Source organism: Ciconia boyciana, chromosome 2 (assembly GCF_034638445.1).
Source record: "Ciconia boyciana chromosome 2, ASM3463844v1, whole genome shotgun sequence".
NCBI lineage: Eukaryota > Metazoa > Chordata > Aves > Ciconiiformes > Ciconiidae > Ciconia > Ciconia boyciana.
This window is the reverse complement of record NC_132935.1, coordinates 164,274,344-164,418,522: the sequence shown is the minus strand read 5'-3', so window position 1 is coordinate 164,418,522 and position 144,179 is coordinate 164,274,344. Positions and strand designations below refer to the sequence as shown.

At 39.5% G+C, this 144,179-nt stretch overlaps 1 protein-coding gene across 5 annotated transcripts; it reads right to left on the bottom strand.

Moving 5' to 3' along the window:
- Positions 1–41,988: 41,988 nt before the first annotated feature.
- MINDY4 (MINDY lysine 48 deubiquitinase 4) lies at positions 41,989–126,434 on the bottom strand. 5 transcript variants are annotated; one of them, XM_072854823.1, is made up of 18 exons: positions 126,199–126,434; positions 124,028–124,147; positions 122,620–122,828; positions 119,024–119,282; positions 117,560–117,978; positions 100,049–100,107; positions 99,588–99,697; positions 98,328–98,444; positions 94,740–94,828; positions 89,331–89,432; positions 88,270–88,333; positions 86,812–86,877; positions 86,482–86,549; positions 69,209–69,272; positions 67,130–67,291; positions 55,282–55,462; positions 49,942–50,014; positions 41,989–45,518 (listed from the first exon to the last, which is right to left on the bottom strand). In XM_072854823.1, the coding sequence occupies exons 1-18, from the start codon at positions 126,259–126,261 to the stop codon at positions 45,470–45,472; spliced, it is 2,274 nt and encodes a 757-aa protein (XP_072710924.1). In that variant the 5' UTR covers positions 126,262–126,434; the 3' UTR covers positions 41,989–45,469. The 5 variants fall into 5 exon arrangements, with proteins under 5 accessions (XP_072710924.1, XP_072710925.1, XP_072710927.1 ...); XM_072854824.1 differs by having other exon boundaries at positions 126,223–126,434; XM_072854826.1 differs by lacking the exon at positions 126,199–126,434 and adding an exon at positions 126,054–126,077.
- Positions 126,435–144,179: the final 17,745 nt, after the last annotated feature.

The following is a 144,179-nucleotide window of genomic DNA, read 5'->3' as shown; positions in this document are numbered from 1 at the left end:
ACTGAGAAAGATGTATGTCCTGGAAGGATGTGTCTCTGCTCAGCTGGTCATTTTCAACACAGGTGAGCAACAGAGGATAAATTCCATAAATTAAGTCTGCCCCAGTAATTAATTCACTTTCTTACAATGACTGGATCAATGGTGGGAGGAAAAGAAGAGTGAGACTGAATGATTTTCTGTGTTCTGAAAGATGACATAACTGAATTTGGCAGGGTTGAGTAAGCACATAGCTTGGACTAGTGGGTTAACAGCATCAATGTAAATAGTAACTATGGGGGCTTCTTATATCGACTGTTCTGGAATTCAAAGCCTTTCGAGCTTCTTAAGGCACAGCTGGACTCCTTAAAAGTTAGGGACAGTTGCCACTGCCACAGACCAGTGGCATTTCTATTAGCAAAGCAGCTGCAGATCTGGATTAGGGTGTGATCCTGTTTTCTTTGGTTTTCCACCACCATAGATCCAGATAAGTGAAGAGCTAGGAAGGAAAAGCTAATAATCAAGCAAATGATCATCGCAAAGCTTGGCTCAGCTGTGTATGTTTCATATTAGAATTATTCTAGGATTGAATATGGTGGAAGGAAAAATGTCAGTTTATCTGAGAGAAGGAACCTCAATGGAAATAAAAAAGGAACAGATGGACTTTGTTGCTTGCATATGCAGGTAGTTTTGGCTGGTAACATTGTTGCACAAATTGTCTGAGATGCAAACATTATCTGAAGCTCAGGAGGTCTTGCTAAATATCTGCTCCCAAAATCGAGAGCACACTGGTCCTCTGGGAGTACCAAATACGTCTTTCAGACTATAGTCCTCTTAGTGCCCTATAGATAGAAGACCAACCATGGCTTGGATCTCCATCATTCTGTAATCATGTAGAGGTCATCAAATTGTTATAATCATTTTGGCTTTTATGGACAATGAATTGCAATGGTTGAAAAGAGCATTTCTCCCTTGCCCAGCTGACACACCATGACAGGGACTGGGACAGACACAGGCTGTGATTCAAGTTATTTAAAATAATAGTTATGCCAAATGTAGCCCTCACTCTTTCTTCCTCTCTCTCTGTGCAATGTAAGGAGCCTGAAATGGGACTGAGATGGGCACTAAATACTCAAACTGAACAAATTCACACCAATTAAATGCACGTTCTTCAATAATGTTTCGGATGCTAAGTTTTCCAAAGGATTGGCAGTTTGCATTATTTTGTTTACATTTGTTGTCTTCTAAAAAGCAAGGAATGCTAGGGGTGTATTGTGGGCACAGAAAGAAGTAAAGTAGATGGTTATCTCTAGGATATCTCCTGCCATCTGGACAGCCTGAACATCCAATAAGATGTAAGATTTGGATAGAAATTTCTGGTGCCTCATCCTATCCCAAAACATAGTTGAACTCAAATACTTCAATGTGTTAGCATGCTAGTGTTTATTTTCATTTTTTGTTTTCACCTACTTGCGAGCCACATATGAAGCCTGCTACAAGATTGCAACGGCCTTCTCAAAGAGATGGAGATGATAGCTCCAGGTAGAGCCATTGGGTCAGCTTAAGGTTGTGAACCAGGAGTTGTTTTCATCAGATGGCATTGTGCCTCAGCCTTCCTTGCAACAAGCTGAAAAAATTAAGCTTCTGAGGCTTCATAGTGAAAGATTTGTTTTCTTGCCCTGGACTGTATTTGCAGTTCTCCTTTGAACGCTCTCTTGTTTAGATGTCCTTTCTGAAATGTGTACTCCAGAGATGGATACATCATTCAACAAATGTTTTAAATGGTGTATTTTATAGAGGTGAGGTCACTTCCTGTCTTCTACTGAATGTTCTCCATGTACATCCAAAAGTTGCACTGGTCTTTTTTTTTTAATAGTTCACACTGAAACAGTTCTCGATGCTTCCTTTGCCACTTGCCAGAGAAATTTCTCCTCTCCCACACATAGAACCCGCAGTTTTGTCTCACAGACATTTTACCCTCAGTTTGACTTCATAAAAACAAAGTTGATTGGACTGTGAATAATTAGTCATTCCTGTACTATTGCTTATTTACTAATCTACCCTTGTTGTGATACCAGAAAACTGAACTAACAAAGATATTATATTCTCATGGCGGGGTCCCTAAGCATTAGATAGCATTGGACCAAGATTATCTTTAGCTTTTCCTCTCTTAGGTGCTTTCCTGAAGCCCTGAGAGCTTGAAAGATCTCTGGAAAACTGGATGATGTAAAGTCATTGGTTGACATGATAAATCACTTTCAAAAGGGTCTCTTCTGCTGACCACATGATCTTGTTTATTCTTGATGCAGGGTCCTTCATTTTCTTATCAGGGGAACAGATAACTGTACTGCCGTTGGCTCATTGAACAAAATTCTGTCTAGTATTTCCATTTTTTAATACATAATCTTTATTATTTTAGTACAAAGATAATCTGTCTTTCCTACCTACTTCTGGAGGCCTTTTTAGGTCTGTCTGATGTCTAATGAGTTTAAGCTAAACAATTTCTAATTTCCCTCCTTTGTATCCATGTCTGTAACTTTTCCTGTGGCAGATTCTTGCAGACTGTTCTCTTCAAATGTTTTATTTATTGTTTTTGGTTTTGAAAATACACTTTTGTTTTTCCAACTCTCAAATTCCTAATGTTTGTATGTTCCATAGTCTCCCCTTATCTCTTGACTCTTTTGCACTCATGTGCAATCTGCAGCAGTACTGGGAAAATCCAAAAAACTCTACATCATCCCTTCATAGTCTTTGCAAGGTGGCCAGCAGTTCATGGACACCTGGACTCTTTGGTTCCTTCAGGATTATCAACATGAAGAGAAACACTTTGACTCACACAGAGGTTTCCAAAATTTTCTTTATTAATCTTTATGCCAAAAGCTATAGTTACAAATCAGACTTGCAGAACAAGTAACAGGTGATATTACTTCTCTGGCTCACTGCACTGTGTCCACATAGTCTGGAGAGAGGGTGAGGAATGGGGTTCAAGGCTCACACTCCTGTCCTTCCATGTGCTCACCAGTACTCCAAAACTCTCCAGTGTTACTGGTTTCACTCATGGTAAGGACAGGAATCAGGGCACTTGAGAGGTGGGGGCTCAGGCTCTCACAATGTAGTTGAGGCCCAGCTGAAACTGTTGATCTTCTAAACATTCGTTTGCATTGACTTTTCCAGGATAAATGCTCAGAGTGGCTTACTCTAACCATAAAATCTATGAAAGAAGGGGAGAATAACACATAATGCAGAGTCCGAAATGATAAAGATCTTTTATACTCATAGGAACTTTTGCTTGCACAGTGGTGGGTACTGAATTGCCCAGAGAGTACACACACTGCCAATTACCTAAAGTCTTGATATCTTTGGCAGGATTGCATAAATAATGTTTCTTCTAGAATAACATGTTCTTGAACTGTTTCTCCAGCGTATTTTCTGCACATATGTTTCCCATCAGTAGCAGATGGGGAAGTCTTACCCAAGAGCACTTGTATATCCAGTTTACAGATGTGAAAAGGAGAAAACGAAAAGATTTCTAACACTGTCTTTGATTCTGATTTGAAAACTTTCTGATCTGCCTCATACTTCTTTACAGTTGTGTATGTGTTAAAGGACACAAAGCCTGTGCAAGACTTTTGATGCTTTAGGACCACTTCCCACACTCATGATCTCTGAGAATTAGATAATTCTGTAGGTTAGGAGTGAAGCAAAATATTAAACACAATTATCATTGCAATATTATTATAAAATAAAAAAAAGAACCCCTCTACATCAGTCACTGTGAGGTAATCCCAGCTTAAGTGGACATGGGGGTAAAAAAAATGCTGGTGGATTAGCAGGTTTATATCAGCAGCATACTGCATGGAAACTTCATGTTTCCCAATGAATTTAGACAGCACAGTCAGTAGCATGTGGGGAGTTAGTCAGCAGACCAGTACATGGTGCAATTCTGCCTAAACATAAGTATCTGGCACCATTTTATGCACTGCAGTCTCTTGCCTGCCCTCTGGCAGCTATGCCAGAAATATGGGGTCTCTTGTGCTGTCTGTCTGTCATATCTGCCAGCCTTATGTGGATATCTCAGCTACCCAATGGTAAAGAGTTTCCTAGCTTAAATGGCTAACTAATGATGTGTGGGAATTTAAAATCAATGCCCATCTGTATGAAAGTTGTGTGGGCCCCCTTTATTGACAATAGATAAAGACCAAAGTGGTCAGATGGTAATGCACGCTGTCCCAGTACAGTGTCCAAAAGAGGTGATGCGAACCATTTCCTGGAAGTACCAGCTTCTCGCTAGGTAGGAACCTGTTCCTTCATTTTCAGATGGCTAAAGGTGAGGTGGTTCCTGATCTTTACATCACACTCAGTGAGCATTTGTCCAATACTGTTTCTCTTACCAAGAGAGGATGAAATGTAACTCAGTCATAAGGAATCACTTCAGCCTCACCTAATTCCCTTTGGAAGCCTTTCTGACACATATGCAGGCTTGTGCTAGCACTTTCCACCTTCACAAACATACAGAACTGACACAATCTCATTCCAGAGTTGGAAACATAATTAATGGTGTTTCAGAATGACTCACATCACCACTTACCTCATGTTTCCCCTTCTACATCTTAACTCTGCAGAGTCTCATTTTCCAGCTGCCACCCCTGTGCAGGTGGCACACAGACCTGTCCACTCTGAATTCTCATCCTGTCAAGCGTGTCTTCTTCTCTTCACCTCCCTTTGAGGAACTAGAGATAAGCTGCAAAGTTTAATAGTCTTCAAATTTTCCATGTTATTGGGAAAGACTGTCATCTCATTAGCCATCCCACCTTACTCCGGTTAATGTATTATTGGAAATTACTTTTTCCATCCATCCACAGAAGGGCAGATCTCATTTGGGCTCTTATCATCTTGTATCTTTTGCCTCAGATCTTAACCTACACAGCCTGACCTTGCTACTACACATCCTGTATTATCCTCCACCTTTCCTTAACTGGGAGTTATTGATATGTCATCTTTCTCCTCTGATCCCTCGCCTGACTCCTTTTCTATCATATGAAACAAACTGCTTGTTTTCAATTTCAGAGCCTTTCATGGAGGATATTTGTCTTATTTTCATTCAATATTAACGATTCAATACAAATCTCTAAGCGGGCAGTGAGGACAAACCTCTATTTGTTTCATTTTCAAGTGATCTCATCTTAGACTTTTTTCCAGGTTATGTTTTACACACCAAAAAATTATTTGTATGTACATTCAAAATATATTTGTTGTTCTTTACTCACCTCTTCACAGAGTCTCAGAATGGCTGAGGTTGGAAGGGACCTCTGGAGGTCATCTGGTCTCCAACCCCCCCATCTCAAGCAGGGCCACTTAGAGCTGGTTGCTCAGGACCATGTCCACACAGCTTTTGAATATCTCCAAGGATGGAGAGGCCACAACCTCTGTCTTTAAAACCAGCTTTCACTGTGAAGGCTGCAAAGCGCATGAGAACAGACAGTTTGTGCTGAGTTGTGAGACGACCATCCGGTGCAGCTCTGTAAGAGAGAAGCCATCTTGTCATTTTCACAGCTATAACCTGCTCCATGAGGGCTGATGGCTCAAATCTCTGAGGGATGGTTCAAATCTCTGTGATAGTAACATCAACAACATGCATCTCTATTTTATTTGGCTACACATTTCAAAGGGTCAGTAACTGCCAGAAGCCCAGGTAATATGATCTCTCACAATCTCATTTCATGGGATATACCCCTCAGATACCACACAAGCTAGGATTTTGGGGAAAGACCTAACAGTGCAGTATTGTGATTGAAATATGTCTCCATGGATTCTCTTTTTTTCCTCTAGGAATACATTGTTCTGTTATTGGTAGCCCTATAATCTCCCTTCCAAGACCAGCTAAGAAATCATGAGATGTTTGCATCTTAAACTGAACACCCCAAAAATTCTGCCACAAGAAACAAACGTATACGTTCAAAAACATTATCTATGTCAAAATCTATGCACTTGTTATGAACACCATGATTTTTATCTTTATGTTTTTATTAATGGCAGTTTCTGGTGGCATTCAGCTCAAAAATCAGAAATCTCAGTGTTCATGTCTACATGTAAACTAAGTGCCATGATCCCCTTATATTTAGTTGAGATCTGGGATTCAATTCAGTTACCTTAATATAGGCATCAGGGTGGCATATTTTTGTGCCAAGGGCATTTGAGATTCCTTCTCCCATCTGATAACCAGTTGCTAGTCCATACATTCATAGAACCTCTGTAATGGCCACCAGTTCTGTGTAGATTCATCCCAAATGGCACTAGACTCTATCTTTAGGCAACTGAATCAATTAGTAAAACCAATGGAGCTGTCCTGGTTTCAGCTGAGATAGAGTTACTTTTCTTTATAGTGGCTGGGAATTGGGAGTGAGCGAGCGGCTGCATGGTGCTTAGTTGCCGGCTGGGCAACCACGACAGGAGCCTAGGGACTTTTGAAGCTTATGTTGTAGAAAATGCATACATTTGATGAGTTGAATTATTCTCTAGACTCCACTGATTATACTGATTGGACATCCAAAAATTGCAATGGGAGATGGGACACAGTTCCATGTAGACATCTAGATGTAAACATCTAAATATAAGTGTCTCAATCTCTGAGGTGAAACCCAGCACATATTCCTAGACAACCTGCTCCATAGTATGCTGTCTGCGTCCCATTATATTTCTTGAGAAGGCACAATTTCAAGTAACAGCTGGAAAAAACACATGTAGAAGAAAAATACCAAATATTTGTCACATATTCTTTTGGAGGGTTTTGTTTTGGTTTTTTTTTTTTTGAGCAGAAAGTTTAGAGACCTTCCACGGAAAGTGTAATCAGTATATATTAGGTTTTGTTCAACAGCCAAATGTTACGGACGATTCCAATTATATATGAAACTGAAAGAGTCATATTGAAAGGGTCAGTTTATTTCTTGTTCCAAGAAACTTCTCAAAAATAATACCTGGATGCAAACATTGAGAAAGTAAATACATTCACTTCAGACCATTATGAGTTTCTTTTAATTGTAATGTTTATATATCGATTATATGCTTGCTTACTACAGCATGTTTATACTCCTCTATCCAACCTGAATTTAGATCTCTTAATTGTGAAGAGTTATTTACTAGCCTTGGAAAACTATTCCAGGACCTGACAGATCTCACTATTATAAAGTTGTTTATTGCATTACATTGAAATTACTTTTTTTCTTCCATTTTGTTCCATCCTGCTGGTTATATTCCACTGCATTAATAGCACTGAGTCCCTTTTTCTCTGTTGCACTTATCCCTCTCATTACTTTAAGATTGCTCTTGGGCCCCTCAGCCATTGTTGGATTAGGTTATTTATAAAACTTCTTTTTTTTCATAAATCTTAGCCCTTTCATAGCCTTTGCTGTTTCTCTTAATTCATTCCAGTCTGTCTCCATCTAGATGTTTTACATTTAGAATAATGTAGTTCACAACAGCTTTTCCAGCCACAATATGTCATATGTAAGTATTAAGTATTAAGTACTAAAAAAAATTTTTCTGTGAATTGTCTGTCTGTATTTTAGGATTATGATGTTGCTATTTCCTGAACTCTTAGCATCTTTCATTATTTGACAAACATGATAAGTTTAAGTGCCTAAGTTCTGGGTTGCATCAGTTTTAAATCAAGTGTTCTCTTCCATAAGAAGCTGTATCTATTCTGAAGAGAAATGAGAGGTTCTGCATAACGTTTTCCATCATGGATTTACAGTGCCGTTTGGCAAAGTAATATGCCAGTTATTCATAAGAACAAAAACACAGTGAACTCAAAATATCCAGTCTATTTTTTTTTCTTACCACAGGTTAAAATTAGAATAAAATAATCGGCTAGATATAAACTTGGTGAACTTACAGTTTCCAGCTGCATTTTTCCTTTACCACCTGAAAATGTGAAGCTAACTGCCCTGGGTCCAGTTTTGAATCTGTTTACCCAAATGTAAATAAGCAATAGCTCCATTGAAACTGAGAACATATAGAATGTAAGAATAGTAAGTTGGGACCCCTAGGTGATATTATTTGCCAACACAGATTTTTCCAGTACAATAAATGGAAATGAGCCAAGAGAATAAAACAATGAAGCTATCTGTGGTGGTGTACTGCGAAAGAATAACAGAGAAAAAGCATTGTTGTTGGAGAAAGCAGCTGGCGTTCTAAGGCCACCCTTCTTGCAATGTATTTGTGGTGCTGTAATCAATTCTCTACAAACCAGAGCATTAATGAATGGGCTATTATACAGCAACTTACTCCAAGGCCTGGTTCTTTTCCAAGTGATTGTCAGCTTCACCCTGCCTACGGTGTGAATACGTTGGCCCTGGGCCTTTGATTCAAGCCTAAAAGTACTCTTCAAAGATGCTCCTTCCCAGTGCAATTCTCCCATACACTACAAATTGCAGATTTATGGTTAGTTATTTTGCCACTGACCGCAGCAGGTCATGGTCTACAGCAAAGCCTATATTCAGAGAGATTAAATAACATATAAGCTTTCTTTAGGGCAACACCATACCATGCAAATAATACAGTAAGGCCTTCCTTGCTATGTGGCAAGCTCACCCTCTGGTTTATGTATCCTAGCATAGCAGAACTCCTTTTGTGTAGGGTCACAAGAAAATGGGCATAGGAAGACAACCTTTGATTTTCAGGGGCCACACAATTTTTTAAAATTATTACTATAACAACTGTCACATGTTGAAAAACACTCTGATTTTGCTGCACTTCTTACGAAGTACCCATAAAAAGTGAAGTTACAGCAAAATAGTCTCAATAGCAATTTCTATGATGACAATGAATAGAAATAGAATATGAGAAAAGAGGCAAAAAAGAGTCCTAGAAAATGAGAAACAGAAATTAATCAATGATGGCCTTGTTGAGGATACAGAGTGAAAGCAAAATATATGGCCTTGTTGAGGATACAGAGTGAAAGCAGATTTCTTGCATTGTTTTGAAGGTTTCAAAGAAGGAAAAAATAGTGTATTTCAGGCTGGGGTTTAACTGGTATTTGGAAGACTTCCAGTGGTCACTGACTGATTGAGCCTTGTGCTTTAAAATAAAATACAAATGGCTTGACAAACCACTGGGAATTTGTGTAGCCAAGGAAAAGGGGGGCGGAGGGGGGGGAGGGTAGAGGCACATTCCTAACTCTCATCTGGATGGGATGTTAGAGTGCACCAGTCTTCATCTTGTGTCAAGGATTTCTTGTAAAAGCAAGTCTGGGAATGTAAAGGACACAGAAGCCACAGAGCTCTTAGAGCATTTCCTGGGTGATCCAACAGCCAGGACCTCAGCGCCCGCTGCTCTGCACACCCACTTTTTCTGTAAAAGCATTCAGAAATTCTGTTTACATTTTGAGCATGCTAAGTAACAAATGCACAAGACAGATGTGCTTAAATGAATAAGAATTCAAACACTGTTTCTAGGATTTATAAATACATTTATTCAGTATAGAGAATTAAAGCCTGAAAATTGTTCTTAAAAAGAAAATCACTTAAAGTAATTTAAAAAAAAAAAAAAGGACATGAAGGTAGATGATGCAGATATTGATCTTGGTTGAGTTATCAGTGCCAAGGAACAGATGGCATGCACTGACGCACATTAATATCATACAGATCAGCTTTTAATACCCTAATCGTCTACATGAAAAGAAAAACATGATAGGTAATCTATTGTTATTTTCTATTATTTTCATTCAGTGCTGTTGAGAAACATGTATTATTGGGGCTGTATTATACATCAGTAGTAGTGAGTGTTCAACTGAGCATGACCCCACGTCATGACAGAAAGTATATTTTTAACTTTCTGCTGCATACTTTTCTGCATTCTCCTCCATATTCAGAAGCGACTTTGAGACTATAGGGCCACACTAAAATCAAGTGCCTATACGAGTGTCTACAGCACTTGAACAGCATGTGCTGTTCAAGAGAGTAACCCATGTAACACAACCACATAGGCTCAACTTCTCTATACATTCAGTGGGGAAACCAAGACCAAGTTATCATTAGAAATTTAGCTACGTGCCTTCCACCAACACAGGTAAGAAACCAGTGAACTACAGCATCACATTCTCACAACTATGGGTAGGGCCTGCGACAATGAGGTGCTCAACTTCAGTGTTTCAGCCAAGAAGTTCAGTGTGTTGAAATCGTTCTCTGGTGTTTCTGAAGAGTTGTTAGCCTACCTCTCCCAGCAGAAAGTCTGGGGAGGCAGCCACACCATGCTAGAGATGATGGCAGCGACTTACTGATATAAATGGTTGTCCACTGGAGACATACCCCTGGCCCTGGACCCATTCAGTGCAAACAAACACAAGCAATTTCAGTCACCTGGATCCACAAGGTACTGTTACAGGAGATGAGGTGGTGTGATCTGTAGCTGGCACTCCTCTGTGGACTTTCAGCAGGACTGCTTTTAGTTCACCCGGGTAGCATTAGGATGACATGAAATATTCCCCATTCTAGCATTTGTGCCACAGGGAGAAGACCAAGATGGCATCAGCAGCAAAAGAAATGATGGATGGACATCTTCAGGGCAGAGATTTGATTTGGAGGATTCTTGTTACTTCTGCAGTTCAGGAATAGATTATATGGTTCCTGCCCCAAAGGCTTGGTCCTAACTACTCTAGGGAAGAAGCTATGCTATACTGCACTGTAATAATCTCTCATCTTTCCTAGTAGGCTGATGTCTTTGTCCATTTCCGTTAGTTGGCTTGGCCACAGGGGTTCTGCATTTTTTTGTTTACTTCTATGCAACAAGAATATCAGGTAGTAAGATCAGCGGCTTGATGTCTGGCTGATTCATCACTTAGGTTTATTAACTAAGATAGTCAGTGTGGAGCATTAGAGGGAGATGGGTAGAGAGAGGATGGGATGGACATGAGATATTATTTCCAGATTCTTTATCTTCCTATTGTGTTCACTGTTCAAAAGCAACAAACACCAGGGTCTCTCCACACTGTAAAATGCAGACAAAATTTCTCTACTTTTGACTTTTCTCAAATATTGGATTAATATAGCAGTAGTAGTATACTAGCAGTATACTAGTAGTAGCCTACTAGTAAACAGTAGAAATATAATCAGCAACCACTAGAAAAATTCCCATGATGACAGCAAAGGGTTTGTACAGTACAGGAGACACAAATAAACAATCTTAGAGTCTTTTCTGGCCTTGAAAGCCAGTGAAGTCCAATGCAGCTTGAAATCCCTCAGGCACACCAAACAAAGGCCCTAAGAGGAACAGCTGTGTTAAATTGGACTTAAAAGCCACCATCTTTGGCACTGGTCAGTAGTCTCTAGCACGGAGATGAATAGTGTGATTTTCCAATGGGATAAATTACAACCTGCTTCCAGTTTTGACTCCACTGTTTCAAATTCATGAGGTGATTGAAAAAAGGGCTCTGATATTGCTGAGTGTAATAAATTGGGCCATGAAGGAATAGTCTTAGGTATGCATCCCCATAAATTAGACTGAGATAGGTACATCATTTTATTAAACATAAAACAGCCTCTTCATTTGCTAAGAACTACAGCCTGATTTCAAAAGCTGTCCTCTGCTGAAATCTTCCATATCCTGTCCCTAATCTCCTAAGCCATCTCAACCCTGGAGCACAAATATTAGAGAAAAACAGGGAGATACATTTTCATTCCATGTGCTTCCTCTGCTTGGATGTGAACGATGTTCACAATATCTTAGCTAGTCCGTGTGCAAAGAGGACATGTGGTTTTGTCAGCATCTGTTTCTTGGAAGTGAAGTCAGATGCATGATCTCTTCCATCATCAAATTCAATTCACCACTGTTAAAAAGAATCCATACCATATTCTTGCTTCACTAAATATATAAAGCTCCATCTTACAAACAGTTAGCTCCTTCTCTCTTTCCTCCCATTACATGTTTCTCCCATTACAACGCTGTTCCCGAACTTCAGTGGAAGCATGGCTAGGAACATCTCGTTTCATATTACTTTTCAGAGAATCCCCACTATTCTTGTGCCTTGCTTTACCTTAAACAATTCTTCTCTTTCTCTCCTTCATCTTCCCTCAAAGTAATTACAAAGAACAGCCCATGCCTTCCTCAGTCATTGCTTTTAGCCAAGTTCATATACTCTCTGCTCTGAAGCCAAGATGACCAATTTAAAACAGTCATAGAAACACTCCAGAGAGGAGTCTTCTAAATTTGCAAGATTTTAAAAGTTTATAAAGGTGATCTTTGACTCAAATTAAATTGTATTTCTATTAATGTTCATCCTGCCTGCTCACATATCCATTCAAACTGTCTATAATTTATAGAAGTCCTATGGTTATCAAGTATTCCAGCACTGAACTTCAGCAGCCAGCCTGGTTTCTCAGGCTAATCTAGACTGCTTCCAATACAGGGCATCCTTTGGTATCATGTGAAGACCCTGACAATGTCCTTATGCAGTCTGGATTACACTTTATATGAAATAAAATTATGCTTGGGAAAAAAAGAATCTTGGTTAATATGCTTATCAAGAAGCACTTTCTTCCTTTTTTCCTTCAGGTGCCCATATTCCTGGTTATATTAGGGGGTCTCTGTGTCCAGCCAAGCCCCTCTCTGCTGGCAGATTAAAGAGGTACTTCTATCTCTTGTTTTTTAGGCAGTTCAACTAAATTATCACCAATGTCTTTTCTGGCCCCAAACTAAGAAAATTAGGTGGCCTCTATCAGGCCTAGCCTTGTACTGCTTATTGAGAAGAATAATTCAATTTCCTTCCATGCGTCTAATATGAATGAGACAGGGGGATGCAGGAGCAGATTCCCCCTGGCTGGTTTAAGCCAGCTGCTGGATTTGGGACCTGCACAGTCCAGGCATACTGGGCAGGATAAAGTGGAAGGTGATGACCCATTAATGCTCCCCTGATTAAAATATCCCCATTTACATGTGGTTTAGATAGCTTAATAATGGAAATGCAAAGCTTACTTCTGCAGTTACAGCTTTCAGACCTTTTTTCTCCTTGGCTTTCAGATGTAGAATATAATTTTTAGATACGCTCTGGGCATTGTACTTGGATGCTAACCAAGACTGTCGAGCACTTTGCTGCTCTCAGAGACTTTTAGCTGTTCACTTGGAGCAAGTGTTTTCCACTGAGCAGAGAAGCAGGATATTGGAGTCAAGATTAAGTCCCCCCATCTCCCAGCACTGAATCTTCCACCCACACATTGCTATCTCAGCTTAACAACAAAAACAACCTGCCAATCTCTCCCCACACAGAAACCTTCAGAATTTTCATCAAAAGTAAAGGAAAGGTACTGCAAAATTTCTCAAGCACACCAGGCAGAAATTGCCATCATTCCTTTCAAATCATCTGCTGTTTTCTTTGAAACCACTGGATGAATCAGATGAGGAGCAAAGGACTGGGGTATTTCCTGAACCAAAAACATGCTACAAATAAAGACAAGAAAGTTATGCTCCCCTCTAGAGGAGCACTTGTTGGCCAGAACTGTCAATGTTTGCTGGGCAAAAACTTTAGTCCAGAAAGTCAGAGAGGCAAAAGCAAATGGGAGCCTTTAAATGCAGTTGTAGGTATGGGGGACACTAATCTGGGAAAGGCTACCAACACAAACAAAGCAAATTCAAGAAGGACCTACTCTAAACAGGGACAAGAAAAGAGACAGGAAAATAATACAGTGAGATTCAATGTTGATAAAGCTGAGACAGCTAGGGAAAAGAAAAGCAGCTGAAACATTTGCACTGACAAGGAACAAAAGAGAACTAAAGATGAATAGTCAGAGTCTGATGGAAAGAATATCCATCAGAGAAAGAAGCTGAATTTAGGTCTTCCCAGACCTGGTTATTACTGTAGCCATGGGGCTGTGGTGACTTACTAGAAGCAAGCTGGAGAAATTAATGACTATTAATGAGGGACTCTTATGAGTCAGTTGTTTATCCAAGCTGTAGGCTATGCAGGGCTTTGGGGTATCATATCACTTAATGATGTGTAAATAAACACAATCAGGAACTTATTTGAATCATTCACATTATTTTAAACCTTTCTCAGTATGCCCCTCTACTCTGCAGACATGGACTCAGCCTATGAATTTATCTGGATCACAGTGTCCTGCAAGTCTTCATTGGCTACATCCACGCTAGTGAATAAGAGAGGTTAGAGACCATTCTCAGGACAAGATATGGCCAAACGCTTAAGCCAGCCAGCTAAAACCTTCATTGCCGTTCTGCTCCCCGGGTGGCCTTATCCATACCACCCATTGTGAACCTGTGGTCTGTGTTACCCACCCAAAGCATATCTAGGCCCTTTCTGGGAAGGTGCTGCTCATCCCAGACCAAAAAACAATTAGGGATTGTGCTGGCAAATTACAAAGCGTGGACAACTCTGAGCAGGTTATTGAGTCCCTCTCCTCGCCCTCTGCAGCTTAATGGTGTAGGTGTAGCTTATGGGGTACACATCCATTTGTGCCAAACTGAAGGCCACCAGCATATACATGGATAAAGGTGACACTTAAGTAAGTCATCATAAGCAGCAGTACTCCTTATGAGCATGTCTTTTGCTGAACAGACAAGGTATGAGGACCACGCTGAATGAATAGAGGATGTTGGAAGATGTACAAGCTTGAACACAACTTGTGAGTCACTTACCAAGTTTTGGTTTTTTTCATGGCCTTCACCACTGCTATGAGACAAGATTAATTACAAGCTGTATAGGATTATTCTTTGAAACCATTTTTTCAGTTAATCTTATTTTTCAGCTCTGCGCACAGTCCTGTGCCACAAGATGGACAAAATGGAGCCTTTAAGCCCATTTAACTCATTTCTTCTTTGGGTGGTTTTGATGCCATATGAGAGTGTGTATACATTTCTGTACATGTGTTTTTGTTCATGTAAACAGACCTTGGCTGATTTCAACCAAATTTAAAAGAAGGGTGGAAAACTCAGAGATGGTAAATTTCTAAAACACTTATTAAAATAGGCAGCTGAGTAGAAAAGTCCTCTTAGTGAACTTTAACTACCTTTCTAGACATCACAAAACCTATTCATTGGGGAAAATAAATAAGAGAGGGAAAATATACACAAACACGACCAGTGAAAATCAGTCTTCATTTATTCCACTGCATCTTTAGCCTTTTGGTATTTCATGCAAATCGTCACACAGGAAACTACATTAATCTAAGATTCCCAGCCATGACACAGTTTCTGACACTTATATTGAACTGAAATCTGTGAGGAATATGAAGCCAATTTCTAACTGTGTTATATACATGAGAAATAAACTGTGTCTTTAGCATTCAGGGTGGTTTAGACCCCCTTTTCTGCTATTGCCATAATTTTATAGAATTTATTTGTAATTTGCTGACAGCTTTCTACTATTCAAACTTAGAAACTGGAAAACAGTATTTCATTTATCCATCTTGGGCATTTTCTATCAATACTGCCACTGAAACATAGACCTGCACTTAAAAAAACCCAACAAACACAGCAACAGAACTAGTAAAATGTAAATACTCATGTATATAAATACAAATATATACATACACACCTTTAGGAAGAGAAAATCTAGAATAAATTATCCAAGTGGAGGGGAAACCTTCCCAACAAAAAGACCTATTATGTAATAACTCCCCTGGGGATGTGATGAGCACATAATTTCTTGAAATACTGAACATGAGCCTTTTTAAAACCAACAAGTGTGCACTGGAGAGAAAACCTCTACTGGCAAGTAATTGGACCATTTAATAGTCCTTTCGTATCTCTACAGTTTGTGATTCTGTGAAGATCTCTAGGGGCTAAATGAGCCACAGAGATTATGACAATGTTTTCCAGTAGTTTGTTGTCAGTCACAATTGAGAAAACAGCTGGGGAGTTACTAGAGCAGTTCATGCAATTTCCCAAACAAGGTCAGACTAAGCAACCTGTCACCTTGGTACATGATAGATCCAAGAGTGGAACTGATTAATACCATGTAATATCTGACTATGCTACCCATACTGGTCTGCTGTAAAGACCTATGCCCTGTCATTAACAAAGACATTGTTCATTAATTCCTTATTAATTTCATGAGGAAAAGTGAGAAAAACAAGGATGAAGACAATCAAAATTGATGAGGCGGGGGAACAACATTTTTCTTTTTTTCCAAGTTTTCTTTGAGTGCACCCCTGTTGACCCACCTATCTCCAGGCCCTGGTCTGCAACCAGATAGCCAAGGGTAGTGGCTTTGCTCAAAAAATAAGCTTGTGTACCCACTGCATGTGGGTTTTGCCTGTGAATTACCTTCTGATGTTGTTCCAGTTCTTTTCTGTGCATTTATTAAAAAACATTCCAAGAGTGGGATGGACATCAGACAAAAGATGGCTCAGTAGAAGAAGCTGTAATTTCATATGGAATTGCTTCAGGACTTATCAGTCTGAGGAAACTGCACAGATGTTGTCTTTCTAAGCATTAACTTATCATTGAATAGGCACTGTTTCAACATAATTTATATTTCAGTCTTGGGATTTCCCTGACAACCTCCTCCAAACCATTTCTAGCTGTTAATGTCCTGTCAGATTTAATGATTCTGCCTTCTCTGACAGTTTAATCCTTAATGTGAAATAAATGCCTTCCTGATGCTTCACTTTGTGTTGCTAATGGGGTGGTAGCTTAGCATTTTGATTCATGTTTGTCTTTTGGTCATCAGAGGCTAATCAAAGCTGGCTGCTGAAGGCCATGAAATAGATCCTGATGGCTTCACCAAAAGTTACACAAGTCTCCTGGCCAGGTCAGACTGCAATGGTCACTGAGGCAGATGTGGAGGGGGATAAATCTCAAAGGAAGCCACTCCTACTGCATAACTAAAGACAGATGAGGTACTTGAGACACAAAATATTTTTGCCAGAAGAAGTAGAAAGAAGGGAAAGTATTGGGGCTCTTAGGACATCATCACAGGCACAGGATCAGCTTCATTAAGCATAGGCCAGAGGAAGGAAAGTTTTTGCTTACTAAAACTTCTTTCATTCTATACAACCAAATATCCAGGCTTCACAGTGTACACAATCTAGTCACAGCACCACAACCTGAATAACCAGCCCTCGTGTATCAACCACAAGGATTTACACCAGACACAGAGAGGTCTGGCATTTCTCTACTCAGTCCTAAGAAGTAACATCCTTGACTTAGGTCAGAAATACTCCACAAGACTGTAGTGATTCCCTCTGTTCTTGTAATATAGGAGAAAACCTGTTCAAAAGCATCTTTGAGCTGCAATTCCCTGATCTATCAAATGCTTGATTCAGTGATACTGGGTCCAGTCCAATGCCAGCAGGATAAATGGTCCTCTCTGGGAAGTTATCATCTTTGCAAAGACTATATTCCTTCCTCGGGATTTGCATTTGCTGGGCTGCAAATCTCTATAACATAGTCCCTAGGGACTGATTATTATGGGAAGAGGATAATAGTTATGTGAATTGTCTCCTAGACGGTCGGTGTAAAGACAGGCTCCACCAGAGGCTGTCACCAAACACTCATCCCTCTCCTTTGAATAGGGAGAAGTATATGGAGCCTAAACTCCTGACTTTTGTGTCAAACTTTGATGCTTAAAATTAGGTGACATGAATATCTCCCTCCCCACAGTGTCTCTGCTACAATCAACTTTCATAGGATCCAGGAAATTTGAGGTCCTTAGCCACAGAGGTGGAAGAGTGTGTTTCCATCAAGAAAATGGTGATCCAGGTGACACAGCTCTATGGAATACTTGAAACATTGGCAGCATGTTCTAATACTGATAGAAGATAGAAATTTCCAACCCAGACTTCAAGGAGTACAAATTCTCTTCCCCTGTATTATGCAGGTCACTGAGGGATGCACATAGTTCTACAAACACGATGACAGAAAAGCAAGACACTCAAAGAAGCATTTTCCCCATGGCAAGACTTGATTCTGCCTTATTTGGGTGATTTTTCTGTGCCTGCTTAACGTGACCAAAACAGCTTCAGAAGAAGACAATGCAAGAAAACAAGCTGGCCCAGAAGCACAAAATGTGAGGTGGAGAAGGGACTCTTGTCTCTAACACAGCAAATATTTCAGAGAACCTCATTTTTCATACTCACTGTTTCCTTCTCTGATTTTTTAATCTCTTTTTTTCCACAGAATAAGCCAGACCAAAAAAACCTCACAAAACCCCCTAAAACTTTCTCAAAAGGTCAGAATGAAGAATAACATTTCATACCACAGGTTGTGGAGCCATTGCATTCCTTTTCAGCAACACCAGAACCACATGAGAAGGTTTGCAAATACCATTTAAGATAGCAGGGAATGAGTCGCCTTACATAGGACCTCACTGTCCTATTTAGGTAATACTTGTAATAACTGGTACCAGCTATCACTATTAGTAACAAATACTCTATAGGCAAGTTACCCCTTAATCTGCCAGTACCACTGCCAACATTTAATTAACCTGCCCAAAGGCCTGGTGCTGCCTCAGTGGGGTAAAGGAATGTTTTTTCATTTATTTAGAGCTAAAACATAACCCAATTGCCATTTTTAGGCACTCGAACATTGATTTTCCAGATGTGCAACAACATTTATTTCAACAGCATAACCAGCTAGCTGGTTTCTAAACAGATTTAGAAGCCTAATTTCTGAGCCGACAACATTTTTTGTAACTCTGATGATCCTTGGTCGTCATTATTTTTCTTCATTCTGTAAATTAATATTCATGAAATAATTAACTCCCAGGGCACAATGAGGGGATAAAGCACTTGTGTTTCACATGCAGTTTTTGTATGTGAGAAACTCCAGGTTTACAACTTTTCCTTCCACTTCTTTTCCAATTCAATCAACCTACTGAAAGGGCCATTTGTTCCAGAAACCAGTCTGGTATGAAACCTATTCGACCCATAGGCTGTGAATGGAAAATGCTGGTATCTGTATGAAGTGCTCACATGGTGTGTCCTTATGTTGGCCCATTTAATATTCAAATATAAAAGACACCACTACATGTGTAGTTACTGTTTTGTGACAGAAATAGTCTTTTTTTTTTGTGGTATCAGCAGCATTTTCAGCGATCACTATAGCAGAGTGAAGTAATTTATGCCCACTAGGCCTCAATTTTGTACAAATCCTTTCTCAAACTGATTTCTGAATTTGAATAATTTATTTCAACAACAACAACAACAAAAGTAAAGTTATTATATTCTTGGGATTCTCCAACAATCAGTAATGCAGAAACACAGGAAATAATAACAAAATTACTTTTAAAAAAGCGCATACATTTGCAAACTCCCCCCTTTTGGCCAATGAGCACACCCAGCACAACCTGGAGTTCATCCTGTATCCAGTTGTTTAAACAACTAAAGAACAATGAAACATTTCTACACATTCCTGCAATTGCCTTCTATCCATCAGCTCTGGCAGCTGCTTGGCAACTCTTTACTTGGCCTCCAAAGTAAACCCACTCTCTGAAGAAAACACTGCAAACCTCTAAAGCCAGCCTGTTTGCCTGCAAAGTGATTAATTCTGAGCGTCTTGAAACCAAAGCCAGTGTGCTGATAACATGAAGCAAACAGAGGGAACAGTGTGTTGAACAGCTCGGAACAAACTGTTCCTGCTTTGCAAGCCAGGCTGATATTCTCACCACATATTAGGTTTTCCAAGGGATGGAAAATGAGCACCCTGGGCAAGTTTGAAAGGCTTGAGAGGAGATCTTCCTTGTTATCTACCTCCTCATCTCTATGATTGTGGAGACGCCCTTTGATAAATACACATTAAAGCTCTTCATCTTGCTCAAGTCTGAGATCAATCTCTCTGCTGAAATTCAGGGACTTCCCTCTTTGAGACATCTCAGAAAATTCCTTCCATTATTCTATTGATAAAACAGGAATATTTCATATAATAATATATACTGATAAGACATGAAGGCTGAGATGAAGAGGCCTCTTATGAAACTCAGTTAAGAAACATTTGGGTTATCTTAACCAGTTGTTATTAAACTCACCACAGGAATTACGGGCTTAGATATGCTGGCCTCTGTTAGGAAGCATTCAAGCCACATGGTTAAAACAGTCTCTTTTAGCTTTAAAATCCACATATCCCTGCAGCTATTGAACTTGCTAACTCCTTCTCTGGAATTCATGTGACAATATCAGTTTATACCATCTTTTCGGAAAAGTGTTTGCAAAGAAAAGTTTAAAAGCATCAAGACAACAAAAGATTCCCCTTTCCTTTAATAATTTTCAAGTCAATATTACAATCTGCAGGGATCTGCCTCAGGATTTATGAGTCATATGAAAAGTTAGCCTACTTAGCTCCCATGTATGTTTTTATCTCATTCTCATCCCATAGTTTCTGGACATGCCCAGTTGTAGCCAAGGAAAACTTAATTGATCTTGACTTAAGTCAAGGTAAACAATTTAAAGCATTTTAAAATGCTCTCTGGGGCTCAAAAAAATCAAACAAGCTTCACTAATGGAATACATCATTTCATTCCACAAGCTATTGCTGAGGTTTCTTCAATTTGGTTGAACATCTGTAATGATTTTCCAAAAAGAAAGGAATAACTATTCTTTGTAGCTAGAGGGCTTGCTTTCATGTCCCATCTGATTTTTCCTGACAGTCCTCAAGATGCTCCTGGGAATGCCCTAGTCTTTTTTTCTTTTTTTTTCGCCCCACCCCTTCCTTCATGTATAGCAAAGTGCCCTAAGGAATCATGACACACAAGGATTGGAGGTGTCACCTGCTTGTTCACTTTAACAAAAACAGTGTGCTCACAGCATGTTTGTACATAACATCAGAGGCATGCATAGGGATGGTATATCTAGGGTCCCTCTAAAACACTGAGTTCCTCTTGCCTAAGTGTTTTTGGAAGGAGACCAAGATGATGTATTGTTGCAACCAGCTTCCAGCATGCACCTGTGTTTACTTAACTTCAAAATTAAGTCTGTGCTGGACATTGCTGGATAAGGTGTTATCCTCTAAAATCTGGTTAAACTCTTTATCCTCCTTAGAAAAATACCAAAATTAAGTTGTTAAAGACAAGTCCTGAGTACATTTCAGAGCATACTGAAGGTAATCTAAGTGGGTGGCTTACAGTTCATTGAACTATCACACATTCAGTGCTCCCATAGCCTGGAAAGATTTCCAAGAGATACAAACCAGTGAGGCAGGACCAAGCAAGAAGGTGTCAGAGAGCTCAACGGGACTGCTTACATTGCTGTCAAGACCCAGGCATGACCAAAGGCAAGAGAATGACCTGAGAAAGGTGCTCACATTGAGATCGGCGAGCTAGGGCCAGAGACCCACTATGAACAGCAACTTTAAAAGCCTCCAAGGGCTTTTGCCAACGTTTGGTGATGCCATTGGGAGTCCAGTCATGGTTCACAACTTCATCTTTCCTACGTAGATAACAACAGCAACCTGTGTGTGTTTTGTCTTGAACCTCAAAAGCACAATGTTCATCACATTAAATTACCCAATAGAGGGCCATGACTCCTAGAGAGACAAAAATACAGCTTCTAAGGGACTTCAAGGAGAAAGTATTATCTGCTGGTCTGTCTTGGGCCTTGGCATGCTGAAAGGAAAAGGTTGTGGAAACTGTACCCTAAGAAAAATGTGAAAGGGGGGGAAAGCTGGTTTTTGTTTGCTTGTTTATTTGTTTCCAAATATAAAATGAAGGGAATTCCCTGTTGCCTTATACAAGGCTGTACAGTTCTGGGCAGCAAAAGCTAGTGACACTGAATTTCAGTGCTCAGGAAACCATATCTTTAGAAAGCTGAGAAAACTTCCCTTTAAAATTCCTAAACAGTCTTAACATTTACCATGCACAATATCAAGATCATCAGAATAACAGCTGCAAACCACTCTTCCATGTAAAATCTTTTGAGGGAAAAGAAACACCGAGATATTACTTGTCTTCTTGCCACCAGATATGGGAAGGAGAAGGAGAATTATTTTAGGGCAGAGTTAAATTTTTCTTTTGGATAAAAGTCCACGTTCTGTTAGTCATCACTATGGAAATATGGTGTAGATCAGCCATAGTCATCTGAGTTCTGCATTTCTTTACTCTGCTTGAATTTGAGTCCTTTGTTGTTCACATAAATATAGAGTCTATAAAGGTCACTCTAAACCAAGCAAGAGTGATATATTACTATATCCTCATCACTGCAAGGTCTCAGCCTATGAAGCCTTTTGGTTTTCTTCTTTATGTTCATTCACCTGTTTGGTTACTTTATAGCGACAATGCACTGTCCTTTATTTCTTCATTATTCTTTCATTTCAGGCATGGTTTTCTATTCATTCCTCTTCTTCATATTTGATTGATGTTCTGAAATGTTAAAGTTGCAAAATTTATTTTATAATGAAAAATTCTTTAGAAATGAAGGATTAAAAAAATCAGAAAATACTATCCTGGTGCTCCACTTCCAAGTGGAGAAGTGGTACACATGCTCCACTTCTGAGCACTGTTATTTATTCATTTTGATAAAATCTTTGACTTGAAAAGACTGTTTATCATTATAATTCTGACAGGTGAGGGCTGCCTTTTTTTTGTTTTGGGTTTGTTTTTTTTTTAAATGAACTTATGGATGCTTTAAAAATGTAAATTTAAGAGATGTCTATGAAAAGATAAAAATGTAACATGAAATGTCCTGGCTATGTGCCATTGCCCTATTCTGGATGAAACATCAGACCTACCATTGATTTTGTGTTTCTTTTGCTTCATGATAACTGTGTCCAGGCCATAAAAACACACAATTCTAAAACATCAAGAAAATATCCAACCTTAGCTGAAGAAAAGTTTTCTGTTTGGTGGGGTAGGGGGGGAGCAGAATACATCTATCTGTTTCCACCATGAGCTGTAAACTTCAAGTGTCACAGTAATGAGCACTTGCTCAGAAACAGTCCACACATTTATTACAGCCTATAAAAGGAATGTCCTGTTCCCGTCCCTTGTTTGCTGTGATGAGCAGTGAATGCCAGCGCAGTAGCGTTGGTGGCTGATGTACCAGATCAAAACATCCCTTGGCAGAATAATTACCCTGTGCTGAGATCTGTGCTACCGTGGCTGCTTCGCCTCCAGAATGAGAGCTGGCTTGGTTGAAGGTACAAGCTACGCTGGGTCTATAGGGTGTAAATATGTTCCGTGACACCAGATGTGTCTCATTTACAGTGCACAGCAAAACTTCAGAATTAAATTTCAATTTACCCATTGCAAACAGGGGTTTACTAATGTAAGAAAACTGTTTGTTTGGAAGAAGATTTAAGCAATCAGCATTTCACAGCAAGCACTGAAGATTTACATGACTATGGCATTAGAAAGGTGAGGTTTGGGATTCCTAAAACCTGAATTTTGATCTATGTATAGTGGAAAGTGGAAAAAGAAAGAGAATGAGAAAGAAGTTTATCTTCCAAGCTGCCCACATATCACCCCTGACTTAAATATATTTGTCCTCCCTGTTCATGGGTGCATAGACTTTTCCCTCTGTCCTCAAAGAGATAGCAGGAGCTCCTATAAACCTTCCATCTAGCAAAGCCCCTGAAACAGGCTCCTATCATGTGTCATCCTCCTCCTCCTGCAAAACAAACCCTTCATCCATGTGTTCCACTCTACATCAACAAAACAGATAATAAGGATGCCAAGGAAGGCGATTTTTTGTATTTTTTTTTCTTCCTGTTTCACATAGTTTCTGTGAAAAAACATGACAGGTGGTTTGAATAAAACATCCTACGTGCTTTCTTTTTTTTCACCAAAAGGCTGATAAAGAATGGCTTGTCTGTTGCATCCCTCTTGCAATGTCTTTACTGGGACAGGATGAGACAGAGGCATTTTTGGAAGCAACTGTGGTCCCAAGCATTTCTGGGTGGCTGGCCTGATCAGCATGTGTGTGCAGATAGATATATCAGACTGTTCTGATGCACTGCAAGCCAATACCTTCTCTACAAGCCAACCAGGGCTACCAGGGATTTATTACAATTGAGCCTTGGCCAGTGGGTGTCACTAAAAATTAGCTGTAAGGGAAATTAAAAAAAAAAAAAAAAAAAAAAGAAAAAAGCATGGGGGCAAGAGAACCTGAATATTAAAAAAGCATTTCAGAACTTATTTTTGGCCCCAAGCCTTGTTTTGAATCCTTCTTTTGGTCAAACAATGGCAATGAGATCAGAGCCAGGCATCTAGTGCCCACTAATTACTATCTGGACTGACGCTTGCAGTGAATAGCTGATAGGCGGCCCAGATAGGATGGGAAATGATTTTGCTGAAGTATCCCACATGGATTCCCTGGTGGTGGTGGCATGTTTCTTTATGGGCTTCCTACCCTGCTCTCCCTCACGCAGTGGGGGAACACCAGCCAGGTGACTCACTGAGATTCTGCCCCGTGTTTACTGCAACAACCCTCTCCACAGGGACTTGCTCACTGTGTGGAGCCTGATTTTCCCAAGAACATCTCAAAGGGCTAATTTTAAATTAACAAAAGCTTTGGAAGGCAGAGAGAAGGGAAGGGGGAGGGGGATTTCTTGCAGGAGGAAAGAGATGGCAGAAATAGACTCCTTCCTTTTTCCTTTCTCTTGTCCAAGATAAGGAAACATCACACGCTAAAGGCAATTTAAAAACAACTTAAAAGGCAGACAAATTTAGTCACAAGTATTCCACTGGGTGGACAATTGAGATATAGAACAAGTCTTCAGCCAGAAGGTTTTTAGGAAAAACTACCAGTGGTCAAGGCAAAAGGGCAAAAATCAAAGAAATACTGTTTGTATTAAACCTACCATAGGACCCGGTCAAAAACCCCTTTAGAGGAAAGATGGTTCAGCAGTTACCACAACGGACTTTAATTTATGCATTCCACCCAGGTCCCCTGGTCCAGTCTAGGCTTCGTCTCTAACTTCGACAGAGTCACTGCAGCTTTTCTGTGTCTCAGTTCTCCACTCATAACATAATAATATTAATATGAAGATGGCTAGGACCAACTTATGAATGGCTATGAGCTTTGCTGAAATTATCATTATATTAATGAGAAGTTGCACCCAGCTCTAAAGAGGCCTGTTGGACCCTGCAAAAAACAAGGCTGGAGGATTTCATTGGGGAGCTCAGATACTCCTGTTACTTTCCAGTTCATGGTCCAAGTTTCTAAATAATTGATAAAGACTAAAACATGTAAGCACTGCAAAGTGGTCCTGTAGATTATGAGATTTGCTTCCTGAGCATATGAAGCCAACGGCATACTTTCATTGTGTGTCTCCTGGAAAGCTGGAAGTCAATTCATCCACCCACAGAAAAGGGAAGCTGAATTGGGATGCCTGGATATACTTGGATTGGAGGTGTCCTTCTGTAGAAGGGGTGGATTGGCACACGATGAGCATAAATGTGTAATCTTCAGAAAGCCTAAGAGATGTCCTCTATCATATTAAAGAATTCATGTTCCAGTTCTATCAAGACTCAAACTCTTTCAAATCTCTAAAAAGGTGAAGAAACTCGAAATTCTAGGCGATAAAAACTGAAAGTGATGAATGAATCTCGCAGGCACTGCTACAGTCTGATGATCCTTCTGTGAAAAATTGAAGGAACTTGTAGCTCTGAGGCAGGGAGATGCCATCAGAAAATGGCAGTGGCAATTACTCAGTAGAAGTAGAGGTTTTGCATAGAACCAAACCTCACATAGTCACACTCCAGATTTAATACAAGGATTATAGTAAAGCCCCCTCCTTTTATGTTTCTTGTCAACTGTCTTTTTGCTACTCTTATTGACTGTTTTCTCAGTGATCTTTGGTTTATATGGAATTTGAGCCAACTTCTAAAGTTTGATGGGCCAAAAAAGATATTCTATCCATTATTTTGGCGAACATGTGTCAACCACAGGTCAGCACTAGCTTGGGGATGTCTGCATAATGCTCCATTGCACTAAGTAAACATGTCTTTAATCTCTCTGTACCATCTGGAAAATAATAATATTTCTTTGATTTTTCCCTTTTGATTTCCTTTTCTGTTGAGATTAGAAGTATTAAAAGGCAAGCCCTTTCTCATATTACAAAAGAATACATGAACACAAGTATGGCAAACCTATTCCTTGGCCCTGAAGGCAAGTGATGTGAGTCATCTCATGGCCATATGGCTAAACCTTCTTCCATGTGAAAAAAAGCTAGGCCTCACCCATACCGCCTACTGGGAACAGTCTCTGACCTGTGATATTACTTGAACCATCTCTGAGCATTGTCTGGGAAAGATAAAAATGACATGGAGCAAAACTGTTTCAGGGAGAGTGCTAACAGTTGATCACTATGGAAGATCACATGTCCAGCCCTGGTCGTCTTTAATTTAACAGCATAGACCCAGTTTAAGTGTACAATGCCCAAGATAAAGGGCCACAAGGTTGATTGGGGCCTGCAGGTATTACCATAAGACAAAAAAACCCCGTATTTTTCCAATTCACTTTTTGATTTGGTTTCTGTTAATTCAGATCACTAGTCATGAGCACCTCCCTGAAGGAAAATACCAACTCGAAGACAGCATGCAGTCTCTACACAATCACTCCTCCAGCAGATGCTCTTGTGCACTCCCAGGCATTCTCTGCCGGTTTTCCAGCTCTGGAAAATCAGCACAATATGTTACACCAGTGCGTGAGAGGAAAATGCCATTAAAGTACATGACTCTCTTGACAGAGCGGTAGAGGTGTGTATTGCTTGGTTTGGCTATGGTGCACTCCGTTGGAGTCTTTGAAACACACGACAGTGAAAGCAACATTGCTCACATAGTCCTTCCCAAGTGTAGTAAGAAGAAACTGCTGGTGCCACACTGCAAAAAAGATTTCCAAAGCTTGATTCTAATTTCCTGATTTTCAAAAAGAAATTGCTCATCTGCAGCTAATCATGTTTGTGCCTTTCGTTGTCTCCAAGAGCAACATTTTCCAAGGTGCTTTTAATGAACCGAACAGCCTCTTAAAGGCTCATGAGAGACAGAGTGACTGTTAGAGACAAATCGCTTTATTTGATTATGCTTCACAAGATCTTAGTACATTCTTAATGGAAAATAACACAACAAAGATTGATCCTCCTCCCACTTAAATCAGTTGGACTTCTTCTCTAAGGTGGGATCAAATCCAGAACATATTAATTAGAAATGTGTTTTGATGAAATGCTGTTATGTAGTGTGAGGCGTGTAACCAGAAAAGCAGATTAGGTTACAAGAGAGACATAGCTGGAAGTGACTTCCAAAGGGAAAAGACCAGGAGAGGTCAAGGTGGTAAGTTTGAAAATGGAGGGCTCACCAAGGGACAAGAAGGGGCATCCACACAACCTCAGCCTCACCTCTCATGGGGGCTTGGACCCTTCTGACTTGTAGGACATAGTGCCATAACCCCACCTACATTCTCAATAGCTTTGCCAATAGATAAAGGCATTTATTTATAATGAACTATTTCATGTGCCTTGGCAGAAAAGCACATAGTTGCTGAACAGTTGGGAAAGTGTTTTGTCAGAGACAGTCTGGCTGAAGGCTTGCCTATAATACTGTTTGCTAGAGTTCTGTTGGGTTACATTTCTCATTTACAATCTGCTCTGCTTTTGCTGTTTTGCTTCTTTAATTATTATTTTTAATCTGTCTAAAAGAGCACTCTTCCCAAAACCCAGATGAAATTTTCAACATTCTTAATTTAGTCATTCAACAGCAAATTCTTGCAATTACCCACAGGTAACATGGTCTTGATAGCAGGAAATTTCATAAACTCTTTTGACAGAAGTCACAAGAAGAAACTGCACTTCTAGGTGCAGTCTGTGGTTTGTCTGTCAACATATCTCCCACTTTCACTCTCTCCCTCTTTCTGGAAGCCAAATATTGCATAGAATTTGAGCATAGAATTTGAATCATGTTAACATAAACTGAAACATTGTCAAAAGTTTATTCACAAGGTATAGATTCAGTCCCAGGGAAAAACAGACTTTCTTTGCTGCTCTATCCTTTTGATGATAAACTGCTTTTGAACAAATGAAAAACCACTTAAGTTTCCATCTGTACCTTTCCTGACCAGTGAAAAATCAACGGACTCCATGAAATAATGTTTTCTCTTACATGTTTTCTTTCTTTGGTACAACTGAGATTTGGCTAGGACAGAACATCAATCTGCCAGAATTATGCGGAAGGCGTAGGATTCGTGGTATTTCAGACCCAGTCAACATAATTAAGCAAGCTTTGTTCTATTTTAAATTCAGAGAACACGTCCATCACCTTAGAAGTAACTTCCAGAAAGTTTTGTTTTGTTTTGTTTTGTTCTTAAACCGTGCAAGTTCCAGGCCGATTTCCAGAACATTTAAGTTTCAAACCCAAATAAGAACTTCTGAGGAATCATCTGAGCTGAACCTCCAGGTTTTTGACAAGATTTACCTGTTGAGAATAGACAGATGTTCTCTGCACACAGAGTTCTGTTAGCTTCAGGCCTCCCTGTAAGATCTTCTGTCACTGCAAAATTAATATTTTCAGCAGAATCTAGACTCTCTACAAGAAAAATAGAGGAAAAAGCTTCAACTGTGATAAAGCTTGTTAGGCAAATGAAAACTAAAATAATCTCAAAAGCCCTCCAGTGTTCCAACAGTGCTGATCTATGCTGATGTAAAAAAATCTCAGATACCTACATTAAAAAATATGAGCCATTTCTCTATCTTTCTTTTTCTATTCGATTGTAAACTGATTCAAACAATATCAGGTTAAATCTAACTCAGCCTTTTCAGAGCTATAATAACCCCAAAGCAAATTACATCTTCAGTTTGCTGACAGGAGTCTTAAGGGTCAGAACTCTAAATTCCGTCACTTTGGTGTAGTGCCAGGGATTTCTGAAAAGAAAAAAAATAAAAATCAAGTGAGCTTCATATGCGTCTTAACAGATGCAAATAATTTAATAAAACTAAACGGTTGCCTAGGCCTGTGTGCACCCTAGAGTCTCATTCATGTTTTATTCTGACATGTAAAATAAAACCTAATGAGAAGTTACCATAGATTTATGAGAAGAGAAAGGAGAATATTATTTTTATTTCATTTCCAAACTGTTGTGGAGCCAGTAATGGATAAGAATGATTTGTGCCAGATACTGTGATGTACAGTTTAGACTGTGGTTACTCAATATTGGTTATTATATAATATCAACAGAAAGACATGGAAAAGGAATAATTACAAGGCATCTTCTGGGATTGCTGTATCCTGAGTTTCCAGAAGATTTTTTGTAACCATTACAAATTTAACCATTATTTACCTATTAACCCTCAATGCTTCAAAATTACAAAGCAGAGTTCCATATTTTCATTACCATGTACCTCAAGTGAGATGCTTATATATAGGGGTAGGTAAATGTTCAGGAAATCTTCTGAAAATCAGATCACTTTTCTTAAGATTTTTGAGTTTGGACAAAAGCATCAAACTCAAGAAGCCCAATTCTGGTAGTGTTTTTTTTTTCCTGCTGGTGATTTAACACTGGCCTGAACTCTTTTCTGATATTTGTCATGCAGCAGAAACATGTTTTCCCTTACAGTTTCCAATTTAATGTTTACAATTTATCTTGTGGGATTTCCTCAGATATTAGTGTGCTTTAAGAAAATTGTTCAGACAGCAGTGGCACAATTTGCTGTAGGTGGCAGAAATAATTGAATTCTGTGAAACATTTTGGTCACCTAGATTGTTAGTAGAGGAAAACCCAGGACATCATTGGGATTCAAAGCATGAAAGCCAATCACTTGGTCTCCATTATCTGGCAACAAGCTCTTATTGCTTAGATGACCCAATCATTAGAGGAGAATGAAATGTGAATAATTTTTTGGAAATAATATCTCTCTGGATATTATTGGAAGCATAAGGCAACTATACCATAACTTAGACATCTCAATCAGATGTTTAAATGTAAATGGGATGAACCTGGTCCATTGCTTCCAAGCGCGAAGGTAGAAAGGGAGGGAGTCCTGTCATTATAACAACAGTCCCTATAGCTCTCATTATCTTGACAGCTCTAAAATTGTGAAAACCATTTAAAAATGTCATTAATTTTCCTGAAATGTCTTTAAAAAGAGGGGAGCTGGGATGTCTTGGGGATTCTGTTATTAAAGTGAACTGTGTACGAGAGATTTCTGTTCTCTTCTTATTCTTACAGAATAAGCCCAGGGAGAGGTTGATTAAATGCACCACATACAGAATAATGATTCTTTTTGCTCCTTGGCATGAGAAGGCTCCAGGATTATCCACTCCACACAGCTTCCCTAAAAGGAGAGGAGGAGAGCATGCGGTACTCTCTATAAATTGCTTCCCAGGGAATGTTAAGTGAGTGTTTAGGCAGTAATGATTCTCTTGTGCCTCGTTGGGCAGGGAAAGGTCCTGTTTGCTCTGGCCCAGACTAATTTTTCAGCACGTTTGCCTTGGTAGCAGCACTGCTTTTTTCACATCCCTATTTTCTGTTGAATCAGTGATTTGGTTGTTTCAGTTCCAAGTTTTCTTAATGTTTTCTTTTCTTTTTTTCCTACAAACCTTGGTAAACAGTCCTTCATTTGTCAGGTCCTGACTGATTACTTTCACCTGGCTGATGACCCCGCATTTTTCCTTCTTTGGTAAAAACTGCAAGGATGTAGCAATATATTCCCTGTTGCAAAAGTTTTCACTCTAATTGATTAACTGATAAAAAGAGTATCTTCGTGTAGCTTATTCTTTAGTCAAATGGCCATAGTTTTTTTTACATCAGATGAACAGAATTTTTCTGTTTAAATCAAGGCTATATTTTGTCTAGGAATCTGTAACTACTCGCCCAATTAATCCATCTGAAAGTGGTCATATGATAATTTGTGTGGGGAACCATACATCATTGACCATGGTCCTCAACTTAGCACTGACAGTGTACCGTGGCTATAAAACCGAATGCAGCTGAACTAGGCTAGCCCAATGGACTAACACACAGATCTTTGACTTCAGTTGGCTTACACATTATTTTATTTATTTTATGCTTTGGGAGCTACCAAATTAAGAACCCATTCTCAGTTATGGAGTTTTATTTTATTCCATAGACCCCAAAGCTGATTTTTTCTTTTTTTAGTGAAATCCTATTCATTTTGAAATCAAATCATATTGATTTCAACAGGAATGGAATTTCACCTTTAAAGCCTTTTAATGGGATACTGACCTTTTAAATTGAGTTAGTTTCCTTCATTCCTTGCATAACTGTTTTTTTCTCAAAGAAGCATACGGGTAGAGATGCAGTCAGCTCATTAGTTGGTCACTAGAAATGTGTAGGCCTGTAAGGCTCCACTATGAATTACTCTGCACATCTTATGCCAATATTGACAGGAGGTATTTAGGACATCATGATACTGATGAATACTGAGAAGTATTTAAAAGCAAGTCAGAAGTTCTCTGATTAATTCTCACAGAAATGTTCAATTTCTAATTTTACAATATCCACTTAAATTCACATGGGAAATGTTTTTGATTTTTCAATGAGATCCTTCATGTTAGAGTACAAAGGTGTCAGTTTTATTATTAAACTCCATGTTGCTAAGAAATAGGAAAGGAAAAATAAAACTCAGTCAACAAAGGTTTTCCCTTAAGTATATCAGGACAGAAATAAACATAAGACATAAGGCTCGATGAATAAAATGACTAATTTTGTGTGCTGTGACTCTATCCTAGTAGAACTGCTTACTGTTATCTACTTACATCTTTATATTGGGACTCTATTAATTTCAGATGCCTTTTCTCTTGCTTGCTTCCCCAAGCTTCATAAACTGGGCCTTTTCATCAAATATGAACAAGTTAATAATAAATTGTAGTGTCATTTACAACATGGGTGCATTCAAAAAGACATGCACAATCGTAAGTGGGGATGCCACATGCTGTTAATTTTGGATAAAGCAGCAGTTTTATACTTCAGCTCTGGAGAATGTTAGGGGCATTCACACATTTACACAAAGTGCAACTGCAGCATGGCTTAGTTTATTTGTTATAGTAGGAATCATTTTGGCACATGCTGGCACTGAAAGCAGAATAATGTCACCAGAGGCCGTTTCCTACACACTGCACTGGAATTGCTCAAAAATCTCAGCTGGAACACAGCCTGCCGAGGCCTGAGATCATAAAGGGCTTCTCGTGAGTAAATAACACTGATCCTGATGCTGGAACAAGTAGTTAAACCCTCTGCAAGCTCAGGAAGAGCATGGAGAAAAAAAACCAGAAAAATCACACTTGATTTTATAATTGTATTTCTTTTTTTTTCCACCAGCCTATGGTCTGTGCACAGATGCCACTGGCTATGATCCATATATAGAAAGAGGGAGGTTAAAAAAAAATCTGTACTGTTACAGTCGTAAGCAGAGGGTCCCTTGAAGCATCCTCTGAAGTCACAATTCATCCTGTATGCTGTGTTCCACTTTCAGAAGTGCATCTGTGTTTTCCTAAAGCAGGTGTAAAAGGCAGGTCAGCAGGAGGCATCTGTTCATCTGACCCTAAAAGATGTGTAGGGTGATGAGTTCAGACATAACATTTCAAGAATAAAATTAAAATTGACAGCTTACACCTCAAGAGGAAAACAGCATTTAACAAAATTATGTTATTCAGGTATCGGTCTGTGTTAGGGGTGCTCCAGACCAGACCAGCACTTCACAGACACACTCACAGCCCAAGATAACCATGTGTCTTTCATGAGGGGATGAAACAGCAAAGCTCTTTCCCTCATTTTGCTCCGGTTTTGGTATACAATGGAAAACAGACTAGTGCTGCAGTAAACAAAATGCAATTTTACTTTAACCTGAAGGGACACTTGTTTTAAACATAGCAGTGATTACAAGAAACATGATAGCCATGGGTTTGGCACAGAAACTGATAAAATCTTCTGGATACCTATCACTTTCCCTATCTGCATGGTTTGTTTCTCCAGTTGTTCTCTGTTTTCACACTTAAAATTTTTGTATGATTTGCAGATTTCTATAGCGCAACAAATGGCCATGAGCATAAGAGCCTTCCTAGGAAACCATGATCAAGATGTGTTTATTAGCTCATTCATTCAAAAAAAGTCCTTTATTTTCAAAATCCTTAGCAATAAGCTAAAAAGCACAAACCACATATGAAAATAAAGGTCATGCACTGGTAAAGAGCAGGTAAGCACATATAAGCACAAAATATTTCTGAACGTGAAGAACAGAAGAAGAGAGTAGATGTGCATTTACTGTAAGACCACAGGCAGTGGCTTCACTTTGGATTTTGATCACAGACTAAAGTTATCCATTATATAAATTCTCTTTGCTTGGATATGTCTAGATGTTGAATGTTTTCCGGTAAGGAGAACCTTTTTATATTACATGCCATTAAAAAGCACAGCAAAGCAGAACCTGGTATGAGTCAGAGTTTCACTGGGGTGACATGGAGTTAAGAATCAATAATAAAATTCTACTTCAGGCACCTGACATTTAATTTTGGATTTGTGATTAATATTGGATGTGAGGCACAACATACTGGTATGGCATTTCATAACTGTTCACCTTTATTATAAAAAAGATGCTAGGAAATATTAAATCAGAAACCCATTGGTCCATTGCACAGAAGTCAGACTGCAGAGAACCTGGAGAAAAAAATCATCCGAATTGTTTAGTAAGCAAGAAGTCAGAGAGATGACCTCATGGAGGGGGAAATTTGAAACCTCCTCAGACCAAGAGCGGTGGTGACGCGACTTTCACATGTGCCTACAGTGGAATGAAGGACGAGAGGAGATTTCCCCGAGTTGCTGAACTCAACACACTATGTCCTACAACCACTTTCAGGAACTTTTGTTGATGGAGGAACAAGTTCCCATCCCACAGGTTCAGAGCACAGAAAGGCCTCAGGGGGTTGCAGTTGTCCAGTAGTGCTGTTTTGTAGTAGTTGTCCAGTAGTGCTGTTGTCCAGTAGTGCTGTAAAACCCCAAAAGTATTAATGTCAAATTTACTTCCTTTTTTTAATAGCTTAAAATATGTATCCAAAAGCTTCGTCTCTCCCCTAGTGGCTTACATCATGTTATGTGATTAAAAACTAACCACCATAAACACCAAGGTTCAGTGAGGATCGGGCGGACAATGACTGGGGAGACCACAGGTCAAGGTGACGGATGTTAGAGGCCCTTGGATCCAAGAGCCCAGTGGCTGCAAGGCTGCCACAGCTCCATGTCCCTAGGCTCAGCGAGCTGTGAGGTTCAGCATGTATTCCCAACAGGCATGCACACACTCACAGTCTCTCTAGTAGCTGCTTCGGACCTACAGACCCTTCAGTAGCCAACTTGCTGACCCTCTGGTCCCTCCAGTATTTGGCCCCAGGGCCATGGTGTCTCCCATGCCCAGCTCCCAGACCTCCTACCCTTCTCGCCAGATAGTCTGGTTTGAAGTTCGCTAACAAATTAGGTATACCCACATGCACACACACAGAGGACTGCAGTTCCTTAGGGAAATGCTCACACACCCTGGTTTCTCCAGTTCCTGGCCCCACAGACACACAGAGTCCTGCGAGCCACGGCCCCTTCTCCTACTGCTGGCACTCAGACCCCATACACACATGTGCATGCAGCATAGGGAGCGCCTCGCCCAGGAAAATGTTTGGAAATGGGCTTTAATAAGAAGACAGAACAGACTGAGCTGAGCAAGCGCAGACCATGTCCAGCCCTGGTTTATACATATTCGACTGCTTTCATCCCCTTATCCCTCTGTTTTCCCACACTTGCTCCTCCCCAAGTCACATTGATTGGTCCTTCCCCCAAACATCCTATAATAAGTCTCACACACTCTCACAATACCCGTAAAAACATCCCACAACAAGTTTTACACAATCCTCAAATGCTCCTCCCTTGCATCCCACTATGAGTCCTGTTCCTGTGAATGCAGTAAACCCCACAGCTTTCAAGGCCTCCTGGGAAGAATTTCTTTGGGTCTCTCTGATGAAGAGAGATGAAGCCATCTCAGTGGGTCTCAGCCCGACCGTGGGCTGATCACCCTCCCTGGGTGGCCCCAGGAGCAACTGAGTCAGAGTATTCCATTGGCACTAATTACGTTATTGGGGTTCCTCCACCTATTGTAGTTCCTCAGCTCCCTGATGAGCCTTTGTGGTTATGGTGATTAGAAATTAATCTCATATGCTAACAGATTAGGGAAACATCCTGCCTGCTGCCTAGTTTATTGCTCTTCTGATCAGCCCTTGCATGACACCTAGCATGATTTGCCCACTTGCTGATTTGAAAATATCATGCTCTGCTGCTTCCAATTGCCCAGGCTGCATTAAGCTTGCCAAGGTCTGGGGAATCCTGTCTGGCCAACATCTCACTGTGCTCTCTTCCTTTCAGCCACCCTATATTAATCACCAGCTTCTTCACACTCACATCTGTGAAGGTTTTGAGATCCTATAAAACTCTTCCTGATATACAACTTCTGTCTCATTTGTTATTGTGTGCCTTTCCCTTTGGCTCCTTCCCTCCAATTAAGACACTAGTCTTTCCTCCGGGTTTTCTTCTCATTCACTCTGAGTCAAAGATGTGTGATGCCTGCAACTCTCCCTCATTCATGTCCCTACGCAAAGCTCCTTTTCCCTGGAAGACTCACCAAATCATCTGGTGAAACATCTTCTCCACCCCACTGTGACATATAAGGGCAAGAATGAAGAGATCAGAGAAAAACAGCAATAACTCTGCTTTATCAAGCAGATATTCTAGATTTTGCAGATTGGTTTTAAAGCAAAGAAATCGATTTTGAAGCAGGGTCCACATGAAACTTTTTCCCTTTCCTAACCCTGATAACACACATAAGGGTACATAATCTCTTCCTTCCAGACTCATTCCAGCAGCCACAGAATCTGCCCAACCCTTCTGCTGCCCCCAGGACCGATCACAATCAGGGCAAGGCAAAGAAAAATCTCCGCCTCCCAGAGTTGTGCATCATAAAATTTAGCAGCACCCCAACATACATTCTTCAAAGCTAATACTTTGAAGACCCCAATAAGAACAGATTGTTCAGTTTCTCTCTTTATTTTACAAGCCATTGTAGGGCATACTTTTCCCATACTCTTCGATGCTTTACTAGAGTAGGGACTGTGCTCTGAAGGTGTGGCAATGTTACAACTCAACTGAAGTCAGAGGATTTACGCAGTCTGAAGACCTGGCCCTACATTTCACCTTGGCCTTTCTAGCATACTCATTTAATTTAACCCAAGGCCAGGAATTAAAATAAAAAACAACAATTCATGCCTGGTTACATTTGTGCTTGTGACCTATGCCTGTCTGAACAGGAGTTGGACAGGACAAAGCACAATGCACTTCCTTACTTTTATTGCTTTCATTCACTTCATGTCATGCCAAAGAAGGTTGATTTAGGAAGTTCTAGTAATTAACTGCTGATGTTTTTGACTGCTGTTCCCAAGGGACTTACAATGACTTGTAATGGTTGTTCTGTAGGAAACTCTTTCTGGAACGATGGTAGATAACATATATTCTCCGTACGGCTTTACTTTTACTTGATTATTTTTTTTAAGCAAGGAACATAATTTTTCCTTTATGCAAAAGTCACCTGTTCCCTGCATCCCAGAAACCTCATAAATCACCATTCTCCTCTCAGACCATACTGACATTTTCCTGTCAGGGTCCACAAAAGAAAGAGGCTTCTTAATTCAGTTACACAGTAGACATAGGATATTTAAAATGGACAAAACAAGCAAGGAGAGAGTGAAAATTAATGCTGTCTTTATCCTTAGCAGTTGAGAAAACTCAAAAGGAAGAAGCACAGGAGCAATGTGTATTTGGAGAGCACAAGTCGTTAGAAGAATTTAAATCTAGGCTGGTGCAACTAGAGGAGACTAACAGCTCCTAACATGGCCTCGTGGCTGTTTAGTCTATCACTCTTCAGGATGCTTCCTTGTATTTTTAACTCACTGTTCTGTTAAAAATTAGTGGATGCCTTAGCACTGTTGCATAAAACCTAACAAATTCCACCCAAAATTAAAAGAAATATAATAATTATCATTCTAATTCCTCTTTCTGTGCCCTCTGCTAATCATGCACACGTGTACTTCTCAAAGCTTATGGCATGCAGCCATTAGACACCTATTTTCTCTCTCAGATGGCTAGAAGTTGGGTATGCATAGATATATTTCATACTGTAAAAAAAAAGAGCCAGATTTTCAGATTTTCACCTACTGTGTTAATCTACTACTGACATTGAAAACTCCTGAAAAATAATACCAATAAAAGCAGAGCAGGTTCTAATGTCTATGCTGTATTTGTCAGGTTTGCAAACTGGAATCATAACTTTAATAAAACTGGATTGTTTCTTACAGAACTGACTTGACGAAGAGTGACTCAGGAAGGATATTGTGCGTGATAGGAATTAGCCCTGAGAAGGATGTCAGTCATAATAAAACTGTTCTGTATTGAAGTGCTCGTAAAAGACCGGCTTTTTTCGCATGCCATTGCACAGCTTTACTCATTTGTCACAACTATCTAGGACTGACATTTACCAGCCGCAATTTGCTATTGTGATATTTTTTCTCTTTTACTTCTTAAACTCTTTTATTTTACTTAACCAAACGCAAACAACATCTGACAGCAGATTTGAAATCATATCAACAATGTATTACAGCCACTTAAAAACAGGAATACGGAGATGTATCATAGACAATAAGACATAAAGACACAAACCGTGAACCTTTTTCTCAGCCAAAATGTAATAGTGTGCAAGATGGTTATCTTCCGTGTGAGATAAATAAAAATACGGAGCACACTGAAAACAGTATATAGCTGATTTGCACTTGGCATGAGTTTGGCCCTTAGTATGTTTTTCTCCTGAATTTAATGGTCTATAATGTAAATGAAGTGTAGGCCTAAAATCGCACCACAAAGAAGAAAAAAACTGAGTAACACAAAAATCAGTGATTCATTATGTCCTATGCCTTTAGAGTAAAATGCCTTGTAGCCTCTTCCATGTTCAATGTTTAAGATGGATTTTTTCTTTTTACTTGGGTTACTAAAATTAATTCACTGTTGCACCTTCCACCCCCACTTATAATGATGCCTTTTTAATGTTTAGGATTTAATCCCTATAAAAACTTCATTCATGTGACCCATGTCATATGCACAGTGGCTACTTGATAACTGTGATCTTCAGTTGGGGTTTTAATTTCTCTTTGGAAATAACCTTGCAGAAACCCGGACGTCCTCAGGGGAACTGTGCCACACAGATCTGCACAGGTGGAGACCGTGGACCACTCCCTTCCCTTAGCCAGAAGTTATATTTTTCCATGCTCCCTGCAGCAATGATCCAGAATTCAAGGTCTGCAGACCTTGGCTTATATCCACAACACTTACCAAACCAAGTACATCTCAGCAAAAGGTATGTTTGCGGAATGTAACTTTTAACCTCATATTCTTTGTGTATTGTACAGAGAGGAGCTGAACAGTTTTATTCTTTTTTTGGTTACACATTCTTTGCTAGTGTTTTGTCAATTAATAAATATTTGCAGAATTCCAGTGCACGGAGTATTTTTACAAATGCCCAGAATATTTGTTAGATTAATTTGGAAGTCCTTGCCAAATGATAAGATAATGATAAGAAAATAAGCAGAACACACACACAAGGTACAGATATCTCGGGTGTTTTATCAGGATTTAGGATTGTGACACAGTCCTAGTGCTGTTATACAAGAAATCTATACTTACAAAATCTCATGTCCAGGACACCTTCCAGGTCTTAACTCTGATATGCCTCCTGTGTGCCCACGTGAGCAACCAAACGTTATCAGCAGCTCCTTCTCCAAACGCTGGCAAATTCCTGCTGCTCAGTCCTGTGATTTCTTTCACAATGAGATATTTCTCTATCTCACAGCTGAAAGGTGTGAAGTGGAAGACTGAGGTAAGAATGGTGCAGGAGCCAGGAGGAATCTCTAACCCATCGTCTCATTCCCTTCTTTTGTCAAGTATATGGGTTTATAAACACATTTGTCTTCTTTTCTGACTTTATCAGTCACACACAGTGGGATCCATCTGAACCAGTCATTCTACCCTCCTGATAGTCAGCATAATCAGTGGAGATCCAGCCAGCAGCTGCCTGGGAAGTGAAAAATGCAATTCACTTAGTAGGCACCTAAAACAGGCCAGGTGACTCATGCCCATATTGTGCCTGTTTCTCCCCAGTGGCTGTAAAGATAGTCCTGGGTCACTGGTTTACTTGGAGATATCTACCCTGTAGACACCTCTTACTAGATTAGATGGACCCTGCCTGAGATTCACAGATGAGACTAAACTTCCTACAGCAGGAAGCTGCCTAAATATAATAACTATTGACAAGACCAGTTGACAATGTTAGGAGATTTTGGGTTGGGATGACCACTTTCAGACACATGAAAGACCTTCATTTTGAGATTGTGGATGCCCACTACTTTTCACTGCCTTTATAGGCATTGGTACATCAAGCAAACAGACTGTGTTACAAACAACTCCCAGTAAGCAATGCGTGGACCAGCTGTGAAAATTAAATCAGGGTTGCATCTAAACCCATTAGCCTTGCTGTATGTCAGCCAATTAGCCTCCATAAAAGAATGAGGGTTTATAAGTTCACCTTCAGAGCCATATTAATGTCACACTGCTGCTTCCAGATTTACTGAGTATCTGAATCTAGTCTCTGCACAGAACCACCTCATCTCAAGCTGCCTACAGCCAACTCAGTATACTTTATTTTTTCATATATCATCTCAGGTTTCTCAAATAGGCCTTGAAAATTGAGGCACCCAGACCCATGAGTTGCTATAAGACATTTTAATCTGTGCAGACCAAGGATGTGTTATGCAAAGCATGCTGTGAATAGCACGTAATGTGTACAGTGCCGTGGAAACCACACACTAGCTGAAACACACCTTTATGCCAAGAGCTAGACATCAAAGAAATAGTGCTCTAGTTCGAGGGTCCAGCAAAAGTCTCAATGCTATCATTCTTCTGAATAGCTAAGAGTTGTGCCTTTAAGCACAACTTCTATGAAGTGTCAACTGTTGCAGTTTAACATAATTCTTTCAAGCAAAAGAAAAAAAACCCAAAACACAGCAGATGAAGCTTGAAATCTTGGTCTGCTGATAAATATTTATCTTTGAAAAAAGTCACTTTGCATACTTGAGAGGGTTTTTCTTTTTGAAATCAGTGCTTGTTTCCATGTTGATATAGTCAATAACTATTGTTAATGAGGGACATCACAAAAATATGTTGCTTTCTGCTGTAACAACAATCCCTCCCCACCCTGGTTAAAATGACAAATAAAATATCTGATTAAAAATGCCCTTTTTCCTTCTCTAGTTTTATAAACAAAGCTGCTAAGGAGAAACTGCTTCTTTATTTTAGAGCTAATGTTGGATTTATTATCTTTTAGCCAATGAAAACAAATAAATGAAGAATGCTAGTATATACAAAGTGTTCTTAATGGGATGAGTTTTCCTTAGGTTATGCAGCAGACTGGGCCCTGGATCATATGGACATGCAGGAACAATCCTTTTCTTTCTATGAAGAAACCTCTCTGTTTCCTATATGATCTTATTGATGAACAGAAAAATAAAATAATGCACAACAGTCATAAAGGTTTTGGTGTGTGATTCTTAAGATTTAGGTTTCTACAAGCATGAACTGAAGGAACAAATTATTAAAAGACAAACTTTGGTGTGGGTTTACTTTTTATCACCTACTCCACAATAACTGTTCATATACTGAGTCTGGTCAATGTGAAATAATTCAAGACAGTTTCGTCCATAGCAAACTTACCCTGGGACAGGAAAATGAAACAGAGTTACAAACATAATGCAAATCTATATTTTGTGTCACATTACATTTTTGTAATCATACCCTAAATCATGTAGGCACTCTGAATAACTTACTAGTTTACCCCTTCAAAAACTGATACCAGCATTTTCAGAAACAACCAGTGATTTGAGGTCCTCATGGTTTAATGGAGCTCCCAACCACCACCACAAAATCGTGCCTTCCTCAAGCACTTCAGTTTCAGCAATTGAATCTTTAGAGCCCCTAAACCAATCACTTCTGAAAAACCTGGCTTATGGCTGTGTCATTTTTGCAAGCTCTTCAGCTTTCCTCTGATTTCTAAAATGACCATTTCCTGTCATTTCAAATTAGCCCATTAGATATACTAGGAACAAAACCAAAAAGAAATCTGCCTCAGAAGAGCGAAGACTTAAAAACAACAGACTCAAGTTGTCACTTTTGCTCTTACCTTAGAACAAAACACATAGTGACAGCAGAGATTCATTCATGATAGTCATCATATCTCAAAATTTTCCCATATTTGACCAGCTTAATAAGGGCAGATATGTAAAAAACCAAACACCAGCAGGTTCATCAAATGAAGTCTGAATTTTACCCACAAGGATTATTTTTTCACAAGTGGTTGCTGCTGCAGTAATAAAACTTTTTTCTGCTGCAGAGTAGGCCTGCAGATGGATAAGAAACCTCCCCAGTGTGTGCACATACCCCTCCTGCCCAGACTCCCAATAAAGCTCTGCAACATGACTGCCTCTTCCCTGATTTTGGTCAGGATGATGCGACTCATCTCAGACTAAACAACGACAAGAAATGAGATCTTTGCAGATTTCACTATCGCTTGGGTAGGCTTCAAACAGAACATGGCGGATGTGTGTACATGGAGTCAGATAGAACCTTCTGCTTTAAACTAGCTTCAGATTCGTTGGTTTAAATACCTGTAGCTGCATCGGTGTAACACCACCGAGGTCAGCGTGGGCTACTTTATCCCACTCCGACTGCACTACAGTTCTGCTTGCAGAAGAGGAGGCTTAACTTTTCGTTATTATTCCCCTGACCTGATGAGGCCCATGAAACATTTATAATCTAATCTCCCAGATTAATTTCCATTAGCAAATGAATTATTAAAAAAATGAGGCGGAAATCTGGGCTGTTACTATTACCATTGCTTTAAATGTTTTATTTGTATGGGACATTCTGTACAAGACAAAGTTAAATATGCATTTTGTACAAAGGTGACATATATGACACCTTACCAAAATAGTACCTCTGCTTAGATATTCATCTACATACACAATATGCCATGTCTGTTTTTAGCTAAGGGGTCAATTTTCAGCAGAGGGTATATTTTTTTATGCCACAGAAGAAAAGAGAATGAAATCAAGACATCATGCAGACCAAGCGCCAATGTAACTGGTGTCTTTTAATGCTGAATTATCAAATGGTTGCTGCTTTGTTCATTTCAGGAAGTCACATTCATTGGGCAATGAAAAAGAAAATGAGAAACAATGAAGAGGAAAACACAATAAAAACCAAATAGATGCATGCTGCTGGAACAGGATATAATTCTACACAGATCTGTGCAAAGGTTTTTGCATTGCTGTATCACATTTTGCATTGCTTGTCTGATTGACTCAAAAAGCCCTGTATTGTCTTAAGGGAAATAACCTCCAGTGCTTTATATCAAATAAAAACATGCAAGTCATCTTCTTGATGCAGGCAGCGATCGAGGTAATACTCTGGCATTTTTCTGCAGAAGAACTAGATCTAAATGAATGTTCTGGTTGCACATTTCCTCCTCATGGAAGAATGCCCTAGCAAATCTCAAGAGCCATCTCTCTTGCCTAGTAAGGACACTGCCGTTGAACCCTGGAGAAGGAAAATACTGCTTTTAGGCTCCAGGAGCAAGGATGGTGAAAGGAGCTTAGCAATGCTGAGGTTCCCAGTGCTCTGGTTTGCTGGAATTACCCTACACAGGTGGTGGTTTGGTGAAGTGGTCCCAGTGCTTTATTTCTGCCTTTGTGAGTGAAGGCACAGGTGAATCTGGAGTTAGTTCATCTTAAACAGATGACAGGTGGACAGTGGGCTTTGCAGAACAAATATATGTGGACATAATGACAGATAATGGGTAAGAAAGAGCTGTCTCACTGAGGTTCTGTTGTAATAGAGATTAAGTTTCAACAAAAATACTCTCCATAACCAGTGATGAAGGAGCCTCAAAGGTCTTTGCAGCTTGTTTTAGAAAGAGGGTCAAAGTTCAGGGCCTCTCCTAATCTTCATTTATCCTCCAAGATAAACCATAAAACACAATCTATTTCCAAGCTCTATTCAATAATTTATACTTTTTCTTATACCCTGAAAATCCTTATGTTTTCATGGGTGAAATCCATCTGAGGCAATCCCTTTATATCCCTTGGGCTCCCTTTATACTCATCATCCTACAGTCTGGAGCACAGTCCTTCTCATCCTAAAGCAATGATACACCACACCCTGATACCTCCCCTCCTCTGAACAGAGAAGAACAGACCTTCTAAACACATCTGCACTGGAGACATCCATATTTTAGTCAGATGAAATCTGGCCTGTCACAAAGCATCTCCCTCCTTCCCCAGATGAACTCTTATCTTTGCTGCTCTTCTATCAGGGAGTGGAAGGTTATCTCCACACTGACATACTTTAAAGCAGTGCTTTAAAGTAAATAGTGTAGGTTTACTAAATTGGAAAATCCAGAAAGGAATTTTTTTGTTAAACCTGGTTCCAAAAATCTTCCACCAGTTTTCACCTCCACACTGTTTTCTGTCCAAATGCACTATGCAAAAAATCTTACTTTACATTATACAGTCCCTGTGAGGTAGGTGGGAAAATCAGACTGTACTTGCTTCATGAAACAAAGCGTGGACTACAGTTCATAGAAATTTCAAGAGAAGCAAGGGCTTTGGATCTGGGATCTTTGACTGTTTGGGATCTCCCACTCCCAGAAATGCTACAGCTCACGCTGAGGCAATCTCTTACTGGGGAACGGGAGTGCTTGAAGTTTGGATGATGAGTGCATCTTAAAGACAGTATTGCGTCCACCTATACCTGACAGTACAAACATATCCCTATATACACAAAGATGAAAGGGTTTGCCAAAGGCCATGTAACATCCCCGTAGCAGAGTCAGGAACGAGCTTAAATCTGATGCTGCCTTTGCCTCTGAGGCTGAATGGGAGATTGTAATCTCACAAAGTTTAAAGAAGTTTGCCTATCTGATCTAAACCAAACAAATTACATTACACTGAATTAAATAAAATTAAAATGACTGAAACTTTGAGATGCTTTACTGCATATAGATAGTTTGATGTGAATGGGAAGCAAAGAGGGAGACGTTCATTCAAAGACTATCCAAACCTTTCTGGTACTTTATGGCTTATATTCAGGTTGGTTTCAAAATCTAGCTCAAGTGCTAATTCCCCGAGATTTGTATTTGCATAGTCAGTTTGGTATCTCTACACTACACACAGTAGGAGATTGAATTTTTGTTGGAAATTGATTCTGGAAATAGCAACTAGTTTATCAGCACTCAGAGGAGTCTGCATACTGACTAGGAAGAAGGTGCTATGATAAATATCAGAAAGTAAAAGTTCTTTATTAAACTCTTATGAAGTAACCACTCTCAAGAGAGAGGAATAATTCTAGAAACACCATTTATCTGCCTTTTTTCCAAGACATTTTTCCCAATCTTCAGTTCAGCAACTTGTTCCAGTTTTGGTAAAGTGTTGCCAAAATATGTCACTTAAATAATTCATTTCAGAGTACAAACTGCTGTTTCGGTACCTCGTGATACATCTCCACAGTACATCATTTCAGTACATGCACTTTATTTAATCATGAAAAACGGTATCTGTCACAGATAGGCACCATATAAATTTCAAACCTAACAGCTCTTCTGTTTTCTTGTAATTATGAAGAAGCAATCCGCAGATCTTATCTATCACTTTGGTGTAAATAAACCCTAGTGTATAAGTAGTTACAATGGTATAAATGTAGAGATACTGATACAGCTTTCTCTCATCCAGAAAGAAAAAATGAGCTACATCAGTGTCAGGCACTGTTACACACCAATTGCACCCAGTATAAGGAATGTGCTAGTATTATAATTCTGGTAACACAAAACCACAATCCTTACTACAAATATTATGACACAACAAGAACTTTGTATACGTCAGGCTTTATCTGAAAAGCCCATATGGTTACCAATCTGTTCAGTGCAAAATGAGATTTACTAATATCAGGTAAAGAAGTGAATATATATTTCTTGGATGATATTTTTTACTTGCACTGGAGTTTTGTAGGTGAAGAACTAGGCAGTACAGAGAAGGCATGTATAGTGACAGAAATCTGGGTTCAGCATCTTTCATCAGATGTTTTGAAACAATTGCAGGATACAGAGTGGATCCAGAAACACACCTCAAGGGGACGTTGATAAATTCACTGCTTCATCTGTAACCTTGATTTGGTGGTGGAAACTCAGTCTACTCTCAGAAGCTGTATGTTAAAAGCAGTGACGAGGAATTTACGTAAGTGTTGTTTATATTATAAGCAAAATATCTGAAGCACAAGGCGATTGAGGTGAAACTCTTCCAGCCTGCACATCAGGTCATTTTTCCTCACTGTAAACTGCACAACTCTTGTTCTATTTCCTGTATTGGTGGGAATACGAATGTGCTAATTCAGTCATTTCCTTTTTGTCTTTACAAATAAAGTGCAGGTCAGGTCAGTCACAAGATTGGTTCTGTGCCATTCCAGTCAATAACAGCTCCTTGCCACCTAGAAATGAAAGCAATCGTTTTACATCCATCAGCTAATCAGGTCATTGGAAAGGTAACCCAACACCCCTCAACCACCCAACGAACCTTAGAGAGTTTAGGATGGACTCATTTGGGGTAACTAATCACATCTCCTCAAAGGGAAAGGAAGGGAAGTGAGGTACTTGTGCCCCCTAATTTTAGGTGCCCAAGTTGGGAGGTCAGTCTCCTTACCCTTCCTCCAGTCTCTTCTATGCAACAGAGAGTCCTCATCAGCAGCTGATTCAGAACACGTACCTTGGTTTTGCAAAGACTGTAGGGAATCTCCAGTCTCAGTCTGACAATGACCTGAACCAAGACTCAATGAAATCAGGATGATGCTTTCCAGTGACCTCACTGGATTGAAGTGAGTCAGCTTACTGTACAGAGTCATTCATTGCACCCTTGTCCGTGGCATTTCTCATGTTTGCAAGATCATGGTCCAGATCTCCTGAGAACTAAACTACTGCATTCCCAGTGTCAGGTATTTAGATCTGGTTTGAAAATCTGTCTCAGAGTGCATGTGCACAGTAGTAAGACATTGGTGAGGGGGTGGAGACAACAGTGAGTTGCCAGAGTGCCACATTCTTTCTGTCACCGAGGAAAGGATGTGTCAGCAGGGGTATGGCAGCTCAGTCCTGAGCAAGTCAATTAAGTGTAAAACAAAACCAAAAGCTGAATTCATGCAGTATTCAGCGCAAAGTCTCACAGGAAGTGCCCATCTGAGGGCTGTTGTGAAATTTCTCCTTCTTCTTTCATTTTACTAAGAAAATAAAAATTAAAAAATTGCAGAAAGACTGTCCTCATCCCAGGGCTTAGTAGGAATACACAACAGTGATGCTTCACATCTTAAGCTAAAAGCGGGATATGTTCTAGCTGGGGATATTCGACCTAGTCTGACATTTGCCAGCGTGGAGAGCTGTCTCTGACAGAGGTTCAGAATATCACCTTACCCCCAGAACAACCAAATGCAAGTGGGAAGTGCAGTCACCACCTTCTGTCCCCATTGGATTTTTCTGGTAATGTCATCAAATCATCCTTTATCTTTGTGTACAATCCTCCCAAGGCACCACCTTCTACCTCACCAGGGTGATTAAAGCTTTGAGAGGGATCCACAAAGACCCCGCAGAGGCCAAAAGACACTGAATGAAATCTGCTCTGACACTACACTGTACTCTATGAAAATACTAACATGTGCTGATACCATTTTTGCTGTTATGGCTTAAGATGTTCCTAATTGCTATGCAGTGAGGAACTGGCCTTTTTTAAAACAGGCTTTCAATAAAGAGCTTAAACAGAAGATGATATTCTGAAGCAGGACTCAAGGTAACGTTCATAACAAGGCTTATTTCCTGTGTTTATTTTCAAACCATTTTTCTTGAGCTGTTTGTAGATTGAAAATCAATCCTTGGCTTTTTTCTCCTATGTGGACAGCTTCAAAACTTTTTTTCACATATTGAATCTGCACAAGAAAAGGTGTCAAATAGTGAGGAACCTCACTCACAGGTGCTGAACAAGTCTTTTCTTTACAGACAGAAAAAAAACTGTCTGGACAATGCAGTGTGATCATTTCCCCAAACTACCCTGCCACAATGTTATTCAAATGGAACCCAGATTCTAGCTGCTGATTCAATTATAATTTATCAGATTAGGAACATGAAAACTATATTTGACCCATCTGCTTCAACTACAACCTCACCCAAGGGTCATGGAGTTAATGGGATTCCAAGAGGAACTGGTTCAGGCCCTGAACAATGCTCAGTCTGGAATAACATTCAGAATATCTCCTGTACTAATCATTTGGTATTGTTTTAGAGCACACCAATAATTCAGGATGAAATGCCCATGCTTTCCTCTCCTCTTATCCACTAAATTTCCACTGTATGTCTCACCTTAAAGCCAAACAGATGAACTAATGTATCATACAGCCCCACTACCACAGAGGACAGCCGATGTTAGAGAGTTAACAAAATATACCGCTGAATTCCAATTATAATATCAGATCAAAGTTTTATTCCCCTCAGGCAGAGCTAACAGATGTTATTTCCATCAGTGCAGAGAGATGCTGAGGATCATGACTGTGATATAAGAGTATTCTTCAGGGAAGAATGTGATAAGACGTCTGCACGGCATCTCCCAAACAACCCAGGGATGCACATTCCAGACATCTCTGGGTCAGAATCTGACTGCTTCTACAGACGTACACAATAAAAGTATATGTACTTGCACTGACTCTTTGGTTGGGAGCCCACAGGCTAAAGCAATACCTGTTGGTGACTAGTCATTCTAGCCATCAGAAGTGTTACCTGCTTTAAACTCAAATCTCGCTCTTCTGACATTTTATAGAATAGGGACTAAAAACATGAGCCGCCTCCTCCTGCAGAAGCAAAACAACCCTTCTCCTCTGATAATAATAATAATGAAAAAAACCTAAATACAGAAACAGTCTATTACATATGCAGTTTTCCCTTTGGGAGAGGATAGGAGAACAAACAGCAGACAGATGTTAGGCATAATGCACTACAGGACAATAGTGTTCAGCTATTGGGGTAAACAGTGGGTAAGGCTTTTCATGGATTAAAACTGAGTCATGTGAATGAAAGGAAAAACCCCAATCAACATTTGGAAACAACAGTTAATCTTCTCAGTTCTGATTGTTCAGACTGTAAAATTCTCCACACTGCCTGAGAAATTATCCTGGATTTTTTTATGAGAAAGGTTTGATAAGGAGCTTCATCATGAATGCTTGGTCAAAATAAGTAACAGCTCTTTGCTTGCTTGCCTGCTTTACTAAAAACGATTTTAGGACTGTTTGCCATGGTTGTATGATAGAAAACATTTCTTTTTTATCTCCAAAATTGTTAAAATATTGGTTTGTTTGGTTTGTTTTTACTTTTCCTTATATATTGTTTCATAGCTGGAAGAAAAAGTTCTTAAAACAAAAAGGAAAAATATAATATGAATAACCTTTACCAGCAAAGCCATGCTTAAATAAATACACTCAAAGCAAATGGATAATACTGAAAACAAGAAGCCAGAGTGATCAGGGTAAATCAGATGGTCCTGAGAATGGTACAAACAAAATAAATTGACACTGGAATTTGCTGGTAATTTACTTCTCCAGTAGATTAAAGCAGGGAATTTAAAATAAACAAACATCACCATTACAAAAACTGTATAACTTTGATACAATGCCAGGAACGGAAGATGTTCTAAGAGCAACTTTAAGTAGTTGCATGCATTATTCACCCTCACTGTGTGGGTTTCTGAGGCTATATATTATTTATTTTAGTTTGTAGTCATGCTTATGTGTCACTGGAACAGAGGAATCAATGCAATCTATATGTGCAGGGAGCCCAGACTAATGTCACTGCTGTCATGTTACAGGATGCCTCTTCTACTTTTCTGTAACTTTATAATGGCAGCTCTGCATGAACACACTGTTTGGCAACCATTGTCCTTTTTTTTTTTTTTGGTGTTTTTTTACAGGACAAATTGTGGCAAGGAGAGGAGGGAAATTACAAGAGAAATCTGAAGCTGCTTGGCTTGCTGATTTAACAAATGTTACGGTCTTTGACAATGAGGCTTTTACTTCTTGCTCCAAAGATATTCAGATAGCAGCTTTCAAAGTCATGCTGATGGAGTTGATATAAAGCTCCTTTTTCTACCCAGTTAAATTTCTCCATTTTGCTTCTTTAATGTCTCACTAAACTGAAAATGTTCTCATTAACTTCATGACTTGGATAAATTGCTTAAAAGTCCATCATTTAACATCATATAGACCTCAAAATGGCCATGAAAATCCTAACATGACAGGAATTAGCCTTATATTTAAGGAGAGAATATAACCTAAGAACTGTCAAGAATGACTTCGCAAAACATGGTGTTTTGTGATCTTGAGAAACTCTGTGCTTCCCATAGACACATGGAAAGTTTGAGAAAACAGACCGTTGAGCACAGGGCTTCATGCATAGAGAATGGTACCCAAGTCCCCCAGTGTGATTATATTTTTTAGAAAAGACTGATGAACATGGAAGACATTTTCTCCTTTTCTCATTATACCTCTACAATAGGAATCGATCACTTTTGGGAATCTAAATTTAGATCTATTGAATAAAGTTGTACTCTCAAACTGAATTTGTCTCAGTCAGTTCTTGGTGATGTAATGAAGGTTCCTCTAAGAATGAAGTGAACGTCTTAGCCAGTTTGATGTTAACTACAATAACACACAATCAAATGTGTAATACATATTACCACAGCCTGGCCTATTCAGATCTTTTCTGACTTTTAAGCAGTAATTTTGCAAGATTACTTGCTGCAATATTTTTTACCACATTCCAGCCTTACATATATTATTTATATCAATAACTAAATATGTCTGTATGAAAAACTGTAGTTTTACTTACTTTGTCCTAATACAGTGCTCAAGTGGAGGAGTAAGATCATTTTCTTTATCTTCAGCACACATCTGAGTTGTGTCTGCAGAGACGTATCAGATATTATTAGTGACTGGAGTATATCTCTATTCATATAGAATACTGCAGTACTTTCTAGGAACTCCACCCATGGAAGTGATGGACTACCACTCACACTGTAAATCTCCTAGCCCACAAAAGGCACGTATCTACTTTGGATTTAAATACCCTGGAAGGTGAGCACTGCTGGCACTTTACCATCGCATGCCCTCATTCACACCATCTGAACAGAGTGGCCGCAGGCAGGGCCAGGAATGCTCGGAGTAGATACCACGACTATGGCTCTTTGCAAATAGCATGGGCTTTATAGCTGATCTTACAGTGGACAGTCTGGCACTCACTGCTTTGTCACCTCTTGAACCCTTTCAGCTAGTGGTAAACTGCCTGTTCATGTGATGGCAGGCTAAAGGCTGAAAGGGGGTGACTGAATGCAAACACTGTTGCGAATGATCCCCAGATTGTGCCCAGTATTAGTTGTTCTGGGCCAGAAACTTCCCCAGAATTGTGCTGACTACTCTAACAGTGAGGATGATCGTGGGACAGTGTTCAGACTCATGCCCTGACCCAGGCTGGTTTACAAACCAAATAAAGATGGTTTCAAGGCAAAACGTGGATTAGAAGGTGAAAGAATATGCTGGAGGGCTGTCATGAGTTTTTTATTTTGCAATTGATGTCATAATTACTAAGAAAGCAATTTTCATTACTCAGATACTAAGGACAGTGGTAGTCCTACAATTGAATAGAAAACCCCAAGTCCAGTACAAACCAGGTTAAGATTGTTTCACCCTGGAAAAGAAGACTGCCCTTTGACTGTTGAGAAAGCAACGCACAGACAGGAGAAGATGATGTTGTGTTGGATACAAGAGAGCTACCACAGGCTGTGAGCATTCCTTCGGGACAGAGAGGCAATTGCACTGTTCTGGGGAAAACAGAGAGGTCAGTGTCTCAGACACTGGATCTGTCAACAGTGAAAGTAGTCGCTGAACTTCCCAGAGAGCAAACATCCTGCAGCCAGCTTGGATGTCAGTCTGCTCAGCTGTTTCCTGTTTTGGAGTAAAACATTTTAAACTGCAGCAGATTAGGGTTTTTTCTTTTTCTTCTTTTCTGTCCATCATCCAGCCAATGGGTAGGTTGCGAGCAACAAACGATGCCAAGACCGAGTGTAGGATATGGGTCTGCTTCAGCGAGACTGATGTAGACAGGATGGGAGGCAACTGCTTTTACATTCACAGCTGCCAGTCCCAGATATATCTGGCTTCCTCATGTCATCGAGAGAACCGGTGTCTCCCTTGCCTGTTGTCTTGTTAGTATAAATACATGCAGAAAACTCTGACTGTAAGGGCTGGAGTAGTAGGAAATAGACAATATTTAAAAGTACATAAATTACTGGCAGTTTTCTCCTAGATCCTCAGGAACCTAGAGGTACGCAGGAATCTTTTATGTTTCAAAGGGCCCCTTTTATCCTAATATTGAAGAGTTTATAACGGTTTGTTAGAGGTCTCCAATAGTATTTAGATCCCTCTAAGAATTCTTAATTCCTGATATTGATGTTCTGGATCTTCTCATAGTAAGAAGCAACAACCACTGTCCTGACCATAGTACTGGTAGCAGGATAAGCACATGGCACAGATGCCTTTCCCAGTCATTGCCAACTTGCTGAATTTTGTCATTTTTAGACTTGAGTTCTTCCAACCAGGAGGTTTGAATGGAGGTTTTTCATACAAAAGAATAGGAAAAAAAAGTGTCACTAAAGGTGTATCTTACAGGAGCAGGCAAGGAACATTTAGCTAAGTTAATTAACTAACAAATTGTGTTAAAATGTTTCATATAACTCATTTGGAGCAAGGCACATTGACATTACACTCTTCCATTGAGGGCCACAAAAACGATCAGAGGGCTGGAACACCTCTCCTATGAGGAAAGGCTGAGAGAGTTGGGGTTGTTCAGCCTGGAGAAGAGAAGTCTCTGGAGAGACCTTATTGTGGCCTTTCAGTCCTTAAAGGGGGCTTATAAGAAAGATGGGGACAAACTTTTTGGCAGGGCCTGTTGCAATAGGACAAGGGGTAATGGTTTGAAACTAAAAGAGGGGAGATTCAGATTAGATACAAGGAAGAAATTTTTTTACGCTGAGGGTGGTGAAACACTGGCACAGGTTGCCCAGAGAGGTGGAAGATGCCCCATTCCTGGAAACATTCAAGGTCTGGTTGGACTTGGCTCTGAGCAACCTCATCTAGTTGAAGATGTCCCTGCTCATTGCAGGGGGGGTTGGACTATATGACCTGTAAAGGTCCCTTGCAACCCAAACCATTCTATGATCTCTTATATCTTCACTTATATTTTAAGCTAAGGGTAGTGAGAAACTGAGTGCCAGCACAGTTACAGACAAACTTGCTGTTCAGGAGGTATGATGAGTACAGATTCAGAAGAGTGAAATCTAAACAGACAATCACTGGAAAAAGAAATACTGCTCATAATTTAAATGGCAACCTTAGGAAGTGATGTTTTATTAATCACCTTTCCAGAAGGCTTTTGCACATTGGAACAATCTCATCTTAACTGGGGGAAAAAACTGTTCCGAAGGAAAGTGTCATAATCAATATACCAGCTTTCCCTAGAAGCTGTCTCCAGTATCTGAACTTCTAATTTCACTGTTTGTGCTATCTTCTGTAGGATCTGCAAAGGGGCTGAGGATGGTGTCTATGGCTCTGGAAGAATCTTCTGAGAAATTCAGTAATAGTCTTCTTAGCAATTATTCAGCTGCTTTTTGAAAACACCTTTAAAAGGTTACTGAGTGGAAGGTATGCACCAATGAGATATAAGAATGATTTATTAAGGCAGATTGTACAAAAATTCCCTGTATCTTCACTTGGAGACAACATACTGTAAATGTTAACATAGGTAGGCGTTAACTGTATATACTAGAAAGGAGGAGCAGGATCTCTCTGAGCAGTACAACACACTCTTTCATACAAGTACTCTCTGTGACACATAACAGGAGTCCCAGAATCTCCACTCAGTCCCTAAACAGCTGAAAAAAGATGAGCAAAATGCAGAGGGTTATTAATTTAGATGCACTGGCTTGTTTTCCTTCTCTGCCTGTCAGAAATTTCTACCCCAATGGAAAGGATTAAAGAACATTTATCTATTTAGGACAGTATGTTGAACTCACTAGCAGGCATTGCCTGCTTTTAGGAAGGAACTTCATATTCCTTGTCTACATTTTGGCAAATGGTTATGAGTAGGAGAAGCAGGGTAAATTCTCAATATAAAGTGGCAATTGCCATTACCCCCAACATGTAATTCTACTTTTTCTTTCTGGCTTTTTTGCTTTCCTTTCCCAGTATAATTTCTTCCAAGATTTCCTGAAATGCGACCTTGATTGTAATCTTCCTAATTATAAACAAGATTCCCATTTCAAGGAATTCACCTTCTTGCTAGTGAAAAACAAACAACTTTGCTAACCAGCACCAGTGAGATGTGGCTGCACAGCACCCAGGACCTCATGTTGTATCTCTAGGCAACACTGCCTAACCATCATAGTTTGCTGATATTTCCACAATGGAAATACCAGTAATACTTAACATTCTGATATTTCCATCTGGTATCATATTCACGGTTTAGATGTATGATCAATGTTACCTTTTGGATGTAAAGTAATTTCAGTTTTTCTCCAGACCTAACAAAGGATTACTGTACAGCCAGAACTAGGATAGTGTTTCCCTGGAAAGATGAAATTATTTGCATTTTACAACCTTTTGCAGAATTTCACAGATAACAAAATATTTACTAGGACACATCCCTAGAAGAGGCTATAGCCACAACAAAAAGATATCTCCTTCTCAATGCAAGTTTAGTCTTTGAGGAGAAATATACAGATATGCCATGACAGGTTGAACAGTATAGAGAAAAATTTATACAAGCTCTGAGCACTTTGTCATCCAGGGATCTCAGAGTGCTTGGTAGCTCTGGATTTTGGAAATGTTCCTGATTTATTAATGATGAAAAGACAGATAAGGACACCTGTTTTGGACCATATGTTACATGGTACAACACGATAGAAAAAATGTGTCTCATTCTCTCTAGTCTTACGCTGAAGTATATCATCTGTGTCACTTACAAAGAATCTTTTATCTGGGACAGACTGTGGGAACCAGTTGGCAACTATAGTCCAGTAAAGGTTAAGCATTTTTTTGAGATAATATATAATGTGATCACTACAATAGAATGAAAGGGATTTTAATTAAAATAAGAGGATAAATAGCAGGCAGAAAGACGACAGAATTCACTACTAAATCTTGTGAGATGCTAAAGCCCGCAGCACTCCCATACAGCTTTGCCACATGGACTCAATTAGAACATACAACACCCACGTATAACTCATCCTGTCCAAAGGCCAGACTATAGGTGCAAACAAGGAATATAGATAGCTTATTTTAAAGTGTGGACTACAATAGAGTGGCTCCTTAAGATTGAGAAGGAATTTGATTAGATTGTATAAATATATTGAAGGAAAGAAAACAAAAGATAAGTAGGATATTATTAGCAGATAGGAATTCAGTGGTCAAGAATATCTTAATATGGCAATAAGTAAGAGCTTTCTAAGCATCAGGATACTTCTTGTCCAAATGCTTTCCAGTTGGAGAAATATGTAATTACTATAAAAGCAGCTGCATAATTTGGCATGGTTTCCTGAAAGAATGAGCGTAACAAGTTGGAAGATCTTTTGCATGCTTGTGTTTCCAGGTATGCTTACAAGCAGGTAAGAGACTAGACTTTGTTACAAATTACTGCCATCTTCTGAAGTAGCTGGTTTTGGAGGCAAGGATTTTATCCTTCCTCACCCTCTCTGTTCATTTTACTACAGGCATGTAGGGTTGAAGAACAGGAGATTTGAACTTTCTGCCTGTAGAAATGATGTGAGAAGATGTGAAGGAGAATGGGAGTAGTTAAATAAGGTTTATAGTCCTGGGAGTATGAATAGGCCAGATCACGGTCTGTTCCTTGGAAATCAGTGTCACTGGAAGATTTACCAGTCTGTATAAAGTAGCACATGCTCACTTTTAACCCTTTCAAGAGCTTATCCTCAAAATTTTCTTGTGAAATCTAATTTCCAATTAATCACCAAAACTAATTATGGAAATTAGGAAACAGGCACACAAATAATCTTTAATGCCTGAGACCATCATTCTATGTATTATTGTTTTCTTCTTTCTGATGCGATGCTGTTGCCAACACCAGAGATGAAATGCAGAGTTACTGAGTTGTACATACCAACTGTTAACCGTATTTCTTCTTCCTGGTTGGCCAAGCCATCATAATAATATAGATCAAATCTCCGTTCTGTTTTCCAGTCACCTAGTAAATCTTTTTCCAAACAAAAAAGCACACTGAAGTGGCTTTCACTGCATACCAACCAAATCGGGTATTTAGGGGTCTTCAAGTAACCACCAACCTAAAAGAAAGATACAGAACATTAGAACATCACAGGGGGCAGGGGAAGAAACAATTCATTGTGGAAAATATGAGATGTATAAGATCACTTATTTATTATAGTCTACAAACATTAATGAAGGCTCATTATATACTGCTGATGAAGCAGACCAGGATAGCTCTGGTAAATCATGGAACATATAAAGCAAGTATGTGGCCTGGAGCTACAGGCAGGTAATGAAATCCAGCTGTAATATCCTTACAGCAAAAAGATCATATCCCAGATGATCAGAACCAAAAGGAACCCTGTCCTCTGCAATAGCTATAAAACCACAGTGAGTTTAGGTCAGGAATACTACACAAGACTATGGGAGACCGTGCTTTTATGCAACGGTAGCTGGAAGCCAGGCAAAAGACTTCATTGGATCTCAGATGACATGAGACGCCCCTGCGTGGGCAACTAAACTGAGCCCAAAATCTTTTCTTGGATTAAGAGTATAAAATATTCCCTTCATTTTAGCATCTTCTTCTAGCTTCACAGACCAGATATGTAAAATAATTTCAGGTACTAGAAGAACACAATAACAAAAGCAGTTGTTTTGATTCATTATTCTTATAAATGAAATATTCTCAGCTGAAAAAAAATCAATTATTTCTTTACCAGACGCCTTTTTTAAGCCTTTACCTTCCTTTTGAAAGTTTGAAAGTATACTTATTTATCAATATCCTAAATATTCTGTATGAAATTGGATATAATTGATTTTCATACTCATTACTGATTTGAAGCATTATTCTTAAATCTACCAGCTATTTAAAATGTGGGCTACTACAGCACTTCTTTGGATTTGTGAGTAATTGCTTTTATCTATATATGTATCCATTTATCAGTTTAATCATTTTTTTCTGCTGCTTTACTCCATAGTCTTTAAGGTTCAAGTCCAGCAAAGGACTGAGGCTAGTTTTATGTATATTTAGGTTCATATCTATTATTTCTCATGGAATTTATGTTTTAAGGCAGAAATGTATATGCTTTAATACCAGGGGGAGTGTATCTATGGATTTGAAACTCAATATATGCTGATATAAAATGAATCATGGAAGTTTCCTGCATGCCCTGAGGTCAGTGAATATCTTGTAGTATTTTCTTCACCTCACACTAATGTGTTCTGAGACAGATATCATCCTCCTATTGCATGCTGCTGCTTTAGAGCAGCAGTATCAGTTAATGATTTTAGCCCCTTCAGTAGTAAATAATAGAGTAAAAATAGTGATTAGATTGCTTAATGTAGCAAAGAAACCTTATTTCTTCCAGCTGGGATCTTAATATTCAGCTACAGCAGATATCTGTTATTAGCTATACTTCTGTCATTGAAAGCTGTATTCTAAGTTCAAAATGATACTGGTTTTTCCCCCACTGAATTGTTGTTTTTTCTATCTTTGATAAATTGCTCAGGGAAACTAAAAACAAAAATAAAACTTATTGCTTTCAGTGGAATGTTTCTAACTACTTCTCTGCTTATTATTCTTACAGTAGACAGATTCACTACTGTGCAGGATGCTGTGTGTTATATTATAAATAACTATAACAATCTTTATTTTACACCCAAGTTTATGTATGCTTTGCTAAACAAATGTTGCACTGCTGGTATACTACCAATCTGCAAAACAAGGAATAGCAGGCAAGCGTGCAAATATACATGCACAGAAATATAAGATCAGTTTCTGTCTCCGTAATACAGACACACAGATGAAAGAAACTTTGCTAGTTCAGAGGCTCAGGAAGTTTTGAAGAAGTTTGCATAGTAATATGGAAAATGATATAATCTACAGAAATCATCTCTGTTGCTACCTTTACTGGTATGGGATTTAAATCATGCTTGAGCATATGCAGTGCGTGCTAGTGGAAACTGGAAGACTTTTAACATAAAAATTCTCATACATGTTTTCTAGATATAGATTCATAGATACAGCTTCTACAGTACAGCCCTCAGTTCTTCACCTTGGGCACGCAGGTGCAAATGTCGTCCAATATACTGCTAAAAGGCAGAAGCCAACATATATGCTGTTGTAATTAAAAGTCTAAACAGCATCCTAAGTGATAAGGAGTGTGTGGGGTTTTTATTATTGAGATTTAGAATTTATATCTGAAGTGCAAAATTTATATATGAGTGCAAAATCAATTATCTTCCCCAATGAGAATTTCTTCAGATGTTAGATAACAAGTCTCTAGCTAATTAAGTAACTGTTCCCTGACTCATTACTTTGCCAATATTTATTTAAAACAGCCTTTTATACAACAGTTTTTCTTTTTATGTAAATTCTTGGCTAAAAAGTACAGAAATTTTTTACAAGCTTACAAAAATACTCATAACAGGAGTTATCAAGAAGGGAAATATGCAGATGCAACAAAAGATGGCAAATTAGATGGATACAGATGAGAAGATTCAGTCTCACAAACATGCATATTTTAGTATGCAGATAAATCAAAGCCAAAAAGAAACAGCTAGTCTCCTAAAAATGTGTTCTTCCTACATATGTCTGTTAAACTAATTTCCAAGCTTCATCAAACAACATTTGACAAAACAAGATCAGAGAGACATAGAACTGTTTCAAAGCACACATCCACTCCAATTCTTACTCACATGAATAGTCCTATTGAAGTCAGGACAAATTGCTCAGATGAGTAAGGTCTGTAGGAACATTTTCCAAATATGTATAGTTTTCAGTTACAATGCTTGTAGAAGAAGGCGAGGGCATGAACAATAAGGAGAGTGTAAAAACATTGCAGGTCAAATCTTCATCTCCCATAAAAAGGGAGATGTCTTAATTTCAGTTACATCAATTATACTAGTTGAGGATCAGCTGCTGCCTTTAACATCAAATTAAGTTCCACATGTTGGCTGGTACCTACAGGTGTGCTTCTCCCCAAAACTACTGGCCACTCTATCCCACTATCATCACCTTCCAAGGGCTTCTGGCTCTCCAGATAGCTCACATTCTTCCTACACTAGTTGATCAAACAGGCCCAGGATTTGTTTCCCAGCTTTAAGGTCAAGTGGCATGGAATGGTTTTTATCCATAAGGCTAAAATTTCTTCCTCTCCCCAATGGTCTAGACCTCCTATAAGGAATATCCCTCTTCCATAACATTCCCCAAATCATGTCCAGATTTTTTCTACAAAATATAATATGGAACCCTGTTACTGACAAAGTAAGGACAATCCTCATTGTGAGGATTCCTTTGCCCACTTCCTCAAGTGTCAGTTGTTGAGTGGACTAAAAGTATGCCCTCATTTCACTGGTCCAGCTGGTGAGTGGTGATTGCTTTTTCAATTGCCTGGCTAGGTTGGTCAGTGATAGTGATCGTGGAATATAACAGGACCTTGAAGCAGGACAGAGAAGAACAAACATGAACACCCAATGCTCTGACTCTGGAAAACTGCCCTCAGGGACAAGGGAGCAGAACAGAGCTGGCAGATCTTTAAGGACACTTTCCATAGAGCGTAAGAACTCTTGATCCCCAGGTGTAAGAAATCAGGAAAGGATGGCAAGGGACTGGCATGGCTGAGACAAGACCTGCTGGTCAAACTAAAGGGCAAGAAGGAAATGCACAGGCAGTGGAAGCAGGGACAGGTATCCTGGGAAAAGTATACAGATGCTGCCCGGTTGTGTAGGGATGGGGTCAGGAAGGCCAAGGCACGGCTGGAGCTGAACTTGGCAAGGGATGCAAAGAATAATAAGAAGGGCTTCTACAGGTATGTCAGCCAGAAAAGGAAGGTCAAAGAAAGCATACCCCCCGTGATGACCAAGACTGGCAAACTGATAACAATGGACGAGGAGAAGGCTGAGGTACTCAGCAACTTCCTTGCCTCAGTCTTCACTGGCAACCTCTCTTCCCACACCTCTGGAGTGGATGTGCCACAAGACAGGGACTGGGAGAGCAAAGTCCCTCCCACTGTAAGAGAAGCTCAGGTTTGTGACCACCTGAGGAACCTGAACATACATAAGCCTATGGGACCTGACGAGATGCATCCCAGAGTCCTGAGGGAATTGGCTGATGTGGTTGCCAAGCCACTCTCCATGATATTTGAAAAGTCATGGCAGTCAGGTGAAGTCCCTGGTGACTGGAAGAAGGGAAACATCGCACCCATCTTTAAAAAGGGTAGAAAGACCCTGGGAACTACCGACCTGTCAGCCTCACCTCTGTGCCTGGGAAGATCATGGAACAGATCCTCCTAGAAGCTATGCTAAGGCACATGGAGGACAGGGAGGTGACTCAAGACGGCCAGCATGGCTTCACCAAGGGCAAGTCCTGCCTGACCAACCTAGTGGCCTTCCATGATGGAGTGACTACATCAATGTATAAGGGAAGAGCTATGGATGTTGTCTCTCTGGACTTCTGTAAGGTCCCCCAAAACATTCTCCTCTCTCGATTGGACAGATACGGATTTGATGGGTAGACTGTTCGGTGGATGAGGAATTGGTTGGATGGTCGCATCCAGAAGGTAGTGGTCAACGGCTCAATGTCCAGATGGAGATCGGTGACAAGTGGTGTCCCTCAGGGGTCTGTATTGGGACCAGTACTGTTTAGTATCTTCATCAATGACATAGGCAGTGGGATCGAGCGCACCCTCAGCAAGTTTGCAGATGACACCAAGATGAGTGATGCGGTTGACATGCCTGAGGGATGGGATGCCATGCAGGGGGACCTGGACAAGCTGGAGAAGTGGGCCCATGTGAACTTCATGAGGTTCAACAAGGCCAAGTGCAAGGTCCTGCACCTGGGTCAGGGCAACCCCCCAGCATCAATACAGGCTGGGGGATGAAGGGATTGAGAGCAGCCCTGCCAAGAAGGACCAGGGGGTACTGGTGGATGAAAAGCTGGGCATGAGCCGACAATGTGTGCTCGCAGCCCAGAAGGCCAACCATATCGTGGGCTGCATCAAAAGAAGTGTGGCCAGCAGGTCGGGTATGGGATTCTGCCCCTCTGCTCTGCTCTGGTGAGATCCCACCTGCAGTACTGCATCCAGATCTGGGGCCCTCAGCACAGGAAAAACATGGACCTGTTGGAGCAGATCCAGAGGAGGGCCACAAAAATGATCAGAGGGCTGGAACACCTCTCCTATGAGGAAAGGCTGAGAGAGTTGGGGTTGTTCAGCCTGGAGAAGAGAAGCCCCTCGGGAGACCTTATTGCAGCCTTTCAGTCCTTAAAGGGGGCTTATAAGAAAGGTGGGGACAAACTTTTTATAGCAGGGCCTGTAGCGATAGGACAAGGGGTAATGGTTTTAAAGTAAAAGAGGGGAGATTCAGACTGGATATAAGGAAGAAATTTTTTATGATGAGGGTGGTGAAACACTGGCACAGGTTGCCTGGAGAGGTGGTAGATGCCCCATCCCTGGAAACATTCAAGGTCAGGTTGGATGGGGGTCTGAGCAACCTGATCTGGTTGAAGATGTCCCTGCTCATTGCAGGGGGGGTTGGACCAGATGACCTTTAAAGGTCCCTTCCAACCCAAACTATTCTATGATTCTATGACTTTATGATATTTGCATATAGTTAAGGGACACTGTGAGGGTAAAGTTATTGCCATTAATATGTATTTGATTTCAATCAGATTAAGAAAAATAAAATAAATGTTCACAATATCTGACATTCAGAGCAAGCATAATTTAATGACTATGCCAGGTTAGGCAGAAATTGAAGAGTTTTTAGCCCGATATTTATAAATTGTAGTAGAAAACACTACCGCTACGTGGGAACCCTAGATAATTTCTCTGCAGCTTTGAATTGTTTTTGTTGTAGGAAAGGAAATCTTTCTGATGATGAATTGGGGGGAAAAAAGGGCAACATTAATGAAGAAGAATAGAAAGAGATGTCTGTTCAATCCCAGGACTACCAAGCAAAAGAAAAGAGTCCTGGAAAGCACTGGCTTTTGACTAAAGTTCTCTTATGCTGCCACAACATAAAAGAAGATAGCAGTTGTGGCAAGGCAAATAGACCTCAGGGCACCAGGTGGCCTCAGGATCTTTTCTTTATCCTTGTTCTGTTCTGCTGCTTTTCTGGTATGTCCCATCAAGTGAAGAAATGTTGAGGGAGATTCAGACCCTCATTCAGACTTCAGCACTCTGCCATACCCTCAATACACAGGAAGGAGTTTACAATTTATTTCAATACGTTACTTCACTGAAATGACAAAGATAGGTCAAGATTTAGTCCACTTAACTCTTCAGCATCTATTTCTAGGCCCTCTAACTTAAGTTGGTCCCTAGCTTAGGTTGGCTTTGGCTGTCTATAAAATCAAACAAGGAAGAGAAGGGTATTGTCAGAAATTTGGACCCCCCTGTTCATCAGCTATAAAGGGACTTGGCTGAACTCTTATCTGAAGCAGTTTCAGCCTATAAAGGACCTAAACTTAGATGGGGTAAATTCAGATCCAAATGCAGGTATTTATAATCTAGAGAGACATGTGGAAAACATCTGACTTATCATTTTCTTTTTTGTCTGTTTGCAAAGCATGCAGAACTCTTTTAAATGTGTGGGGTTTGTTATTCTTATTGTTAAAACAGAAATTCTGTGATTCTTTTATTTGGAAGGACATTGACAAGAAATCAATGCCAATATACCAGCAACAGTGACTAGCCTTTGGGAAAATAACTGTCCATGGATAAGTAGGAGGACAATAGGACTGCATTAAAGAAAATTTCAGTTTCAGGCTAGAAAGGGAGATGTAAAAACAAGGAATGAAGAACAGACTTTTTAAATGGCCAATGCCTTGTCAGCCTTGTTTCAGTCAAACTTCTATGTATCACATGTTTTTGCCCACAGTGGCACTCACAAATGTCTTACATAAATAGCAGGGTCCCTTGCTGAATGTATCTATGCGGCACAATATCTACCGCATACCCATTACTGAAAAATAAGTGGAAAATTAAAACCAACCATCAGTTTCCATTTTGCAGACACATATTTTTGTTGTTGGTTTCTTAAACGAGATGGTTAAAACCCTCTTTCTAAACCTCCCCCTCCGCAACCCCACCAGTGACCTGGCTTGAATCCAGACCATCTGACTGAGAAAAATGCCTGTTTAGCAGACATATTTCCTAGCAAAGAAGGTTGTAGGAAGGTCGTTCCACAGGGCAAATAAACAGGTGAGGTGCCAGAAGACAGAGCATGTGTGCCGAATTTAATAATTCAAGCAGGTCTTGTTATAGCACAGAGTGTGCTGCTTTCATCAAAAAGACCAAAGATAATATGTCCCATCTGTGGAATGTTAATGAATAAATTCTGTTTATTTATGTTTCCCTCTCTTTTTGAAAAGAAATAGGAAAACGGAGCATGTAACTTCTTTATCAATGCCACATTCTCTCTTCATTTTCAGAAGTACAAAAACTAAAAAGCATTAGTCTCGAAATGCTGACAGCTGAGGCAGAGACTTGGACATTGTCAAGAATCAGAGTAGGGTGAGTTTGGGAGGTCAGATGATAGGAGCTTTAACTACTACAGCAGGACAGGTTAAAAGCAGGAAAGAATCAGTGAAGACAAAGAAGAATCAGATTCAGGGTTCAAAAGGGACAAGTAACCTTGAATACCTCCATTACTTCATGCGCAACAGCACATACCTAAAGTGGTTTCAAAAAGCATTTCAGAAGGATGGCCAAATTCATCAGCCAATACCATACTAACTTTAGAATGAGAGATTCAGAAGGCCGGTACTCTCTTCCCAGTTCAGCCACTAGCTTACTGGATGACTTACTGGGATAAGCACTTTGACTTTTGTTCATCTGTTACCCCCCATGTAAAATGGTAATGATACTTGCCTCTTCTGCAAAGCACAGATCTGTTCATAGGAAATGACACATAAATGCTAGATATTGTTTATTATTATTATTATTAATAATAACAACAATAATAATAATAGTAGTATCTTTTAAATTCTTCAGATGAGAATGCAGATGATTTTTCTCTTCTGTTGCTGCTAGTCTCTTAAATGATCTGGTATAAATACAAGGAGCATCTGTTTCCATCTGTTTCGACTTTTAACATGACAATAAGTTTTGAAAAGAGCATTTCTTCATTCAAAGTTTTCTCACCTACAATTTTAGTATGGTATTTAGGCCAGAATCTGACTGAAAAGCGGGGACTTTCTCACTCACGACTGCTTTGATTGGTCCTGCCCACTTCTGTGCCTCACCCCTTTCTCTGAGGTCTTGTCCCTCCTGCAGAAATGACTCAGCTTCCATGAGACTACTGCTGAACCACTGCACGCTGCAGCCCAGCAAACAGAGGAAAACCTGCACCAATTTTATGTAGGCTAACCAGCTTTTGGAAATGTTTCTATTGCTTTAAAAGATCTAAAGAAATCCCACGAAACCTAAAATCTCAATTTAGGCCTCTTAGTTAAATGTGTAAGATCAGGCAGAATTAATATAGCTTAAATATGGGCTTAGCACAAAGAAATCCAAAGATGTGTAACTTGCCTATGGAAAAGTAAAAGAATTGGACTTTTATCTTTTTTGCATTAAAATACGGAATCTCACCATGAAACTAAATGTTTGCATATGAATTAGATTGAATTAATCCATCTGTCATTGTGAAACAATTTGCAACAAGTAATTACATTACAAAAACTATACTGAGTATGGCGATATGTTAGGACTAAGAGTGATGATTAGACATTAGCAATTCCAGACAAATTACATGAAGCACACATTTTTCCAATCAGCAAAGATAACACATTCCACATGATCCACAGAGAAAGATTATTGGATCAGCAACAGAGGGATTCTTCAGGCAATCACTGGGGAAAAAAGGGACTGATCATTTTGTTTTGATTTGCTACTGATGAAGATTGACAGAAGGATTAATTCAGTTCTCATGCCCTCATGATATTTTCAACTCAGAAGACATGCCAAGGAAATTGTGGATTATATACTAATACTCTGCATATTAGACAAAGGAGATTAAATGGTATAGAAATCTTTCTCTATGTGGATTTACTGCATTTAGCCTGGAATCTTGCATATCTCTTCCTAAATGTGTTGGTAAACTGGAAGAAGTCTAGAGTAGAGCAATAAAAATAAGCCTTAGACAGGATGTACTGATGAAAAAGGGAGGAACTGTTACATCAGCTTGCAAATGTCTAGCGGATGGGGATGAATTGTTTAGGGGGCAGGTTGGATTAGACATAAGAATGATAATCAGAGGAAACTAAGTACATGAACAGTCAGATTTAATATTAATACATCCAAAGCACAAGCTGTGTAGTAGATATTAAAATCTCGACATTCAAAGGTACCTGCAAATCTGTATTTGTACTTCCTCGTATTTTAAAGTAGAGACATAGGAGAAAAAAGGTAAGATCACAGTTATATGCACTACAGTCAACTAATAAATGGCCATCTGAACAGAAAGGCAGGAACTCCATGGATACAGATTTTTAAAAGAAAGCCTACTACCTAACAGGACATAAAAATATCCTGAATTATCCCCTGAGAGTTTGGCTGGATATGACCTAAAGGGAGTTTTCCAACTCTAATGTCTATGATTCACCATATATCACGCTCAGGATTTTCTTACTCCTGGAAACAAAAAAACCCAACCAAAAATGACATCCAAAAAAGTCCTTTTCCATTACTGGTTTCAGTTACCATCCTCATAGCCACAATGTAATTGGATGCTGAATCTACTTACCGAAACACTGACAGGAAGAAAAGAGTCAGTTTGAAAGACTTACAGGCAAATTCTATTCTCAGTTCCACTACTGCAAACTATCAGTGACATTTATTTTTTCTAAATTGTTCTAAACTTTTATCTTTGTAACACAAAGCAGAATCCAGCCCCTCATGCTGAAGCCACGATGGAGAGTCCCCAGACTTGAGGCCAAAGTCCACCAGAATCTGACTTTTGTCCTAGTCTAAGGCAGGCATTGCAGCATGCACTCAGACGTACGAACTGAAATGTGGAGCAGTCGCAGATGTTCTTAATAAAAAGCAAGACAATTTGCATCAGATGCCTAACTAGTGTAGACTGAAAAAAAAGGAAACTACATCTACTGGAGTTTCTGTAACTGATTAAGAGTCATTGGCTTAGAAAACAGATACTGCTCATGAGTCCAGCTCCCATGCAAGAGCACAGTAGTAGAAGAAACAGACCCCCTCCACCGTATAATCTGCAGAATAAGTGGAAGACACTGTCTGATTCTCTGGGTAACTTTTTATTTTATTTTTAGAGGGCAGATGGGAAAGAAATAGCTCTTACCTGCACTGACCTCACTTACCATTTTGCTACTTGGAAGTCATTTTCCTCACTAGAGAATGGAAAAAATGCTACAGTGGTGCATGACCATTTTTTGAGGTTTCAAATGTTACATTGTTTATAGAAAAGGACAAGGAGCTTGAACTAGGCACAGCAGCTAATTTATTTTTAGTCCAGTTTGTTCTGAATTAATCTGATTTGGATACACTGATATGCTGTCTTGACTGAATTTAAGCCTTATTATAATCTTGTGAATAATGTAAGGATTGTGTTATTTAAAAATAACAAAAATTATAATTTGTCAGTAGTAGGAAACTGTAACTGACTTCAGCCATATGGGAAATAGTTAAAATCAAACTTTGTTTTCAGTCACACATTTATGTTAGATCAGTACAAACAAATTCTTTGCTAATCACTTTCAAATTTTTATAGAGGCACTGACTGCAAATCCAGATAGGACCATTACAATTATCTAATCTAGCATCTAACACAAGCAAGAGAATTTCAAATCATATCCTTGCATCAAACACAAGATTGTCTGTTTAAGATAGAACATGTCTTTAGGAAAGATGTCCATCTTGACGACAATGTCTGTTGATGGAGAACCAGTGAAATCCTTATACAAGTTTTTCCAGAGGTAAATTAATGGCTCTCACTTCTTTGAAATTTTTAATCTATCTTTTAATTTTCATTATGACTACAATTAAAATACTAATTTCAAAGACATGTTAAAGGGAACATTCCCATTATATTGACAGGTATTTTAATTGTCTATGATTTTCTCTACTGCTGATACAATATGACCACCTTTACAGAATGGAGTAGAGGATTCAATCAATCTGGCTCCCCATCACATAGGAACTTATGAAAAACTGAATACTTAGAGCGAGTTTCAGCTCCAGATTAAGTTGCTTATATATACATGACTAAGATATAGGTGTCCACATGTGAGCTGGGTGTCTCAACTCCAGTATAATCAGTGGAGATCTACTGAATACAGTCAGGGGAACTTGTTCAGCTCAGCCTAGACTACACATTTATGTTTAGTCAGCTGAACAGCTTTCAACTCCATAGACTGCACTGAGCAGGTCCTAGTTCACATATACAGATCTATATGGTAGCCACTTAAATAGAAGTGTGTTAGTCTGTGAGCTGACTCCCACTTCAGGAGATCGGTTAGAAAATGACACAGGCATGTAAGATTTGAGATGCTGTAGACTACCCAAGTCATTTACCAAGGGGTGGCAGTTGTGACGCAGAACCTGCATCCAGAAGGGAGACCACGCTCTGCCTTGGGGTGTCTAAAACAGCGCTACATGCCTCTGAGTGAGCAACTGAATCAACACCATAATTTCTTTGCTGCTATACTCACTCCAAGCAAATTTTAAATTTAATTGTTTACTTTTTAGTTAAAATCAGAAGAATGGAAAGCATACCTGACAAACATCATAGTGCTCGAAGAGAGACAGCAAACCAATATCACTGCGGCTTGTGATACCTTTTAAAATTGTGATATTGCCATTTCCAGAGTCCAGCTCTATCACATTGTTGAAAACATTGGACACAGCTTTGCCAGTCAAAAGCAAGTTCACCAATTCCTGTTTGTGACATGTTTAAAAAAAAAAAACAAAAAACAAAAACCAGTAGTTAAACGTCTTGTCTCTACCAGACATCAGAACAAGATTGATTCAGGACTGATAAAGTTACACATGTACCAGACCCTTAATTTATGTGGTGGCTTTAAATTTAGGGTTAGGATTAGGATTGCTTATAAAATTTTTTCCAGATATTTTGGGGAAAGTCTACTCCCAAAGTAAAATGAGGAAATATTAGCAGTTTTCAATGTTTGTCTTTCCAGAGGCAAACTTCTGATAATCAATTTACTCTTACATCCAACTCTCAACCTTCTCATTTTATTGTTGGTTTTTTTTTAAATTAAAACATTTTTGTGTCCCTTTTTCTCTACAATGAAAGCTATAGCATGAATGATATAAATTAAAAGCCTGCACAGTACTATCTGATATTTCTGCATGTGCTTAGTGATGCATTTTGTATGTTGGACAAGATTCATTACAAGAATTTTTTTTCTCACCAATTATTTCTGAATGAACTTAAGTCTCATTCAGTAAGACATTCACCCATACAGCTTCACATCTGGTCCATATCACTAATATACTCATAGTTTCTATAGCAGATTGTTGATTATTTCCTCTCCAATTGAACTAGAAGTACGGGTGTGTCAGAGGCTAAATACATGTGAGAGGGTGTGTGTGTGCATGTGTGCACGCGAGTGTGTGTAAAGTTCAAGGACCAGAGACACTAGACATTTTGCTTAGCATAAGATCCCACAAGGACCAGCTAGGATGTAGCAGCACATAACAATATCTAGCAGCAGACTGTGCTACAGCAATGAACCAGCTATTAATAAATAACATATGTCAAGAAATATGAGGGGAAATAATAAGAAAAAAGTTTCCAGAAAAGCTACTCCAAATTACTATGCCCAAAGACATGAATAACACTGGTATTGCCAGTTTGGACTTGATGTATGATTTTAAAAATACTGCATGCATTTATAGCCCCATGTTTCTCCTGAAGGAATCCCCAAAGTTTATAGGTCCTTACTGATGTTTTTAGGACTTCTAATCCACCAGTGATGTTGCACCACCTTTTTGAGGAATCACTGCGTAACCACAGTATAAGTCTTCTAGCAACAGTACAAGAGAAGAACATGAAGCTTGCCTTTTGCAGCCAAAATGGCAGTACATTTAATAGCTGTGGACCATATTCAGACCACACAACTGCCCATGTCCCAGCTGTGGGGTAATCCACGTCCCAGAGTTTTGGGATCTACATTCTATGTATGTGTCCAAGGCAAAGCATTTCCAACTGGGTGGATGCCTCCACAGGCCTAGAGCCGGTGGGAGACATTTGGTACAGGACACGAGCTGGAACTTAGACTACATAAAGTTGTGGTCCTAAGTGTCAGATAGCAATTCAGACTGCTCATTTTCAAGCACCACATGTCTTTTAGACACTCCTATAAGAAGTCAGTGTCTCCAGTTTGAAGTACCAGTTAGCTTCAGTCAGCATCAGCTCAGTTAGCTGGGCAGTGACTGTTTACAGAGGAGCTGTACAATCAGACATGCAACCTCAGTCACCTTTCTGAAATAGCATGGAGGAAACACTGTTTGCAGTCTCAGCGGTATCTCAGCACTAAAATCAACTAAGGAGTTCAAAAGAGGCAGATGAGAGGATAATGAGCACATGCACACACAGGTACAGACACACGCGGACCAGAAAACCAGGCCAAAAAGCAGAGGCTCTGAAAGCAAAGACAGCAATATGGCAAAACACAAGGAATAAAGAATAAAGGATGCAGGTGCTTGACATTATGGGGAAAGAGGAAAAACATAAGGAACTTAAAATAATACATGCCGTCTCTTCCCAGAGGTCAGTTCACAGCTCTGCATGCAGAGGTGTATGACATCCCCAAGACCGCACGCTTAACTTACCTGAGTACAATAGCCATGGCTGCCAATCAGTCGGTTTGTAAGCACATCAAAATCATTGCGCACCCTGAAAAGGAGTGGAGAATACAATTAAATTAGGAGTGGAGAATACAATTAAATACAACTGCTTCTTTTCATTAGACTTAATGTCTCTAAATCTTGGGGAAAAAAATCCCAAACTGTTTCCCAACCATAAATATAGTTCTATGTTTTCAAATCCTTTCAAGGTGATTTTTTGCATGGCAAAAAAAAGTGTATATATCAACTAAACCTGTAGCAAGCAAAAGTTTGTTAGAGCTAGACTAAAGAAAATAGCTGTAGAGGAGAAAAGAAGCCATTGTTACCACTAGTTAGAACTTTAGAAATTAGAACTACTAGACTACTTGTCTTACAGAATTACAGAATCACAAAATGGTTGAGGTTGGAAGGGACCTCTGGAGATCACCTTGTCCAACCCCCCTGCTCAAGCAGTGCCACCTAGACCTAGTTGCCCAGGACCACGTCTAGGTGGTTTTTGAATATCTCTAAGGAGGTAGACTCCACAATCTACCTGGGCAAGCTATTCCAGTACTCAGATAAGATTTTCTCACAAATGCATGTGTTTGTTATTCCTATCATCAATACTTGCAATATAACCACAAACTGAAGAGTTTTCCATACATCTGGCCTTCTCATTCTCATTTGACTTGTAAAATCTTCTATGGACCCAATTATTCATGTTTCCTGGCAATTAGCACAATTATTCAAAAAAACCAGAAGATTTTGTTTGTGATAAAATAAGAGTTGAATTGGTGTGGTTAGAGTAGAGCTAGCTAGAAATTTCCCTTCAACACTGCTATACATGCTTTGCTAAAATATTGATTTCTTAAGTAAAAAGCTGGGACATTCCCAAACTTTACATAATTATTTTATCATGGGATTTCTCTGAATGCCAAAATCAGAATGTAATATATAATTTATAAGATTTCCAGCCCTAATGATACTTAAAATCATTCAAATCAAGTCATAGCCATTGAATCACAATTCCCGTTTTTAAAAATTTATTTTAAAGGTAATGTACAAGTTAGTCTCAATCATAACAAAGTGCCACAATAACATCTCTTGCTAGTGTGAAATCAAAGAAAAGACCACGGAAAGTGTGCCTGTGATAAGGAAAATTCTCTCATGCAACATTTCAAGGAATGGATGAGGTGATAATAATCTTTGGATTTCGGCCATTTTTTAGTTTTAGAAACAGTTTCATCTTGAAAACGCCATAGCCTTGTTTGAAATGAGTAGACTATACAATATGCGTCAGTTAGGGACGATGGGACATGCGACAAAGACAATAGGAGGAAGTTCTAATTTCATCTGTAGGTACAAACAATATGGGAGTTTTGAGGTGTATCGCAGATTTTCAAGAAGAAGAACATCTGCCTTTCAAATCATCTCTGCTAATGAGGAAACAAACATCAGGCATATAGCTATGAGATTTACACCTATTCTAAATGGGTCTAAGATTATTATTCATACCTGCCAAAGACTTACCAGCTTCTGTGCAGGTGTATTTATTGTGTTATCATAAAAGGTGTCAGCTTTTAAGTGCAAGTACACTTCATGCATTGTAAAAATACCAGATAACAATAACAATGTGTTTTGTTTTCTACCAGCCTGTGAAGACATTCATTGATGACAAGCAAATCTGAAATTTGTTCATTATGGTGTCTTGGCTCTCGGATGTCAAAACAGACGTAATGAATAAATCATGACTACTAATACTACTTCGTCCCTGCATGGAATTTTCCATTTGTAATTTTTAAATCACTTTAAAACAAAAACCCTCATTAATTTCAATAGACTTTTAAGTATCCTGGTCATCATCAGACAATGAGTTAAAGGCTTGACTCTACTGAATCCCTCCTCCTTAATTTATAACTCAACGTTCTGCATGCTGCTTTGACAGAATCACAGGTCAGTAAAAAGACACTACCAAAGAGAACGGTGTTAATGGTAAACATTTCTTCCTCATGCTATCTTATCAGTATTTTTCAATGTCATGGTAAGTACGTAATTCTAACTGGAGAGTGAGCTGGGAGTATGTTGACTGTTGGTGCAGAATGGTGGTGTTTGCCTCACCTGGTAATACTGTGAAGTCTGTGAAAAAAAATATTCGATCAGAGAGCAAGATACTGATTTTTAAAATCTCCTGGACAATTACTTAAAACTAAGCATGTGTTCAAGTATATTTAAGCACAATTTTCAGCAGGAATCATTTCCTGAGTTGATACATAATCAAAAAGTTGACAATGAGATCTGCTAAATTTCAGATCACTCTGTAAGATCTCCCAGCTTGATATTTATTTTTAGTTGTACTGTGTGTAAAGTAATGTGGCTTATATCTGTACTGAAACCAGGGAGGAGAGAGTTTGAATGGAGCGAGTGAAGCTGTGGCTTCTGCTAAGGCAGAAGTAGCCTGTTGAGATGAGAGGTAGACAGCAGCAAATACACTCAGATTAACATACTTCCTAATGCGCGTAAAGTCATAGCTTCAACTTTGGCTGTGTTTCAGTTTTTGCCCTGGGACCCTCAAATTGCTGAATTCTCCATTCAGCAGTGCTGGAATAGCTTAGTTCAGCTTTTCTGATATCTTGACAAAATGTGGATGTATTTTTATATGCTCACAGAACCTAAATGACATGGCAAAACTCATCTCCACATAGTTTATTAATTTTGTACTGTTCTTTTAAAAAATGTTTCTATTTAAATCTTTTTTTTTTTCCCTTAACAGGGTAATCGGGGTGAGGTGCCTATATCCTGGGGCTTAACTGTCTTTTCATTCAGCATGCAACCAAACATTTTTATCTCACATTATTATTGCATAAAACGAACATCATTATGTGGCAAAACCAAAAGATGTGTAAGGTGGCTTCAGAGCAAATATCTACTTTATAGCACCCGGAGAAATCTCGTCATGACAGAAATCAACAAAATACATCTGGTGTGAATTATACATATTTTTTCATGTTTTCTAACACTGCTGGTTTTAGGGCAGAAATGCCTGAAATAGCCTTTCCAAAAAATATCATTACATATTATAAATCTTATTTTCTCTCCATGCTCCTGTTGGTGATTCTGTGTTAATCTTCAGCCTTGTTGAAACTGTTAGTTTCAAGTTATAAATAATGTGTTTATTAAGGATGCAAAGTACTGAAAATGTATAGATGTTCTGAGTCAAACCTTTGACTGCTCTGAATTGTCACAGCCATACCGACATAACTTGCTGACTTCAAGGTAGCCATGACAGTTCTTATTAGGAATCAGCCTCATGTTTTCAATTCGTTCATCCATTCTGGCATATACAAAGTATAAAAAAAAAATTCTAAGAGTTTAAAACAGATGGACAAAAATACCAGAGTTAGAAGAAACTGTAATGGCAGTATAAACCTTAGCACTGATGGTGCATTGATAAAATAAATTACAGTGATCTGTATGGACTCTATTAAAGTTTTAAAAGTGCATAAATACAAATCCAAAATATAAATATTTTAGCACTGGATGCTACAATATAACATAATCTGTAATCAGATGAACTTTTTCTTAGCAAACAACACTGAGTTAGATAAATAAGACATTTTAAAAATGCTTCATACACATTAATTCTCATTTTACTTCCAGGAAAATTCTTGCCAACTCTTAAATGGAGAACATTTGAGCATTGAATATTAAATACAAATGTCACATACAAACTGTAACTAGGAATAACTCCAGACTATCAAAATATGAGTTATTTCATGTCCGTTATTTACCCTAGATATTGTTTAGATTGATAGCAGAACAAAATAAAACAATATAAAACAAAAAATGGTGCATTCAAGTAAGTGCTAGCTGGTTTACAGTCCTTAACTCTGTGGCAAAGCTGTAATAGAAAATTGGTGACCTCACTTTGTTCATGGCAACAGACAGCTATATTAACAAACACACAATTACAAGTCTACTCCGAAAATAGAATTTGGGTTGGGAGGGAGAAAAACTCGTCTTCAAGCATAAGGATTTCAAATAATTACAATGGGGATGTGGAAAATGACAGGATGGGTGACTGGCTTATTGTGTAAATGTTCCATAATATTTTTTTTTTATACTGGCACACTGCAAAGGTTTCAAATGAACATTTAAAAAAGAAGGGAAGAGCCCCTCTGAAGAAAAAAAAAAGCCTGCTCTATGGGATTCAAATGAGTAAAAGCAAGGAAGTGGCTTCGTTCATGATCACTTTTTTCACGTACCTGCTAATTTCACGAAGTTCTTAAAATGTACAAGTACTCAGATAATTATACACATTTAATTCATCAACTCGGCTGCTACAGGGTGCTAACATACTATAGGAAGTATTTACATTTCAGAGGGATAGATCAGATTTGAAAAGTGATTAATCTATTGGCACATTCAACCCACTATTTCATTTTTTTAAATAAATTATCTTTCTTATTGAATGTAATATGTCTTCCTAAGCACAACACATTAAGCAAAGATACAAAACCCAGATCTGCTTAACCATTTGACCTTACGTTTAGCAAACAGAGCTGAATAGTACACAGTATGACAGTACACTGGCTGAAATTTGGTAAAAATATGACAGTGTTTTTGTTACTGCTCTATTTTGTAGTAGAGTAACACTTACTCTTTCACATATTTGGAGTCTTTTTTAAAAATATACTTTATGCCACTAAAATAAAAATAGTTAAATTCTGAAATGCTTTGATTTCCTGAATGAAAGGGAAAAAAGAAGATTGGGAAGATGACAAAGGTAATCAATTACTTAGAGACGGGCTTCATATCACTAATTGGTTTTTATATAAAGATGGACACATAAACATCAGCTAATTACTCTGGGATTCTTTACATTTTTGTACATGGAGAGAAACTGGTACATCCTCAAGGTAATTTATGTGACCTTGCTTAGATAATTTGCAGAATAGAGGAAGAAACTCTACTGGAAAATGCCTTTTCTCCATCTGATGAACTTAAAGTAAAGGGAGCCAGCCATGACTCGGGCATGGCCATCTAATTGCTATACACCAGGGATTGGACAGATAAATCATACTCACAAATATGCTGGCATTGCAGAGAGGCTGAGTATTTTTTTTTTCCGATTACAATCTGAGAAATAAGGTTGCTATGGAAATGACAACACCATGTAGCCAGTCTTGAAAAAAGACTCCTCAAGTGGACAAATGAATTAAAAGCAATGCTTGAACACTCAGTTTCAAATAGTCACTTTGTTATAAATTTTTGCTCAACAGTAACAGAATTTGAGCATTTAGATATCATAGAATCAAAGGAAGTTCAGATGCTCAGAAGAAACCACTGTCAAGATATGGAGCAGCTTTCCTATGAGAAGAGACTACACAGACGAGGACCTTTTCACTACAAAAGGACACAACTGGTGGACTGCAACAGAAGTTCAAAAACTCCTCAATGGTAAGGAGATGATTAAGGAACATTTACTCACTACTTTTCATAACATGAACTAGGCAACACTCTGTAGACTTATTGGGCAACCAGTTCAAGCAAACAAAAGGAAAAACTCTTTCACAAAGCACATAACTATATTGCGGAACTCATTGCCACCGGATGTTGCGAAGGCCAAAAGAATTAAAGGGTTCAAAAAGGTTTTAGAAAAATTCATGGAGGATAGGTTCATCACAGGCTAATAAACTCAATGGTCCGGATACAACTGCCAGCTTAGGAAGTCTCTCAATTACTGACTATCGGAAACATGGGGAATATACCACCAGAATAATTGCTCTATATTCACCCCATTTCTTACGCAGTTTCCTTCAGCAGTCACAGCTTTCCACTATCAAAGACCGGCTACCAGGCTAGATGGACCTTTCCTTTGATCCTATATGGACAGTCTTATGGAACTGAGGGGCAATTAAATCCACATATCTCAGATACTTCTCAGAACAGTACTCTGTGTTTATATTAGCCATGGTGTGGACTACAGCCATATCCCATATTGGGACAAAGCACAGTTGCAGAGAGGGGGAAGAAAGGAAGATGATGTTCTCTGCATCTGGCAGGTAAAATCCAGCCATCCCAGTTACTCTTCTTCACAGAAAACCACATTTCTTATTTGCTTTCTTGGCTTCCCATACTTTTCTCACTGGTAGCTTAGGAACCTGAAATCAAGTCACACTTTGATTGGGTTCATTGAGTCACAGGCTAAGTTTACTGATACACTTTCATTTTGTACTAATATTGTTCGTTAAATTAAATAACTCTTCTCAGTCCTTCTTGTTTACTTACAACTGCTGCTCTCTCATTTTTTAGAAAATAGTTATGTCCCCTCTCAAAATTTGTTTTTTAGGCTAGAAAAGATAAAAAGTTTTGTTCTTCTTTTATAAGACAGGTTTCTCATTCCCCTCGTCCTCCCTTTCCCTACACTTCTCCCAGTTTTAATGGGTGAACCCAATTTGACATGGTATTTCAATGAGGACACATCAGTACCTTGCACAATATATTAATATTTCTTCACCTCCTAAAACTATTTATGCTGATACACCCTAAGAATAGATCCAGTGCTATTTTATAATGCTGGCTCAAAGTCACTGTGTACTCCACTACTCTTCTCAACTCCTCATTCTGACATTTACAGCTTATGAACCCCCACAGTACAGTAGTGAGTAGTCTCTGTTTGCATGACCTTGTAGTCTCTGTAGTTAAAATAAATTCCTTTTTTATTACCCTCATCATGAAGCTGAGCCAACTCTTTTTGTACAACACAATTTGTTCTCTGTATTGACAGTGCCTTTCAACTTTTGAGTCATCAGTACATTTCATTAGCACATCACTCCCTTTTTCCAACATTACTGTAGGGAATAAAAACTAAGTTTAATCCCAGACTGATCATTGAGCAACTCTATCAGTAACCTTCTCCATGCTGATAACTCTTTTCTGATTCCCTTTCCTTTATCAACTTTACAATTCTTAAAAGACCTCTTATTTTCACATTACGAAATGACTTCTCATTTGGCATGATATCAAATACAAAAAACTCTTATTACCTCTCCATTAACTAATTTGATTCTAATTTTTTTTTTTCAGTTTAACTAACAATTCTCCATTTGGTACTATAATTGCATGCTTTACCAATGTTCAGATAGAATTAATCTATTTCATTTCCCACTTCAAAAAAGCAGCTCTTTTATCAAAGTAGAGTATTAGTTCAGTCTTGTATAACTTATCTTCTGTAAAATCAGGCTGCATTTCCTGCCATTTTCCATTTATCTCTGTAGTTAGTTACTCTCTTTTCAGAATTTTGCCTACAGCTTTTCAACCTGCTGAGATAAAGGCTAAGTTGCTTGGTCTGCTTTTCCATCTTTCTTAAATGTAAGCATTGTTTGCTATTACACAGTTACTGGTGAGCTCTATTGTGAAAAGGTATTAAGCATCATTGTAATTGTATCTGTGATTTTAGATGCTAGTTATTTCAGTATTTGGAGATGGAGAGCATCCACTTCTCCAGACTTACTGCACCAGAGATGCAAGGTTACTGTATGTTTTAATAGGGAAAGTGGTATAGTATGACAAAAAGTGTAAGCTTTTAGGATCAAATCCATTCATAAAGTCTGACAAAGCAAGAGAGAGCTCAGAAAGTCTTGCATAAGTTTAGGAATGAGATATAGGCAAAAAGATACCTGGTTTATTTTTTCCTTCATGTTGTGTAGCCATCACTTTTTCGGGTTCAGTTCTACCTCCCTCAAAATTAATTCAATTTCTATGCATGGATTCCAATTATCCATCCTGACTTTACACCATGTTGTTCTCCTTAGTGAAATGTAAGGAGAATATTAATTTAGATTTGGAGCATTCTTTACATTATTCCTAACATCAGCCACATCCACTCTACACAGAAACTTCACATCTTTTCCTGATATCTTTTCATTGATATGATAAGGAAATTGCTTGTTGTTTAATTTCCATGACTCAAGGTCTGGGTCTGACCTCGTCTGAATCACATTATTTCTGTATTTTCCAACACCAAGACTCAGACCACTAGTGCTAGAGCTATTTGTTGCTCACCACACTTTTTTCGTTCCTTTGCACTCTTTCTTTAGAGATCAGAAAATTCTCCAGAGAATGCGCTAATAAGCTTCACTCTCTTGAGGCATGTTCCTCAGCTTTATGATCCATCCTGATCTGTTCTAGAAGGAACTGGATGTGTCCGGGGAACAACCTGGATTTTTTCCCCTGTTGCCATAAGAAATCTTTCTGTTGCATATCCACACCAAATTTGCTGTCACCCAGTATACAGTCCACTTCTCTGTTCTGTGGACCCATGCTGGTGACAGGCTTCCTGAATTTTCTGAACAGGGAGACAGTGTCACATGTCTCTCTCCATTATTTCTGCAAATCTCAGTTTTTTTTTTTTTTTTTTTTTTGCATTGTTTTCCAATATACCAGTCCCTTACCTAGCAAGATGTCAAACAGAATCAGTATAACAACCTCTTTGTCTTCTTAATTCTTCCCTTTTTTGCCAAGTTTGGTTTCATTTTTTTGGTTTTCTTTACCACTAACCTTTGTTCCTTGTTCTTCAGTGCAGCAAACTTCTTCAAACCTAATACAGGTCTTCCTCTTCTTTGCCTTTGTGGTCATATTTCCACCTGGGTCACATTCCTTATATAGCAGGCTATACAGCTTCCTTATCTTCAGATCTTATTTGACAGATGCCTACATATTTGTGTTGTGTCAGACCCTACCCTCCTTTCCTGTATCTTATCTTCAAAATCCCATTCTACCATCATCTCTAGCTTTATTCTTTTGCCCTGGGTCCCCTTTTTCTCAAGTGTTACAAGGTGACATTTCATACATCAATACATTCCATTGCATATCCACTTCTGAAAGAATATAAATCTCATAGCTTCAAATCTTGGTGTTACATCCTCCTTTGAATATTGCTAAGGCTGTCTCACTTATTATCCCTGTCTTCTTGTCTTTCTTTGAAGGAAAAACATTAACTTCTTTCAAGCAAACTCCCTTCTTTATTGCCTCTTAGCACTGAAGCTGCAATATGTGCTTCATTAAGGTTCTACATTTATTAATATATTTATTAATGTAGCAAGCAATTCTTGCCCAGTGAACACTCCAGCTAGAAGGGCCTCTGTCTAATTCACACAACAGAGCCTCAAAGACAAGGAAGATCCTGAAGATTATGAATTGCATGCAACCTATCAAGCAGGAGGCACAGAAGTTCACTTACCCAAACAAAAAAGGACTCAGTTCTTCCCTACCAAGGACTGGATCCCACACAAACTCTCTTATTTGCTCTCCTCCCACTGTTCTTGGTAAATCTAATCTCACGCTTCCTCCATGTTGTAAAATCACAAATGGGTCTTGGAGAGGTCTGAGACTTTCAAATATGGATTTTTCAGTTAGGTCAAGCTGCTTGTTTTTTTGCACTGTAACGTAATTGACAGCTGTTTCCCTTTAAAAATAGCTGCTTCCCTATCTTTTACAAACACCAAAAGACTAAGCTGTAAAATACATGATGACATGTATTTATATTACATAACTGTAAACACTGAGTGAAAACTGCTCACACACGTAATTTCCCCTTGCTGTTGGTCTCCCAGGTGTTCTCAAGTGGAGGGGAACTATCTCTGAAAAAGTTTTCCCAGAAAACTGGCTCATAGAAAAATATATTTCCAACAAGAACTGACTATGCCCCATGTGACTGGATCTTTTATGTGAAGTTGTAATTGCTTTCACCATTGGACAAGCCAAATGGTCATTTCACAGAAAGCCTTTCTTCACCAGCCAAACAGCATGAGGAGAGTAGGTGCATTTTAGGGTAACTCTAAATTAGAGATTGGCTCTGAGACAGGAAAAGGTGTCAGTTAAGGAAAGTGGACTGAGGGTGGAGGACCCATTGTTCAACCCGCAATTCATGCGCCAACAGAGCATCACTTTCTTTTTTAATGTCCTACGTGACTGAAAGAGTTTAAAATGTCAGAATCAGGGTTATTTCACAGTAAATTATACAGAAAAGGATACAGTAAAAAATGCTTGATACAGATTACTACCATGATTATTATCTTCTTTTACACAACTCTCAATAAAAAGTTGTCTTATTAAGTAAAGATAGTCTTCCCAGAGCTTGGCTTTAAATATGGTTTAATTGCACTAATATTTTACAATTTTAATAAGGTTATTTAAGATTATTTAAGATTTTTTATCGTAATGAAGTGCATGGTTAATTAAAAGTGCTTATTCTGTCTCTGCAGCAATATGAAATAATCCAGATGAAAATGCACCAGCAAATCACATCCGAAAGGCAGGTAACATCATGGCTAGAAATGCCAAAGTTCAGTAGTCAATTTACAGTTTCTTCTCTGATTTGTGGCACCTCTTTCTGGCCACAGTAAAACAATGTGCTCACATGCTTATAGCACATGCCCAACAAATTATGTATATCTGGAAGCTCTTTAACGAATCAGTTCCCACAGTCTCCTGCTTCCCATTTGTCACATGTCCCTCCTATTCTATGAAAACTCTGTAGAGCAGGAATTGTGTGGATATGGGCAAACAACTCATCATGAGGCCAGGCAGAGTCTGACATGTAGTAACCGTACATACAAATGCTCTTACCCTGCAGCAAATATGAGGTAAACTTCTCCTGTGTGAACTAGGATGAACGCATCTGTTTGCCCTATAAGTTAGTGTATATATGGCCAGAGCTACTGGGGAATGAAGGGTGGCATGCTGAGGTGACTCTGGATGTGGCTTTACTCTTTCTGACTCTTTGGAAAGGAGAGCTCCTGATCTTTATTACAGCCCATAGGTATTACTGTACCATAAATATATAAGTACATCTCACAGTGAAATGCTGTTCTATGGAGATGAGTAAAGACAGAACTGTTACATTTTTTAAAAACTGATAAAAATACTTTGCCAATGGACCAAAGCAGAAAGATTCTTGGAATATGGCTCGCAACCAGAGAAATAATTACAGAAGTAAAACCAAGTTGACAAACAGATATATTTGACCATAGTACGGGGCATAATAATGATAACAATGCATAGTTTGTCCAACATCCTCAGAGCACTTAAAAATCAGATTCCACAGATGAGCAAGTTATTCATTCAGGAAGAGATCCTAGTTCTGCAAATGCTGAAGCTAGACACTCTGCTTAGCCAGAGAGGGATTGTAGCCACTGGTTCTTTAGCCTGGCTGATCAGGCTTTCCTCTCACATGAAGTTCAAACAAGTCAAAACTTCTCTCCCCTATAACATGGCAAGTGCAGCTCGGCTTCATTTATTATGGGAAGGATATTTTTTGAGATGGAATAGACATACTGGAGAGCTATTGACATGATTTGTTGCTTGTGTTTATTTCAAGGAAGGATGAGAATGAAAGATGAAGGAAATTTAACTTCCCTAGTTCAGAAAAATGGTACCACAGGAATGAAGAATAAATGCTCAAGGGCACAGAACAACATAGCTTTTAGTAAAAAAATTGTTAATTGATAGAAGATTTCAGAGAACTAGATAAATTACTAATAACTAAGGGCAGACTTACTTGGTGTGAGAAGTCCTAGACTGATAAGGGATCAAAATATGAATTAATCCATTTAATAAAAAGGCATTGGCTTTAAAAAAAAAAAAAAAAAGAAAGAAAAAAAACCCCAAACAACCAAAACTCCTAAACTCAGAAATGGAAACAGCACAAATAATTTTGAAACAGGGCTGTACACATTTCTGGAGCAGTAAAGACTACATAAGGAAAGTTATTAGAGTTGTGGGATCACAATAAGGAAAAAAGTGTTGACGCGTATTTTCCTAGGTTAATAAGTGGCTAACCTTAATGAAGTACACAGCCTCCTCCTGACTTGCAAAATCACTCTCCTTTTTTTTTCTCCACAGATAAAGCCATTGTTTTCTTTATTCTCACTCAAAAACTTCAGAGAAAAAAAATGAAAAGATACCCAAATGACTAATGATGACTGCAGAATTACATTTGTGATCTGCTATCAGTAAGTGATAAAGTATCCCAAAGTCGACAAAAGAGATTGCAAACACTGGTGTTTTGATTCTGTCAGCAAATTTGTGAGTAACACAATGAGTCTGTGTTTCAGATGAGGCTCTATTTATTTTCTCCACGTAGCTTGAAAATGGCAATACACTGCTTTTCCACAAAGGAATTTGACCTAAGGAATTTTCTTATTCAGTGTTCTTTGCTATAATAGGTTCTAGTTAGTAATGATGGTTTTATGCAATACTGTTATTGCACAAATTAAGAAAAATATGGCAATGAAAACAGACAGTGTGACTGGTTGGTAAGAAGCCGAAATTTAAAGAAGGCTTTTCAATGAATGGATAAGAATCAGCCACATCCCAATATAGAAATTGTTTTGCATGAGTAAGAACAGTGAGGAAGATGTCAAGTGTTAGAAGTGATGAGACAGCATCTAGTAGAGAAAGCCTGTGCTGCAGTTCCAGTACATGTTGTATCTTCAGCAAGACTGTGGGGTTTACTGAAACTGCCAACACTGGGTGAGTGTAAACCACTCCTGAGTATTCATAACTTTCCTACATGCAATGTGCCATTCTCAGATGCAATGGTGAGGCCCACATGGGGGCTTGCAGCCCACCTTTAAGCTCAGTCTCTCCCAGGTACACAGAAAATACCTTGTAGCTCTTAACAACATGAAGATTTTAGTACACAGTTTGCACATTCAGGAAGATTAGTCCCCTGAGCTAGTACAATACGCCCACTATTTTTTAATTTTTCACTGGCTGTAAGAAAAAAAGAGGTTACAATTGTTAGTGACTAGCATTCCTTCCTGTACCAGAAGCAACAACACGTTCTCAGCAACTTCCTCAGGAATTCTCACTCCTCTTTGGTCATTTGTTATCAGTTCTACCAGTGATGATCATTAGTGCATGGAGTATGATAAACTCATTACCAAAATCTACAAAGCAGTGCAAAACCCTGCATTTCCTGGCATGCGTTCCCATTAAATAAAAATACTTAGATTGTCAGTGATTTAGAACAACTGCCTGATAGACCTAGCTGAAATCTGGAATTTCCATTTACAAGAAAAATCAGTAACAATGTAAAAATTATGGAGCCAGACCAAAAGTCAGCCTATCCCAGCATCCAGTCAGCAGCAGCAGTAGCAAACATCAAGACACAACACAAAAATGGGGATGGAGATTACATCTAGACGGGTGGGTTTAAAGGTACTGAAGCATGTATGTTCCAGTAATTTGTCTAAATTTATTTGAACCTCTTCAGACGTCTGGCCTCCTCATCTCCCAGTACTGAAAATTACTTATGCTGTGGAAAAAAAGTACTGTGGTTTGTTTTAAAATCGAAGCCCGAGCATTTCCATGACAGCCCCCAAGTTTCTGGACTCTGAGAAATAATGTGTAATCACTCCTTATTCAACCTTATCATGGATGTCTAAATTTTTATCACATCCAAGTTAGTCCTCTTCAATGCTGAAGAGGAAAGATTTCATCTGCCCTCACGCAGAAGCTAGTCCAGCGAAACTTTGTTTTTGTCTTCCAGCATGTTCTAGTTCTAATGTGTCTGTACTAACCTGGGGACACAAGACTACATGAAAGATAAAGACATGAGAAGATCATATATTTATACAAAGACATTACCAAGTTTTTATTCTGTTCTCATTTCTTATCACCATAACTCCCAACACATTATTTCTTTTTTGTCTATCACAGAAAATTGAACTGGTATCTTCAGATAATTAAATTACAGTAGTGGTGCCAGAATTTCTCTCCTTTTTTATAACAGCCTATATAAAGCCCATCACTAGGTAAGTATAGTTGAGTGTTTTTTCATCATGTATAATGCTTTGTATTATTAACACTGAATTTCATTTCCCATTTTATTGTCCAGTCACCATAAGAAAGAATTCATTTCACTGCTTGATGTTTACTGTGTAAAGCCTCTATATGAGTAGGTCATTTAGATTTTCTTTTTATATAGGGGAGATAAGTAAGCATTTCAGGAGATGATTTATCTCATTCTAAGGGAGACATTCAAAATAAGTCAAACAAATTATGATCTTTTTCTCTTTTTTGAGCATAAAGGAAGCCTAGATGCAAACATTTCCATAGAAAGTAAATAAAGATAAGTAAGATAGGCCATTACCCTCAAAATAGCAAACATCTAAGAAATAGCAGTCTTAGCTAGTAGTTCTCCCTCCAAAATCAAAGAAAAAAGATAGGCAGTGCCCACAGCAATTCTCCTCAGCTTTCTTGACATTTATTTTCGGATGGGATGATTCTCTCTTAGAGAAGCTTCTCTCTTTTCACTGATTACAGAGGGACTGGGAGGACTGAGACTTGGTGTAATTTTTAGAAGGCTAAACTTAGATGAGATCATTCCATTGTTGGCACTATGAGATCCTTCTGAACTGCTAGAACTTAGTCACAGATTTAAGAAGGTGCTAACAGGTCTTGATCATTCTGAACCGCATCAACTATTGCAGCTATCATTCCCGAGTCATGTGGCATGGTCACAACTGCATGCCACCTTCCATCTGTACGGGCATGGGAAGCATCTGTCCACAGATGTGACTGTTCTGAGGAAGTCTGTAAGCTTTGTGGTCTCATTATCTTGCACTCCTCCTAGATCAGTTCTAGATGGGTTGAACTGCACAGGTCTTGGTACAATGGTACTTACCCTTCAGTTAATCAACCTCACCATTTAGTCCACATTCAGTGCTCTGCCTTTTAACTTGTATTTAATGCTTCTCCACCATATAAAATAAGGTATTACTATTTTATTCTAATTATATCCTGAAGTGAAAGCTTCAGTAAACACTGGAATTATTCAGGGAACAGAAAACATTGGGAAGAATATTTTTGATTGGAAGAAATATTTCAATATTCATTAATCAAAATGCAAGTCTTCTTCTCTTTGTTGAATCAAACGTAAATGCTTTGGTTTGGTTTCATTGGACATACCTCTTCATCTTACATAATGTTGTTTTATGATAGCCACGGTTCAAGACTATTCCATCCTTAGTCTTCAACTTGCTTACAAGAAATGCCAATTATTTATTGAAGAGATATTTACCAAGGGACCCCAGAGAGTCAGCATTGTGGGCACATGGTGAAGAACTGACCCAAACAGAAGCATTTCAACATGATTTGAGAAACTAAAATATGTTAACTAACTTCTCAACTAAAATTAAATGATCTACCTAGCTTTTTCAATAGAATATGCACAAAAAAATCAGGACAACTGAAACTTCCATGGAGTTTTCTTTCTTTTTTTTTTTTTTTAAAGCCCACTGATTTTCTGTTAAAAAACTGGGACAAAAAAAAAATCTCAGGGAGATCTATTACTGGATGAAAATTCCATTACCCAAAACAACTCCTATTTGTCTTCAACTATTCATCCAGAACTATGCCAGTTATGTAAATAATTACTTACAATGCTTGTAACACTCACTAAATGGTACATATTTCTTGATGATATGAGCAGTGAGTTATTTGTCTTGATATTTGTAATATCTAAGAGAAGTACTATGACATAGCCATTCAAATCTATTACTGAAAATTATATAAACGAAATTTAGTTTGCACTTCTAAAAAAATTTATGCAAAGATCTGAAACCACATTCCACTGTATTTAGTGACAGAGAAAAATTCCTATTTCTTATAAACAAAAGATAGGTACCAATGCAATGTATTACACAGTACCAAGCTAGAAGAGTAATGGTACTTTAAAATGAAGTTCTGTGAGAAAGTCATGAATCTTCCTCGAAATAGAGCTACATTTTATAAACAATTCTGACATTGTGGACCAGAACTTTAAAAATATTTAGATACCTAAAAATGCAAATAGGCACCATAAGGAATTTTCATGTTCACTTTAGACATTCAGCTCCCCCAAATACAAACACAGATGCTTGATTGGCCTTGTCATAATTCATCTGTTAAGAATTGAGAGGTCATGAGAAAAATAAGCTCCTTGCTTATATTATTGAATGTTTACCATTTTATAGCAAGTAAAGCAATGCAATCAATAGCAAGTAAAGCAATGCAATCAACAGCAATTAGGAACATTGCCGCTTTTGGTGATCCTACCAAATGCCAAATGTATTGTTACTTGCTCAAATACCTTTACTAATCTGGATCTCTCTGCTGTAACTAGTTCAGAAAAATGAGAATAAATGGCATATGCTATAAAATTATCACGTCATTTGTGTTAGAGTGCAAAAGTGGAGTTAAGCCAATGGCCTGTAGTGTTACTGTAAGCAAAAGAAAGGAAGAAATGACAAAATGACAACAGAATCAATAAAGCAATCTGTAAACGCTTGTAGGAATCTCAGTAGGTGAGCAACTGAATGCATATCACAAATTTGGACTAAGTTGCTATTTACTTTCAAGACAATGCAGAGATGTAAGAAATAAAAGCTTACACAAATCAAACCCGTGCTACTTTCAAGTGCAGCTGCTCTCTTCACGTCATTTGTTATTGCAAGTTGTCAGGGAACAGTTCTTTTCACTTGCAGATAACTCTAGGAGATTTTTACAAAGGTGTAATTTGACAAAATGAAGAAAGCTTTTATATTCTGACCCACTCTGATATTCACAGCACCACAGAAATATGTTTAATCTGTATAAAAGCACAATTAACTGCAACTGTGCTTGGGCAAGCCTCAATGAGTTTTTAAAAGAGGCTATAATGACTACCCCTTAGTTAGAGCTCAGCATATTTATTATACCAATAAACTGAGACCAGATTTGTCATACCTTACTTATAACCATCTAAAAATTAGCTGCCTAATCCATTTTATACTAGCCTTTCTCTATCATTATCATTGATGGAGAGATTGGGCATCACAAGCAAGTTATTCATCCCTACCTAAGACAGACACCTAAAGTATGTGAGATAAATAACCCTCTAAATATGTCTTGTTCTCAACCATCAAGACAGGGAGCATAGGCAACTACCTTAGACATGATGCCTAATGTTTAGATGGAGTCATTTATATCAGATATGGTGGACTGATCACTGCCACTTTAACAGCATATATACATATATATATATATATATATATATATACACAAGTGTGTGTGTATACAACAAAAAAAGCCAAGATTAGGTGAGTAAATCTGCATAACTTCCCTATATTTATCAGAGTAAACATTAAGACAGATTAAAAAGGCCAGAGAGTTAAGTACATCATGGTTGTTCCCTCACTTTGCACAGATTGTTTGCTTTGCAGTTTATGAAACAGGGATACAAAGGCACTCACAGATTGATAGATCTTGATAAGATGACAGACACAGTCAGAAGGATGCACCCACAGGGACCAATTTCAAACTGAAAAAGAAAAGGACTGTTTTTATTTTGTTTGTTGTGTATATTTTTTGCCCAATCCTAAAGACATGCAAATCAAACTGAAAGCAGAAAGAATTGTTCTAGTTTATGCTAAAACTGAATTTGTTGCTTTGTTTGTTAAAATGCAAGACATGTCCATATTGTGTTTGAAACAATGTTGAGAAGGCATCATATCAGACTGATAAACACAGAAAGACTGGCAGCTGAACTATAACAGGTTTAGTATCTTCTCTATACACAGTACCTGGTGAATATTCTGCTGAAGAAATACAATGAGATCTTCATATCTTGTTGCACTATGTAGTATTAGCTGGGAAGAAATGTAAGAAGACAAAAAAGTAACTGAAACAATAACAACTCATTTTTATAACCTGAAAGCTGAACTAAGTAGACAAAACTTTAAATCTGACTGGAAAGATTTGAACTAACAAAATGGAATAAAGATCTAATGAAATCTACCTCTTACTGTTGTTACTTGGTATAATATTGTATCACAGCACTTTGTATATTCTGATTTTTTAAATACTGCTTCTTGTTGTTTTTAAGTTTGTTGAACAGAGAGTTTGATTCAATTTTAAGCATTGTTTATGCAATGAAAATTCCTAGAACAAACATAGGAATACTGCAGCTTTAGAAGACATAGAATGGGCAAGTAGCTCAGGAGTTGGTACTTATGTGGTGAACCACCTATAGCAGGCATGAATCTGAGCACTTTTTATCATACTCAGAGAATACTCCCATGAATACTCCTATTTAACATGAAGTTCAGGAGAGTTCACAGATCCAGGCCCTTCCTTCAACGTACTTTGTCTATTTTTCCATCTTCAGATTTTGACAGAAATGACGGTCTTGCGGATACTGTATGAGGAAAGATCAAGCAGTGTGGACTATATTCTATTCCATCACATTTTCACTGTGTCTATGTCCACATGAGCTTTGATAAGCAGTACTTAGAGGCAGCATAATGGTGTTAGTTGCATTCTGAAATAGCCAACAGCTCAGAAATATGTTAACATATTAATTAAATAATCTATCTTGTCTCTTGGAAGAGCACATTATAGTCAAGGTTTCCCAATTTATACAGGTTTTGGCATTCACCCAATTTATACAGGTTTTCACTTCCAGTTGTTCCAAAACTGTGGTTCTGAAAAGTTGTTGACACATCCCTTCCTCCATTTAGGAGGCCAGTAATCTTTCCTTAAACCACTAAAGCCTGGCTTATGGCATCACTGTTTGCAAAACCATTTGAGAGCTTCAGATGGAAATAAAAGCATAACTGGAAAGTATTTTGCCATTTGGAGCTTCTGGAGGAAAAAAAAAGGCAAAGAATTCTGTGTAAGACAAGAAGAAAATACTGCCTTTTGATGCTCACAGACATGCTGGTCAACTTGAAAGGATCCATGTTCACTTTTACTGTCTATCAATAAAAAAAGTAGGCACAGTTTATAAGCTTGAAAGGTGGACAGAACAAAAAGGACTTCAGAGAGCCCAGTTGCTCACAGACACTGGGACAACTCAGAGCCAGACAGACTACAGGATTTTGTTATTTCCTATTGGTTTTTTGGATCACAACGAAGTAACTTGACATAAAAGATTTTAAAACACTAAGAGAGCAATGGAAATCAGATTCATTGTACTAAAATAAGAAAAGCTAGAAAGAGGATATATGGAGAATGTTACTCTGAGTTACACAGAGCCTTACAGTTTCTAAGATTCCATCTGCCTTGTATTTTCCTATGGGAGTGAACTGCTGTCTTCCTGATGGCCTAAAGAGGATATTCAGACAAAACCAAAGCTCATGTTAAAAGGAACAGAATGGCATTAAAGAGAAATCAGCAATTGTTATATGAACTGCATGATGAGACCAAGATTTTGTATTATTATTTTTAACCACTTTTTTAAAAAAGGACCTCTTGCACAGTAAGTTCATATTACATATTAAACAAACTTTTATCAATGAAGCATATGCTTTAGCTGTGCTGTGCTCTCTCAGTCTATTTAACATTAATTACAAGTTTCTCTATTCGGAAAGAGGATAAATATAGGTTTAAGATGTTAATGACAGTTTTTATTGGAAAAGAATATTAGAGCAGACATTAAAATAAGCAGAAGAACATATGTACAATATCATCACAGAAGAAGCATTTTATAGATGTAAAATACGCAAAATATCATTTGAAATGTCTTTGAATTTGCTGCTTCTATTTCAGGTTTGAAGAAGGACTTCTGTGCCCAAAAGCTTCTCTGTTATTTTTCAGCTATCTTAGCTGATCTAATAAAAGAAATTACCTATTCTCACAAAACCTGACTCACTTAAAAATATCGTGGAGGATCCAGTACAACCAAAGCTAGCAATCTAAAAGTTAGATGTCTTGTGTACAAGCAGCCTAATTGCATAGCATAAACTAAGTAACTAGTAGGCAGCTACAGCAAAAGGAAATTAATCCCAGCCATAATAGAATATCCTGCAACACAAAGTTGTTGGAGTAAAATGCTGCATCTGGAAAAATAACTCTTGGTAAAGATTTTGGAGGAATCCTAGCCTCAATGAAATCCACAAGATCTTTCACAGCATTTCAAAGAATTTGACTATTCTGTCCCAGCTACTGGGACAGCAGAAATGCCATTTTGCATTTCTCCCTAAGCCATTTTAGGCTGCATAAATACATCTTACAAAACTTTCATTTTGTAAACTATGTACATATATAATAGACACACGTATAGGAAAATTGTACAATAACTAAAACTGCTTCTCCTACTTACAGTGCCACAATTGCTTTTTCATTGCCTCCTGCACGCCACAATATGTCTGCAATAGCCATGGTGAGGCATTTGGTCCTATGAACTTCTGAAGGCTGAAGACAACTGCAGTCCGGGAAATGCAAGAAACAGACAAGTACCAAAATGTGTATTGGGAAGCTTACTCATTAGAGGGCAAACTGCCCCAATTACAGTATACACAGATTCATAGCAGGTTTGTAGCTAAAAGAACAAAAGCATTTTTTTAGAGACTATTTAGGTGTTGTAATGCCTAATAATGAGGCTCCGGCAAGTTGCCTCAGAAAATTATCATGTAGGTATCTCTCTGTTCTATAGTCAAGAAAGAGACAACTTGGATGGCCAACTCAAAAAAAAATCTGGTGAGTTGAACAGGGAGCTAGTATTGTTACTGAGAAGACATACCAGGTATAAAGGTACAGTTGAATCTGACCTTTCTCTGAGGATTAAGCACCTGAATGAAATGCCATGAGAGCACTCACTGTGCATGGAGTATGAAGACTTCTCAGCACTGGACTGAACAGGTGATAGGAGGATGTGGTGCTGCTGTTCAGCACCTAAAGAGCTCTAAAGAGGGAGATGCAACTGAAGTCACCACTGGAATATGGGCTTTCTGGAACCATTCTTTGAGGTGAACCACCTTAAATCCCATTTTAGGCATTTAAGAAGGTACCTTGGATCTTACTGAAGATAATCAGATCCAGTGAATAGAGCTGTATCTAGAACAACTTCCTCTTTAGATTGCTAGTAAAACAAACTTGGCACAGTGTGTAGGTCTCTTCTGAAGTCAGAAGCAAAACAGAAATTTGAGGGAAGTTAATTCACCTAGGTCAAGTGTTAACAGCAGTGTGTTGCATTTGGGGGATCTGGATGAGCTTATGTTGCTCATAACGATGGTTAGACTGCTGTTATGGGTACTTAAGCTAAGCAATTGTAAGCTTGCTAGCCTAAGTCTATATGTTCTATGACAATACCCTTGTAATACAGTTACATCTAAGAGATGAAATGCACAATTTCTGCTTCTAGGAGATTAATACTAAAGATGGTGTCTGATTTATACAGAACGATTAAAACAAAACTATTATTATCATTAAGAGTAATGGACCAAAATCAGGATAGTAAATAAGGTATGATCAACAATAGGAACTGATTATACACCAATCTATAATCATACCCTGAAAACTAATCTTCTAAAATAAATAGTCGATGCTCTTTCAGAATACATATTTATAATTGGTTGGACAAAAAAACAGGTAAATGTACTTTAGGGTACAATACTGTATAGGCAAACAATGGACAAGAGAAGCTAATTCATCTTTAAATCTGTAATAAAACTGTTTATATTCTGTAACAGGATTGTTTTATATATTAAATATGATTTTTAGTTTATAAAGGCCTTCATACTTAAATTTCTTTCTTAAGTTTTTATTTCTTAACTCTTGTCAACAAATCTACACCATAATGTTCTTACCTACTACTAAACTTCATCTAAAGTACCATCTGCAATAAACACTATACTTGCATTTTTTTAATAAGGTATGCCTCAAAGTGGTGACCTAAAACATTATGTTAACTGACCCAGTATTGGTCTGTGGAGCCCCACTGTTTCTGAAATATTTTCACTTAGATGCTTGGCTTGGAACTTACACAAGGATGTGCAAAACTATGGAATATTTACAGTAGTCTAGTGATCCCAAACATGTAAGCAACGCTGTCAACACATCTCTGACAAACTATGTTTTGTGAAGTCTTCTAATACCTCCTGTTATTCTAACTTCCAAGACATGAATGGAGAAATAAAGGACCAGGAGGCCAAAAGTCACATAATGGAGAACTGGCAGAATTAAGGATAAAACCCAGCATCCATGAGTCTGAAGAAATGGACAACAAATCCATGCCCCTAGGAAGCACAGAACTGGAATTTTCTGTAGTGGCTTCAAGAACAGCAGTCTTTGAAATTCAGACAGTATCAGTCTGGGAGATGATGTCAAAACCTCTTCCCAGCATTTGAGTAAAAGATCTAATAATTCTGAAGACTAAACAAGAAACACCAAACATTAAAAAATTAAACAGACTTTCAAGTTCAATGTCTGCCTTGAATATAATGTTCATTTAGAGAATGTTTCACTCTCTGAAGGATGTAAGATATGGGAAATAATTGGTGAGAGTTTTCAAGTAAAAAACATATAATCACAACTTTCTCTTATCTCTGCCTGTGTTCTAATACAGACACTCAGAAATTTATGGGAAGCATAGCAACTAATTTATGTGTCTGAGAGAGGTAGCAGAGTAAGGAGGAGACATGATAATTATTTCTTGAAGGTTGAATAAGCCTGAAGTCAAATGCTTACTGTGAAGTGGCTAATAATTTGAAAAATCAGGTTAGAATTAGAAAGGAATATTAATCCTTTCATTTCAAGCTCTGAGACTTCCCTTTCTTTCTGCCTGACTAAGAGTTTCTGCCCATGGCAAACCCATCATAAGAAAAATATGTTTATCTCATGAATAAAACAGTCCATCTTGCTATTCATTTTTAGGAGCCTGGAGGCTTTTACCATTTCTGTGCATAAAGACAAAGAGCTCACCTGCTAACCTGAAATTCCTTGGAGACTTTCTGCATACTTCAGCAGTACTTTTCATATACAAAATATGTAAAAACAAAATCTTTAAAAATCATGTGGATAATAGGAGAGGAAAAATAGGAGAGGCAAATATTGCCAAGTAAACAGGATAGGTTGTAGCTGGCATGAGTTGGGACACTTATAGTTTAAACAATCTGGCCTCAATCCACTTATTTGGGTGCCACATAATTTTATGACATTTACTGAACCATGCTGAAAGAGGAAAAAGTTAAGATCTCTATTTTCACTAAGGATGACCTGAGACTCAAAGGGACCAAGGAGCAGATGATCAAAGGCTATCCTCCAATCTGAAACAAATTCTTGGTTTTCACAACCAGAAATAATTCTTCGGTGAATTCTGTGGAGATTCCTGATCATAAAATCTAAATATGTACTGATTTTCTTGCATGGAAGTTTCTGAGTTTTTTCTTTTATATGGACAAGAGCATCATTCTGCCTTGAAAAGCCTACTCTCATTAAAATTGGAATTAGAATAATAAAGTTTCGCTAGCTAATTTTTGCACTTTTAAAAAGTGTGCTCTCAACAGCAGGCTCTTGATATTAATTACAGACTGAAAGAACTGAACAGAAGAAGAAAAAAGCTAAACTGCATTATGTTGTAGAATTAACTTGACATTACACTCTGCACATGTATTATACCACTGACCATATCAGTCCATGCTAAGTGCCTTTAAGTGACTTCAAGGAACAGGCAATTTTCAAGTGATGATTTAATAGCATCTTGTTTATTTGGCCCTTGTCTTGGGGTCCACAAGCAATCAGTGCCAATAATAACTAGCAACAGCAATAGTAGTAGTAACGGTAAAACTAGCAGTATTGTATTTAGACTCTAAGCCTGGTTTTCAACATTTCTAATGGGTTACTAGGTGTCTTGTATCAGGACTGCCTACCCACTAGTACTGCTGGGCACCTGTATGGACCCCCTAGGGCCTGGTAATCCTTTGGTTCACTGTCACCTCCCATCCTGGGTGCTGAAGACAAATAATGATGTTCTACAGGTGCCTGTTTCTTTCCATTATTGATGAAAACAACCCAAACAATGAATTTACATTAAGTGCCAGTCAGACAAAACTGAGGAAAATCGAGACCCTGTCACTTTCCTAAACATTTCCAAGCAGAAAAGTGTATTTTTAAGGCTAAATTTTTATACGATGAACTTTTTTACATTGTAAGGTAATGAAGTTCAAGAAAAATCTCAGCATGAAAGCTTTTCTTCTGACTAAACTGGCATCAGTGTATCAACCACAAATAATGCAAGGTGGTAGCAGTGTAAACCAGTAAAATACTGTTATCCCTATTCAACAAACTGTGCCTATAAAGTACAGGAAAACTTTGTGAAATTTTTCTTTTATAATGGACTTAATTTCTTATTGAAAACAAAAGGCAAATAGAAGAAGTCTGTTAATAAAGTAATTTTTTTCTACATTATTTTCCATCATCTCATTGAATAAGCTCTGTTCCTTCAGCAAAGTGACAAGTACATTAATATTATACCAGTCCAAGCAATTTTCCTTGACACTAGCAATACTTAACAATATTCCTTTAAAGTAAGTAGAAAATACAGACACAGAATTTAAATTCACCTTCTGTTAAGGAGTTTAACTTGTTAAGATCAAACACAGTTGCAAGAAAAAATTATAGCTATAACTTTAATTTTTCACCCTCCCTGAGATTCTTAAGTCTCAAAAACTGCACGAATGTCATGCTCTTTCAAACTTTGATTACATTTTCTTTGAAATCATATCTCCATGGGATCTCAAGGTTAAATAATTTTCATTGGCCTAAATTCATAGAATCATAGAATCATTTAGGTTGGAAAAAGACCTTTAAGATAATCAAGTCCAACCATTAACCTAGCACTGCCAAGTCCACCACTACACCATGGCCCTAAGCACCACATATACACGTCTTTTAAATACCTCCAGGGATGGTCACTCAAGCACTTCCCTGGGAAGCCTGTTCCAATGCTTGACAAGCCTTTTGCTGAAGAAATTTTTCCTAAATATCCAATCTAAACCTCCCCTGGTGCAACTTGAGGCCATTTCCTCTTGTCCTATCACTTGTTACCTGGGAGAAGAGACTGACACCCACCTCGCTACAACCTCCTTTCAGGTCGTTGTAGAGAGCAATGAGGTTTCCCCTCAGCCTCCTTTTCTCCAGGCTAAACAGCCCCAGTTCCCTCAGCCGCTCCCATAAGATTTGTGCTCTAGACACTTCACCAGCTTCATTGCCCTTCTTTGGACACGCTCCAGCACCTCAATGTCTTTCTTGTAGTGAGGGGCCCAAAAGTGAAGATAGTATTCGAGGTGCAGCCTCACCAGTGGCGAGTACAGGGGGACAATCACTTCCCTAGTCCTGCTGGCCACACTATTCCTGATACAAGCCAGGATGCTACTGGCCTTCTTGGCCACCTGGGCACACTGCTGGCTCATATTCAGCTGGCTGTTGACCAACACCCCCAGGTCCTTTTCTGCCAGGCAACTTTCCAGCCACAATTTAAGCTGTTGGATTTTTTTAGAGGTTCTTGGGTCAATCACAAGCAAGTAATTATACAAATAAAACATGAACCTCTAAATTCCTACAGTTGAAAGGGAAGTAAATACAAGTAAATCATATGCTACTTTCTTCCTCTCTCAGAGACAAAGAGAAGTTCAATAAGGTCAAACTCAAAAGGCTCCTGAGTGGCTGCAGCAGAGAAAAAATTGTTTTACTCCTGTATGGAAAATATTTCTGATGTCAATTGCTGACTTACCGAGTGTCTTTATTCCTGTTACTGTCTGCAAAGATAAGCTGTTGTAGGACACAAGCTTGAACTGCAGCCAGTACTCCACATGGGCCACCCTGGGGGAAGTAATGGGACAGTCCATGAGCAAAACGATTTGCACTGTTTGATGCTGGTGAAAACTTTTGCAAGCCATGTGCTTCCATTCAGGCTTCAGCCATTCTTTCATATCACTCTTTCCATCCATGACTTTGTAGTGGTCTCTGTTGCTCTTTTTTTTTGCAACCCAATAAAAATCAATGTTACTAACTGGTATTGTGTTTCCCACCTGTTTTTCCTGAAAATGCCTAGACATCTATAACGTCAAAGGAAAGTCTTTTTAAAATCTGTTCTGTGATTATGAAAACAAATGAAAGACCTCCTGATCCCTATTGAGCCACAGTCTACCTCAACTTCCAGAGAGAAATCAAATCTATTTTCCAAAGGGTGAAAATAAGCCTTGCTCTTTTAGGTCCTCTGAGCACTATGCCTCCCCTCAAGTTCCCACTTACATCACTAAACAAAGATTTCAGTTTTATGTATAGCCCTCTGCACTAGGCAGCTATCTCACTGGAGAAGAGAAAGAAACTGAAGGAAGTCTGAACCTTTCAAATGCTTAATATTGGAAAAAAATCACAATACCAACAAATACCATATTAACTTTAAACTTTATGGAAAATAGATTTATAGCTGTTTTGAAAGACTGAGGGATGGGGTAGCAATGCATTTCCTTCTCTTTCCTTATTCCCTGCCACCTAGCCCACCGGACCCCATTGCATGACCAAGACCTGTTCCTATGGGTTAACTATATGGCAGAGACAGCTGCACAAGTTGTCCTGAGAAGCAAATGGTATGCCCTCTTCTTGTCTAGAAAACTTCATCCATCATAACTCTCCTTCCCTTGTCACTCCATTCTCTTCCAGGTGCCTCATGTCATATTATTTACTCAAGTAATTTGCTGAGGAGACAGAGAAAAGCCATCATTTGCCTGGAGCATCTATGCATGAACAGAGCAGGCTATGCAGGACACAAGACTAACATCACAGACACCACAATACCACACATCACATTGGCAGTACTGGGAATTACTGCAACTTAACAGAGGATTCAGCATATTAAATCCCACAGATGCTGTCCCATGCATCTGTCAGCACATGTTGCCATTCTCAGAAATTGATTCATTCTTAACATTAGGAATTCCATTACTTTAACACAGATCCTCCCTAAACCAACATCCTATATAGGCTGACATATCAGTGCCAGCTTTGTCTACCCAGGTAAAGTAAGAAAAACAATGAGGGTAAGAAAGTATGGACCACCCAGCAGGTTTTCTGGAGAGTCTGTGTTCCGATTTTAACCCATGCTGAAGTCTACACTGTTGTTACTCTCCATAGTATGAGATTAACCCAAGATCGCACTGCTGTCACGTGCTACATAGATCATGACCAGGCTGTGATGAATCAGTTTAGGATCTGTCAAATTCCTCTCAAAACCCTGGAAGAGAATGAAAAGTGCAGCCAGCACTGCTCTTTTCAAATAGCAATGTGATCAAAGTGGTCTGTTTAATTCTCAGGTTGTCCTAAGTACGGCATGAGACCTAAGGGAACAGGACCTGCAGGTACATGCAGTATGCACAGTATGCAACCTAGAAAATAAAGGTCCTGTAACCAGAAAATAGCTTAGATATTGATACCTTCCATTTTCTCGTTTATGTTACACACACACACTACCTCTCTATTATTACTTACATAACTAATGAGTGAATTGTCTGAAATATATTAAGGAAAAAAGCAAGGTTTATTTCAGTCCACCAGGGAAAGCCTCCCAGTCAAAAAAATTTTAGGAACCATTCTAAATATCTTCTTATAGCACCACAGAAAGTTAACGTAGGAAAGAATCAAACAATTGTTCAGCTGAAATGAATTTTAGAACTGAGGAGGAATATATTAACTATCCGAAACAAACACATCTAAGTGAAACACTCTGGTTTACCATTCCTGTTGTGGAATTTACAGTAGGGAATTTAATGGCCAGTGAGTCGCTAGAAGTGATGAGACATCCTTTCTCTAGCAGCAGGGTCTGGAAACACCAAAGTAACATTTACTGTGGACCAGTGAACATGACTGCCATGGTTCCTTTTAGATTTTAAATTAACATTTAATATCTTTTTTCTGCTAGGTTTTATTTAAACATAAGCAGCTTTCTTCTGAGATCATCAGCCTAATGAAATATTTAACTAGACAAGGTTAGTTAATTAAATATCTTAATGACATGTTTATTACCCATTGTCCTTGCCCCGAAGCCTCTCTTCCTCTTATTTCTGTATTGTACATAACAATTTACTTCTCTCAGGACAGCTAAAGATTTTCTGCATCAGCGCAGAAGCTTGATGAGAGTTTTGTAAAGAGGAGTCTACTCTTTTCCTAGTCTTTACTGAAGCCCTCAGCCCCTTGCTCTTATGAGAAGAGACCTGGTGCATGGATATCCCAGAAGCATATGTACAGAGTCACAGGGCAGAGACAAAAGCATTAAGCCGCAGCTGAGGAGGATGCATTTTTACAATGGATCTGTTTGATTTTGGAAGCAGCTACATATCCTGTCCCCTGCGTGTGGTCCCTGGTCTGAGTCTACACATTGGCCAGCTGAGAAATCAGGCTGACCAACTGCATCCAGCATACAGAGCAGAAGGACAGTCTGAAGCACTGCAGTCTCAGTATGTAAGAGTCAGGTGCCCAGGCAAGGTTGACGAGATAGACACCAGATGAGTGAGTCTCCCACTGAATGCCCTAGCCAGAGAGATCTTTGTTAGCACCAAAAATTTCTATGGATTGGGTACAGGCTTTCCAGGCTGACCCTAGTCATGGCATGGTGGTTTTACGAGCTCTGGTCGCCACAGGGACCTGCTGGGGATTTTAGAAAGGGCCATTTGGTAGATGATGCCTAGAAATTATGAAAACCTTGTTTTAGGGAGGAGCTGGCATCTTGTGGCTGCAGTCCAGAATTACAGAAACATGGCTGCAAAAGAGGTGGTCCCACCAGCAGTCCCAGTGTCCTAGACCCAGTGACACTACAGGAGCATTTGTGCCCTTTTATTTTAGGAATAAGCCTCATCATGTGACCCCCATATCTTTAAGAGGCAGAAATCTCCTTGTGATTTCCCAGGCAATTCTTGCTACATCCCCCCATTTTGTGACAGATCAAGCTCCATCTTAAACTTGTTAAACATTGCCCCCACATACCCTTTTTCTCTTAAACACCACCCTTGATTTATGCCCTTATATTCTTTTACCACCACTAGCTTTCACCTGAAGTGGATTGCCTTCCTCCCTACAAATAATTCCCCATCACACACACATATATGCACACTTTCTGTAGCTACTTTAAGTTTCCCTCAGAAATATTCCATCCATCTCAAGTCTCCTAACAAGACCTGACAAGGTGACATCATCCAGTGGTAACCAGAGAAGTTAAAGAAAGAGAAGTGTCTTTAGAAGGCTTTTTTTTTACTGCCAAAACACACAGCCTTTGTAAACTCAGTGTAAAAAGCGAAGATCACTTTAAGGAAGTAATTTACAGTACCTTTTTTTGCACAATGCCGTATTTTAACTGTGGTATGTTATTAAATGTAAAACTCTGTATTTTCCATTCTTCACTGAAGCAACAAAGACTAGAGCCAAACAAAAGATTTTTTAATTCCTATAAAAAAAAGAAAGAAAAAAGTTGTCATTTTAAAAACAAATCCAAAACACAGGTATATTTTCTTGCAGTAGTTTGTAGAAAACAAAGGAGGAGTGTGGAAGGGTAATGACTAACTCACTATAACCACCCTTTTCTGTTTTATACATACTGTAAATAGCAACACTCAAATGAAAAGGAGCAATTTTTTCCTTTTCCGGCAATATTCCTTCAACTCATAATGCTGTGTGCTGCTCCGCATAGGAAACTGTTTATGCAGATCGTCTGGGGTACAGTTTGCCATGAAAGCATTACAGAATATTGCCTTAAATTTAACAGCTAGAAGACCAACGCCTACTAATGGTTACATTAGGGAGAAAAGGACCCTGCTGGACACAGTACGGAGAAAAGGCAGCCTGTTTTGCCTCTCAAAGTTGCTGGTATGAGATAAATGTTACTCAAATGTTTCACTGCTGTAAGTCAGATGGCATATCAGCATATGCCAAATTCAGATCTTGGCTGTGAACAACTGCAGACCACTACTATTCAGGAAAAGCTAAACTGAAGAAATTGCATTAATGCTAAGGTAAAGCTGGGTAAATAAGAACAGACAGACTGCTCGGTGTTTGTATAGTTACTCAGACCTCTTTGATCTAGAAATTAAATTGGAAGACATTCTCATTACCTTTTCTCTGTTTTTTTTTTCCCTCTGACTGAATGGGAAGGAAAATGTTAAAAGTATTTAATGGTTCCATGTCTGCTCAAAATGAGGAAGATAAGCAAGGGAGAAACAGTGATAGGGGAATAATAAACTTGTTCTGAACCACTGTCAATTTAAAGGACTGGAGAATAAGCACATGAATAACTGACTAGAGACATTAATAAAATAATGCAAGCTTCATTAATTAAAGCTATTATCTGTGCTTCAAGTGGGCTGATGCATTTTGACATGCTCTTCTAGTATTTTTCTGAATTTTGGACAGACAACCCTACATTACTTTTTCACCTGAATACCAAATAAGGAATATACTCAGGAATGAATACAGCACCTGTTAAATCACACACAAACATGTAACACAGAGCAATCCATTGCAGCTTTGGCTAACTTAACTGAAATAACATTCTCACACATCTATTTATATTTACCATCATAGTTAGTCTTACTTTTGCAAGAGAAATATCAATTGCCTTTGATACTACTCGAAGCATATACAGTGTTGAAAGATCCAGGTTCTTACTAACTTCTCCAGTTGTTTCTTCATCCTCAACATCAACTGAAAGAAAAAAAAAATCACATAATGTGTTGGATGAAAAAAATTGCTTCCCCCAACAGGCTCAGTGCCAGGGGGTCATCAATATGACAATTAACACTTTCTTGTCATCCACCTTTATAAAATAGAAAATATAGTTTTAGCCAGAAAGGACAGATAAAAAATACATGAGCCAGCCTTTGTTTGATTACTTCTTAATGACTTCTTTACACAGTCTTATGCAAGAAGTTAATAGCAAATGCAATTACTCTGAATAAACTAAGAGTTACAGAAGAAGTGACTCATATGCATTTGGTTACAGCAACTCTGAAGAATATGATGGCAAAAGCCAAACTGAAGCTTGACATAACTTACCTAATTCTAGGACATCTTTCATCTGGTCTTCTTTACAGCAAGTGGATGTTGGAGACTTCCTACATTAAAATGAAACAAAAAATGAATGACCAAATGTTCACTTTTAATGAGAAAAATTGTTTGAATAAACCAGAAGAAATATGGAGTATGCCCACACAAAGATATAATTTTTAATGTCTCTGTGTGTATATATATATATACACACAGGGGGTGTGGGTGTGGGTGTGTGTAGAGAGAGAGAGAGATAATAAAAGATGCAGACAGATAAAAACATATTCAATGGCTTTCACCTTTAGCTTTTAAAATGTTCTACACGAAGGAGCTCAGTCTCACTAACATTTTTGTATAAAGAAATAAATGGTGTTAGAGCAAAAACTTTTTCAGTGGAAGAAAGCTGAACTTCAGGAGATCAGCAGGAAAAGCAGCCAACACAGAGCAATACACTGCAATGGATTCAGGATTCCAGTCCTGTTTCAACATCAGTTTCATATTGTTTGTGTGATTTCAGCATATGTCAGGTCCTGAAAGCTCATATACAGGGGCAGACTTTATACTGCCCTGAATTTTAAGTGAGGATATTCACATATATGTGACTGCCTCTGAGTTTGAAGGATCAGGACATAAAATAAAATTTACATCCCTGACAGGGATCAGGATGAGATTCAAGTTAGTCATTAAACTACTTGAGATATCCAGATAATGTAAGTGGGAATAGATGTCAGACTGGCTTCCTTTATCAGGGTAATTTTCTAATCCACTAATAGGTAGCAGTTGTTCAACTGCCCTTGTGATTTAATTGTATATTACATAAATAACAGGTTAAAAATTCATATAAACAACTACTAAAAGGACTAAGCATTTAAACTTGGCTGTGAAGTCAGAACTTAAATAGAATGTTAGATTTTCAGAGATGAGGTAGGTTTATTCTTCCTGTTGAATTCATACCAAAATGAATTCAGAACCAAGGAAAAGTTTCAAATAACTACTCTAAAAAGATGGTCTTTTTTTTTTTTTTTTTCAGAAGAGCAATACTGCATCATTGGCCTTTGCTTTGGAAAAAAGGTATTGCACTGACAGTCCTTTCAAAAATAGTATGGAATAATTTCCTCAGCAACATTCTTTGTATGCATGATATTATTATAGCAACAACTGCTGCCATATCACATACTTTCCATTAACTTAATTTCCTTTTTCAGTGTGTGAAAGATGAATAAAAACACAACACAGACATATCACACTCAGGACTTTTCCAGTTTAAAAGCATTTTGGCACCTTTCTCAATGATAATTTTCGATATTACAAGAAAAGGAACACTTTTTTTTTCTCTAGAAACAAGTTAAAGGATTTATGCAATGAAATGTGGACAGCCACAATTCAGAAAAGATAGAATGGAAATGAATCACCCATGTTACTAGGGACTTGAGGTAAAAATAACTAGGATGCCCAGCAGGTCAATATAAATAAGAGTACTGAGAACAAATTTGTATAGTGGTGTAAGTAGTATTGAGCTCTCACTGAATATAACAGTACTTTTAATGTGATATAGAGTTTAATATAGTTGACTGTGGTATATTTTAAAATACAATCAGATCTTCCCCGGCTTCTTGCTAATACTGAATTTCAGCTGAGATTTCTTTCAGCTAGCTACTTGCTAGTATTTTCTTCTCTCCTGGTCAGGGAAAGGGTCTCAATGACATTAAATTTGCCAATGAAATGTTTTTCAGCCAAGTACTCATGGCACTTAACTACACTTAATCACAATCTGCATTTTTGTTTTGTCTGAGATTGCACACTATCATCTCTTTTTCCTGGAGAATAATGTGTTTCTTCCTAGGTCAAACCATTTCAATCTAGTTTTGCAAAAACAGAGCTCTTAACACTTAAGAATGCAGCACTACAGGTTACAGCATCCTCAGTTGCTGCTTCAGAAGGGCTTGGGTGTTCCATAGGTACAGTATCATATCTCGTAGCTTCATTAGATGTCTCGGATACCTTAGTCTCAAAGAGCACTATATGCCTATGTTTAGGCATGTAGATCACTCTCTACATCAAATTGGCACCCTTGATTCATTGTTGTCCCAAACACTTTTCCTTGGTAGTGTTTCATCTGAAAAGATCTATAAATGAAAATAAAGTCAACTATGGTACAATTCATATATAGCTCACCTGGCACCAGTTTTTGTAACATTATTGTTTGCTGGAAACTCTAAAAGATTTTGGTTCTACACCCATTCCAGGAAGAACCAAGCCCGGGATGCAAAGTGCTTTGAATTCTCAAGGCACAAGGAAATTCCCATCAAGCTGAGGAAAGTGCTGACATCAAAGATTGATATAGGGTGTTTTCTGGTTAAGTGGGGTGTTTTTGCAGGTGTAGGTTCCCTCCTTAAGGGGAACTTGCGTTTCTCAAAACACTGTCAGGACATTTATTGCAGTTTCCATTTCAGCAGATGGTTACTGTTCCAGGAAAATTTATTGTACACGTAAAACCATACAGTTAGAATACTTAGGATGGGGGAAGTCATCCGTCATGGCAGAAAAATGGGACAGGAAGAAAATATGTTTCATTATAAACATACTATACAGTACTTTGTCTAAATATTTGAACATTCCTATCTGATTTTCATGCAGTGCAGAAAACTGAATTTACACAGAATAGCTGAACTCACAGAGAAAGCACTTCTCAGCACAATAATGCATGTACATTCCACTATTTCCTATTTATACTACCATACACAAGAGGTCAAATAAACAAAGGGGCTTAAAACATAAACACTGATGATCAGTGGTTTTAAGATGACTGTGTTGGTAAAACTTATTTTCATTGCCTGTTTACAACAGCTTTTCTACTGGACATGTATCTTTTCTGCATAATAATTTAGTGTCAGAAGGATGCCTAGAAGTTGCAATGCAATCCTCCAGTCTTGTGCCTTTATACCATATAGAGACATATATGACATTCTTGGTATAGTAAGTAAGATCTGGAGAGTAGGTAAGAAAAAAATGAAACTCTGAGGGTAAACAAGGCCATTACACGTGATGCAGCGTGCCACTGCTTTGGGGCAAAATTATAAAAACAGAATTGTTAAAAGCAATTGTAAAGATGCAAAGGAAATTATCATAATCAATACCAGGCAATACATTTTTGTGGGAAAAAGACCTTGTCAAAAAGATTTAAAAGTCTGGTTGACAAAGGTATCAGAGCTCATACACTTAATTTCTCCAAAGTTCCCTTTTAGTTAAGACCTGCATCTGATTTGATTGGCACATTAGCAGTATAAAAAATTAATTCATGAACAGATGGCTCGTTGATAGATATAAAAAAGGTAAATGAAAAACTTGCCATTGAAAGGGTCATTTCTAATAAGCTCACACAAGATTCTGCATTTGTCCTGAATTTTTGCTCAATTTTATTAACTTAGTGACAATTCAGGAGAAAACTACATCTTTGCTGAGAAGGTTTGTGTATGAAAAAAATACGATGATAATCACAGGGTGAGCTACAAGGTGGTTTGAACTGCATTATGAGTTAGGCTCACCTGAACAGAATGCTCTCTCATAGGCAATGAATGAATATTTATCTCCAGCTATAAAAGATCTACTATAATAAAAGTGTAGCTCCTTTATTCATACTGTACTCTATCAAAGATTTTTCGGTGCAACACCCGCACGCTGGAATTTTCAAGGAGCACAGTACCATTCATGTGAACTGACCATTAAATTCAGCAACTCAAAACAGTTGCCAGCAAAATAAACAAGTATTAGTAAAATAAAACAAGGGAGCTAAAATTCCATTAAATAAAGATGCTTACAAGACACCAGCTAAGAGACACTACATAAAGCATTGAGAAGGGTTCCCAGACTTCAATAATCAATTCACATCAGTGGAGGTGAATACAACCCTCCGTTCTCTTTGTCATGCATAAAGTACCCACTCTGTCTGGTTTTGGCCTTCAACTTTTAGGCCATTTATTTTTAAGGATGTGGAATTTTCACGGCCTTACATTTCCTGTCAGAAACCTCATATTTTTAACAGTCCAAACCACTGTAACCTGACAGATTTTAGCAAAATAAATTATCTTCCTGAAAGCTAATATCAAGTATTAAATTGGAAGAAGACAAAAGCTTACACTGAGGAGTGGGGTAGTTCTCTTATCTCACTTTATTATAAAAAAAGGTGAATACAGATAACAGCCTATTGGTGAGCACATGTACTGCAGAGAGATTTTACCTCCCGGTAAAGTAATCTTAGGGACAGTAACACATAGGGGGACAAAAATTCCTCGTGCTACCTGCAAGCAACTGATTGTTTTTAAGGAGCAGGTAATTTCTTATGCTGCTTCTTACCGTGCTCCCCCCGATGCTCGTATGTAGACACAGTGAGAGGAAATGCTGTGAAGCTCTACCAGCAAAATAGGATGTATGCTCTCTGTTCTTGCTTTACATTTGAGAAGATCTAGAGTTTCTCTATGTTTCCATGAACAAGGCAAATTCTCAATTGACTGAATGCATTTTAGGCAATGAGCTAGACCTTTCCAGTTTTACATCCTTTCCAAAAATAAAGAAATGATACAGAAGCCATTTGTCATTTCCAGTAATTGCAAAGTGCTCCTTCCTATGGAGTGCTGGAAAAATACTAAAAGGGCAAATAGCAGCACACGCAGATGTTATGTCGAAGGCTCTGATGCCATAAATCCATTGGCACAAAACAAAAGCCACAACAGTTTATTACTTTTATTTTAGGTTCTTTTTTCCGGTCCAAGCATTATGTTATAAGAGGTGTTATGCAACTCCAGATACTTGAAGGTTTTCACTACTGAGTGGTCTGGCAACTACAATCTCTCTCTCTCTCTTTTTGTATATGGGCTAGTTAAATCCATATTCGCCAAAGATGACCCCGCTTTGTTTGACAGCCATTCTTCTGACTGCCAATTGCAAGAGTCAAATAAAGACTTATTCCCCAGCTGGCAGCTGAGCACACTCCAGGAGGGTTTGGTTAGTCTCTCAGGGAAGGTGCCGACTGCACTATTCTTACTGTGCTTCCTGCCTACAAAGCCACACCGAAGCATTGACGAAAGCTTGAGATGACGCCACATGCTTCTTGTGGGTTAAGGACAATGCCTGGTGCTATGCACAGATCACAAACAGCCAAAGATGGAAGGAAATATGCAAAGGTAATTTACTATTAGGCTGCTCCAACTGTGCATTCCTTTCCATTCTTTTATCTGAAATGTTGCACTCTGACTAAACTCCTATTTCCTAGAAATGCCACCATTGCCCAATACATCTTCTTCCTCTCATAGAGGGAAAAATGTAATGAATTCCTCAGACATTGCTCATACACACTGCGTGTCACTGAGTAGGCTGGCATATACTGAAATCAGTTGGGGTTTTCTGACTGAGTTTAAACAGCCTCTAGTTTATAACAATATGGCCATCTGAGCTCAGACCTCATTTCACAGAATAGGCTATGAAGGTGATGAGTACTTTTAGGAGTTGCCCAACATCTCACAGGATCAAAACTTTAGTACTTACCAAAATGCCAGATATTATTTTAGACAAAGCAATCTCATCTGACACACTGATTTTTTTATATAACAGTGAAATATTACAGCCCACTAGGCAAACAGTACAGAACTCACTATTCCTAGAAAACCTATTTTTACACCAAAATGCACAGTAGAAAAGACTGGAGTCAGTCATAACTGTTGGGTAAATAATGTGCATTACATAACTCTGCTGGAACTATTTTTCCTTTGAGTTGGAAATTCAATTTTATTTAAAAAATATAATTAAAACTGTAATGAGGATTAGTATTCTTTATGAAATCTGACATTCATATATTAACCTTCATTAGGCACTGTATTTTCCTATTTCAGTGATAGCCCATATTTAAAAGAGGGCAGCTGCTTCAGCTCTCTTATATCTGTCATGAGTTCAGAATCACAGAATAGCTGAGGTTGGAAGGGACCTTTGGAGCTCACCTAGTCCAACCCTCTGCTCAGAGCAGGTTCAACTACAGCAAGTTGCTCAAGGCCATGTCCAGTCATGTTCTGAGTATCTCCAAGGATGGAGACACCACAGACTCCCTAAGCAACCTGTTCCAGTGTTTCCACCCTCACAGGAAAAAATTCCTCCATCACCTGTGTCAGGAAGTTATCATCAGTGCAGTCCAGAAACTTCCTGGATTTCTTGTGCTCTGCTTTGTTGCTTATGCTGACAGAAGGAACGTCAAATCCTGCTCTGGACTTGCTCAGAAACTCATGGCCAACATTCTCTGACAATGTTCTAATGGAAATCAGTACAGCTTGTGGCTAGGAATGATGCAGGATAAGAATGTGTGAGAGGATCTTGGCAGTTTTAGGCATTCAATCATGTATAACTGACAGGTATAGGCTTGGTCCTCACATCATAGCAAATAAGCTAATTTATTCCTGTTAATAACAGAAAGCATGAATATTAATCCTTTAAGGACCATAACACTTTCAAAATATTATTTTGAAAGTCTCAAATATCTAAAAGAATACAAAAACCCGCATATATTTTTAAAGGACTTAAAGGATTTCTTTGAAGATTAGTATTTTGTTTTCCTCTAAGGATCTCCTAGCTCCATAAAACTGAATTTTCAGGGACATTTCATTGGAGCATATGAAAGGGGAAAGGCAGGAATTTTCAGTAACACAATGAGTTCACCTGTACTGGTCTCCATTCAGGATGAAGCAAGCCACAGGTGGTTCAGAAAGCAAAGCCATTCACTCCTTGTCAGTCTTACACAGAAATGCAGGGAGTTGGAGGGAGGTACCTTTTCTATAGGAACACATACTGCCTTACCGCAGAAGATTAGACTGACTTCATAATTATACTATAAAGGCCATTTTAGAGGAAAACACACTAAAACACTGAGGAGATATTTTACATTCAATGTGCTTGAAACTGAAAGTAAGAAGGCATATGCCTGTGATAAACTGCAGTGACAAATGTGCTAATGTGATTTTTATAATGCTGAGAATCATGCCATGAGCAGCAGGTGACTGTTCTTACCCTGTATTAGTAAGAGTCACAGTGTGACAGTTAGAGCAGTCCTTAAATACATGGAAGAAACAGAAAACAAATCAATAAAACCTAATTGAAAAAGAACAGTAAAATTTCAGAGCAGAAAAGATAAAAATATAAGCAGACAATACAAGATTTAGACAAAAAATGTTTAAAGGAACATGAAAAATATTTAGAAGTATTTTAACAGAGGCAAATATGTACCAAGAAACAGAAAGATCAGTCAAAAATCAACTTCAGCTATGGATAACACGGCAGAAAAAAGCAAACACAAAGTGAATATAAGGGAAAAATTCTTAAGATTAAGGACTGCTACACACTGGAATACATTCTCAGGGGAGAGGTGTCACGAGTTATTTAAGACTGGACTAGACAAAACCCTGGAAAAAGTATTACAGCAAATATATATATAAAGTAATGAATAATCTGCCATAGAAACAAATGACTGTAAAAGGTCTTTTCCATCTGTAATTTCTAAGATTCTATGAAATATGAGTAATGTTCCACTAAGGAACTTGGTATCTATGGCAATTCACTAACCCTACCCTATTTGTGTTAGAATGCAGAGCACTGCTAGAAAAAGGCTTATTACCAAATAATGACTGATATTTTGGGAACCACTAAAGAGTGCCCAGCTAAGGCAAACTCAGTTGAGAGACTAGTGCAGGAAGAGAAATTCTGGCTCTGAACTCACTGGCACTTGCCTTCCTGGTGGTGGAGATGAAATGCATCAGAGATACTTAGGTTTTGGCTGGAAAAGGCATCTGAAGCCAAGCTACACAGTCATAAAACAGTCCCTACTGTCTGAAATATCCATCTGTACTGGTAGACTTGTGAAAGGAAACCACTAGCTCACATTCAGTTTGTAGCCAAGACTGATGGCAAGGCAAAGGAGGGTATGGCAGACACACTTAGAAGAACCAGATATGTAGGGTGATTGTTCACAATGAAAGGATGAGTGGAGAATCATCTATCTTCCTTGCTCCTGAAACTGTGTTATAGATCTCTGCCTTTGGACAATGGGATCCACTGCTGTATCCTTTTGCTCACTAATGGCAGGAGGAAACTCTAGTTCTGATGTAACGATAGTGTTCTCCTCTATCCTTCCAGTTGCAGGGAATGGTGAGAGAAGAAACAGGAAGAGCCAGCAGATCAATACCTGGCTCCAAGCCTGCTGTCATCGACAGAATTTTGGGGGTTTTGATCATGGGTCGGTCTACACAACACCAGGCCTGCTGGCGACAGATGGGGTACCCCTGTCTCAAAGGGGGAAAAGGATCTTTGCAGAGGAGTTAGCAGGGCTCATTGAAAGAGCTTTAAACTAGATTTGAAAGGGGAAAGGGATAAAACAAGGCTCGCTAGAGATAAGCCTGAGGGTGGCACACCAATGCTTGAGGGATGGTATGCTAGCGAGGTCCTTCGGTCTGCCATCTCAGTGGAGGTAGGGGATGGAGATCCATGCAGCAGCAAAGACACAAGGGTTATGGATGTGTTAGAAACCACAGAAGCACCTGAGAATGGTCACATAGGAATTAGGGCTTCTCCCCCCAAAAAGGTGGTGGAATCAATAGCCCAACTGAAGTGCTTCTACACCAACGCATGCAGCACAGGCAACAAGCAGGAGGAGCTGGAAGCCATTGTGCAGCAGGAAAACTATGATATAGTTGCCATCACGGAAACATGGTGGGGTGACTCGCACAACTGGAGTGCTGCAATGGATGGCTATAAACTCTTCAGAAAGGATAGGCAAGGAAGGAGAGGCGGTGGGGTAGCCCTATATGTTAGGGAGTGTTTGGATTGTCTAGAGCTTAAAGATGGTGACGATAGGGTTGAGTGTTTATGGGTAAGAATCGGGGGAAGACCAACAAGGCAGATATCATGGTGGGAGTCTGTTATAGACCACCCAACCAGGATGAAGAGGCAGGCGAAATATTCTATAAGCAGCTGGGAGAAGTCTCACAATCGCTAGCCCTTGTTCTCGTGGGGGACTTCAACTTACTAGATGTCTGCTGGAAATACAATACAGTAGAGAGGAAATAGTTTAGGAAGTTCCTGGAGCGTGTGGAAGATAACGTCCTAACACAGCTGGTGAGTGAGCCAACTAGGGAGGGGGCCCCGCTGGACCTCTTGTTTGTGAACAGAGAAGGACTTGTGGGTGATGTGATGGTTGGAGGCTGTCTTGGGCATAGCGATCATGAAAGGATAGAGTTTTTGATTCTTGGAGAAGAAAGGAGGGGGGTCAGCAGAACAGCTGCCTTGGACTTCCAGAGGGCAGACTTTGGCCTGTTCAGGAGACGGGTTGACAGAGTCCCTTGGGAGGCAGTCCTGAAGGGCAAAGGAGTCCAGGAAGGCTGGACATTCTTCAAGAAGGAAATCTTAAAGACGCAGGAGCAGGCTGTCCCCATGTGCTGAAAGATGAGCCAGCGGGGAAGAAGACCAGAAGAGAGCTTTGGCTGGAACTCAGGAAAAAAAGGAGAGGGAAGGAAAAAAAAGGACCTTTGGAAGAAGGGGCAGGCAACTCAGGAAGACTACAAAGATGTCGTGAGGTTACGCAGGGAGAAAATTAGAAGGGCCAAAAATCTGGCTACTGCCGTAAAAGACAATAAAAATGTTTCTGTAAATACATTAGCAACAAAAGGAGGGCTATGGAAAATCTCCATCCTTTATTGGATGTGGGGGGAAACATAGTGACAAAGGATGAGGAAAAGGCTGAGGTACTTAATGCCTTCTTTGCCTCAGTCTTTAACAGTAAGACCAGTTGTTCTCAGGGTACCCAGCCCCCTGAGTGGGAAGACAGGGATGGGGAGCAAAATGAAGCCCCCATAATCCAAGGGGAAATGGTTAGTGGAAATGGACCACTTACTTAGACACACACAATTCTATGGGGCCACATGGGACCCAGCCAAGGGTACTGAGGGATCTGGGAGAAGTGCTCACCAAGCCACTTTCAATCCTTTATCAGCAGTCCTGGCTAACTGGGGAGGTACCAGTTGACTGGAAGTTAGCAAATGTGACACCCATCTACAAGAAGGGCCGGAAGGAGGATCCGGGGAACTACAGGCCTGTCAGGTGCTGGGGAAGGTTATGGAGCAGGGCATCTACAGTGCCATCATGTGGCACGTACAGGACAACGAGGTGATCAGGCCCAGTCAGCATGGGTTTATGAAAGGCAGGTCCCGCTTGATTAACTTGATCTCCTTCTATGACAAGGTCATCTACCCAGTGGATGAGGGAAAGGCTGTGGATGTTGTCTACCTAGACATTAGTAAAGCCTTTGACACCATTTCCCACAGCATTCTTCTGGAGAAACTGGCTGCTCATGGCTTGGACAGGCGTACACTTCGCTGGGTAAAAAACTGGCTGGATGGCCAGGCCCAAAGAGTGGTGGTGAATGGAGGTAAATCCAGTTGGCTGCCGTTCACAAGTGGTGTTCCCCAGGGCTCAGTATCGAGGCCAGTTCTGTTTAATATCTTTATCAATGGTCTGGATGAGGGGATCAAGTGCACCCTCAGTAAGTTTGCAGATGACACCAAGTTGTGCGGGAGTGTTGCTCTGCTTCAGGGTAGGAAGGCTCTACAGAGGGATCTGGACAGGCTGGATCCATGGGCCAAGGCCAATTGTATGAGGTTCAACAAGGCTAAGTGTTGGGTCCTGCACTTGGGCCACAACAACCCCATGCAACGCTACAGGCTTGGGGAAGAGTGGCTGGAAAGCTGCATGGTGGAAAAGGATCAGGTGTGTTGGTCCACAGCCAGCTGAATATGAGCTGGAAGTGTGCCCAGGTGGCCAAAAAGGCCAATAGCATCCTGGCTTGTATCAGAAATAGAGTGGCCAGCAGGACTAGGGAAGTGATTGTCCCCCTGTACTTGGCACTGGTGAGGCCACACCTCAAATACTATCTTCACTTTTGGGCCCCTCACTACAAGAAAGACATTGAGGTGCTGGAGTGTGTCCAGAGAAGGGCAACAAAGCTGGGGAAGGGTCTAGAGCACAAGTCTGATGAGGAGCGGCTGAGGGAACTGGGGTTGTTTAGCCTGGAGAAAATGAGGCTGAGGGGAGACCTCATCGCTCTCTACAACTACCTGAAAGGAGGTTGTAGCGAGGTGGGTGTCAGTCTCTTTTCCCAAATAACAAGCGACAGGACAAGAGGAACTGGCCTCAAGTTGTGCCAGGGGAGGTTTAGATTGGATATTAGGAAAAATTTATTCACCAAAAGGCTTGTCAAACATTGGAACAGGCTTCCCAGGGAAGTGCTTGAGTGACCATCCCTGGAGGTATTTAAAAGACGTGTATATGTGGTGCTTAGGGCCATGGTGTAGTGGTGGACTTGGCAGTGCTAGGTTAATGGTTGGACTTGATGATCTTAAAGGTGTTTTCCAACCTCAACGATTCTATGATATTCCATTTCTTTTTGCCTTTCTGTTAGCCATTCCCTTCTAGTTTCTATGAAATTGGCAAGACATCCTTAACTTCAGGTCCTGATCACTAAGTCCTTTTGTTCCCTTGGGTCTTTGATTCCAGTTTTACACTTTTTCTTCCTTCATTGCTCTGAATCTATTTTCTGTGCTATTTTTCTTGGAATTGGGGGAGGGGGGGGTGGTTGGCTTTATAGATGAAAACTAGAAGTTCAAACATCGCAATATGTTCTTCTTAACTACCAGAAGTGAAACTGAGGTCTACAGATAATATCTGTGCGTTTAACTCAGCATAAGGTAGTTCCACTACACTGCAGAACTGCCCAGTCAGAACACAGCTGGCCAGCTCAGATTTACTCATTTAGAAACTATTCAGCTGAGAACTGGAGGGTTTCCACATCACTACCACACCTTACATTGATAGAATTAAGGAGCATGGAAAATTAGGAGAGCACTTCACTTTCAGAGGCTGCATAAGCAACAATTGTAGTATGTTTCCGTAGCTGAGACAAAAGACCTGTTTCTCAACTGCTGTGGTTTTGCTTGCCTTTCCCCAATTTTGTTTGCTCAAGCCGTGAAACATGGGGAAATCTTGACCTTCTAACACCATTTAGCCTTCCCAAATAACTCATTATTCACCATGGTTTTTCTGGAAAAGCAATAGAAAGATTTTAATCCAAGGTCAGGCATCAACTTCAACAGCTATTTATTTTTTTACAGTTCCTAAAGATCATTAATGCCATTCCACTATAGACCTTCATTCTTTATTCTGTGTGCTCAGTTAAGTGATAAATTCTTCCTTCTTGTAGTGGATTCAGCATTAAGGAGAATCACAGAATCACAGAATGGCTGAAGTTGGAAGGGACCTCTGGAGGTCATCTGGTCCAAGCCCCCTCCTGAAGGGAGGGTTGACCCCACCTCAAGATACTAAAGGTGGCAGAGAACATTTCCTCACTGCAATTCAAGTATCTGTCCAAGTTAAAAGACTCGGGAAAGTCTTTAATAGTTTGCTACCTTTGATCTGAATATGTTCCTTCAACATCGTCTCTCCCAAATTCCTGTGGAACTTGCAGCATTTTAACAAAATCATAACTAGAAATACGGCAACTTTTTAGTTGGAATCTTGGATCACTCACTTGAATTGTGTATTTTTAAACATAATTTTTTATTCCCTTGAAAATCTCAAAATAGACAAAATTTAAAAGTAGGGAGTCATCCACATTTTGCTTGTGCCTTGCACACAATTAACACTACTGAGAGGAACAAGGACTCAACAAAAAGGAGAACAGTGAGAAATACTTACTTGTCTCCATATGTTCTTGGAGAAACATTTTTCATTTCCTTAAAATGGAAGGTCGTACAATAAAATAATAGGAGTGCTGTATACATTGTATTAGTTTATACAACAAGAAAACTCATCAACAATCTACCTTTGTATGATAAAGTCACATAAGAAATTATCACAAACTGATTCACTGTTAATTACTTCTGCTGCATGATTTCTCTGTCAAAGCAAACCTTTACCTTTCCTTATTTACTTCATATATTCATGACTGCACTACTATTACGTAGTTTAGGCAGAAAAGAAGAAAGGTACTGTGGCCACTGAAGCATTATATCTAAACTGTTAAAATCTAAAGCCATGGAATATGAAAAGCCAGACATCCAACTCCTGAGAAAAGTAAGTTTAAAACTCAGATTGAACTACTGTCCTTATAATAATCTCCTGTACCTACAGCTCCAGGGACCAGCACGGTTACCATTACCAACACCACAACATATACAGTACAATAAACAAAACAAGATGCCGCACACAGAGGGTGGTGGTAAATAGCTCCTTTTCAAACTGGCAACCTGTCACAAGTGGGGTCCTCCAGGGATCGATATTGGGCCCAACGCTTTTTAATATCTTCATAAGTGACCTGGATGATGGGACCAAGTGTACCCTGATGAAGTCTGCCGATGATACCAAACTAAGTGGGGAAATGGGCACTTCGGAAGGGAGAGGCACCCTGCAGGAAGACCTGGATAGGCTGGAAGAGTGGGCTAACAAGAACCTTATGAAGTTCAACAAAGACAAATGTAAGGTTTTGTACCTAGGAAAACATAATTCAGGAGTGCAGCACAGGCTGGGATCTACCCAGCTGGGGAGAAGCTCTGTGGAAAGGGACCCGGGGGTCCTGGTGGACAACAAGCTCAATATGAGTGAACAGTGCAGCAAAGCAAGCCAACAGGATGCTGGGTTGCATCAACAAGGCCATCACTAGCAGAGATAAAGAAGTCATTATCTCACTCTACTCAGCACTTGTCAGGCCACACCTGGAATACTGTGTTCAGTTTTGGTCCCTGCTATCCAGAAAAGATGTGGACAGGCTGGAGAGGGCCCACAGAAGGGCCACAAAGATGATCAAAGGACTGGGAAGCCTGCCATATGAGAAGAGGCTGAGAGAACTGGGTTTGTTCAGCCTTTAGAAAAGAAGGCTTAGGGGAGACCTTATCACCATGTTCCAGTATTTAAAGGGTGGCTACAAAGAAGATGGAGACTCCCTTTTTACAAGAAGTCACATGGAAAAGACAAGGGGTAATAGGTAGAAGTTACTCCTGGGGAGATTCTGACTAGACACAAGAGGAAAATTTTTCACAATGAGAACAATCAGCCATTGGAATAATCTCCCCAGGGAAGTGGTGTATTCCCCAATATTGGACACTTTTAAGACTCAGCTGGACAGGGTGCTGGGCCATCAAAATGTAGCAAAATGGTATCTATCTGAACAAGGGCAGAATCTCCAATTCTTAGTGAGGACAAACTTTTATGTGAAATACGGTATTCAGAGGTCTAACTTCATGTTGATACTATAAGATTGAAATATCATGTCACAAATGTGGCCTCTGGACACAGTTACCCCACTGCACACACTTCATGCAGTAGCTAAGAATTAGATAGTTGATGAAAAAAAAGCACAATCATTTATTTCATTAAAAGGTGTGTTAAAACACTGTGGATCTGTATTTCCCCAGGATATTTTTATAGCTAGGTATTTCTGCCCACTCGGTTTGTAAGCATTTATTCAATAATGTTCAGCTTGTCTTTTGAAGCATGGCAGTGGTTTTGCTTCATTTTTTTCTCATATGTAGACAATGGATGCTTGCAGTCTGTATGCAACACTAGCATTTTTTGCATATGAGAAAAAATAATGAAAAAGTACAGCAAATGGAAGGAAAAATAAGATTTGTATGCCTTTAGTTTTCTATGGAAAACAAAAACAGAATTGCAGATGCCTGTGAATGAACTAGCTGTGGTTAATCCTACATAGATTTTCAGCTACTCACCTAAATACTTAGATTGGCATTTATGTCAGAGGCATCAGGTAGCAGTAAAAGAGAAAAGAAGAGGATCCAGACAAATATCCGTTCCTACATTGTAATTTTTCATGCCTCAAAATGCTCAAGCACTCTGGCCAAATCCCGAAAGGCTCTCAAACACTGCAGGATTTGGCCAAAGGGATATAAATGTCTTGCGAGAGCCAGGCCTTATATTGTAATGGTCAATGTTTATTTGGAGTCTCACTTCCACTCTCTGTTACTTCCACTTAACTTCAGGAGTATCAGCAGTCCTGCTGATTTCAGTGAGAGTTTTCAGGAGCTCAGAGCTCGGCATGAATTCAAATGCTCTACTGGCTTTAACTCAAATCATCTGGCAAGAATGTCCCCATTTTGCTTTGGAAACAGATTACATGGACTCTTCTTAGGAAATAGCTCCCTCTTCTGTTCTTGCTGAAACCAAACCAGTCCTCTGAAGGAAGGAACTATTTCAAAACACTTACTACAGCAATGGAGCACAGTACCGCAGTACATTGCACAAAATGGTGCACTGGGGCAGTCCCCTTTCACTCCAGCTTCTCCTTTTCTGCTCACTCCACAACTATTGCATAGGGTTAGGAAGTGTCAGCATGTCCAACTACAGCTGAGTGAAGTTAGTACAAGAGATTTCTTGGTCAGACACAGTCTTCCCAAATAATTTTATCTAGTCCAATATGCCTTTGACACTCATAAATAATGTGCTATATACTCATCGATTATCAAATACCAGGAATACACTTACTCTTCTCAGCTTTGTTGGGGAGCTGTAAAAAGCCCACTGAAGCTGCATTCTCTACCTCAATTAATGCTGAGTGTGAAGTAATAAACCATCCTGAAACTGGTAGGGATGAAGTAATGGACCTTACACGCTCTGTCAAGCTATATGAAACAAGAGTTGTATGGAGTCAGACCCCGTTGCTTCTGCTTCCACAGTGACTTATGAGCTGGCTCTTTGCATTAACACGGAGTCATGCAAGACTGAATAAATCCTTCTGGAAGTAGAATATCAAAGGCGGATCTGCAGGCACCAGTTCCACTTCAGCAACAGTTGGACTTGTATTGCCTGGGTTCAGCCATTACCTGACATAGCTCAGCTTTCCAGTACAGTACATAATGGAGAACTGACCTCTTGTCTGAGGTCAGTCTTAAGACGTAAGACGGTAGTACTTTGGCCTGTTACTCAATAATTTTTTACAAATGAAGTTAGCTAACATGGGTAAATAACTGTGTAATGCTATTTTCAGTTGCTTTTTGGTTCCAGACAGGAAGCAAGTGCCACTCCTGGTCCCTTTGCAGCTCCAGTAGATCCCCAGTTTGTTAACTTCCACAGCCCCTAACATAAATGTGGAGGGACCTAATATATCATTGCTTCCTCATGATCTCAAGAGGGCCTCAACACACTATGTCTCAAGATTTATAAGAAATTAAAAAGGAAAACAAAACAGTAATAATAATTTTAAAAAGTCTGTGGTTGCAGTTTTAGCATATTAATGAGGTTTTTCAGCACTTTAAAAAAGCAACAAAGCTTCAGTTTTCCCATCTGTGGTATGGGCAGAGTGATACTCACCCCCTTCTTAAAGTTGTTGGAGAGCTGCCAATGAGAAGTGACACATAATGAGGCAGCAGTTTTTATTATGCAGATTTTATATATGCACGGACAGGGCACAGTTGCCCTGCACTGCTCAAACCTAGACCATCTTCAGCAGTTCTGAATCCAGACTGGTTAAACTCTGATGGATGACTCAACCTGAAGCATTTCAAAACCCAACCCAAGTCACAGCCCTGCTACAAAGCCAGCTTGCAGATGTTGCAGTCTGGGTCCTACTGCTTTAGCAACCCCAAAAGAAACAAAATACCATGCCTCCCACTCTTCTCAAATTCTGTACAGAAAATAAAAAAATAAAAAAGATCAATTAAGAGTATAACACAGAGAAAAGCCAAAAATACATACTTCGAGCTCACAGAAGGAGGCTCTTCTAAATCTTTTATATCAATGTGAAGCAATGCAGCACAATAAAAAAAAAGTCTGAGCTAACTTTTGAGTAAAATCCTTTGAGACACAGGAGTTGTGTGGCTGCATCATGGTGCATGGGGACGCTAATTGGGCTTAGTCTAAATACTGCAATGACACCGGCTATCCTGCTTCAAAGACACACTGCAGTGTCTCTACATGGCACAGCACTGTGGTAGGAGCTAAACCAGCCTGTTTGATCATGTCTAGGATATCTCAACACAGTACTGCACTGAACCATATGGACGTATGTATGCACTTGGCTGGTATTCCTTAATTTTATCCTCTGAGGTTTTCTGGATGTACTACTGCAATATTTAGAGGTAATCAACACTATTTCCTAACAAGCAAGCAATGTCTCTGTGGAATACTGTAGATGACCTCCACAGGTGGGAGTCACCTGTACTGCTTAGATGTCTAAGTAGTCTAAGTCGGAACTAGTAACTAGCTCCCTTTTGAAGCAGTAAAGAGAAAACAGCAGCTTCAGGGTCTCTTCACTGTCCAAGAAAGGAGTCTTGAGTGGTTTGGGATGTCAAAAGTTAGTAAGTTAAATCTTATCTTCACGTCTTCCAGCTACTTCCCCTCAATGAAATCAGAAGGCATACCTCAGTCACTCCTAGTCCTCCATCAGATTTGCTCAATGTTTTAGAATAATATTCTTAAAAATATTCTTACCTGTGGCCTGACAACCGAGTCTCATTTTTCTTGAGGGATCTCTCCCTCTTCTCTCTTCCAGCCCCTGAATGTCTGTGAGGGGCACTCACTTTAAGGCTTTTTTCATTGCTGTCTGTACCAAAGCTTGGAACCAATTTTCTTTCTTCTGTCTTGGTCCTCTCTCTTTCAGACAGCACTTTGGCAAAAGAGTCATCTGTATCTTTGGGAATGTTTCTTAGTTTTTCAGCCACTGAACTTGTGTGTGAGCTTGACATAGTCTTTGGTGCAAACTCCATATTTACTTGTGCTGAAGATCCTTTCCTTTCTTGAAAATCAGTACTTGGGACGCTCAGGTCATTTTCTTCATGTTCTTCACCCTTGAACTGTGCTGTGCTGCTTATGCTAGCAGATCGTTTCGAAAGCCTCCTTTTTTGCAGATCCTAGAAATAAGTGCCATTAAAACCATAGATTAAAATTGGAGCATCTTTAAATAAACATGAAAAGCAAAGGAAAGCTCTGTCACTAATTTCTGGGCTAAGCAATTTGTTTATTATTAGGAATCAGGTTATACAGTAAATCAGATTTTTTTAAAATTGATAATAAATAAGACAGACACTTTTACTTAAAATTTGAACAGTATTAAAGATGCTATATACTCTTAAAAACTGCTTTCTTTTACCCAAGAACATCAACAAAATACCTCCTAAAAGCTTAATTTTGGGGTTGTACCCAACTCAGGAAACCAAGATATATAAGACATTTTACTAGAAGGACTGCCATTCTCTTTATTTCCAAACCAGGAATATTTAGAAAAATCCAACTAATTCCTTTAACTTCCATATTCTCTTCAGTATTATGTAAATTATGTGTTTAAAATATTTCAATTTCTGATTATTACAAGCCTAATTTTACACAGGGAAAGTTCCTGTCCACATAAAAGCAGCATGAAGGAAAAAAAAAAGAGGCAAGAATTTTAGAACTGTGTTTTAAAAACACTTACTGATGGAATATGGTCTGATTGGACCAATTCAGAAACATATTTCTAACTGAAAGTAGTTTTCAATTCCAAACTGCTACTGATTAAATGTGGGGTTTTGGAAAAACCTTACTAAAACAGATACCCATGGCTAAGAAAACTTTGAAAGCTGTAGATACTGCCAAGGTAAAAAAGCAATTTTACTAGGAAAATAGAAAATCCCATCTGTCAAGAGATATGAAGAATGGAAATGATTTATAAAGTAATTCTGTAACCTAAGAATCACAGACATGCAGGGAGTAGTTGCATGGAGTGGTTATATCTGAAACAGTTTGAATTTCTGAATTAACCAGAACCACTTCCCTAACTTACCACATATTTTCAGACTGTAGATTTAATGGATTAGCATGCAGAAGTCATTTTAATATTATTTGCAAATGACTTTATCGTAGAAGGTTAGATATAAAATCCATGGCCAAGCCAAATATTTTGTAAGTGTTGGAAATCACCTCTGGTGAACTTGCTACTGGTCCAGCCATCATTCCTCTGACTATGAGACCAGACCTGGGCCTTGGCTTCTCCTTCACTGTGGATTTCAGCTCCTCAGAAATCATTGCTGCTTTTAAATCTTCTCGACTATCTTTTAACTTCTTATCCCCATCAGAGAGTAAGTGGCTGTTGTGTATTGTCCCTGTGTGGCATTTTTCACTTTTGTGCTGATGTTTTCTGGATGGAAGGATTTTATCTAGTGGATTCTCAACATCATATCTACAAGGAAGAAAAAGGCAAAACTTCAAACAGCAAAATAAGGCACAATGAAATCAATGAAAACATGTGCTTGGCTAATTAAAGCACTGCTGTCAAATTAAGTTACTTATCATCTAGCAATGGTACTCAAATACAATCACTTTTCACTTAAAACATTTATATGTAGGTCTTCAGGACATTATTTCAATATCATTATTATGTATCACAATTGGTTGTAATATGTGAACACTTTAATCTTATGCTTACTTATTTTGCTACGTACCATGTCATAACAGAAAGCAAACTATATATATCATACCAGACAAGTCCTAAGCTACCACCAGCAGTTGCCATTCCTTCTCCATCTGCTTGGTTGGCAGTTTGGAAGTTTGTTAACACTTTTGCTAATATCCTCTGTTATCATATAACTTAGACTGACTCTGATGATCCCTTTCACCCTTTGATCAAATGTAGAACATTTATTTTAGTTCAAAAAGAAAGGTACTTTTGTATTTGGGCTTTTCCTTGATAATAGGTTGCTACGCTGCTGTCATTTGACCTCTTCCATACTCTTCAGCCTGGTCCTCCAGCTAGCAACACAAGGTGTAGTTCACTATTTGCACCTGTTTTCCTACACATAAATAATGCTATAAACAAGCTTTTCTGAAATGCAAGTGAGATTGACCTGGGTGTGTGACTCTGTTTGTACAACACTATATGCATTTCTTTCTTAAAAATATCCTCTAACAAATCATGTTCTTACTAAAAAATAAGTCCTCATTTGAGCCTGTAAGAAATCATGACAAGTCTAATTTTCTTCATCAGGATCTGTTTCACTGTCTGCATAATATTAGATCACCATTAAATGGAAGTTCTTTTATTGAGTAGTTCCCACTTCACTGAGACCTCTTTTGTGTCAGTTGATAAATTTATATTCTGTGTAACCTGAAAATGCTAGCCTTCTTTATGGTAACTGTCCTTGGACTTGTTTTTCACTCTAGGATGTTTTTCTCCATCATATTTCATAGTAAAGCAATTCCATGAGTTGAAGCATCTTGTACCACAAAAACTTTCCTTTTATTTAACCAGTTAAAAATTGGTCTTTGAAGTAGTATGTCTCATGTTGTGAAGACACGCTGCATATGCAAACTGGAGCGTGCGCACGATCAGTCTCTGGGAACATTAGGAAATCTGAGGACTGTTACTCCTGACCTAGGACCACGTAACCCCTCATTGCCAAAAGGCACAGTGTGTCAGCTTAGAGACTGTTTTAACAGTTACAGATGTTCAAATAAACTTCAAGAGGTAAGTTAAAAGGATAAAAGACTCTTTAATAAGGAACCAGTGAAGAGTACCTGTCTAATTATATTCTCCACTCTTGAAAGCATTGTTAAAAATTATCCAGGTAGTTGAAATTAAAACTAATTTCAGGCACTGGCTGTTTGACCTGGTAATGCCTGATTTTTCCTTGGCCAGAGGGGATGGAAATGGCTAGGAGGATCAGAAAGCTCCGCTTTGCCATGGTGTTTCTCTCACCGCTTCCTTTTGTGGGCTGAAATAGGACGTGGCTGAACCAAACTGGCAACCTGCCCACGACAGTCGTTGTTATAGCGGCTTTGCAGCCTCTTCCTGCGGTCATGCTGTGGAAACGCAGACGAACTGCACGTTTGGGACAAGATCTGATCCAAGGGAAAAATGAAGCCACCTATCCAGGAGTGCCTACCTGTGTCCAAGGGTCAGATTCTCAGCTGGTTTCAAAAGAAAAATCAGTTACAAATACTGATTTCTATCAGGACAGGCCCCAAAACCCACATTCCCCTGCCACATCCAGTCAACCCGTTTTTCCTTCCTTGCACCTCCAGCCAACTTCAGCCTCCCCCACCTCAGGAAGGCACAAACGGTGAGTTTGGTGCATATGAAAGCATGAAAAGCAGTACAAAATCACACAGGATTTAGATGGAAACCTGCAAGTCAATACAGGATTTTGCGCTCTCCAGAGCTGGCAGCTTTCAGTGTGTAGCTGGGTGTCAACTCAACAACCACACCGCGCATGTCTTTCCCGACAGTGGAGCATTAAAACCATAGAGTGCCCTCCAGTGTAAAGCAGAGCAGCCCCATAACGCGCCACTTCCTGAGCAATGATGGCCACTCTGGGCCAGCAGCCGAGCACTCGCTTTGTGGTTCCCCCTACCCTCCCGCCTCTGCGCGGCGGGCGGGGGAGGGAAGCGCTCGGCTGCCAATACGCATGCGCACTCGGGCTATAAGTAGCTGCAGGACGTGGGCGGGGTCGCCATTTTGTTGTGGGGGCCGGGGCGCGGTTGTAGTGGAGGGTTAGTTTTGGTGGGTGCCGCTATTCGGTGTCAGAGTGGAGTGTTAGTGGATTCCTCTGTGGGAGAAAGCTTTTTGCTGTAGTAAGAAAGGTCTCCAGGCACTGGAGAGGCTCACGGGGGAATGGAACGACTTGCAGTGTCTAGGGCAAGGGGAGAAAATGAGGCAGGTTGGAGCTCTGAGGCAGTGTGAGGTGGGATGGTATCAGACGGGGAAATAAATCACTGACAACATGCTAAAAGCTGCATCTGAAAAAGAGAAGCAGCTAATTTTTCTTTTGCACTGCCTCCTTTTCAAGTGTCATTCCTCAGCTGGTAGCATCAACTTTCAAAATCTTGGCTTTCTTTCCCTATACAGAAGGACTTGATGGGGTTTTGCAAGCACTGATGCTTTGATTTAGCTGCTTTGAGCATGCTGTGTTTAGGATGAGGAATAAAATTAGATTAATTCCTTGAGAGTCAAGGCGGGGAAGGTGGATTACTGTTTTTGTGCACATTTTAAAAGCTTTGAAGAGTTAGGGCTGTTACTCTGCCTTGAAGCAGTACTAAATGCAATTGAAAGTCTTGGTTACATGCTGTTTTCAGGTATTGTGCAAGATGGAAATAACTGAACCTACAGTGTTTGTAACAATACTGAATTCAAGATAGTAGGCTTTGCTTTTGACTATATAAGGCATGAATATACCTGTAGTTTGAGTGCAGATGGTTAGTTTCTCATCGGAATATGCTTCAGTTTGAATATTTCCAATTTACAAGGCATAAAAGCTCAGATTTTGATGTGCTTCAGTGACTGCAAGATGTAATGGAGATTATCAGTCTTTGTAATCACTAGGGAACGTAAAAGCATTTTTGCAAGCCACCCTTCATAGGAGACTTTAATAATCTGGAAATTTAAGCTTTGTGTTACTGGGATAGCTAATAAAAGGTAGTGTAGCTGAAGGTATAAATGATAAAACTTTTAACACTATTTCCCTTATTTAATTAAAAAAAAGGTGACTGGACAGGGAAAAGAGAAAGAAGTAAGACTGTACCTGAAGTCTTGAGTTTCACTTTCATCGAGCATAATGGTACTCCCACGCACATGATCTTCATCCGAGAAGACGGGTGGATGAGGTGTTGAGCTCTTACTTTGAGGAGCTGACAGAGCAGGACTTGAACTGATGCTTCTGGAAGTCCCATGGTGCTCAAGGAAGTAATTAGTAATAATTTCAAGAAGTGTTTTCAGGGGATTCTCCTTTGCCTATCCAAAAAGAAAAATAAAGTTCTTGGTGAGTGTTGAAACTCTTTGTTAGTCTTGCTGCAGCCTAAGGTAGGATATTCTTTTTACACTGTACAGTAGCTGACCTTACTAAATACTCTCCAGAGTTAGTTGCCTATGGGTGTATCCCAGGTGTGACTACAAGCAATCCAGGAAACTAGAAGATGTCAGCTAGAGAATGTAAGAGCTTGAAGGTGTTGCTGTGTTAAATGAAATAAGCATGATACAGAAGAAACAACCTGTAACAGTCATTCTAATTTTAGCTAAACATTGCAAAGTATGGTAACTGGGCTAGAATACACCTTTTCTAATGTTACCTGGTCACCTTCAGAAGAATGTAGAATGAACTGCAAGTATTTTTAGTACCTGACTTCAGTATTTGTGGGTTTTTTTAATCAGAACTTGGTGAGAAGCGTGGACTCTAGAACTTTTTTCATGTGCTTGGGACAACTCTTTAAGTATAGGGCAACACCCCACCCCACTTGTTATACTGTTTTTCAACAGTATGCTGGAAAATGTGTCCTGTGTACATGAGCATTTCATGTAAAGAAAAAAAAACAAAACAAAAACCCTGCAAAACACCACAGAAGTTTAAGGCTTAAGTAAAAAATGCTACAATGTCTGCTATAGCGATGCAACTACACTGGGAGATTTTTTTGAAGTGACTTATTAGAGGATAGCCTCATGCTGCTTACCAATAGCATCACGGTGCCTTAAGTCATGAGTGAAATGGAAATTATCCATTGATGTCCCCGTCATCAAATATTGCTGTCTATATTACTTTTCAAAGAGTAATAAATGCTAGAAGTGTAATTTTATCTGCCAGGTCTTCTATAAAGTTGCTAACAGAAATGGGCATGTAAGGGTACTTCCAAACTTGAATAATCTTGAATAAGCCATAATGATGGAAAAGGTGTTAAAGTGAATAACTGCTCCTCGTTTATTGGAGGATGCAGTTTGTAACAAGGGTTCATGAACTGCCAGGTTCTCGGCGTCGTCCCACGAGCTGCAATCTCACCTAAATGTTAAGGTCTCCTTTCTTCAGAGAACTGTCAGTGTGTCCCCAGCAATGCAGTACCAGACAGGAGCTTGACTTCTCTGCAGTTTGGACATAAACTACAGTCTTGATCTGGTTGGCCTAGTTGCATGGTATCTGATACCACATTTTGAGGTTTCCTTACCTTGTTCTGTTTGTACAAGGAGTGCAGGTGTAGGACATTTCGAAGTTCATTCCTGTTATTGATGCTAAGTGCGGAACGTGGAAGCTCTCGGTCCATGGTAGTGATGGTTTTCTTCAAACCCTGAGAAGGAAAAGTTTTCAGATTTCAGAGTACTTGAGACAGTACAACTTACCAAAGCTTTTATTTTTTACTTTGTTGGATGTAATATGAAACTTCTGAATACATTAAAATGGCAGTAATTAGTAACAAGCTAACCCTTAGAACCTGTACTTGAGTGGTACAATCTTGCATTACTACGGGCCATAGATGGGTAAATAATTAAGGTGGCAATATTGTCTGTGAGGTGGAAATTATCGAACATGGAAAAAAAAAAGACCTCCATGCAGGTGACTTGAGCTGCTGAACAGCCTCATAAGACTGGCTGGTCTCTATGAAGGCCCCTGCTAATACGTGGGCTTCTGGTTCAAATAGTTCCAGAAATACTGAGTTTGCTTTTTCCAGCAAGATGTGATACAGCTTTTCATAAATGTGATTCTGATTTGGGTAATTACAAAGTCTGAACATCAGGTGTACGCTATCTCTTGGTGGGTTCAGAACAGGTTTCAGAACCTTTATTATGAGTTGAGGTTATTCTGATCAGTCTCAGGTTGGAAATCAGTCAGATCTCCATGGCATCAGCTGGTTTGGGGTCTTCGACCTTCCTCAACTACTTTGTATCTGTAGTCAGCATATATGGGCACTTTAGAGACAAAATGTATGGACTTCTCACTCTCTGGAAGGAGAGACTGATTTATTGTGAAATGTCAGAGTCACATCCCAAACTAATTCAAGTGGTACAACAGCAGACCACCATTTTGAGAGAGAAAGTCCTGATTTCTCCTCTGAAGGGCTGTTGATACAAGAAAGGATTTATTTTTCTGCAGATGGATTGTCTGGCTCAGATTTAGGGAACTATGGACAAGTTGTGGTAAATAAGGGATGGTTTTCACAGTTGGCTCTGATGTGTATTAAAGATTTGGGGGAAGCAGGGGAACACTTGTGCAGAAGCATAAAGGATTATCAGTGCCCCTTGGTTTTGACTCCAGAGTGTATAATGTGAAATAGATGTGACAATTCAAGTATAAGTTACTATTGTAAGCTGTATGGTCTGTTTTACCAGCAGGGCATTCCCTTTCTTTTTATGCTGTAACTCAGTTTTCCATTCACACATATCTAACTCTGAAATGTGAATGTCTTTCATTTGAAAAATCTTTGCAATCAATTGAACAGACAGACTTGAGCGCCTCATACTTCTGGCAGTAAAGGCAAATAATTAATTCTGCATCTGAAGTTCTGCTGGCAAATGTTTCAGCTTGTTCACAAGCGTTGAAAATGTGCATTTGGAGACTGGATGCAAAACAGATGAAGAAAATTGAGGTTTGTGTAGCACTTAATAAGACAGTGGCTGTTTAATTTCTTATACAAGCTAACTCATTCCTGACACTGAGGGACTGACTGGGCTGGACATCAGCAATATTTCCTTAGGATTGCATATAAATACAAGGTGGTCACCTGGAAATGTGAAGGTGCCTTTTCTTCTGCTCAATCCCACACTCCCCACACCTACGTACAGTACAACATTTCCTTTATAGCACTAAGTTTGTGAAAAGTACAATGGCCTCTTTCCTCCCCTTCTCCCTGTCCCCTTCCCCCTGGATAAATCTGCTGTCTGCCAAGCTATTACTGAAAACCGGAAAAAAAGCATGTTACCGGTTTGTCTAGCTCCAGTACCTTTCCCCCCCCCCCCGCCTTTTTTTTTTAAAGTCTTTGTCCTGGGAAGTTGTTTATGCCTCTTGTAAACACGAGGAAAATAGCAAGATAGATAATTAACGAGAAAAAAAAAACACCTGAAACTGCGGTTCTTGATTTAATCTTGGGTTTTGCAGGCGCGTGTGGGTAAGAATCAGGCTTTTTCAAACGAGGAGGAAGCTGGCTTCCATATTCAGCAATAAAAAGGCATTGTGGGAAATGTAGTGCCGATACTTACCCGACAGGCTTGTTACGGTTCGGGTCTAGCTGCTTTAAGGCTGGAAGAAGTCCCCCCTCCCAGTATTCCTTAATCTTTTAGCACTTAACATTTTTCATGTGTCATTCTCATTTGTACTAGCTGGAGAAAATCGAGACAAAGTTACCTTTCTACTGAGAAATTCTCTCACCAGTGATGCAGCCACTTCTTCCACAAAGGAGTTGTCCATTTTTAGCCCAAAGTGTGCTTAGGGGGCGTATTCTTTACTTCATCTAACAAATCATTCAAGTCTGCCGACATTGCAGCTTTTCGGTGCGGCTTTTAACCACTGCAGTCGGGCTGGATGGCAGCGGCAGGGCTGTGTGCAGCCCAGTTGCTGGAGGTATGTTGCTGTGGAGACCATGTCATCGGAAGCAGGGAGAACTCCTCCCCCTGGGAAGGAAGCCGATGATGGACTTAACATTGAAAGAGCTCATGGTGTAACACTGCAGCAAGCATCTCGGTAATTGCTTTAAATAGTAAAATTTGAGAGGAATGTTCAAATCTGAGAGAGGGGACAGTTTTCTGATTATTATTTTTTTTAAGAAGCATACGTAGTTATTTGCAACCTATTACTCCTGTGCTAATGCAACTTTTAACCATATATGTTTCTTTAGTAAAATTGCACTCTTGTGCAACAACAACCAAACAAAAAATGCAGCTGTTAAATTAAGCTTAATCTGTCATACTGGGAACGTCTAGGGTGGGAGCATTCCTCACTTGAATCTTTCCTTTCAGATTGCACCTATGTTAGCCAGTAATACAATATGCTAATGAAAGGGATTGTGGCGAGTAACACCTTGGGCTTGGGGATCTGATTTAGGTTGGAGAGGCCATATAGCAGGGTACCCTGCTCAAAGCAGGGTCCCAGGATGGAGATTCCGCAGCCTGGGCAACCTCTTCCAATATTTGACCACTCTTGGGTGGGTAAACTATTTTCCTTATCTGGTTAAAATTTCTCTTGCTACAGCTTCTGACTGTTTTGTCTTACCCCTTTAACTGTGTTCTCTGAGATGAATCTGTCTCTATCTTTTCTTTAACCCTCATTCAGTAGTTGTATATGTGTCGCCGATGGAGTGATGCACTTCACTTGTAAGAGAGAAGCAAAAATATACTTTATTGATATAAAACAGTTAATAAGGTTCAATGGTAAATGCAACTGGTTTAACAAGATTCGATGACAAGGTACACTTGATTATTTACTGCATAGAGGACAGGATGAAACTGTCAGGGAGACCCTCCCGTTGAGTCATGAGGTTCAGAAAGGACATTCTTGCTTTCTAAACTCCTTCTCAGAGAAGAGTCTAGGTGTGGCTGGATCCCATCCTAGTCCCAGACTTGGTCAATGGTTTATGTCTAAAGGATTATATGTGTGCAATCAGTCCTTTATATCACTTAACTAAGATTTCAAAGTTTAGCATGCTATTAGTCACTTACTGAGGATCTGTTGCGGCAAGGAATCTCTCAACCTCGAGCAGTAATCTTGAGAGGCATCCCTGCTCAAGGGGAGATCCTGGCGTGCAGCCCGCTGCCGTGCAGGAGAGCTCAAAGGGCTCTTGGGCTGCTCACTATTTATGGGGTAAAATGATTGACTCGTAGTCATATTTGCACACTGACCACAGATTTTAGTTTCTTCACTGTGGTCTAGTGGGCACTTCTCACAATAGTCCTTGTCTATTGCATTGTTATCTGTCTCCCGAATCCACTTTGAGCCAGATGCAGCCATCACAACCAGATGCATCCATTACGACTGCCACTGGTGGTTATCGCTTGAGCAGGGTTACGGGAGATAACAGGTTGGGGGCGGGGGGAGCACACTGTCACAATATAGCATCTAGACCCTCACCTGGTCTTTTTCTCTTTAGGCTGAGCAGACACTGGCCTCTCAGTTGCTCACTGCGTCTTGTGTACTTCAGCCCCTTAACTGCCTTACTGGTGCCTTGCTGTACTTGGTCCACTTCATTCATCTCTTAAACTGAGTAGTGAGGGAAGGAAAATAAAACATGGTATTCCATATGCGACCTCAGGAGTGCTTCACAGAGGGGCATTTGTGCTTTTACTAGTGCATTTTCCAGTATGTGGTTAGGTGCCTTTGCTGCAAGTGCATCCTACTGACTCATTTTCAGCTTGTCTACATGCTCTCCAAGATTCTTTTCTGCAGAATTGCTTTCTTGCATAACCAACACTTAGGCTGTATTTTTGAGTGGGTTTATTCCATTCTTACTGCAGGACTTTGCATTTGACCTTCACATCACCCACCAGTTTTTCCATATGCGTGTGTAGCAGATCAAGCAGAGCACCTCTCTTCATCAACTTCTCTATCCAGCACAACATCAAAACATTGTTGTCAACACACTCTAGAAGTCTCTTGGGTTGGTTGTGCCAGGCCACGTTTCTCTTCCATGAGATGCTGAAGTGCTTAAAGTGCTTCATGAGAAGCAGGAACTGGTGATGGTGATGCTTCTTCCAGTTCTCTGAAGAAGTTGTCATTTCTTCTCAGTGGAACAGACTGTGGCAGATCCTCACAGCAATGGCTCTTTTGCTGATGTTTTTTTTGGTCCTGACCCATAAGCTCTTGATTGGCCCATCATTTTTTGCATAGTAGATCTCCATGCATTCAGGCTGCTGCTTTGCATACAGCAGAGTTCTCCCCACTCTTCCCTGTTTCTCTTTTCCTGAAATCCTGTATCCATCCAGTCAGGTGAGCTATTTTTAGCTACTTTTAGACCTGGTGTTTTGCTTGCTAGGTTAGCTTCATGTCCAGAGGTATCAAATGGTAACCTGCAAGAACAACTCGATGGGTTTTGTATAATTTTACTTGGTAGGGTGTCGGCTGAAATCTCAGGCTTAGGTCTGCCACACACACATGTCAGCTCTGTGACTGACAAAGGGTGGAATGTGACTCACTGAATAAACCCCTACAATGTAAGAATGGTTGGTAGACATGGGCAAGGGTGACATGCCCATGAAGCTCAAAGAATAATGCAAGGAAGCAGACTTCATCTCAACACAAAGGGGACAGGAGGGTGGCCTTTGTTTTAGATAAACAGCTATCAACAGTTGAGTAGATCGACTGATGGTGTAAATGTTTCTCCCCAAGTTCATTAAAAGAGTGTGAATGTTTCCCCGAGTTAGCCAGACCAGCATGGGAGGGAGTATATACCTGGCTCAACCCAACAGAGACTAAAAACTGAACAACTAGCAAAAGCATTTTGAAGAGAGCAATGGGCTTGACCTGGCTTCAACCCATGTATTTCTCCCCAGTTAGCGAGGATGCCCAGCACCATAACAATGAACATATTATAGAGACTGGTAATGGGGATCATACTGGTATTGTGATTGAACTGCATGTTGCAACTGCTGTATTTTGCTAAGTGTAACTTACATTTGTATTGTGGTGTTGGTATATTGTATATCGCTCTGCTAAATCAGAAATCTCATGTAACATCAAATATCTTCAAATAAGTACATTTGATATTAAACGTTATACCCTCCATGTGTGGAATATCTAAAAGAACCTGGTCAGAAGGTATTGGAGTCTGACAGGCTCTTGGAGAGCTTGAGGAAATGGCATTTTGAAAAAGTTTTAATTTCCCCATATGTCTTTTGGGGATATCTGGGGAAAAGAAGATGGCCTTGCAGTGGACCTTAACTACCCCCTGCCTTCACGATATCAGGGGAGGTAATTTGCCGTCCATTCAGTTAAGGCATGCAAGGGATCTGACTGTTCATTGCTGTCAGTACTGGCTGTCTGCCATGCATTAACTTGCTGGCATTTTATGTTGTCCTCAAACATGATGCGGCACATGAAAGAATGCTTGCTGTGATATACGTGCCCTTGTTGCCCCCTTCATTCTGGGAAACTATATTCCAAAATGAAAGTGGAACATGATTTTGATCACAACAATTTAGCAGTAAAGATGCTATCCGTTGGGTCTAGATTAAAGACAGGGAAATCACATACCAACTACCATCATGGGCAAAACAGATTCAACTTGGGGAAATTTAATTGATTTTCAAATGGTGAGAAACAAAACCAAAAACATGTTCTCCCCGCCCCTCCTTCTTCACAGGCTCAACTTCACTCCTTCATTTCTGACTCTTCTAAGTCCTCTCCACGGAGTGGCATAGTGGGGATGGGGAATGGGGATTGCAGTCAGTCCGTAACAGCTTCTCTCTGCTGCTCCTTCCTCTTCACGCTTTTCCTGTGCTCTGGCATGGTCTCCTCTATGGGCTGCAGGGGAACATCTGCTCCGGTGACTGGAGCACCTCCTACCCCTTCTTCATTGACCTGGGTGTCTGGAGGGTTGGTTCTCACACTTTTTTTCCTTACCCCTCACATTCTGCTGCACAACATTTTTCCCTGTCTTAAATATTCTTTCAGAGGCACCACCGGCTTCATTGATGGGCTCAGCTGTGTCCTGCAGTCAGCCCATTGTGGAGCCGTCTGGAACCAGCACTGTACAGCATGGGGGTAGCCCCTGGTATCTTCTCACAGAGGCCACCCCTGCAGCCACTCTCCACCCTCCTGCTACCAACACCTTGCCACGTAAACCCAATACACTGATCACTGAAATGTCTGAAGGAATGGGGACAGTAATGTAATCGCTGCTCAGTGACTGCAGCACAGCTCTGGCTGTGAAGTGTGTAGCACTGTTTAAAGACATCGCACACAGTATTTTCAGCTACTTGGAATTAAATGTTCTCTGCAAAAATGGCAGAATTTCTGCGCACAGGACCTGGTTTTGTAGAGCAGGAAGAACTCCCTAATTCCTGAGGGCGAGGAGGGGGTGGGTAGGGAAGAGAGAGGTAGGAAACCAGTATTGATCAGGTCAGGGTAACAGACTGCAGAAGGGTGTCCTGAAGGTGTTAATGCAGTGGGAACTGCAGGAAGCCTGTGGAGAAAGTTCTGTCAAGAGTCTGGGTAGCATGTGGGGGGAAAAATCTAGGTGCAGATACTGAAAAACAAAGGTAGTGTAGTAAATACAATGACAAAGCTCAGGTCTTAAGAGCTTTTACTTCTGAATGTCTAACAGTCTTTTACCCTCTATTTCTCTTAGAAAAGATGGATGCTGTTATGCATTTACAAAAAGTACAGCACTGTTTACCTGTAGCCAGCTTTTGATAACCTCTGTTTCCTTACAAGAGACGTAACAGCTCTTGGAAGTTAATTTTCCCAGGCTGGAATCTAAGTGCCAGGAATGCCCTCTGGTGCCCATAGCTCAGTAGTGCAGCACCGAGAAAAGCTCTTGTCGATGCAGCTACCGACTTCGGTACAGAGAGGGTGACTTTGGTACCCTCTGTACCATCCGGTTGTTGCTGTTACTGTCCATTGCAGGGACGGTGTTCTCAAGGTTTCATTTTACGCTTACTAGTAAAATTAGGTTGATTATAACCTGGCAAGGAGATGATGTGAGGTGGTGATACAGGGATTGATTTTCCCTGAAGTAGCTCTTAGAGTACTCCTAACAGCGGGTATTCACATGCACCGTGGTGCAAGGGCTCACAAGGACACAGAGAGCAGTCTCAGCTGGGATACAAACAGAAAGAACTTAGGCAATGGCATTTCAAAGCTGGTGACGGTTTACTATTAAGCTATGCCAAAGAATAGTGGGCTTCTGAAACAGAGTTTCTGTAACATCCTATAATACTGATTTTATGAGTGTTACCTTTATCACTAGCTAATCTGCATGAAGTGTCTCATTCTTAGTGTGTCCACAGCAGTGGTTATAGTGAACATAACTGTTACACAAACTGGGTAGTTGTTGAGCACGTGGGACAGTGTCTTTCCAGTATCCACATGTATTAAGAAGTACTCGTCAGGCTCAGTTAGGTCTAAAGCATTTGCCACATTGACATGTGGCAGATCTCCCACCGTAGCCCCACCACAAAGTTAGGTGCCAGTGACAAGCAGCCCAAGGCAAGCACCCCTGGGGTCATGGGGTTCCTCAGCTGAATAAGGTTGCATCAGGCAGTGGGAAAGGGCATGTGCTATTTCTGTAGAAAATTAAGGTAAGAAAATTCAATGTGAAATCCTATGGAAGGGGATTTTTTTACTATGCAAAATCTTTCTTGCTTTACATACTTTTTCTGCTAGTAACCTTGTTACCCACATACTCAGAAGCACCAAAACCCTGTATGTTCAAGTGGTCTGGGCAGGATCACTTCTGTGCAACATGGAGGGACAAGGGACACTGGCTGTCAAACCCTCACTCTGTCTTTTGGGTTCCTCTTAATCAGCAGTGATAGGAGTTGGAGGGCACCTGCTGGGGATGTGTATCTTATGCTTAGCACGAGCACAGTTGAGAGAACATTTAATTAGAAGCCTCTGATTATGTTATCCATTTTCCCAATGTCAGAAAGCAGCAAGAGCAGATCTGCTCTGTAGAGGAAGGTGAGCTGGGTGTCAAGAGTTACCACATCAGGGGTAAGGGGTGGTGACATCACCAGCAAGGGTGCAGTCCCACATTGCCTGAGCAGGGCAGATCTATCTGAAAAATGCACTATTTATAGACAGATAGCCCAGGCATTGGGAAGTCCTGTTCCCAAATGCAATATTAACGAAAAATAATTACTTAAAAGCATTGGCTAGACTATTTTTACTGTTTCTTCAAACTTACTGCCAAGTCTGGAGTACAGTAGCCACAGCCTTGTGGATCTTTGTAACTGCATATTGCAGTCATGGTAGTTAGTAGTGGTAATGCCAAGTCGTTTCTCTGCAACAGCAAGACAAGCTGAGTCATCCCTCATGTTACCAGTGTAGTACCTTGTGTCACCGCTACTCATGGTGTGCTCTACAGTCCAGTTTGATCAGAGAAGAGAGTTTGGAGGTCTGCATGGCCAGTGCTCCTCGAGTTTGAGAAACAGTGTTGCAGGAGAAGCAGTCTATAGTTGGGGTATTTTACCTGAGCTAGTTAGTTGTCCACCACTCTTTGACCATGATTTGAGCACTGAGGGGAAAAAAGCAGGAGAAAACAATTAGAGAAACACTTCTATCTTCCATTTCCCAGTCTCATATTCCCTTATTTTCACCGAATGATACATTAAGTCCATAAAAATTCCTCTGATGAATAAATAGATGGGCAATGTGGGAGTTTGAGGCAATAAACATAGTGGTTCCTGCTCCAGCATGGTGTCAGCCATAGGCTGGAGTTCTCTCGGGAGCATACCTGACCTGGCATGGTGTATTCTTTCCCCTTGAGAGTTCCCTAAACAGTTCCAGATGTTTTCTTAAATATATTTAAGCTCAAGTACTTCTCTGATTCAATTAAGTTTTGGCACACAATAGGTTTTTCCACTGTTGTTTCATTTGTCTTAGGGCAGCCTGGAAGTGATTTTGCCTGACACATGGCGGTTTGTGATGTCCTCCCCCACAGATCACTATTGTAGCCCACTGCTTCTTATAGCCTTATAGGCTTCTGGTTTTAATTAGTTATCAAACTCACTAATATCACCACCCCAGATTTCAGGATCCCAGTCGGTGACAATCATGGCAGACACTGAGCTCACCAACTGTTCACATAGCAGCTGGGGTAGCATGGCGTGTAATTTAATTTGGCTCGTTCAGCACCACTAGCTACTGAATGTAGGTGATCTAGAAACATTCTTCTGGTTAGGGGCTAAGGGAAATACTGTCAGTAATATAAGTGACAGTTCCAGCAATCCAGCAAATGTGAGGTCTGGAAAGACTTAAAATATTCTTTGAACATTGTGGTGTCTGTAAATACCATTATTTTCCAGAGTGAGTAATGCACTATGAGTAGAATAGATCTGGCTTTTAAATGGCACCTGGAGTTAGCTGACATCTTTTTAGTACAGAATTTGGAATACAATAGAGTCTGATATCAGTGCAAGTAATTACAACAAGTTATGTATTGCTTGTATAATTGCACACAATTATGTATGTACTGCAGTTTGTTGACTCTCCTTGTTCTCTGCTCTGTGCTTCGGAGAACATAATTTCACTTAAGCTTGATGTTTTATATGCTGTTTAAGATGACCTTTATTTGTCTAGTTAATGTTCCTGTGTTTTTTTGTAAAAATGCAGAACATTTCATTGTATGTTAAAGGAGAAAGTGAAATGTATAAATGTGAAATGCATAAACTTTTTGTGAACAAAAGGCATTGTAAATATGGGTTTTGGAGAGTGACTGATTTGTACAGGAAAGGACTTGACTGGTATTTGGGGTGCTAAACAAGAAAGCTGGTTGAGCTCCTTATTACCAAAGCATTTTTTTAGGTCCATGCTTGTTTCTTTTTCTGTTGCCTGTCTTTTTTTTTTAGCCCTTAGCTCAATCAGAGGTGTGGGGAAAAAGTGAGTTAAAAGCATGAGAAAGAAACAGATGACTCAGACCTCCATATGTGCACATAGCTGCAGAATAGAGAGACACTTACCCAGGACAGTAGTTAGAAATAAAGTTTGATGAGGAGACAGGACAAACTGCACTGACCAGGTGCAGAAAGGTAAGCATACTGACCAGCCCTGGCTAACACACATCCAGCCCCTTCTACCTCCTGACCTTTCTGTTTTCATGTATCTAATCTTTCCCAAATCACTTTGATCCCTACCTTCCCCTGCCTTTGGTTCCTTCCCTAAACATCCCTAGTGAGTCCTGAACTATCCTGTAAAGCTCTTCCCTGCATCGTATAAATGCTTCCCTCAGTCCAAAAGATGCACAGGAGAGCCTTTTCATTGTCTCGTTGATGGCTCTCCTGTGACAACCCTGGGAGGAGCTGTGGCAGGGGCTCTTTGTCTCTGGGTAAGTTATTGGGGTTCCCTTGCCTGTTGTTCCTCTGTGCTCTGTCAAGCTGATGACTCCTGTGATAGCCCAGAATAGTCAGGGCAGGGTATTATTCAGCTTCTCCCATTTACCACTCTCTCTCAATGCTTCTTTGTGTTTGTGAAGATGAACCTTTTCTCACATAACCTAACAGATCTCTTCCTCCCTCCAGCTTTCTCTTCTCCAGGCTGAACAAGCCCTGTTCCCTCAGCTGCTTCTTACAGGAGATGTGCTCCAGCCCCTGACCATCTTGGTGACCCTTTACTGAACTCAATCCAGTTGATCAATGTCTTCCTTGTACCAGGGGTCCCAAAAATGTATGTGACATTTCACATCTACACATCATGTAGATGTGATCTAATGAGTACAGAGCCAAAGGGGTTAATAATTTCCCTCAGTCAATTTTCCCCGATTAACAGGCCATGCTCCTTTTAATACAGCCCAGGATGCTGTCAGCTACCTTTGCTGCCAGGGCACACTGCTGGCTGGTGTGCAGCTTGCTGACTACCAAGACCTCCACATCCTTTTCCACAGACTATTCCAAATAACTACCATCTCCTTCATCTCAGAAGTGTGTTCCAGGAGGACTTGTTTCATCATTTCCCCACAAACTGAAGGAAAGCTGACTAGCTTGTCAGCTACCCAGGAGTAGCTGGGTAGAACTTTTGGCCTTTTTTTGAAGACAGGTGAAACATTTGTCTGTCATCAGTGACTGAGGACCTCCCTGGATCTCCACAACTTTTCAAAGATGATAGAGAGCAGCCTTGCTATGATATCAGTCAGTTCTCAGCACCCATGGGTGAAGCCCATCTGGTCCTATGGAATTGGATGAGTCAGGCTCTCACAGGTAATCCCTGACGTCAACCATATCTGCTGCCAGTAGTTCATCTTCTCCTTGGAGAGAATCTCAGAGACCTGGGAGACCTTGTCAGTGCCAAATGAGGTGAAGAAGAAATTGGCTAACTTAACCTTATGTGTCTTTGCCGTTATAAAGTCACCTGCCCCATTGAGCAACCAGCCCACATTTTCTTTGGTCAGCCTTTCACCACTAATGTGAGAGAAGCAGCACTTCTTTTAGCCTCCTACAAGTGTGAACTGTCAGTGAGCTCTGGCTTTTCTAACACCATCTCCATATGCCTTGGCAATGTTTCTAAATTCCTCCATTGTAACCTGTAATCTGTCTATCACAGAGCTCTAGTCATTCAGGCCTTTTGTTTTGATGTGCTCTTGGTCTCCCTTGACTGTATCCAAGTGTCCAAGGGCTGGATGAGCCTTGGCAATCTCTCCTCAGCATCCCTGATCCAAGCCCAGGGAAAGCAGAAAATCTCCCGGGGTAGGGAGGTGGTTCTTTGTCTTGTCGTCTGGCTCTGGGGTTCTCCACTTTAAGGTGCCAGACCCCAAGGTAGGGGCTCTGAAATCATTTGGCGTCCTGGTCACAAATAACGTGGGCAGCTATACAAGCCCACTCTAGAGGAGTGGTTTGATTCTTGGCCACTTACTGAAATGTCCTTGGAAACAGGATGAAACTGGCCTTTGAGACTTCATGGGAGGTCTCGGGTTTTTTTTTTTTCCTTTTTTTTTAATCCTCGTCTAAGCACACTGATAAAGAAAAAGTCAGGTATCTGGTCCTTTTCCTGCTGAGGAAGCAGGTCTTATCCCTGATACTTACCCTCTTTGGTTTTGCCTTGGGACTAAGCTTTGACTAAATGTCAGGGGCGTGGGTTCCTCTGTGGAACTACCAAGTGTTTGTGTGTGTTCTCAATCATTTGAGACCTTTGGAAGGAAGAGTGTGTATTGACAGTAGAGATGTACCTGAGTGGGTTTAAAGAGGTTTTCTGGCTGGCATGATAGCACCTTGACTGACTTGACTAGAATTGACCAGAATCTGTGGTGAACCAGATTCCTTTCTGCTTTAAAAAAAAAAAACAAACCCAAAAGAAAAGAAAAGAAAAAGTACTGTATGTAGCTATAATTTTACCCTACAATTTAAATCTCCTTTCTTTGTGTCGCCGAGTATAATGGATTGATCTTTGCATGTCTGCATTATATAGACACAATTTTCTCTCCTTTGTGATTCATGTTCTCTTATTCACATGAATAATTGTCTTTCCTTGTTCTCTACATTTTTTCCAAGATAAATTATTTCATGCAACAGTATTTGAAATGCTACATTTAAGCATTAAATTAACCTTGCATGTGAGACATAGATCAGCAACATTGTACTAGGAAAGGATTTCTATTAAATAATTGACAGATTCTTTTAAAGCACTGCTTAGGCTCTTGAAGGCTATGACACCCACTTCAATTTATAGAATTTGAGTTTGAGCAAAATGATGCGTTTAGCTTGAACTTGCCCTATTAGTGCAGATGTTCATTAGAAATAATTTCATTTCAGCTCTGCAACTGTATATTTTATTTAAAAATGTAAAGTAGTTTGTGTTGACTGTATTCTATTCTAGAACTGCTGTGAGCAGGAATATAGGAAATTACTGCTGGTAAGCTGGAAAACTATTAAAATACATAGTAGGAAACAGTATTGCACAAGGAAACTTGAAAGGCTTTTGAAATGTCCCTAGGGTGGTTGTTCTAGGAAGCACGGTACTGCACTTTGATCATCACCTGGAGGTGGTATTAGCATGTTTCTGAGCATGGACGCTCTTTGGTCATGTCCTGGATGTGATATCTTCTTTCCAACCCTGAGGCAACGTAGCTTATTAATGCAAAGTTATTTCAAAATACAAATATATCATGTCCATGGGATTCCCTTTACCCAAATACTGACTGATAACACTCATACAAGTCCAGCAGCCTAGTGAGGCTGGATTTCCTTTTACTAATCTGTACCAATTCTTTCCAAATAGAGTGTATTTGTACATGTGCTCAAAATTTATTCTTTATTATGGACTCTGTCACTGCCAAGGAGGTCACTCACAAGCCCGTAATTCTAAGATACCTTCTGGAGCCCTTCTTCTGGGTGGGAATTGTGTTAGCAGTGCTGCAGGCGTCTGACAGAGCAGCTGTTTGTAAAGGTGGGTAGCATGCCTTTGCCAGCAGTTTTGGAGATTCATATTTGAGAGAATGCTACCCAGTTCTGGTGTTTTATTAGCATTATCGGTTTGGTCCAGCATTTCTTGTGTATTGAAGCTGCTTGACTATAAAGGATGTCGGAGATGCGGGAATCTTCCCAAGGTGAGTCTTCATCAGAAGAGACCAGTGCAAGAAATTCACTGAGTGTTTTTGCTTACCCACAAGCGGTCCTATTACACTTTCTTCATCAAGCAGTCCTGTTGATTCCTTAGCTGGCCTCCTGCTTTTAATGTTTTTAAAGAACTTTTTACTATGAACTTGAGTATCTGTTGTAAGGTGCTGTTTGAATTAATTTCCATCCTCTTAATTTCTTGTTTATATTTGACCTGCCATGTTGTATGGCTTTTCTGCTCTCTGCATGTGGGCAAGCTTTCCATTTCTTTAAATTCTGACCTTTTCCTTCTGACAGCCTTCTTAACTCCCTGTTGAGCCAAGCAAGAATTAATTGGGGGGATTTTTTCTCCATTTTTCCCTTTTGGTGATGTTTTATCTGGGCTTCTAATCCAGTATTCTGTATAGTTTTTAGATTGTTTGTAGATTTGATTGTTCCTGCTTTTAGGGATGTTCTTTTCATCTTTTTCTTGACTGATAGCCTTGTTTTTACATTGTTCCATTTCCTCATGTTTTTTATCTAGTGCTTTATTCACTCACCTCCCCTTTTCTATAGTAACCTAATTGTGTTGTGATCACCGCTAAAGAACAGCTCTTCCAGTGATTCCACTTGAACTGGTTCCCAAGCACCACTTGAGTCTAAATCCAAAATAGCATCTCTCATGTGGATTCCTATACAGGTTCTTCTAGGAATTTTTTTTCTGCGTCTCATCCTGATGAATCACCGACCCATTCTGTATGTAGGTAATGTAACTCCTCCTATTGCTACCAGTCCAAAATTTACCATTTCTGTGCTCAGCATTTCATGATCACTGTCATTGCCCTGATGGGCATCAGTAGTGTCCAGTTCCAGTGCTAAACTGGAATTAAATTATGGGGTTCCTAACCTCAAGGATTCTTCCATGCTTCTCTTTTCCTATAACATCTTCATGCTGTTACACTACAAACATATATAATTCTTTAAATATATTGGAACACACCCACCCATGCATGCGGCTCTGTTACTCTTGCAAAGTTGATAACTTAGTATTAGTTGTTCCATTGTTGAAAGACCCGGTTTTCACTGGGTCTTTGGGATGTCCGTTGCTATTGTGGTGGTCATGAGATGTCAAACATTTCATTTGACCCCCCACCAGGTCTCCGGATTCAGTAATTCGACCAGTGCACCTGCCTTATTGAGGCTGCTGCAGTCCCAGCCCTGGACTCGGGAAGGAGGACCCAGTGCTCCATGCAGCCACATCTTTCCTCATGGGCTCCCGTCTAGGTCAAGACCTCTTCCATTCTTCCAGAACATCACCATTGCCCTGACTTACCTTCCTGGGCTGCACCTCTGGGCCACCTGCTATGCTAACTAGTTAGTCCCTGTTTGCACACCCTGACTATTTTATATTTGTGGGTGTAAGTTAAGTAACAGGTCTGATGGGAGCCAGCTCTGTCATCTCCCTCCAGACAACTGAGTATCTGTCATTCAAAGAGGAGACTTGAAACAAGTATCATCTTGTTACCTGTGTTTATCGGGACTATCTTAATTTAACTGTTAGAAATCAAAGGTAGAAATGACTGGAAGAGTAAAAACAATAATGGCAAGAAATTTTGAAAAGCTTTACAAGGATGAGATGCTAAATTCTGATGCTTAAAAGCTGTTACACTGCTTTTCTACTCAGGACTACTGCTGTAAATCAGTGCTGCAAAAATTAGCCTGTCAAAAATGATACATGAAGAATGCACTGTTAAGAAAAAACATGTTAAAATACCACCCTCTGAACATGTCAGTATCAAGGTAGCTTTCTGCTGTTTTGTTGACTGAAACCAGCAGAATCTGCCTGGTCCACAAGTGGATTCTGTTTATCTTGCTATGTATTGTTTAATAAGTATATTAAATCAAAAGATTTGCTTTAATAACTGCCTTGTTGGAGATGGTTTGCATTTGTCCAATGTGGTTCAGCTAATATTTTAAGAACTTTTTTGATGTGGGATTGAAAAGCTGTTTCATTTTGTAAAAAGAAAAGGCATGGCACCATGCTTTTTTTTCAGCATTCTTCACTCCCCATCAATTTAAGGAGGATTGGGAACAAAGGATAGGGCTTCAAAAAAGCCTTTATTTCTGTACTGCGTGGTAGCCTTGGCTGTTTCTCTAAAGGTCTGTGCAGTTGTGCGTATTCCAGTTACAAACATAGAGCAAGTAATCACAGAGATGCCAGACGCAGTTTGAAATACAGTAACGTAAACCTTTGTATAACTCATGACGTATGAGTTATGGCATTGTTTCAATCTGGAACTTCATCCATCTTTTTGTCTTGCTTCTCTGAAAAAGGAATACTGGTTTAATTGGAACCTCAGCTTTCTGTTATAGAAAAGGTATGAAACACAGGTAAGAATTAAATTTCTTAGAAGCACACTAATGAAAGCAAACAATATGTACTTTTCTACCACTGAGTTTTATAATTGCATCTGAGGCCTTGAGAGTAAGCAGCTGTGTAATTTTTAATATTGTTGTAATATTTCTTATAGGAATGTGATGGATGCCTTGTTCTTCATCAGCCCTGTTGTTAAGAGACTGCTCGATATCCTGAAGCATACTTCAGTTAACTATTCACGTGTGTGTAATGACATGTATCTTTTGGGTACAATGCTGCTATTAGTTTCCTAATACTCCTGTGAATATTGTATTTTAAATAGTTAAAAACTAATTTAGTCAAAATCTCTGGGACTATTTGCTAATGCAAGATGTTAAGCAGCAGGAATCAGAGACAGTTGTCTTACCTTAATGCTTGGAAAATAGTTGTAAACAAATGTTAGTCATTATCCTGTAGGAAATATGGAAACAATACAACTTAACAGCGGGACTGTACTTGGAGCATTCAGGCAGCATCTGATAAGAGTAGGCTTTGTTGCTCATTCTTTGTGCAACTCTTACATGGTAGCTGATAGCCTATTTTTCTTGTATTCTCCCCTTTTTATTTAATCCTATCTTGGTGGATAACTGTCCTGATGTCTGGTGAGATTCTTACTGAACTTTTTTGTCCTGCAATTTATAAAACAGGAGAAGAGAGAGAACACAGAGGCCATGGATGGATGTGTTTCATATCAGCCAACCTCTCTTCACTGCAGTCTGTTTTAGATGACTATACTTCAACCTTTTGTAACTTTTTGTAATATACATTCTTTGTTTGCTGGAGCAGTTGTGTGGGCATAGAAGTGCTCCCGAGCCCGTACTACCATGGAAACAAGCTCCATTGGCTTGATACTGTGGTAACTTAGATGGCTTGCTTAGGATCCTGAAAGTATGAAGCTCTTGTGCAATGTTTGCGGGTGCCCATTACAAAGTGCATTATGTTAAAACATTGCCCATTTTTCTTGGCTATATAAACAACGCATGTAAAGATAGCAATTCCTCTGGTCCACGTGAGGGGATATTCATCTAGGTGGCTGCTGCACTCTCAGTAAATGCATCTTTCCCACGCCTTTGCAAGCCCCTCTGTGCTCTCTCTACCCTTCATAGGAACTGTTGCTACTTTCCTGTATAGAAATGCTTTGGTAATGACCATTCTTCCTTTGCTGAGTCCACCTGCCACCATCCCAAAAGTCAAATAATCAGAATAGGGCTACTCTTTGTGTCCAAAAGGAACAGGTGTCTTGTCTCTCCTAGCAGTTCATGCAGTGCAGTAAGTAAAGCTGCTGATACCTATTTCTGGACAGGAGTTAAGGGGCTGCTGTGACCGATGTGCCATTCTGAACTCAAATCACTCCACTATACGGAGGGCACCAGATCTGCTGAACAAATCTATACATTCTTCCTGGGATTAAGCAAGGAGAAGCAGTGAGGGTGTTCTTCCTGCCAAGGCATACTCAGGTATTCATAAGGGATTTCCTCTTCTGGGATTCCATCAAGAGAAAAATGGCAGCGGAAGAGGGCAGCTGATAGAAAGTGATAAGCACAGAGCATCTTAGGGTACCCTAAGACAGCATATGTGAGCTCCTAACAGCACCCACAGGAACACCAACAGCACTCATATAAACATGAACATAGATGGTCCAGTGCTTTTACCTTTCTCCATCAGATCTGGACTGAAGTTCACTAGTGAAAAGACATTTACATGCCTTGCCTCTCCAGATTCACAGGCCCACCAAGTTGGCAGATCTCTTAAATATTATCACAGGCTCCTTCATCTAATAGCCATGCCTGGGCTTTGCCCAAGGACCTTAACAAGTTGTCAGCTGAGACCTTGGACTTTACCAGATGTGGATCTTCTCCTACTCATGAGCTAGTCCAGGTTGAAGTTTGTTAGCAAATCTCACTCAACATGCACACAGAACTGATGTTCCCTGGTGAAGCACCCACAGCCCCAGTGCCTCCAGTTGCTTGCACCAAGACCTACGGACCCCTGTGGCTGACAGTCTGCTCTTGAGTTGATGACACTTAGATCACCCACGAACACAGAGAACAGAGTGAGATCTCACACGAAATAGTTAAGATTAGGATTTAATGACGAGATGGGGTAGACTGCGTTGGTCAGGCACAGTGTCAGTCAGACAAGATTTATTCCCGCTTCTTTCTATTTTGCCATGCTTTTCCTTTCCCCATGCACTTTGATCTCTTCCTTTCTCCACTCCTATGTACTCCTAAATGAACAACCTATCTTTAATTACTTTTTCCCTGTTGGTCATGGTTTTACTATATCTGCATCCAAATTTTGTATTTCTGATACTGTTACCTAGATCATCTGGGCCTTATGTGGTACTGCATTACCTGGATCCTGTTGGCCTTGTAAGATCCTGGTCCCCAAATGGTCCCCAGTGCACCCCTCTAATTACCTGTGCAATGTGGCCGTCTCTCATGTAACTTCCCCCTTCATCATGTGGGAAACCCAGCCATCTCTCACAGTGTTAGGTATAATTTTTTTTCAGCTTTTCACTCTGTTATTTATGTTCAGCAATTTCTGGTGTTGTGTCCAGTAGTTTTTTATGGTCTGTTCAGTTAAGTAAAGCTCAGGCCAGTGCCCAGTCATCTACCTGTAGACCCTAACAGAAGCTCCTGCAAGTTCAGTGGCTCAAATAATTTTTTTCTACAATGTTCTACCTCTTGAAGATCCAGAGAAACTGATAAACTTTGTGGGAAGATTTCACTGCTTCTGAATTATCTCTAGTAACAGCAATATGACTGTATGGAAAATCAAGAGTATATTTTGTTATTTAAATATGAATAGGCACTATTGCCAGGAAAATAATTAACTCAAGTCCAGTAGTAAACAATAATATGCTTTGGCACATAGAATGAGAAATAAAATGCAGAATAAAATTACAGGAACAAAATACACGCTCTGACTGTCAAGTCAGTTTTCAAACATCCTTTTTCTCTTTTAAGATTTTTCCCTTCAGATACAACATATGTTTAATGCAGGAATATGAATCAAAAGAATACAGGAGATGTTTCATTTTTCTGTGCGTATCATTGTCAGCAAAATAAATTGTTGCCTTGACTCTATCATGCGTTTGCTTGCTTTTATGGATTCTGTAGGGCTTCTTCTCCAGACTAGCCTTGCTCTTATATCTCCTTTCTAAAACCTTTACCCTCGAGCTGTCAGTTCTTGCAGAATCCAGTTGTTCTGATTGAGATAGAAATAACAGATTTTGATTTGAGATTGAGATCCCCTTTCTTGCCTTGTTTTTTGGGGGGGAGGGGATTTTAGGAAGGAGTTAAGAAGATGGAGCAACCAGAAGGCCCTGCCTTAGTGTCCTTTCAGGCACCTTTAAAGCCGTTAAGAATAAATAGAAGTGCTCTACTTCCTTTAGTTTTGCCCTCAAATTTCTCAGTCCATCTCAAGCTTTTCCTCCTGCTGTGTGTTTGCAGCGGTTTTTGACTTCAAGTATGAATTGATCACCATCATCTCATACCAAATTGTTGCTATTCTGTTTCTTTTATACCCAGTTACACTGCTGCATTGGAACAGTCAAGCAGTTTTCTTCTTGGTGTCATCCTATTGTCCCTTTTTCTAAGGGAAAATACCATAAATAACTGCATGTCTTTGGAGGACAGTTCTGTCTCAGGGAAATTACAGTGTTCCCCCCCCATCTCTGCAGGGTGGCTGTTTCAGAACAATGCTCTGCATGCTGCAAAACACTCTCTTCT

Coding starts and splice junctions, on each gene's coding strand:
- MINDY4 (XM_072854823.1), bottom strand. CDS start 126,261: ATGGACAACTCCTTTGTGGAAGAAGTGGCTGCATCACTGGTGAGAGAA. Junction 67,292..69,208: donor GCCATGGCTATTGTACTCAG/GTAAGTTAAGCG, acceptor TGTCACAAACAG/GAATTGGTGAACTTGCTTTT. Junction 45,519..49,941: donor GAGCACTGTATTAGGACAAA/GTAAGTAAAACT, acceptor TTTCATTTCTAG/GTGGCAAGGAGCTGTTATTG.